A 133,521-nucleotide genomic window follows, 5' to 3' on the forward strand; every position below is an offset into this window, starting at 1 on the left:
AGAGGACTCTTTCCCCCTTTTTATACTAAGGAGCTGTTGCAGGGGTGACTTCCACCCAAGACCTTTCAGTGAAATAGTTGTATCTAGTTTCCCTAGCCCCTCACAAAGGAGGGTGTCTATGGCTTCCTAACTTTTTGGGAAAGGGCGAGAGTAGAGATGGGAAGAGGATTCTCTTTTATGACTTTTTTTTTTTTTTTTTTTTTTTTTTTTTTAAATCTTAAAATGAACTTGGCAACTCTGTAAATCTCCCTTAGGAAAGCCGCCCGTCTCCTGGAGGATTGCTTCCACTGCTTCCATCCTCTTCAAAAAGAGTCTCGACAACCAAAAAGCAAAGAACACCAAGGGCTTTCCGAGCCTGTTGGGATTTGTGGATTCATTTTCAACTTGGCAGCAAGAGCTGGACTCGAATGCATCTCAGCAGAGATACCAAATAGCAACAGCCTCCCTTGCCTGTGCAAAAGCTGCCGCCTCCTTTCTGTTAGCAGCCCCTTCCCTCACCTCAGGAGCTGACAAAGCTAAAAAGAAATCCTCCTGCCTTGGAAAGTGCAAAAGGCTCTGCAGCAGAAACTCCTGAGTCCCAGATGCTTGTGCTGTGGTGAAATAACAAAACAGTCTGTGCTTTCCATGGGCTCTTGGCAAGCGGCAGAGTTCCTCTCGAGCAGGCAGTGACACAGCACTGCTGCTGAGCTGCCCTTCGAACAAAAGCTCCGCGAGAAAAAAATCCCTCTGCTGAGCAGAAGAGCCAAGAGAAATCAAGTTCTGTTTAGTGCCAAAGCCTGATTTATTTTCTCAGACACTTTCTCAGAAGAATGCACATTCTAGGTATTTTGCTGAAAGATTCCCCGGTAAATAAGACAGAAATGAAAGAAAAAGAAGATACTAGACATCAAGAGAGGGTTCCGAATAACCACTAAATTCCTGTGCATCCTCAAAGGAAAAGGAGAAAAGCTTAAGCACATGCCTCCAGCAAGCTGAGGGTGCTGTATAAAGGCAGCATGCCAATTTTCCTACAGATTTTTAAATGCTTTCTATATTGAAATATGTAATGTACATTCCAGCCATAAAAATAAATGTTGATAGGTACGGTTTATATCCTGCTCCGTTGCTGTGTGTGTATCTTCTGAATGCTGTCATTTGTGACTTGCTCTATTTCAGTATGTGGAAGGTAATTTTCCATGCCGCGTCGCCCTTTCTCTGCGAGTGTATATATGTGTACAGCAGTATGTATGCATACAGCAGTAGCTGGGAAAGCTCTGGTACAAGTTGTTAGGCAAGCCAATGAGCCTGGCCTTGCACAGGCACAATATAGACACTTAATCCATGAAATGTCTCAGGTCGCTTCAATGTGTTGAGTGTGGTGCGTGGCATGTTTCAGCGCAACTAACAATGGCTGTAGAACTCAAGTACTTTTCAAAGCATTTCACGGGGCATTTATTCCATAGATTTGTTTTAATGTCATTTCTAATCTTTATGTAATATGCAGTGGATAAATTTATAAACCATTCTGGTGATCCAGTTATAATATATGTATTATGACTATAATTAGTGGAAAATTAATGGAAAAAACCTATCATGTTCTGTGAAGATAAATCCTACCTCCAAACTCCAACTAGAATTTCTTGGAGCCAACCACATGGCCATAAGAGATTGAACTGATACACAGTATACTTATTTCCTGAAGACTCTTTTAACACCACCACAAAAATAAAAGCTGCTGGTGGTTTCCAGAGGGAAACAGGTCAAACTATTACCACTTTCAAAAATGCATCATGTGATAATGTCACTAAAAGCAAATTACTACTCCTTAGTCACCTTTTTGAAAGCAGAGTGAGTTATCAGTAAGGGCCATGTTTAATTCCTGCCTGGGACCAACATCACAGATGATTGCACTTCAGAGAAGAACCTAAGAGATACTGCAGGGTCAGAGAGTTTGTAAATCCCACCTGAATGTTCGACCTGATGAAGCATCAGTGCTAAGAGGAATGGTGAAAAAAAAAAAAAATAAAAACAAACAAAAAAGACGACATTCAGAGCATAAAGTGTTCTAGATGACCGTTTTATAATGTGTTACAGCATTTTTTAAAACATGTCATATTGACATACTTAAACTTTGGTATAATGCCAAAAACTTTCAGGATCAACCTTAATATTTGAATTACAACCTGAAGAATTCAGTGGAATAATGTAGAGATTAGCAGCTTTACAGCTTACTGAAAATCAAACATGTCCCAACAGAACACAGTTTAGAGGTTTGTAATCATAAATCAGCTGTATAATTGCATTATGGGACCACATTTAGTAATTAAGCGTTAAGTCACAATAGTTTTCTTGTTTGATACACCAGAGACACTTTAAACCTCCTCCCCCCCACCTCCCCACCCCCCCTTAGTATAGTCTGTGTTAATTCAAAAATGAAAAAACAACCCTGAACCCTCAGGACTTATATTGAAGATGCCTTCCCTCGTTTGACTTATATTGTGCGTGATCCCTGAGAAATGTACCTGCAGCTATCTTCAAGTGCTCTGGAGTATCTCCACCACCTCTACTAGTGATTCTGTGGGTTCACAGCATTGGTTTATAAAGGTGAGATGTGTCTTTGAAAGCTAGAAGGCAATAATACAGACCCAAGGATGCCTTCTAGCACAGAGCACAGGTCAGGTGAATAGGCCAAATTACTTTTATGGGCTAGCTGAGCAAGAAGTCACTGGGGGTCTATGGAGAGCCTGTTACTGGAACCCATGGAGCATGGTTCTTTCTTTTACGGTAGTTGAACAGTAGGTTAAGATTTTAAAAACATGTCTAGTGTTTCAAGGCATTAATGAAGAGCTATGCCATCCTGAAACCAGTCACCAGTGAGGTTCAAATGCTGACAGCCTGGTTACCCTGAGCCCTCCCCTTTGGTTCCATGGAAGGTGAATGAGATCCCTCTGCAGTGAGCATCAGCCTTTGCCTTGACCTGATGCCCCATGTGACATAGCTGGTTGATGCTCAGACTCGTGCTCCTGGAACAGCTATAAGCCTTGCCATAAAGCCCTTTAATAACACTTAGTTAAGCCTCACAGTAGTACCTTTTTGCCCCAGGACTTGTGCTTGTTGGGAAAGGGTCGATCTGAAGGCTTCACAAGTTTCTGTGTCTTTGAATCAGTAAAGTCAAGCTGGCGATATCCTTGATATTGGGGTACAAAGCCATGGCGTGGTTCACCTCGCTGTAAGGGAAAAGGGAGCGCAGCTCCCTGTGTGTGTTTGCTTGCTGGGCAGAGGGTGGCCTTGCGGCTGGGGTGGGCCAGTAGTCACTGTAAGAGGCATCGGGGTAAGCAGGGGCTTTCTGGAAGAAGCCCAGCCCATTGCTGGAGTCTAAGAGAAAGGGCTGCCGTGGGGGCTGGCTGGGGAAACAGTGCTGCTGGTGCAGCTGATGCTCGCTGTACAAGCGAAGTGGGTCAGGGGGAAGAGCTGCAGACTGCGGCAAAGCACGGTGCTGAGTCCGCAGGGCCTGTTCGTGCTGAGCACCATCAGGGACACAGCGGCTCCTCTGACCCGGCCCGTGCATGCCGCAGCACTGCTGAGGCCAGCTGTGGTCTGGGTGCATCCCGCCCCGCGCGGGCGGGAGCACCATTTGCTGGACAGGGCATCCCAGTAAGCAGGTGTGGTCCAAGCTATGGGGGTGATGAAGCGAGTAGGGGTTGTGCCTGAGGTCACCGCAGCGACGAGGGCTGTCCGTGTCCTCTCTGTCCTGAGAGGTGTGTATGGACCGATTGTAGCCGTAGGCGTCATCACCGATGGATAGCGCTGACATCTTCTCCAGGAGCGGCGGGTCGCGCAGCAGCTCTGGCTGTAGCAACTGCTGGTCCAGCCCCAGGTCGGTGCTGGGGCCGCCGGCCCAGGGGCCGGACGGCTGCTCACGGCAGCTCCCCCGGGGCCACCCTGGGTAGCGGGAAGCCCCTGCGCAGCCGCTGGCTTCTCCCAGCACTTCGGTGCAGGCGTCAGGCGGTGCAGGCTCTCCTCCCGCCCTGTATGGTGAGCGGTTACGCTGCTCCTCCTCTTTCCTCAGGCTTAACGGGACCTTTATTTTGGCCCTGAGCTCATCAGCGACCGAGAGCTGAGCTTGATGTGGTCTCTCTGGGTGGTAAAATTTGCATTTATTGCCATAGGTGCACTTTTTACCTGAAAGAATCAAAAATCAAAGAGGAGGTTGCCACTAGCTCCCGTGTCGAGTAACATACGCTTCCCTTTTCCCCAGCACTGTGCATTTGCACGGGTGGGGTGAGGACAACCAGCGAAAAGGGGAAGTGCTTTTTTCCAGTTCAGTACTTTTGACCCCAGATTTAAATATTGCTGGCCTAAACAGCAGGGTGAAGCAGCAGGGAAAGGAAGTTTCTGCTATTTTGAAAGTGTCTGAACTTCATCTGTGTTCTGGTTGCTGCGCTCGCTGGGCTGGGAGACCTGCTGCCACAAAGGGTTGCTGTAAAACTGGTATAGAGATTTACCTCTGAGAAACCTCCACGTTACTGGAAAGCTGCTTCGGGTGGGGAGAGCATTTGGATGGCCTTTCCCGAGTACTGTAATGGAAGTCCACCCTGCAATGTGAGAGTGTGTGCAGGCGGGGGGGGCAGCGTGGCCACGGTGCCGGTTTGGGTGCTGCGCGCAGGCGAGGACGGAGGAGCCAGAAACAGCTGCTGCCTTTGCTGAGGCTGAAGCCACTTAAGCAAGAGGGGGAAAAAGCATCACCCTGGCCAAAACCTCTACCACACAGAGCACCACGTAGGACAGCATGTGGCATGGCGCTTGCCCTTAGCTGAAGCACAGCGCCGCTGGGAAGCAAGGGGCAGGAGGAAGAGGGGTGGCAGTGCACAGCACGGAGAGGAACCCACCATAGGGGCAAGGCTGCCATGTTGGTTCAGGAAGCACTGGCTTTTTGCTCAGGAAGTTATTAAGAGTGGGTCCGTGCCGGCCTAATGGATCATCAGGAGGCATAAACCTGAAAGAGGAAAAAGTCACAGGGGTAACAAAACTACCTCGAGCTTTTGGAGCTCAAGTGCCGTCACAGCTTGTGGCACAAGCTTAGGGCAGAAAATCCTTGTGATCCTTTTGTAGCCTGGCCTTCAGGAGTCAGGCTGCACTACTAGACACGGTGCTTTCCTGCCTGCCAAGGCAATACTTCGGCTTCATGTAGTAGTTTTTTCCTAATAACTTAAAACAACTGGGAATACATGGTGGCTTGGCGTAGCTCTGGCCGGCCAGCAGCTCCAGCCGTTACAGCATCGCTTCCTCTTCCTCTGCAGCAGCAGCAGCAAACTCTTCTGTGGTCCCAGCACTGCCATCCTCACCGGCAGCTCCCTTCCACAGCAAACTCACTTTTCTCTTACTCAATACGTGTAGGAGAATGAGGTTTAAAAAGCCAGCGGTTAATTCAGAGCTACAGCTGATCATGCCCATGGTGTGACAAACAAGCCTAGCCTTCTCAGTGAAGGCTTTCTGCTACAAGGCTTGCAAAAATGCTCAGCTAAAACTGTTTATTCTTCTATGCCAGTACCTGAATGTGATGCTTTGGGAAGAAAACTAATTAGCATCTCTGGACTTGTTTGCAAATGAATCTGCACCGCACCCACCCGTGGAACAACTCTGTTGGATGAAGGGAGTCACAGGCAGGAGGGGAAGGGGATTTGTTCATCTGCACCCACCCATGCACTACCAGGAATTTGTTCCTCTGCGTAATGGGACTGAAACCTCCGACTTCAGGCTGTGGTTTTTGAGAGGTTCCCAAAGCTGTGCAAGAAGGTCCCGCTGAAACTATTCAAATGAGCTTCAGAGTAACAGCTGGACTTTCTGAGGGAAGGGTTCTGAAAAGATCTGGCAATCCCTATGAAATAGGAAGGAAAATATCGTATAAATATTTGTAACCCATTAGTAACTAGGGAAGAAGCCTGGCGGTAGTTGGAGATAAGGGACCGGAGCTTGGAGAAATGCAGCATGCTGATGTTCAGCGACTGCATTTCTGTGAACAATGTTACAGGGAAACTGAAACCCAGTGCCAAGCACTCCCGTCCAGTTCTGGTGGTGGGAGAGCCAAGTCTCCATCCTGACCCACGGAGAGTGCCGCTGTGTGAGGCGGCTTCTCCGCTCGCACTCCTCCGTGCACACTGGATGTCTCCGTGTGCATTTCCCCAGCCAAACTGACTGCTGACGAACACCTCTGCTACTAGCAAACTCAGACAAGGTTAGTACGTACAGACTGAGGAGCATACAGCTCAGCCTCGCAGGCACGGTGCAAGTGCCTTAACGAAAACCTTCCCCCCAATGGGGATGGCTAAGGGGGCAGAGAGACCAGCTTCTCGTCTCTCTTCTAGAAAGTTATGATTAGGAAAGCATAGGAAACAGGGCTGTTCTGCCTTGTAGGGGAATGAAAAATACTGCCAGCCAGCCAGCCTCCTCTCACTGATGAAATTCTGTTATCCTGCTATGAAATAGAAATGAAAAGATACCAGGCCGTGGGTTAACTTCCCAGTTTGGATTGCAAAGAAGCAAAGCTGGTCACTAATTTTGCCTTTCAAATAGAGAAGTTCATTGAAGAGTGACATGGGGGGTTTAAGACCAAAGCTGAGGGAACAGGAACTAAAGAAATGAGATAAGAAAAGAAGTTGTTGTAAATTCCCTTCAGAAAAAGGCTCGCATACTCTGCTACTGGTGGGAGGTGCATTGGTGTTGGAGCTGACTTGGCCCATAATGTTTAAATTAAAGATTGCTTAACAACAGTTGTCTCTTACCTGTTACTGACAAAAGAGTACATGAGTAGTCGCTGCTCAATAAACCATTTCCACTCGGGGTTTTCATTCTGGAGATCCCGGTAATGGTCATTAGAAACAATGACTCCGTCTTTCTCATAGGCAACTTTCACTATATAGCGATCATCGTAGCAAACTACCCTCTTGCCTTTCACTTTCCGGGATGGGGTGTACACGAGGATCGATTGCTTTTCAAGCTCTTCAAGAATGTGCTGATCTGGTGGGGCAGTTGGCAGAAATAGAAGGGGAAAAAATAAAAATAAAAAAAATAATCAATTAATAACAACCAGGTCTCAATCATGGGCTAGAAACCTACAGGAATCTAAAGATGTTCCAGCACTTTAGGCAACTTAAAACGGTGTGATTTTCAGATGCACTGATATCTGGTGGTTATTTGGCAACTTGAAAATTAGGTCTTTTACAAAAGCAGCTAATCTTAAAATTTGAGATACTTTTTTTAATTTTTAAGTCTTACCCATAGAAGGGTGGCTTGAATTCTACATCAGGGATACACTCAACCCCTGTAATTCCCTTTTCACCCCACTAGATGCTAGAAGGCTCACAACCAGCCCTCGGATGAGTGTTACTGGGAGATAAAATGTGCCTGATAAAATAAATAAATAACCAAACAAATTTATTTTGCTGCCGTTGAGGACACTCTGGCTTCTTGTCATTCCTGCTACACAGAAAGGCGGATCCCCAGCCTCCTCATCTGCAGCTGCAGATGCCAAGCTGCTGGCATAAATCTGGCAGATCTATTTCCACACAAACTAAATCTCGCCACCCGCCACAGACTTCAGATGGTGCGCTTCCTTCTCCTGGAAAAGGAACCCATGTAGCTCCTGTATCGGAGTAATAGGCTAACAGATAATAGTCACGCAGTAGTGAACACTTTGGATACCGCTGCCTTTGGATAATGTGTGAAAAGATGCTGCTTTGTCTCCTAGCTGGCCTTAAAAGCTTTGCAGACTCATTGCGAGCTGACAAACTCACTCTTTCTTTAACTCAGCTGGCAGCAACTTCTAAAGCAGAAGGCTTAAAGCAGTGCAACGAAGCTTTGTATGCAGTTTTAGCTGCTAGCCAGGAGCGTGCGGCAATAAATTGATGACTAGTGATGGAAACCTGATACACAACTTCTACTGTGCTTGTATTTACAGGGCAAAACCGCACCGGACTCTTCACACCCCCTGCCTCCAAACTGCACCTAACAGTTGCTAAATTATGCCCAGGGCGGTGACCTACCTGCAATTGGACTGTCTTGTCGAGGGGGCTCCTTTCTCCAGAGTGGGACAAAAACCTTGATGTACGTGTGCCCCCTTTCTCGAAACCAGTCCACTGCCAGCTGGATCCCCCAGCAGGAGAATACCTCTTTGTTTCCGTGACTATAAAAAAAAGGAGGAGGATGGTGAGGCAAAGCTTTCAAGAAGCTTAGAGTTCTCTTTAACTGAGCCAGTAATGAAAAGGCAAAACAAACAGCTTTTGTGTTATTCACCAGTTTCCAAGAAAACAACCTGGCAGGGTGTCCTGGTTGGACAGATCCAAAAACCTCCTCCAGTGGAACCAGAGACTTGTTATCTGAAGCAGTTTGGATACTTAAAAAGAGAGGTATCCTATCCCCCGTTTCTATGACTGGCCTGCTACCCAAGCCTGTTGCTTCCGTCTGTATCTGGATGGACTTGGGTCCTAAAGTACCAGGAAGATCATAGGCTGTGTCAGACCCTTCACGTGCCTTGTCTGATAATGGTTTGAGGAGTGAGAGTTTCTTCCAGCGCAAGCAGAAACCCACAAGGCTCTCCTATGAGAAGTAAAACGTGGGAATTTTCTTCTGTGGTAACAGTGACATTTTAATGTCTGAAGCAGCTGCAAGTGTGACCGCAGGTCATTCTGCTGCTGACCTCTTTTGGAAATAGGAGTCAAACTATGGGGGAAGGAAAACTGTAAGAGGCAGGATGGGAAATATGGAGAACCTAACCCAGGACACCAAAAAAGGGACAAGACCTCAGTGGAGATGGCCACAGGCACCTCAGGCCCATCTTTATCTTGTCTTAGTTGGTGGATTTTGTCTTCATTGCACAGAGAGGTAGGAAAGCCCTAGGACAGGTGCTGTAGAGGATGCAGGCCAGGCGGGTTCTGGAGAATTACCAAGATTCAGAGCAAGACACAGAAAACAACCTCAAGAAAAACAACTAGGCGTGATATCCTTCCTAAGTTTCTCCCCCCGCTATTGAAAGTTCTTACTGCTTGTCATTCTCTTATCTAAAATTTTAGTACAGTGCAGTGCATGTGTTAAGGAAGGTAATTTGTTAACTACCTCTGCCCAAGGAAACAAAAATAGACTCTACGCAAAGTCGTAAAATGGATAAACGCCCTCACAGTACCTACAGAAACCTCATCCTTGTACTTTGAGCTTTCTGGATAAGATCACCACAGTCTCACTCGGGCTTTCATCTCTGCAAAACGTACTTGTAAATGACTCCCTCAGTTACTACACCCACCTGCAGTGACAGACCAGAGGAAGATGATGCCACAGTCTTAAATGCCTCTCTCCCCACCATCCCCCAGGAATTTAAGTCTAGGTTCTGCCTACATCAGCCTCATAATCAAAGCTCCATCTTACAGCTAATAAAAGTTTCAGTGCTGAAATGGTGATCACAAATGAAAAATAGTGCCATTTGGAGGAAGAAACCCAGTTGTTTATTAATAGCTACCCAGGCAATAGGAAGTCTTGAAAAAAAACCCCCATCAATAGCTAATGGTCTGAAGTGCTCAGTGCATTTAATCTCCATTCTAGAGCAACTGTTTGGTTTGGTTTTAAAGGACAGAATCTACGCAGGATAGGTATGAGGTCACCTGGACAGGTGAATTGGAAGTGCAGATGACTTTTTCAGATTTAAAAGGAAGTCTAGGTACGTCTTTAATGCCACAACTCAAACAAAGTTTGACAACAGCCTGCTTTAACATTGACTACTCATATATATAAATAACCTTGTCAGCTTTAGGAAAGTAATTCTAGAGGTACCCCCAGTGCAGAAGGTAAAGCACTCAAGCACAAGTGATTTGGGGAAAAGGACAAGCAGAACAAGCGAGAAGAGGCACCTGGAATTGTTTCTCAGCGTTATCACTTAATCCAGTTGCTACAGCCAAACCTGAGGAACATGTATCTAAAATAGCATGTACACGCGTGGTGCACTGCACTGTCAACTCAACGGCACACCAATGTCTGCCGTGCAACAGAGCCGGGGCTTTAAAACTTTCCATTCTCCCTGCACGGTGAATTTGTGTTGCCTGACAACAGATCGGCTCCTGCCAGTCACCTTTCCCATGCGCCTCCATAGTCCGTGGACCATAACTGATCCGTCGTAACTCAGTCCCATCTCTCTCCCTCCTGCCAGCAGCAGGGTACATTGCACGGGTGACAGATCAGCAGGACCCATCTCTCAGAAACTGAAGCAGCAGCTTGGCCTCACTGTGACTCCAGCGACTAATCCACAATTGGCATGCAGTGGTTTATTTTTCAGTTGTGCAATTCCAACCCCTTTGAGAAGAAGTTTAGTCAAAACAACTCCTTTTTTTGAAAACTGCAGATGGCCCCATCTCCACCTGGTCGTGACACAGCGTCAGCCACAGCTTTGGCAGAAGGGAGAGAGCCTAACACAGGACTCCGCTGGCATAGGAGAAGGCCTCTGTACCTATCACAGCTTAAAAGCTAGGTGTAAGTGCAAGCACTAGACTAGATAGCCTTTTCGGTGTGCAGTGAATAGGATTATGACAATTCCCTTTTCATATTGACACAACTCCACCTGTTTTTTCCACCAGCCTTGCTAAACCGTCCTGTCCGCTTCCCACAGGTAGGCTGGCAGACTGTTAAGTTTTTCATTACACCTGATGGAAACGCAAAGTGTACTGAGACGCTTGACGAGTGAGACTGGCTGAAGGCAAGGTTATTTTCCATTCAGTTTCTATGGATAGGCTGATTGATGATTGGAGACCGCTGACTCACTCACTTGCTTTATTACCGCGGGGCATATACATCCTTTCCAAAAACCTGTAGCCCACAATGGGCCCTCAATGCCAACTCTGAAATGCTCCAGAAATACCAACCCTAAGACAGAAATACAAATGCTAGAGATGCTTTCCTCCACACAGGCAACTGCCTCTCCAAGCTTCAACTTCTTGACAGCTTCATCCCTAAACTGCCGCTTCTCCTGCACTTCTATGGTTGTTGGTGTTGATGATGATGAAGTTTTCCCAGCAAGGAAACCTAATATCTTTTTCCTGACTTCTGCAAACAGTCCTTCTCCATCTGACAGCAGCAAATCAGAAAAATTAAAATGAGGATACTGAAAGCACTCACCAAGCCTGTCCCATTAGCCAAAGTAAATGACATTCAGCACCACCTTGGAAAGGCATCCAGGAGAGGAAAGCAGCCCCTTCCAGGCTGCTTCGGTTCAGTATGAACTGAACTGACAAGCTCAGTGGTCTTCTCCATCAGCCAAGGAGTCTTTAACTTTATCAAGACAGAGGTTGGGGATGTCTGAGAAGAGCTGTAAAACCTTTGCCTTTCTGAAACTCAAAAGCACTTCACATTCCTCTAATTCCTTTTAGATGAAAGATAAGGAATCCATAGCAGAACACCAGCCTTCAATAATCTAACAAACAGGCAAACATCTCTCAGACTCACATTTTGGAAAGTATTCTAAAAAAATATTTAAATTTTACATGCCAGAAGCATGTGTGGCTTCTTGAAAACCCATTTAGGCAGGCATGTGACAAGCAATACGACATGCTAGCTCAAGGTATTTGCTGCACATACCTGTAATGAGATTTGCTTTAAATAAGCTCTGTCTAGCAAGCTCCCATGCGCGGGCTGGCACAGCAGGATGATCTCGGAGCTTTCCCAGAGTACTCCAAGCTCAAAACATGCACTACCTATCTCATTAGCCACCGACCTACTCTGGGCCTCCTGCTCAGTGGCAAGGGTGCATCTTCTGCCATCTTGGAAACAACACTGTTCTCTGCCTTGTCCACCTCTGCCTGCTCTAAAAAAGCCCTGGTGAGTTGGTGAGGACAAGGTTGTGGCAGGAGAATGAAGCACATATGACCAGTCGGGGTAGTACTGCCCCTACACAATGAAAGGGTAGGTGCTCAGCTGCTCTGCCTGAGTGGGTGCTCATTTCTTTTGCAGAGAGGCAAGAAGGAGACCCTAAGGAGGGTCTAGGGTGAAAATGCAAATGTGGGCAGGAGTTCCTAACACCTGGCTACTGAGCTCGTAGCTCAGCCAAGGCTAAGCAATTTTGCTCTGTTGTGTATTTCTCACTCCTCTTGAGCTGCCCTGACCAAGGAACCCCTCGTTTTCGGATGGGATTTCTCCCTTCATCCAGAAGATGGCATAATTTGCTTAGTCTCCAGTTGCTCTGGATGTGCTTGTTCCCTTTGCCCTCCAGAGAGGATGTGGTCTCATCTCACCTCACACCAAAGCTAACTGAAGGAGGAAGCCCTCCTCCACCCTGTCCCAACCTGCGAGGACGGGCTTAGCCAAGTTGAGCGGGAAGGGAAGTGAAGGGAAGTTAATAGGGAACACCAGTGGACAGCCAGTGCGTCCTGGACTCTCAACTGCCGGGGCCTCTGGCCATTCGTATGGCTCAGGTAAACGGGGCCAACCCACAACTGTCTTTGGACTTCCCATCCACGCGGACACGTGCCAGGCTCCCCATCAGTAAGAGTGCTTTCACAGTGTCAGGGCACTGCTTAGGAAATGTAATTGGCCAGGGTGGGTTGCTATGACATTTCCCAGAAACAGAATTAATTAAGGAGGAAACAAGACTGTTCAGTACAAGTCAACTATCAGTTCCCTGCTATTTCACAAAAATGAAGCCAAACCAAAAACCAGCAACCATTACAAGCTAGGAACATTGTTGAGGTTTACTTGCAAGTCAAAACAGTACAACTGTGATGTTGTTAGGAACCACAGCCACACGTCTTATTTTCCCTCTCCTTCTTAGCTTAGTTGGGCTGTTCTGTCTATCTGGTCATCAGTTTTTCCTGGAAAGATCTCAGCATATAGATTTCCAAATCCTAGGTACCCATTTGAAAAGGCACATAAACATCAATGGTGAACTAAAAGGGAGAGTGAGCTGCTGAATCATACTGCCATAAACAGTAGCGGTTAGCTAGCTGGTGGCTTATGAAAGGTCAAAATGCAGAGCAAGCCAGTGATTGCATTTAGCGTGCATGTTTATGGGCATAGAGACAGCAGGTCCCTAGAAGCTATGCCTCAGCCAAAGAAAAGGAATAATCAGTGGTTCATACATCATGCATCAAATACATCAGTGCACCTCTTACCTAAAGAAAAAACATACTTCAAGACACCAGCTTTAAAATTCAAAAGCTTCAGAGGGAGAGAGATCCCTTTTAGGAAACAAAGCTTACCTCATTGCAACATTGCTGCCATCGATCACAATGGGTCTCAAATGATCAGAAGAATGACTTTCATCTTCTCCGAGCCACTTCAACCCTGGTGAGGCACTACATGAGCCACGGGCAACAAGTTTTAGTGAGGAAGGCTGAGCCTGGCTCTCCAGAGCTTGAGGTTTGCTCCCCATCCGAATCAGCTCTTTCAGCACATCATCCTCCAGGGCCTCTTGGCCCAGGTTCTCCAGCACTTTGCAGATGTCCTGCTTGCCATAGCCCAGCTTGCAGAAAAAATCCAGCTTGCTCTGGTACACTTCCACACCTGCTGTAGAAACTTTTCTGGAGCGTGGTGGAACTGGCTTGCTAGAAAATGAACTGGCCAATGCCATCTTAGCAGACATTTACGTTCCTTTAAACCCAGTGCTCCTGTCTTCCCAGCCTCATCCAACAGGCATCAGCTTTAGGTGGGGGAAAGATTAGAAACAACAAAATTCAAATGTTAGGGAAGAACATGCAATCTCAGTTATTTGCCTAGTGCACAGCAGAGACTCTCCGATCAGCTGTCTTCTCTCTGAAGAGACTGTCCAGTCTTCTCTCAGCATTAATGCATTTTTCTGGTCCACTCTTATTTATAAAAGCACCGGAGGGTCCCGTGCAATGTCTGTCACTCTCCAGGCATTATGTCAGGCAGGTGTCATCCTACTTCATGAGCTATGCAAGCCTGTCTGTACACAGACACGCTGTATGCGTAAGGTTGCTCTTCAGACTTACCTCACAGGAAATTATATGAAGGACAGTGTAACCGGGGATTTTCAATTTGCTCAGTGTGGTTTGTGAGCCACAGATAAAAATCTGTCAAATATTGTTGGATGAGCTCAGACGCCATAGCAACTTAACAAGTATAGCAAATTTCATCAAGTGATTTGAGGAAACGTGTTTTTTGCAAAGTAGCTGGGAACTCTTGAACCTTTTTTTATAGTTTTGTCTTTCCTAGTATGTGTCCATGAGTGTATACACAGACGTACCTTATGAAATTCTGTCACTCATCTGTTCCGATGATGCCTGACTTACTCTTTTCCTGTTATTTGCTATTTCAGTGAGGGCTTTTACGTTCAGAGAAGTGGCTTGTTTTTTGAAAGCTGTCGGGGCAGTGGTTGGAAGCAGGCAATCTGAAAAGCGGTTTCAATTTCACTTGTATTTATTGTCAAGAGAAACTGGTTATTCAGAAATGAGTGTGCAGAAGTAGCAGAAAGCTACTTGCAGCTTCTCTAGAACTGCACTATTTACATTTCTGGTCTACCCAGTAAATGAAGGTGATGGGCAGCATATGCAGGCGTACCCAGAGCTGCTTCAGCCCAACAAGTGTGACAAGAGCAGGACATACATGGCGACTACTCATCCTTCAAGTCAAACATCTTTGGTCACTGTTGGCATGCTTGCACTGAAGCTTCTCTCACCACATCTCTGCAATTATCAGTGCTATCTGGATAAAAGCTGCGACTGGCTCATCTACCCACGTGTAGGATGTAAGGGCAGCCCTCTTCCCTTCACTAATTGTGGCCAGCAAATGACGCAGCATTAACTGGCCGAACAACTACCTCCATGATGAGCCCAGAGCCATAACCACACTGCACGCACCAGCTCCCCTTCCCAGCCCGTCCTGCATGCTGCCGGCCCGCCGGCCGCTCCCTGCCCAGCTGTGGGCCACCCCAGGAGCTCAGAAGCCAAAACCGTCTGGAAGAAGGCATGGAAGGACTGGAGACAGGGAGATGGGAGGGGAGCCTGAGTGCAGCTCCTCCCCAAGGCATTAAGGACTCCCCAGGGCTATGGGGAAGAAATTAGCATTGGATTCAGTTAATTTAAAACTGATCAGTTCAGCAGGAAAACCTGATAATTAGTTAATAACCCCACCTCATACAACTTTGACCTTTACTTTTCTATATAGCCTTATAACTTCCAGGTATTCTTCTGTGGAAGAAATCTGGCACTCTGTTAAAAGTGACAAATAGCATCAGTAAAATAAAAAACACCTTAACTACGTCATATACGTAAGGGAAAAGAAGTTACCATGTCTGTTTTTCCATCTAAACCAAAGTGTTGCTTATTTTAGCCAGTGGGCTTGACTGGTCTTCCTCACAGTGCAATCCACAAATGTAACAGTTTTTGCATCTAATCCTTGTTTTTAATTCATGGACTGAAGATGAAAAAGAATTTGCCTGCTTTTTCATTACTGAAATGATTTCTCAGCTTTGAAATAGCTACTTTCTGAACTGAAGTCCATTAACGTACCTTTGTACCTGAATATAGCTGAGGCTGTCACAGCTGGGCTAGCGCTGTAGCAAACCCTGCTTCCAGGTGTGTGGTCAGTGGCTCCGAACACTTAATATGTACTACTTGATGCTTTTTGATGTCTAGATTATTTTAATAAATTATTGTAAATGAAAAACTTTAGTTGCTACCTGTCATCGTGTTGAAAAGAAAATATTTAATACATCTTTTGATAGCCATCACTATTATTTTTTAAACCTGTACTTCTGTCTGTTCTGATGGGGGTTTTTTTATGTGTATCAGACCATTTTTCCACATTACCATCACGTTGTGTTGTGTGCTGGATTTCATCAGAAAGTAGGTTCAGTTGAATCCAGAATTTTACCAGAGAGCTTTCCAGCTGCAGAGGGTGCAGAGGCCACGTCCCTCTTGCAGCATGCAGCTGGCAGCCCCGCTCAGCAGCAGCACAGGCGAGCACCGCTGGATGAAGGCTGCTCACCACATTGCTGCTCCAGCTCCAACCCAGGAAGCCCTGAGCCCCTGGTGCGCCTCTGCACCCTTTGCATCCTGGCACGCAGAGGCAGCATTTTGCGAGGCTTGGCCCTTCTGTACACCCTTCGGCTTGGTGAGCTGGGGCAATGCATGGGAAACACTGAGCTCTGGGTTGCTGCCTGGGGTTGATACGATGCAGTATCAGCCATCACCAGCAGCATGCTAGTTCTGCAAAGTTAACCGCTGGATTTCTGCTGCAGTTTGGCCAAATACTAAAAAATTAGTAATATTGTGACTGCAGGGTTTTCACCACAGAGAGAACAAGTTTGAAACCCTGAGATAAAAGCCTTGGTCACAGCCAACACTGAGGTCACCCTTCTAAAGAGAGAATTAAAAGATAATAAAATTACTCGCTTACACATTAGTAAACAGTCAGTAGCATGCCCAAGTCCAAGAGGTCAGTTGAGTGCTTATAACCCGCACACAAACATATGACAAGAGGAGAAATTGTGCATCACAGAGTCCAGCTTTTGCTATCACAGACAAACAGGTTGTGAAATCCCATTTATAAACTTTATGACCTTTGTTTTCAAACTGCTTAGATTTCCTCCTGCCACTTTCCCCCACACACACCTCAGCAGACCCTGTTGGGAAGCTGCTTGTGTTTTCCCTCCACTGAGCCAAAGTCTTCTCATTTCCTGGCTAAATTTATCCACAGGTAGTTTTGTGCCCATCCCATATTCTAGCTTAAAAAGCATCCCTTTCTGTATGCGGTGGTGTGCCCCCTCTTGCATACCCACACGCACATACAGAGGGACCAGCTTTAGTGACATTCCCAAAATTCTATTTTCATCTTAACATTTTAGCTATAAAAAAAAATTACATTTGACCAAAACATTGAGAGACCTGTCAAGGTCTTCTCTCTTTTTTATCTTTCCACAGATTTGGAAAATTAGAAAATAATAATTTGAAAATTTTGTAAAAACTTTCAAAAAAAAATATTGGTTATATCACAATTCCTCAGCTTGAACAGCTTTGGAGAATGGATTCTGCCTAGTCCTTCCACCAGATGTTTGCTCCATTTGCAAACAGTCAGAGCAGGACCAGGTGCCCCTCAGCTGTGTGTTTAAGCAGCACCTCCAGTGGCCTCAGGCCACAGAACCACAGTAAGGACCAGCTTGACTCAGAGGGAGCTGGGGCTCCTCAAAGCCCCCTCCAAAGCCCCCTCCTGCCCCAGCAGGCGCAGAAGGGACACGGCCCCAGCCGGACCTGGCATTGGTCAAGGCAGAGCAGGTTTGGGTCTTCTCTAAACTAGGCGTGCATGCTGAGAAACACCAGGAGCACAGCAACAGCCCCCTGCCACGTTCGTGTTCCCCCTCACACCTTAGGTCTGGGCCACCTCTTCTTCCTCCTCTCTCCCTGAGAATCATGCCACAAACCACCTCCCCCTGCCCGTCCATTCGAGCCCTTCCGTGAGCTGTTTCTCTGAAAGAGGACAGGCTGCTGTGCTTTCATAAAAATAAGAATTTTTACTTTCACAAATGAGAGATGCACATAAGCTCTTAATAACAAGACCAGTCATTTATTGTCTTGATGACTAAGAAAACCTTTGCCTTTTTCTTCCCCACCTTCCCTGCTGCATTTGCTAAAACCAACAAAAGCGAACACCCCGGAGAGTGAGACGTCCTCACAGGCAGCCCCGCTTGCTCTGCACCTTACCTGGCAGCTGCGATTTCTGCATCCCAGCAATACCACCCTACCATTCGCAAGCCAGAAGCTGGATTCAGAGCAGTACTGGGCTCACGAGGAAGTCGCCAGCCCGTATTTAGAGGCTTTATGGCAAGGCTGATGTCAACTGAGAGCAAACAAGTGCAGTGAGCAGGTTAGAGCTCATTCTATAGGAAGGTTTTACTTCCTCATTTGGCTGGCTGAGCTCTCCTTTAACTCTATGGGTTGATAAACTTTCACTTCATTTTTCAAAAGGAAAAAAAAAAAAAAAGAGGTTCCCAACACATCTCTGTTCTGAGTCACAGGCAAAGATTAGTCAAACCCACTCTGGCAGGGATCCACAACACCAGGCAGTAAGAAAATGGCATATGAATCCTGGGGCAAGCGAAAAGTTTTCCACCAGGGATGCTTTACGAAGTTGTTTCAGCCTCATTCCCCTTGCACCTGGCAAATTTCTGACCTTCAGGGACACATGGAAAAAAATATTTTTAAAAAAATCAACGTTTTGCTTAGCACCTGATATTGCAAAGCTTCATTCAAACACCTCCACGTCTGAGGGAAACAGCTCTGGGAGACTACAAACCCAAACCAAACCCCCTAACCTGCTGGTGCCTTGACTGAAAGGCTACTCTGGAGACACACAGCCTGTCCACAGCAAAGACCGACAGGCACTTCCCGACAGAAACCTGAGTTTTTCCTCCGCTTGTTCCTTACCTTGCTGCAAACAAACATGCCCCAATTCCACTTTTAGGCAGCAGGAAGGGTTGGAGACTCAAGGTGGGGGTTAACCTCTGGGACCCTTGGGATGCTGTGGACGGCTCTGCAGGCATGGTCCCCTCTGCTCACAGGGCCAGGGAGGGTGGGGGTACCCCGCTGCAGAAGGAGAGCACCTCTGCCACTGTCACAAGGCAACACAACAGAGCAGGGCTGCCCTTTACCGGTCAGAAACTCCCCCCCTACTTGCGCACTTTGTGGGAGGAAGCAAGGTGGCCAAACCCTTTGTAGTGGCGTCCTGTTTAACCCAAAGACTGGTTGCTGGTAAGCAAGCCTCGACACTGCTTCCCAGCTGGTCCCAGTCAACGGTTATGCCTTTCCGTTGCACCCAGGCTCCTGGGAACTTTTTGGGACACAGGCTGCCCTGCTACTGTGCAAAGCAATGCCTGGGCAGTCACAGGATGAAAGGGCAGCACACCACCTCATCTACCCTGCCTCTGGCACAAAACTTCCTCTGATCCACAAAGATCTGGCTAGGCCGGTTAGTGGCTACAGCAATAGGAAAGTGTTCCTAAGGTCACAACTCAAGAAACATGTCAATTTGCTGCTGCCCAGAACAGCTATGAAAGCAGAACACCCAGAGCCTTCGACTCCACATCCCTGGAGAAGAAGGATCTTCTTTGCTCCATTTAAACTTGCAGAATGCCACATAGCTCATCACAAGACCACCATGGAGCAGTACTATTGGAAAGGAAAGAGAAAGTTGCTGCGTTATTTATAATTCAGGAAGGCAACAGAGCAAAGCATACAACATTGCATAGTATCGTTTTAACTCCTACTTCTCAGTAAAATGGGTTTTTTACTACATAAATAAGAACAAACCAGAACTTATAAAAAGAAACAAGATGAAAATTAGATAAGAGAATTTTGCACTCATCTTTCATTTGTAATGAAATGACTAAACCCTTCTACTGTAAAAAGCCATGAGCAAGAGACTTCAAAATCATTCAAAATCGTAGTCAGCCAGGAAGACCCTTACCCAGTTCCTGAAATCTGTTAAGAGCCTTTACCTAGATGATCGCTAGTTAAGAGACCATGCAAAATAAAGGATCATATTTAATTTTTCAGGTGGTCTCAAACCCTTTCACTCACCAGCGCAGATAAACGTTTGAGTGCCCAAGGCTGTGGTTTCATAGACATTTCCTTTCTCTGCTGTGCTCCCTTGTGCTGACAAGCCCGCTGAGTTCTCCCAGTGCAAAGATTTATTGCTGCTCAATGGCATTGTTATGTACAAGAGGGAAAGAGCTGCAGTGGTAGAAGTTTTCAGAGAGGAAGATCCCCCCGACTAATGGATGTTCCGATGTTGAGCTGAAGACTGAGGAGTTACCGATTTGTGAAACAGCTAGACCTTCACCAGAAAGAATCATTACCAACCTCAAAGCAAGACAGCCTTCTTGTGGCAGCTCCTGGAGGCTACGGAGAGGACCAAGCATGACTTTCAAGGAGGCTCCCTGTGTAAAACCGCTTTCCTGATGGTGTTAGACTTTCGTATGGAAAAAACATTCTCTTGAAACTGGTAGTGTGGAACACCACAGGTGTTTTGGTCTACACACCCCAGTGAGCTATTTGCTTTGCTAAAGGAAACAGTCATTTATTGCATCAGCACCAGAGAAAAGCGTTATTGCCATCTTCCTCATCTGAAAAAGCTCACCTGCTGGGAAAATCAAACAAGCGTAGGTGGCTGTAGTATTACAGTGAAATGTCTTTAGCCCCTAACCAGCAGAAGACAGTTAGGATAAAGCAAGTGCTTAATCAAATGCACGTCTATTGCCAGGAATATTTTAAGTAATTCCTGGAACTAATACATGCCCCATCCTGCCTTAGGTGAGAATGTCTCCCTACTGCCTTCTACAAGGCTTGGGTCAGACCCTCAAGCCATACTCCCTCAACTCAATCTCCTGGTTCACTAAGAACAAGAAGTCACCGTTACACATTATGAGCTACGCTCCCAGTTTTAAAAATGACTTTTACACACTGCTAGGCAAAATCTAGACGTTTTCTGCCAGTGAAATTCTCTGCCTGTTGGAGATACCGGAAATTTTGATTTGGAGACAGGTGTTCACCTCAAGAATTTACATCACTAACTTAACAGGTCTTGCCAGAGTGCCGGATCAGTTATTGATGGGCAATCCTGTATTCAGGCTGGTAAAGAGCCAGTATATTTAGAAGTAATATTTTTACATGCTTGCCAAAATGACCACCTTTCCTCCCTCCACAAAACTATGCCACAGGAGCGAGCGCTCCGTCTGACCACAGAACAGGGAGAACAGAGAAGACCTGATTTCAGTAGTACAGCCAATGGTAACTTCTTTTACTTCTTGGAAAATTATAATCCCATCTTAAGATGTGATGTAGCAGAATCCCAACTTGGTTCTGCCTAAAATATCTATTTTTCCTCTGCCTTTTATATAAAAAGATACTGCTATTACTCAAGTGTTTTCCACTGAGCTTATAATAAAAAGTACCTTTTACAATCAAAGTCCCAAACAAGTTTCAAGTTCAAAAGTTCACTGCTGTTCCACTGAAGAACTCAGAACGCTCCTGGAACCATCTTTCAGCTTCAGTGATTTATCGTACGCTTGGAAGACCCAAACCTTGATACAATTTACTGCTGCAGTTTAACACAGCTACTGTGTTTAACCACGATGCTACTGGCTTGCTCACTGAGAAAAGCACAGTCAGTAACAAGACCAAGAGCTTTACATAAAAATACTACCATGTAGCAAGTATTTACATAATTCTTAGTGTAATTTAACATTTTTCAAATTGCTTATACTATCCTTATATGCAACAGGTGACTGATAGAACAGGATTGACATTATCCATGCTCTAGGAAGCTTACAAGCAAAACCTGTAATCCTGTTGTCAATACATACAAGATTTATATGAAAAAACCAGGCTATAGGAGGGTAAGATGAACAAAGATAAGAGCAGCAACAGATTCAGAAATGTTTCCAAACTTCTTGAAAATTTTGAATGTAACTTCTTAAATGTGCAATTAAAAATGCTTGTCCAAATAACTAGCAGAGGGGGAGTGCTTTGTTTGGGTTTTTTGTTTGAGTGAGGTTTTTTGGGGTTTTTTTTTGACAAGTGGAAGGAAGCAGGTACAGCTTTACCTACAGAGAGTAAAGATTCTTGGCAGCCCAGAGCCAGGGACACATAGCATGCTCTTCCATCCATGCATGGGACTACGCAGAACAAGTCTTTCAGCACACATCCCAAACGAAGAGCAAACACACCAAGGCATTGTGCCAAAATGGGATTTTCATGAAGAACGCTTACATATTGCCAGCTCCCTAACCAACCCAGAGCACAACCCGAGTTTATGCTCAGGGAGTTTCATAAAAACACTAATGATCTTTGAGAAAAGAAAAAGAGGAAGCCATCAGCAAGAAGGCTGACAGCCATCAGGCAGAACACACATAACGCAGGGTTATCATGAACGTTTTTGGGTAACCACTTACAACGTCACCCATGCTGGAACACCAACCACTTGTATACAACTCTTTCTTATGCTACTTCTACTGACTTGTGTGACGTCCATGGGATTGAAGAGAGATCTCTGTTGCAAAAGCCTAGCCTCTCTCACTTGCCTTTAGTGCTTTAAGACCAGACCCCATTCATAACACAGTTTTGGTCAAGTCCACCTCAAGCCTAGAGAGAACTAAAGGAACTGCAATGCATGACTACAAAATAAGATTCTAACTTCCTCTTATCCATGGACTACAACAGCATACAAAGCCTACATCATATTTTTAAGTTGTTACAAAGAAGGTAATCCAATCGAAAACTATAAGGAGCTGATTTTTAAGCCTTTAACCTCTGAGCAGAGAACCTAAAGCACGAAGAGTTCCCCTTCAAACAGGCCTCAACTAAGTCAAAGTGAAGCAGCTGATGTTTCTGCTGCCACATTTTCAATGTTATTCTTAACATTATAAAGGAAGGTGGAAGTGTGAACTGTCATTAGAATAAAACAAGCCAACTCTTCATCTCCAGGATAATAGAAGTCCTGTCCGCTCCAACACCTCCAGCAGGACAGGAACAGCAGGAAATGTTTGTGGTTTCAGCTGACCATACGTCTTGTTTGTGTCATTTCCAGAAGAACCACATGTACACAACCAGAACTTCCGATGACCGTAGTAGTAAATCCCATCTACCTCAGAGTGCTCAGCACTTCACACGTGTACCAGGTGAACTGCAATCCCTCCACAGCATTAGCAGAGTAGCCCAGAAATTCGGTCTTATTTAGCAGTCCCTGAAATTAAGTACCTACCTCCAAATAGGGAGCTTTTATGCTGTCACCTAATTTTTGAATATACACATTTGGAAATTTTAGTTTAAAAATATAAACAGGTAATTTCATCCATCTGAAGATACTGGATATATTTTTAAAAGCACTAAGGCATATTGAAAATCAGAGACTTGAAACCTTTTGGATGTATTTATTTTTTAACCCTTTATTCTGAAGACCCTTTGGCCACCTACGCAAACTGACTACTTCCATACACTACTCATAGAAACGTTCAGTTCTTCAGCATTTACCTGTTGTGAGAAAAAAAGCCATTTCTGCTGCTGAGAAGGGAGCACATTGGCCAGAAATAAGGTGCTTGTTTTTAAACATCAAGTTCTGTAGGTCCCACAGGTGGTCAGGAGCTAGCTGAAGTCTGGGAATGTCTACTGACACTTTCACTTTCATCTCTCCCATAAGAGGACCTCTGGTGTTCAGCAGGAATCCAGCTTTCTCTCAGAGTAGAAGCTTTTTTTCTTCTTCCATGACTGCCATTTCCTAAAAGCAGCGAGAACTTAAGTGCTTTAGCATCTCCACTTCCTTTTCAAATTTGGCCAGTGTTTTCTGCATGTTAAAAATGTGCCATGGAAAAGAACTGAGGACAGTTTCTTTAACAAAGCAGGCTAAAAGCAGGAAGAGCTAGAGAAAACCTCTAGAGCTAGAGCGCCTCAGCAGCACTACTCCAAATGCATCATATCCTGGTCTAGTAGTTCTTTGGAAGTCGTCTTATGCCCAGAGCGAAGACAGAAACCTTCTTGACGGGAATAGTGAGCAGTCCTCAGCCCCAGGCCACCAACAGACTCCCAAGAGCAGGTTTCCTGTTTATTTCTCCTCTGGGACAGTGGGGCCCTGCACTCTTGCTCAGACTCTGCAAGGACTGCACAGGCGCTTGCAAGTCCCCAGGGGCTTAGAAACCTTTTGTCAGGAGAGAGTTATGGAAATGCTGGATTTCTAGTTCCATGCTCTGAAGCACACAAAAGCTAGAAAGAAGAGATTCAGCAAAAGACAGCTTCTTAGCCAAATACACTTCATCTTTAACAAACCAAAGACAGGGTAGATGCCACTAGAAAAAAACATTCCTGCATACAATACCCTCACTAACCTCGCTCAGCTTGGGTCTGGATGTTGTAGGCATCTGGCCTGCCGCACTTCGTCAGAATTTTCTGCCAAGGGGGGAAACAGCTGCTTTTGTTCGTTTAGTACCAGTCTTCCCATACAAGCATCTTAATCAGAAGTCCACTTTCTGCATACAGTCTATTCAAATGCACTAGCTAGGCACAGCTACTGGCATTCCAGGGCACAGTAATTTGCAGGGACTCTTCTTGGCTGCCTTGAATTTTAGTCTGTGCCCTGCAGATCACATTCTAATGAGGTATCAAGCTATAAAATCTTATTACATATTACAATCAGACACTACAGCAAGTATTACAGAAAAAACACAATCACAAAAGTAAAAAGTTAAATTTATTCATCATAGCAGACTGCCTCCGAGCCATCACACATTCCATGGAAGGGAAGAAAAGACAAATACCATTCCCCACGTCTCCCCTCCTAACAATGCGAGATCTCTCCTCCTCTGGAGAGAAAGACGTCCTTAAAATGTATGCATACTGCCTAACACTGTTTAAATGGCGAGGTCTTGTTTATAAGAGCAAACTGGCCATTTAAGAGCCTGCCAACTTTCACTAGGACCCAGGCTCTGATAACCTGCATTCCTCTGTAGATGAAGAGTTATAACTGACCTGCTCCTGCCATGAAACCCCAAAATTAATCCCATCCAAGCTTTGGCAAATACAATGCAAGATACAAATCCTGTTTTTCTGCTAATTCTGCTAGTGACTATTTTCTTCTTTCTTATCCACACAACATAACCTGCCTGACATCATAGCAGCTGGATACCCCTGCCACTACAGAAGCCAGATAGGCCAAGTATCAAGTGAATCTCAGTTTTGAGAGGCATCCTCCAGCAATGCCACAACGCCAAGTTACCTGTGTAAATAAGTAAGCAAGTAAATGCTATTGATTTAGTATGGTGTACCACTTCTATCGCCCTTGCAAGCGGCACAGCAGTACTTCAGTGCCTTTAACCACTGCTGCACAGTGGTACCAGCAAATAGAGCTGACAGGACTAAAATTAAGTGCTTCTGGTTGGCTTAAGGGAAGGAAATAAGAGTTTTTTGTATTCATATACAAATGGTATATGGCCACTTTCTGAAAGGAGTGTGCACAGCACATTTCTGTCTCACTCATCACCACAGCATCTGAAAGTACTGAAAGATAAATACAACCTCCTTGTAGAAAGGAGGTACATCCTGCAAATCTCTTCACAGTGGAGAGGGCAATTCACTTGTTATCGCATGCTTATGTTTCCAAAAAGCTTTAGACGACATTCCTTATTGGAGACTCAAACCATTTCACTAGCGTGAAATACTTTATTTGAAACAACCTTTTTGGAATCAAGGGTTACTCCCACAGTCATACACTGGGCATTCATAGAATCAAAAGGCCAAGCTGCCAACAGAGGGCAACTGCTTTCATCTAGTAACTGCACATCCACATTTGAGAGAATATGGAAATGCTGGAAGAAAACATGTTTTAGTTCCCCTCTCTCTTTTCCTCGTCCTTCATCTGTATTTGGACCTCTCTTTGTCTTTTGATTTCTTAGGACTTCTGCTTCTGTCTGCTTTTTTATCCCAGTCTCTTATTCGGAAGTCGTCTTTGTATTTGTCTCTCTGTTTGCTGTAAGTGTAGTCTCTCTCTTGGGATCGGCTACGACTCCGATGCCTGTCTTTCTTGTCACTCTTGATCTTCTCTCTACAGCGTTCTCCTTCATGTTTTCGATCAGAATCCTGTTAAAGGAATTGGATAGATATGCAGTTACAGACAAAAGGGGAAAATATACAAAGACATGAAGAGAACTAGAAAAGAGTCAAGCATGGTTGGTTCCTTAGCTAAGGCTGAAATAGATTCACATCCATGATGATTTGAAAAAGATAACATAAAAAACCCCCCACTGTAACTACATGAAGAAGGTACGTCTACAGCTTTTGTCAGCATTTATGGAAAAAAGCATGGCTGCCAGGGATGCTGCTGCTTGTATTTCCTAAGCAGCTTTAGTAAAAACTGGTTATATCAGGGATTCAACCCAGATGGATATTATCAAACTCTTCATAAGCATCGCACAAGCTTCTAAGCTAGATTTGGATTTTGACTTCTTATCTAAGCGATGGAAGTATTTCAGTCATAGGTTTTGGTTCAAGCCCCCCAGGCATTCTAGTGCTATGAAGATGCGGAGCGCTTTATAAGACCTGACTGTAATAACACTTAATGGCCTAAATTCTAGGTTTCGGAAAAATGAATGACACCATTACAAAGACCAAAACTACACACACAAACTACTTCAATTCCTTGAAGCTAGAAGTCCACAAGAAAAAGCACCATGGAGAATCCAATCCTTTTAAATGTGCAGTCAAACAATAATGAGATAATGAAAAATCAGTTGTATTTTTACAGGCTGATGGGTATGAACCATACAAAAAACACATGAGGATACTCATACACATAGTAAACTCGAAGGGGTAGAAGTCTATCTAATTTAAAATGGCCTAAAAAGGAGAGATGAACAGTATGTACTACAAGTGGTCACAGTGTTTCAGCACACACACAAAAACCTTTAACAAAAAAATGCTGCAAGTTCAGGTAGCCAAAAATGAGGAAATTTTGAATTTCCCTGGCTTTCTGCACATCGTCACCAAGAACGCTGACCGAGTGGCTGAGTGCACAAAATGGATTTGCTCTGGAGAGAAAAGAGGTTTATGTAACACAGAAGGAATTGCTGTCAGTAGAACACCTGCTTCACTTGTTGCACTAGGCAGACATAATGAAACCACTGAGACAGTGTATTAGTAAATGAAGGAAAGACAGCTTAATTACTCAGATTGTGAAATGCCACACTAACAAATGCTAAAATGACTATATGGAGACACCAACACCCATACCAGTCACAGCATCATAGCAATTTTAGAAGTAAAAAGATAAAGATCACTTAGAAAGTTGCCATTTCATTTCAAGAACTCTAATGATTTTCTTAATACACAACACTGAGTTTTGACATGTGAACTCCCAACATTTTCAAGCACTGCTAAAAACTATTTTGATCTTACTATTCAACTAAGATATACAGTGAAACAAAACACAAGAGGAGTTTCAGAATCCTGCAGAAAGTTACGTATACAACTTGCTGTTAAGAAGGTGGTTGGCACTTTTGTTTTGAAGGTATGATCACTTGAAAGTTTAGTATCACTATATGCTCTAGTAGACAGAAAATGTTTTATGGGATTTTAATAACACCACTATTAAACACAGATCATTATGAACAATGACAAATGTCTGCATTAAATTACACAGTATTTCTTTCTTAGTTTCAGATACGATTTTTATTTTTTCCAAATATGTACTCATGACAGTAGCATTCACAATTCTATGGCTAAAACCTATACTGCATGTACAAACAAGCAAACTTAATTTATCTAGAAGAACAGTGAAAAAACTCTACTCAAAGCAGAGCTTTTGTCCAGAAAAGCAGTGATAAGGATGGTTGCCAGAGCAAGTTCCCAGAGCAACCACCACCTTTAGAATTATGTAGATAATGCTGAAATACTAGAGTTAAAATAAGCAACATAAAACCCCTGGACCAACACACACGACAATGATCACAGATTTGATTTTATCTACATAACAAAAAAATTCTGCTACTGCTAGGTACAATAATCTCACTAGTGCCCAAATGCTTATTCCACATCTTTACTGTCAAACTCTATTTCAGTATAGATTTTAAAATCCAAATCCATCAAAAAGGAGGGGTGATTCCAGCTATTTATAAGAAATTTGTCCCTTCATCTTGAGAGTGATGCACAACTATATTATTCTTGTACCCAAAAGCCTCAGTCTCCATCTGTTTGAAAAACATGACAGGTTTCAAGACCCTTTGTGTCAGGGCCTGAGTAAATACCAGAAGATTGACAGACTGGTGGTGGAGTAGGGAGGAACAAGGTAAAAATATTGACCAGAAAAACAGATGATGGGCTTGGTGCACTGCTGCCTTCTAGCTGGTTTGTTGCTGAAGTTTCCTCCCAGCACAAGGAGGAACAGGAGAAAAAGCAGAACAGCACTCAGTTGAAAAACCTACCAAGCCAACACTGGAGACAGGCTGCTGGCCAAGACAGCGTGGAGAACAGGTTAGTGAAGACTTGAAAGTGAAGACAAATAGCACTACGATGAATGCCATAGAAAAGGGCAACTTGCTGAAAGGATTCAAAAAAGTCATATGAGCATGGAGCCAGCTAAGCACAATGACCTTTACAGAAGCATTTAGGGTATAGGTATACAGGGCAAGTCTGAAAGTGCCACAAAAAGGTCACCACAGTAGCTAATATGATCACAGTGTAAAGAAAAAAATGTAGTCATTTGAATTAACAGAATGAATTGCATCTTAGTTCCCCCCCAAAATAGGTTACATTTCCCCTTAAATAAGATTTTACCTTTTTAAAGTCTTTGGCACAGAAAAAAGTCTATTTTTTTTAACATTCAAGTTACTAAAAATACTGGTATTTTGAAATAAAATCTTTTATGCCCTATCCAAGTCAGAAACATGCTGTTTTCCCATTGGAAGAGGAAGAAAAGGATTCCTACTTAAAAACAGGCTCTCTCTTACAGCTGAAGCCCAGGTTTCTCAATCCAGGATCACAGCCTCTTATCAATCAATGAGTAAGGGATGATCATCCCAATTCTTAATCCAGCACTGTGCTGGTGAACACACATGAGGAAGGAAATATGAAAAGAAGGAAAGATACTTCTGTGAAAGTTCATGGCTGGCTTTGCCAAAAGTAGTAACTTGCCAAACTGCACTTGCAGGTAAATCAGCTAGAAATACCATGACCACAAAAGTAGCACAAATATGCCACCTCTACATACATTAAGAACACTAGTTAAAGGTTAAAAGGAGCAAACAAATAGAGACAGCCTTTTCAGGAGGGAGATTTTGATCAAACTTGACCCTGAATATAAAGACAACAGTACCCAATAAGCAGTAAGAGCAGGAAATTAAAACCAGAAAAATCAGTATATTTGCCAGAAACCTGAAAGTCAGAAAGCCCCTATGTATCTCAAAAATCCACTGGATAGGCTATACTCCTCCAGTGATGCAGCTATCTTAAAAAAAAAAAAAAAAATCCAAGGAACCAAAAAACACAGAGAAAACTGAAAAGGGAACAGTCATAATATAGACCTCAAGCAGAAGCATGACCTGTATTCAAAAAAAACTCTACCAAATCCTATTCACAAACCCACACGGTACTGCAGCCTCCCGCTCCAGAACCACATCCTGTTACCTACTAAAAGCAAGCCACAACACCCTACCTCTTCTACCCTCTGGAATCAAGTCAAACAGCACAAGATTCAAAAATATATTCTTACAACATCAACACAGAGGCTGAAGATTCAGGAAATGGGTGTCAGACTAAGAAAAGGATGAGTCAAAATATACTAAAGAAAAAAAAACAGCAAGAGAACAGAAAAACAACATCATGGAAACTACTCAGAAAATAAAACCCCTTCAGTCATAGCTGGAGCTGGTAGCACAAACTGCAGTTTCAGTTGCTAGAACTTTACATTATAAGATCCTGTTCTCTGTTAATTAAAACCTCTGCCACACTAGGGGCTCAGGGTGGAAGTCTATGCATGAAGCATGGCTATTGTGGTCTTTGGCCAATTAGTTGTGGAAGGTCTGCTGTTGTTTTGGTTTAAAGTTCTTACCTCAAATATATTCTTGTATTTCCAAAATAGGGTTAAGGGAAAATGCTTTGGTTGCCTGTATGAAAAATGCTACCATTCATCAAAAATGTTTCCATACTGTTATGCTTTGTGCTAGTCTTGGTATTCCCACCGAACATATTCTGCCTCAAGAACATGCCTCCTTCCCCTGTTCTTGCATGAGTTCCCCAGATTATGCCCAAATTGTAACTCTAAAAAAAAATAAAAAAAATTACATTTTGTATATGCTAAACAGGATTTGTCAGCCAGGTTGCCTGTGGATTTCATCTGGAAAGCGCCATGCCCAAGAAACTTACTGAATCTCTAAATCAGTCTGAGTACATACTGCTCAGTATGTACATACTATACAGTATACGATAACAAGAATATTCAAGTACAGACCAGAGAAAGATTCTTCCCATAAATTAATTTTCAGAGCTCCAAGAGGGAACTATGTTGCTTGCCATCAGAGAATAGAAGTAAGTCTCCACCTGTGAGTTTGGGCATAAGAAGGCTAAGCTAGTTACACCGGAACAGGTAAAGGTGAGCAACAGAGAGGAAAGCAGTGGGAAAGAAGATACCAGAATACAGCAGCAGTAGACTACAGGAACAAACCGCAATAGGAGCGGGCTACTAAATCACAAAAAGATATACAGAGACACAGAAGAGATCACAGCATCAAGCACTAGAAAATACTCTTTTCTAGAACCTGGAAATAGCACCAGGAATCCCTCTGTCCTCATATTTTTGTGCTATGAAATCCACTGCTAATGTGTCTCACGGACCCCTTGTAACAATTACAACATACAGAGGTTAACAGCCTATTGCTGCCATTACTTGTTGTACCACCTGCAGGGGTGGTACCTGAATGGTTTTATGAATGATTTTAAAATGTTCTCTGCTAATAACACATGATCAGCCAGTTCCACACATGTAATTTCTGAACCATCAAGAAAGACGACTATTTCCAGCAATATCTGTTTCAAGAATGTTAAAGCAACAATGTCAATCAGCCAAAAGATAGGGGGAAGTGTAAACCAACATTAGTTCAGATCTCTGGTATGTATATGCTCCGATCAAGGCTTTAATTATCTGAACAGGTCCCTCCCCTCCACCCAAAGGATCCCAACTGAATTAGTATACAAACAGTGACAAAAAGACTTGTACCATGAATGTGCAATAGGGCTTACTGGTGGCACTGAAAAAATTTAATTGCTAATATTCATGAGAAAAGTTATTTTTAGCATCACAGCAAGAAGTGATGCAATGGAACAACTGAATCATGTATGCTCTCTGTACACAGAACTTAAAGCAGTACTCAAAACTCATGCCAGGACAACAGCTTTATCTACTGTGACTGGAACCTTATCACTTTCTGCAAAATTGCTAGATGACAGCTCTGTTTTCACTCATAAAGCTTGCATTGTTAAAATATTGGGGTTTGGGTGGGGTTTTTTTCAGCTTAGCTCAATTCTCTCTAATGCTCACACTTCAATGGTGGTTAACCCTCTGCTTTGTCATTGCAGACATTGTTTCCATGAAACATCAAATCTTGACTATCCCAAGTTTACAGAAACATGAGAACGCTGACCTGACAGGCTGCAGTGGAACTAATGAATGACAAAACTACTGTCTTCTGATGATCTCCTCCACAGTCTGAGTCTTACTGCACCGTATGCTTGCACAATACAGACGCAAGCAAACCAGCATACAGATCTTACAAAAATGTTTCCAAAACAGTTAAGGAAAAAAGAAAAAAGGTAATGCAAAGAGATTGTGTTTCTGATTCCATATGGGAAAAAGCCAACACACACTGGTCTGGTAAGAAAATGAGAAGTAGTTTGCATTCATGAAATATGATTAACTACCAGTTTATGACTGGCAATATGTGAACAACAGGTTCAAAGTGCTGAAGATCTCCTACTTTATGAGAGGCTACACTGCCTCTTCAGGATGTTTTGGCAAAAAGCCATTCAGACATGCCAAGTTTCAAAAGTCCAAGAAGATTTGGAAAGCCTCTTTCAAGACTTTGATCAGATACTAACATCAGCCTTCTGTACATCTACAACTGCTGTATCTTACGGGACTTGGCACACCATGTCCTCAGTTCAATACCAGACTTTTTTTTCCTGGCTTCTCTTATTAGGGGAACAATAAAACGGTATAAAGTTAACGCACAAAGAGGTTAGTACCTTAGATTTTTTGGTCCTCTTGTCATCCTCTTCATCTTCAGAGTGGTGGTGCTTTTTCTTCTTTTGTTTTTTAGCCAAGTGTGACTGACTTGTTTGAGACTCTTCTACATCCTCATCCAGCACAAGGTCATACTTGGCACTGATGGTGTTGGTTAAGGACAGACCTGTTACTTAATATCAACAAAGAGCAGAACATAAAAGCTCAGGAAGCAAACAAACCCCTGTTTATCAGACCAGGGTTTACCAAGACTTACTATGTATTTCAGTCAGAACAGGATCATACACATTGAAAAAATCAGCTGTGCTAAAATGACTGAACTCTGTCCAGTCAAACAGCACAACGAGGTCCCAATTCTCCTTTCCCTTCTACCTGCAGATATCTGAACAAGCTATGGTCTTCTCCTCTCTCATGCTCATCACAAGCAAAGTAGAATCGCAGAGCATGATTTAGTTACTACTATGGTCTCATTCTGGATGCAGCAGGTCCCTTGTGAAACTAGCTAAACCTCTGTTATGCTACATGTCATTCCAGGGCTCTGGACTAGGAACAGTATTTACCTGCACACAACATGGAAGATGAAAGTCATCAAATGAAAAACACAAAATGCTTAATTCCACCTCAAACACCAAATGGTTATATCAAGCAGCAGCAAAACATCCATTTGGCAAGCTTTAAGAATAAGAATTGTTTTCCAGGCTGTTTTCATAAACTGTACTCAGTGCAAAAAATACCTTTGACCAGCAAAAGGATACTCTTGCTTTGGTTTTACCTTTTCTTTCAGAGCAAGTTTTGAAGGTTTGTCACGTTCTTTTTCATACTCTTTGAAATCGTCCTTGGTGTACCGACCACCTGTCCACAGAAAAATATATTCAATTCACTCCAACTAAAAAAACAACCAAGATCCACACCTATCACTAAGTTCTGCTTATGAATTTCGGGGCTCTTCATAACCATACAGAGATTCATAGCAGGATACAGTTCCAGAAACAACACTGACATCTGGGTAACAGAGTAGGACATGTTGTGATTTTCTGTCCTCTTGCTTGCAGATCCCAGTAAACAACATACAGCTTTCTCCTCACTCATGCCCAGTGGAGACAATGTATGAACAGGACCACAAAGCAGGATTTAGCAGCTAGTCCCACTTTGATTACAGGTTGTATGTCACACTACTTAAAATTCTGCTACCATGAAAGCCTACAGACTATTCTCATTATTAAATGACTTTGTGCTCTGGGCTGAACAAAGGAAAATCTCTGAGGCAGCTACAGCTTAGGAACTCAAATGGAAAACTATAACGTCTTGATTTAAAGAGGGGCATGACAGACTTCATCTTCCATCCATTCACTTGAAAGTACCAGCTCACAGATTAATAAACTATTCTACAGCAATGTGCTGCCATCTCACGGTCATACTTAAAACTGCAATATTAACTGGCTAGGTCAGAAATGGCTACTGAAGGTAGAAGAACAGTACTTCTCCCAAGTCATTTTTTGGGTACCATATAAGCACAACAAGATAACAATATAGTTAGCTTTCCAGTATTTAGGACAATTTAGACCTAAGTTACACAGATAAAGAAAAGCTTTCCATGTAGTCAGTTAGTACAAGATGCACTGCAGAGCATGGTATAGATTACGAAGTCATCTCAGTCCTCTGTGCAGGACAAGTTCTAGTACCTCAGTGTCCATGACTAGTCCCCAACCTGGAGAAATCGTATGCAAATAGTTGAGGGCTGACTGCATTTTTAGGCAAAGACAGACAAGAACACCACCACTGCAATGCACAGTCACCTCTCCAAGTGGAGTCTTTTTCCTCATGTTCCCAACAACCAAATACCCACTGTATCCACCTCTCCCACCATCTTTTTCCTTCCAAAACATCCTCAAACATCTGAAATTGGGTTTTATAACATACAGCCTGCTATGCTTGACCTACAGGTGGTGAAGAGGGGAAATCCCTGTCCTGAATATTGACTTTTGGTTGTACACACCCAGGTGTCATACAATGAATAAAGAAAAGAAACTAGAAAGTAACAATGTACCACCGTATTATTTTGCTAATAAGCAGTATCAAATAACATCACTTTTAAAGCTTGAGAGGAACAAATGGTTTACTGGCAAAAATACATCTGATAAAAAGGCAATCCATGGCAATGTAATGTTAATATAACAGTAGTCAACCCTTCTACTCTTTCACATGGAACAAGTGAAGAGAAGAGCTAGGAACTGTGTTGCTCTATTTACTACAGTACCAGGAAAACTTATATCCCTGAAGATGAGATGATTTAAGCTCATAACAATTGCTTTTCTTTATATAATACTTAGCGTATAGATGTCATGGCTTATTAAGTTACGAAGGTCAAAGAATCGCAAGTGTACCTACCTTTTCCCTTCCACTTAATCTTTGCAACAGACTGGCTAAAATCCACATGTATCCGTCTGTCATCTATCAGCACATTGTCCATTTTGAAGTAGGCTTTCTCACAGTCTTCCTCCTGATATTAATGTTACCAGAAAATTTTGAGTCATGACTATGTCATAGGAATATTCACTGAAGAGCTCAAACACAAATTCAACTGCTTAATGGCATACATTTTTTTCTAAAATGGCATAAAACACAGCAGTTCTTGCATTGTGCCATTTCAAAAGAAATAGTTACGCTTCGTCCAAATGTAAACATTTCAAATTCCATTTCTTAAGTTCATTTCACTATTTTAAAAATTTGCCAATCCAGCTACGTGTTTGGCACATGTAATACACTCGGAAAAACAAGGGAAAAAAGGACAACAACTAATAAAAATCTCAATTTTAAGTAGATAAATAGGATAAAGAAAAGCGAGAACACTTTTCCAGTGTTTTCCAGTTTTCCTCAGAGATTAGAAAGATTTGCAGATACAAACAAGAAACAATGCGCCATCAAGAGAACTTTTACTATCAATCTCACAGTAACAGTAGCATGTTGATAAAGCAAGCATCATTTACAAGCCCAATATAGGACACTACTGTACACACCGATCTACCTTCTTTCATACACCCTCCTCTTTTTATGCAGCATGCCTCCTTTTTCTCCTAGCATTCCCTTCTTTAACTCTTCAAAGTCCTAATGTGCTCTGGGGAAAAAAAAAGGGACCTGCTCTTCTCCCACTAGTTTCAAGGCAACCTAAGAAGAACATACTTGTATCGTCTGGTTGAATAGAGAAAGAAACGTTTGCCTCATTTAGGACCTACAACTTCTATAACTAAGTCAGTAAGAGAAAACATTAGCTACCCCACACATCAAGATTTCACTGTTTTTCCTTAATGGAAATATGCCAAAAATGAACTTTTATAAGCAGAATCTACATACAGTATACCTAAATAACATACCTTTTCAAACTCAATGAAAGCATAACAAAGAGATTCACCAGTTTTCCAGTCTCGAATCACTTCACAGCTGAAAAATTTATATGAAATTAAAATGTCAATGCTGTTGGAGCAAAAAATGTAGGATAGACAAGCACTGCTTCAAAGTGAGAATAACAGTTAAAAAAACCAAAAAACCTTGAAGATTATTGTAACATTTGATTCTGAGACCCCTACTGATGTGGGGGTGTCTGCACAGAAAAAACACATGTGACATTACTTGAGTCATTATTAAACTTAACTCATGAGTGCTTAACATGAAGTGTAGAACTAGGAATGAATAATGAAACAAAATCTGTTTTCCAACACTACTGTTTGTTACGGATTTTTTGCATTTCACTAATGCAAGACAAGAAATTTCACATTCTGTTTTCTCAGTCATTTTATGGGAAGTCTAAACAGACATCATGTGACCAACAAGGTAAGGATTCTTCTGCAAAGAATGAGTATGTAGGCTGGTACCCTTAACAAGAAAAAAGATGACTTTGGGGTATAGTATAGAGAGGTGTAGGAAAGTAGATTTCACTGCCCATCATGTCTTTTGATGCCAGTACTAGGAGGAATCAACTGAAACTAGGAGCCAGGTTCAAAACTGAAAAAGGCAGCAGGCATGTCCTGCTGGGACAGGATACTCATCTAGCTAGATGCGACTTTGTATCACCATTGTTGTGGTCTCTATCCAAATCCATGCAGGCACAGGATAAATCTCCAGAGATGCCAGAATACTGCTTAACAGCCAAACCTAAAGATACTTGTGGGAATCAAGTTCAGTCTCAACAAAGAAGGTTTTCTTTTTTCTTTTACAATAATTACCTTTTAATGGGACCAAATCGTGAAAATATTATCTCTAGGTCTTCATCTGTGGTCACAGGATTCAGTTTACAAACAAACAGCACATTTTCTGGTGGCTTGACCTCTGCATCTGGTAAGTCTCCCACCTGTGGCATACAGAAAAAGACTTTTTAAAGCTCTCTGTGATTTATTGCCACAAACACAGTGGCAACACATCTTTTGGATGATCTCAGACACTTCCTATCACAAAATCAAAAATTAATAAAGTAGTTTTCCTACTCAACGTCACAAAAAAAGTGTTTTCCATAGCACCTAAAAATCACAGAATCACAGAATCACTATGGTTGGAAAAGACCTGTAAGATCATCAAGTCCAACCTGAAAAAAAAAAAAAAAAAGAGAAAAAAAAAAAGAAGAAAAAAAAAAGCCAACCACCACACAACAACAACAAGCCACAACACACCAAAAACCAACCCACCCAACACCACACAGCACCATGTCCATCAAGCTACATGCCACAATGCCACATCCACACGCTCCTTGAATACCTCCAGGGAGGGTGACTCTACCACCTCCCTGGGCAGCCTATTCCAATGTTTCACTAAAAATTATTATCTATTTGCAATTCCACCACTGGGGCTTCATGAAAGTCACAAATACTTTCTACCTTGCTTTGCCTGTTCATAACATTAGAAATACACAGTTCTAAAAGGTGAAAGTGTATTTTTAGAGCCACTCTGTTACAAAAATAAAAATGGACTGCATCTATTCCTAAGTCTATGTCTATACCCAAGATAAACTTGCCTTTCCTTGAAATCTGGTAAGAGCTAGGATAAGCTTACATTTAAGATAACTTGATAAGGATGAAAAGTTACAATTATACAACTTTGTTCAGATACACAGAAGGGAGAAAGCATTCATTCTTACTAAGAAAGAACACTTGCTTACAGCACACACAACTTCAACATATTTGCAACTTTTGATCAAAATTCCCATCCTCGAACTAGCAATATAAGTTACAGAGGACAATGCAAATACACACACCACCTCCTGTTGAATTGTAGCACTTCTTTTTAAAAGCTGAACAAAGACTTGTGATATTTAAACAATTTCTCTCCACCTTTTGCTTAATATGCTAATAAAAAGGTAACGCATGTTTGAGAGTAGAAAGAAGCAAAATAACACAAGAAGCAGATTCCACAAAAGAGAACACAAAAGGCGTTTAAGCACATGACGCTCTCAGAGAAGTTTAATGTTTCGACAAAAGAACAATGGAACTAATAGTTGGGTTTTTTCAAATCAGTGAAACTAGCAGTACACTTAAGTTTTTCATCTCTCCAGCTTAAATAACATAGCTCCCTATTGCATACTACCCAGCAATACTCAAGGAAAATTACTGCAGTGGCTTACATACCCCATTTGCCTTTTTTAGCTAACCTTAACTTCATCTGGAAAACAGGTCATTAGCCCCACTGCTGCTGCAAAACAACAGCCCACACCTGCAGATGTTCTGCAACATTGTGGCCACATCTAGACTGACCTCAGTATTAGTCTCTGCTGTAAACTATTCACCATAAATTTGAATGTGGTCATTATAAAGAAGTGCGATGGATTCATCCGTCCTTCAACAATGTGTGTGCTTTTTTTTTCTTTAAAAAAAAAAACCAAAACTTCAAAGCCTGTTCACAATTTTTGTTACTATATGGAGTTTACAACTGCCAGAAGTTACCAAACATTATATTTAAAAAAGGAAGAACATAAAGTTAACCAATGTTAAATTCAACTAATCCCACAGAAGGAAGACAACCATTACGTATATGAATAATGCAATCTCAATGCCACTATATGCACTGGGAAGAGATTATCTCAAATTAGCTCAGCTCTCTCCCACACATGCTAAACCTTTTCCAGGATTAAAGCTATTCAGCAGCATATTATGTATGTTACGTTTTTCAATTGGATGCATTTCTAGCAAGTTTTTATAAAGCCTCCACTGGACCCCTTTTAATCCTGGCTTTATCATCAGTTTTACCAGAAAACCACCTCCAGTGCTCATACTCAATCCTTTTCATTGTACCACAAACATTTAATAGCACAGATTCTGAGCCATGACATCATCAGATGAGCAATTTCAAGCTAAACAGTACACATCCTCCTAGACTTAATATAGCATGCACACACATAGGAATAACATTAAAAGGTAAATACAGAAAGATGTTCACCATTTCCAGAAGAATGGCACGAGTTTTTGCTTCTTTTTCTGCCTGAACTTCTTCTATTTCATCTGCAGACCGTCCTTTCATATCATCGATTTCTTCATCTGCTCCTATTCTGCCACTCTGAAAAATGAAGGAAAAAGCTATTTATTATCAAGCCATGGCCAAAAATTCTTTCTCACTTCCCAAATATTATTGGATGACCTCCTCCCTCACCCCTCAAGACATGAAAAATGCTTAAGCACTGTGTCTCTGCAGAACTGGGCTTTCATACTGTTCTTCCAACTTAGATTAAAAAAAAAGAGAGAGAAGATGTTATCCTCATGTGTTTCAGGCATTATGAACTATGTATGAAATTTCAGGCCCAATTTGAACCATATTCAGTTAGATATTCTAAATTCTCCTATCTCATACTCAACACCTCACCGAAAGTGTCAACTCATTTCTAACCTAGATAGCTCCTACCAGAAACGAAGATAATGAACACTGCAAATATCTGTAGTGTCCAATAAGACTCAAACATTAAATACAGTATATCACAACAAGAATTTTATTTTTACACATCTACATCTAGGCAGGATTTGAGGTTTATTTTTTTCTCTCCTCATCAGCATCTCTAGAATGTTGCCCTTCTTACAGACATTTCTACACCAAAAGGTGTATCTTCAGACAGGCTATGGGGGGAAAAAAAAACCTAGGTGTAAGCTTTCAAATCTCTATGCAGCTGGCAGTGAGCTATTAAACTCCTTATACCATTTAATATACAGAAGGTACTTCAGAGATTAACCACACTGCAGATGTACTATGAAAGCCTAATTCCAATCTTGTAATTATATCTATTAAGCTTAAAACTAAACAATAGTCTCTCTAGTCAATTTATTCATTGCTTGAAACAACTGTTTCCATACAAGGAGATAATCTCACATAGCAACTTCCATAACTGCATGCTATGAGAGTAAGTGACTATTATATTTTTAGTAAATTCCTTCTGTTTGATCAAATACACCACAACAGTATGCATGCTTGTGGATGTAACTCAAAGAATGACCAAGATTACTTCCACTGAAACACAGACAATTTCACATTCAAAAGGAAAACAGCAGTAAGCACTTTAATATTAATAAATGTTAGTTGTACTTTGCCTTCTACCAGAGCACACAAAAACCCAGTAATGCCAAAGGTGAACGTTCTCAATGTTCTGCTTAACAGCACTGTAATCAGAAATCTAAAATACGGCTTCCCAATCTAACTCTACCATAGTCACAAGAGACTACACCCAAGTCACCCTTTTATCCTTATCCGTATTTGATTAAACACAGCAATAGCCCCAAATAACAGACAAGCATTTGACATATCAGAAATGAAGCTGGCATAGAAGAGCAACTCCTATCCTCCTATGCCAAAAATGTGTAGCTCTTTTAGGACATAAATTTGACAGAAAGTCTTAAAGACAGCATTCTTATTTTGACCAAGTCTGTGCTGGCCACTAGTAAGGATAAGTTTATTTAATTATTTCTTCCAACTTTTGCCCAAGAAGCTATCATAAACACTCACATCTAGCTGTTCCTTAGTAGGTTCTGGTGAGCGATCAGGAATAGACAAGCCAGGTGGATCTTCAAATGGATCATCTAAAATTACTGTATGATTTATCCTTATAGAAAACAAAATCAAGACCAGCATCAATCACATGCACATAAAGCTCTCTTTACCCAACTAACGGGAAACCAGCCCTGCTGATTCTCAGTTATATCCCAACCAGCCAAACATACTGTATGCTTGTAAATACTAGTACTGATGCTTTTCTAAACGCAACACTATTGCACATTTTCTTATATAGTTGTTAATTTTAGTACCTGCTTATTCTACCGATAATACTGGAATAAAAGAGTATTTAAGATACCATGTAATGGTCACCTAACATTGCTATATTAATCTAGTTTCCAAAAAAAAAGATTAATTTAATTATGATGTTTTGTTCAAAAAGGGAAGTTAAAAACAGTCACACCTGATATCCTGATAGGGGATAAAATCCTTATCTACAAAGGTTTCATTAATTGTCTTCAAGACATCCATGCCTTCTGTCACTTCTCCAAATACTGTATGCACACCATCAAGGTAATCCAGGTTTTCTCCTGTAGTAATAAGAAACTAGAAAAGAAGATACAAAACCAGTAAGAGCAAGCAGAAAAATTCAGGGCTTGAGTTTTACCTTAGGGGAGGTACAACTCTCACTGAAATCGGCGGGGGAGAGGGGGGGAACCCTCTTCCTGACTTCCGCGAGAGAAGATAAGTCTTCTCCCATCAGCTCTGAGAACATGGTGAGCCAACCTACAGCTCACAGCCACTGCCTGAGAAAGAGAGGCTCTCTCATACACGTCTCCCTCTGCACAAGCTCACAGCTCTGGCTCACTGGACCCTTCTGTGAATTGATGAGACTCAGTAACCTGGCAGAAAACTGGACCAGCAGAGGAAGAGCAGATGGTTGGTTGTCTGCCAGGTAGGTTTGCTGAGAAAGACCAGCAAAGGATGTGACAGCCATCACAGCTGATGAAAGGGAGAGGACAGAAAGAGCAAGGCTACCCCTCTGGGCAAAAGTGAGCTGTGAGCTGAGCTCAAATCACCTGTTCATCAAACTCCATTCAGCAGGTGCATTTTCACAATTTTGGCAAAAGCTTCCATAGTTCTATCTTCACCTGCCTCTATCCAGACTTTTTTCCTTCCTTACTTTGTATCACAAACCCTTCTCTCCCAAAAAACAGGATGCAGTAGCACTGAGAGGAGAACTAGAACACAGTAGCATTGACTTAGATCAGCTCGAACTGGCACTGAAATGTATCCTAACACAAATCAGGTCTTTCACTTTAGGGCAATTCTGAAGCTATGAAAATTGATACCAACTGAACACTTGGTAATAAATTAAAGACAGAGGATACTGAACAAAGGAGGAAGAAGCAGTTATGCACAAATATTGGAATACAACCATTACATCCACGCTTCACAATCTGACAAGTAACATCTCACTCCTCATTCTCTGCAACACAGTTAAGACTGGTTACTATTTGGTATAGGTTACACTAAGCTACATTACATTTGCAAGCCAACTCCACGAAATTCCGTATTGGAATTTTTCTTTCCTAAGGAAGAAGATGCAATAATGTCCCTGGCAACTGCATTCATTCCCATATGCCTGCGTATATGCTAGCAGGCTGCATTCTTAAATGTAAATATAAATGTCATCTCTTCTTCCTAAACCCCCCATCCAAACAAACAATTTTATACATACAGTGCAGGGAAGCAGCAAAGTTAACTCCATATATTACAAGCTCTAGCTGGAATAGAACTGTAGCTTTTTTTTTAATTGCTTTTCCATTATTAAAAAACCCCTCTTTTTAAAATTAAAACATAGGGATATTACAAGTGAGGCATTTTAATACATAAAAGTGACAATGCATCTAAAATAATAATTTTAAAATAATATCACTCTATGAGATTAGAGCTTTAAATATACCTACAGCAAAAACTTTGTGCACATGAACAGGGAACAGCAAAGGGAACACCACCACCTTCAAAAATTGTTTTTTAACAGCGCTGGGATAAAACTGTAAACTTACATTGTATTATTAATGCACACTTTTACGTAATCATACAGAGGAAACTGTGGTATGACTTCAGTGTCCAAACTAACATGAAGTTATAACCAGAAAGTTTTAAGATTATTTTAAAAACCAATTTCCTTACTTTTCACTTCCATTTAACTACAGGATTTCTTCCTGCCCATTCTATAAATTAGCAAAATCAGATCAAGGTATTAACAGAAATGAATAAACAAAGGAAAAAAATAGAGGACTGAATTCTAGCAAATAAAATTTATAAAATTAATCTAGGACAGGATTTGAATCTGAGCATTTTAATCTCTTTCTTGTCTGTAATCAAATAGCCACTGGCACCTGAGACACTATGCAAAATACTTATCTATGGCTGGTTTTACATGCCTTTTGACCATATTACAAGATGATGCTATTGAGATGACACCGTCATTGTTATGCCTCTTTTGTAAATTCAAGGAATTTTCATTTTAGTTACTTAGATGTGTACAAAGGCTTTCCAACACTGTATGCTGACCTGTGATCCATGCTGGTCATTGCCATTGTTCACCATTGACACGGTTCCCTTTTTCTTGTGCTTAATTCTTGGCACTTTTTCTGCCTCAAAAAATCTAGCTTGATCACCGTACAGTTGACTGAAAATATATATAACAAATACGTTACAAGGCAAAGGAATTTAAAAAGTGAGATAAACAAATGCTATGCAACAGTAAATAAAACATCTTAAGAAAATTTCACGTTGGCATTCAACGAAAACCAGAATTTACATTACATCCATGCACATTTTTATGGACCTGTACACTTAGGTAATTCACTTTATATTACAGGGAACAACAGATTTTTCTCTAAGGCATTTCACAGTGGATTTTTTTGGGGGGGTGGTAAGGTTATTTGTATGTTTTTAAATGCATTATATAACATTTTCCTAAGGCATGAAGCAAATATGTATTTTGATAAGTACGTTCCATAAAAATAAGTTAATCCACACTGTAAAAACATAGTAATTTATGCCACAAGTTTCTCTTCCAAGATAAATGGACAGACACTAAATCTATGTGTAAACTTAGCTCACCACATAGACAGGACCACATACAGTAATTTGAGATACAGCAGATAGGGCAAATTGTTAAATTCTTTTTAATTTTTTAAGTCTAAGCCTGTTATCACTCATTTTGTCTCACTCCATAACTGACAGAGGCATGGTCAATACACTAATTTGCCAAAATTTAAGGACAGTATTCTGTTTGAACTCATTTTGCTAAGCAGGTATAAGCCTCTATGAAGAAGGGATTCAAATTAAACTTCGCTTGCATCAGTTTCCTGGGTAGCAAGAACAGAACTCCAATTCAGCATTAATGAACAGGTAGGAAAGAAAAACTGCCATTCTCCATGCTAGCAGCAGAACAGAATTTGCCACTCTCTCATCACACTATACTTCCCTATCTGCCATACCAAAGAGCCTCAGAAGACCAATCCTTATAAAAGAGCAGAATATTAAAATAAATTTGATCTACCCATGTGCGGAGACAGCTCAGGTCTGGCAAGTTTACCTACCTAGACTTGCATCTGCTTAGCGCAATTATACTGATTCCAGGAGCACCAGAGTGGTGATCCATGTATCCAGGTTTTCAAGGTTCTGTATTTAAGAGGCTCTGACAGACCAGACTTACAAAAGTCAATATTGGTCTAGCAACACTGCCTCTGTTCAAATTGAGCTATTTATCTCTGTATACAGTGTTCCCCAGCACTCCGGGTTTAGTTCTGCTCTGCAATTTTAATTCAACTTTTAATAACAATTTCAAAGGAATTACATAGAACATATGCACTTTGCTAACTCCCATCCTAGCTGTTTGAATGATTTCTTCAACTTTTATGTGCATGACCACTGAAGACATCTTAAACAAGGAAGAAGAGTGATTTCTTTATACACATTCAACATGACTAAAATGAACTCAAGAAGCTTTTAGAGCAACAGGATTACTTTCTTATACACAGATGATATCAAGTATAGCCTCTATATTCCCCTCCCACTCAATTAAATACATTTTGTTACAAAAATAAAAGTAGTAACAAACTGCTAATGATTTTGTCTTCTACAGAGCACTTTGTTATGACACTTCTTTTACGAAACCAAACCTATAGTTATTTGCTGACTTTTACATAAACAGAAATCTATGTACAACTTGTTAGTTGTAACTTCGCTTCTAAGGTCAGAGATAGAATACTGTCCAGAAAAAAGAATCTGAATGGCCAAAGGCAGCACAGGAATTAAAAAGGTATGACAACCAAAGAAGCTTATGCATCAACATTTTTACTTGCCAACAGTAATTCTGCCCCAAGAGAGCTGAAGACAATCTAGTTGGAACCCCTATTCCCCTATACAACTTCTCTGATGATTAAGTAACACAAAAGTTTTACTTACCAAAATATGGATTCCCCTCCACGGCCAGTTCCCATGGGGTCACCGGTTTGTATAATAAAATCCCTCTGTTACAAAGCACAATACATAAGATATTGCTTTCATGTTTGTGAATTTAAACCTACAAAAAAAATAAGGAATTGAGAATACTCACCTGTACATTATAAATAAGACAATAGTTGTAGTACTTGACTTTGCAGAGCTTCAGAAAATTCAGACAAGCTGTAAGAAATTATGCCAACATTTACTAAAGAAAATCCCAGATACAATAAGTATAGATGCAACAGATATCCAGTTCAATGTATAGAAAAGCGTTTTCAGAGCAGACTGTGTTAAGTCTTATCAGCATACAACCTATAAACGCTGTGAGAAATGCTCTAAGGAGAGGTAATGCTTCCTCCCTCCCTAAAGCCTACCTCTAGTGATTCAGAGAACCCTAAATACAGCTACTTATACAGAAACGCCGGGGTTTTTTCTCCTCAATTTCTTTCCAAACACCTAAGAAAGATCACAGTTGCCTTTCGATTTAGAATATATGACATCTTCTCCATTTTTTTAATAAATATGCGTCCCATGTAGAATAAACGCACAGTAAAAAAAGTCCCAAACTTCCTAGCAGGCAGCAGGTGCTGTTGGGATTTCAAACACAGATACACAAGCAGCCCACAGGGACCGCTGGCGGCCACGGAAATCCTGGCACTCGTTCGGATCTAATCCCGGGACCGAGGTCGGACGCGACGCGCCAAAACACAGGGTGGGAGAAAGCGTGCTGTTGAGCGAAACCAGCCCTTTGAAGCCTGCTTCTTTAGGAGGCCGTGCCGGCAGCTAAACCTCAAGCTGCGACAGCCCCAGCGAAGGGCCCGGCTCGCTACCAGGGGCGCGGGCGGGGGAGAGCGGCCCAACGGCCCCTCCTCCTTCCCCGAACGGCGGAAAACCTCGGGAAGCTTCGCAGCTCCCAGAGCCCCGGGAGCCGCAGGGAAGCGAGCGGCGCGTCCTCCCCCACGGCGTCCAGGGAAGCGAGCCGCGCGTCCTCCCCCATGGCGGCGGCCACGAGCAGGGCCGGGCGGGTAAAAGCGGCACTTCCCGACCCATCAGGCGCCCGGCCCTGCTGCTGCCTGCAGCCGGCCGTCCCCAGCGGCGCCTAGCCCGTCCGCTGCTTTATTCAGGGCTTCCACCCGCCCGCGCGAGGGGGAAAACCGCGCCCCTCCCAGGCCGCGACCGCCTCAGCTCCCCCGGCCCGCCGCGCTCCTACCGCGGGGCCGCTCCTCCGTATAGAGGTCGATCACCAGGTCGCCCAGCGTCGTCTCCAGCAGCACGGCCATACTCGCCACCCGCCTCTGCACGGCAGCGCGGCCCGCCGGCGCTGGGCCGCCCTCTGCCGGCGCGGAGGAGGAGCTGGTGCCGAGGCGGCGCGGCCCCGCCGCCCCCCGGTAGGCCGCGGGCGGTGGGGAAGGCGGGAGGGCTGCCTCGGAGGCCCTGCCAGGCGCCCTGGAGGTGCAGGAGGAGTTCCCTGCTGCAAGAGCCTCCCGTCCTGGGGGCTGGATGCCCCCACAAGCGTGTCGGCCTCGCAGCGGGTCGAGCCCCGGGGCCGAGCCGGCCCCCGCAGCTGCCCGCCTCCATGCTGCAGCCTTCGCCGGCCTGAGGAAAGGTGCGCGTCAAACACCAACGAGCGCGCCCGTTTCCGCTGTCCTGGCAAGCTCAGGGGCTACGGGAGCTACGGCGCGGCTGCGCCCCCACGCCTCTCCCCTCCGGTGTGGACAGGGCGGGAGGCAGCTGGTGTAGGCTGCCAGGGAGCCCTTCCTGAAGGGGATGGCAGACAACGGAGCCCCCCAGCAGCAACCTCCTCCGGCAAAGTAGACGTTTTGAGGCTGATCATGCAGCTTTTGAGCGTGGTGCTCACTGAGGGGTGTGTGCGCTTATTCTACATAATCACAGGAAACCACTTTTACCTCACAGTTATTAATTAGAGGGTTATAAAGTGATTAGCGGTCCCAATATTTGGCTGGAACACATGGCTACAACACAGCCTGTAATACTGCAGGTGACACTGAAAAAACAGACGAGCAAACAGAATTTATTCCTTTCCAACTGATGCCATAGCATGATTGTTCTTGGGCTTACGTGCTACAGCTGTACTAATCTAAAGGCTCGTTATCTTCAAAGGAAGGGATGCTGCTCCCCCACGCAGAGAGCTTCCACGTCAAGCTACGCTGTCTTTACCTCTTTCCGGATCGTGCTCTGGTACTCATCGCACAATGAGTCAATTCAAGTCACTAATCTGCTGGGAAACAATTTATCTTTTTATTGCTGACTTTGCTTTCTGCCAGATTAATGACATGAATTGACTCACCATACAGTACAAGGGGACCTGTAAAGGGGAAGGGGGGGAGCAGGAATGCACAGCTGGCAGTACTGTTGTCCCACAAGCGGGGTCCGGTACCCGGTGTGCAATAGCCCAATCTTACACACAGAGCCAAGATATTTATTTATTTCATGTTTGTGCAAAGATGGGTGCTAGGGAGTAATTCCACAAAGCTAGCACCCCGCACGAAGGAATTACAATGTATTTATCCTGTTACTTGGTTAGCAAAAACAATGGAAAACCGCCCAAATTTGCATTAATTGGTTAGTGATTACCATATCGCTTGCTATTGGTTTGTTATATTTAAATTAGTTTTGCTTGCCATGTAAATCAGCACGCATGCTCTTGACAAGTGTGTGGGGAGAGCAATTTGCATAGACCCTCAATTGAGTCAGTGGTCGTGATCTCTCCCTGCTGCCTTTACCTTTACCCCAGTTACTGTGGATTTTGCTGACTTCATGCCGGTGTCATTCTTCTATCCTTGTTATCTTCCTTGTAACAAGATGTCTCCTTGAAGTCCCTCTTATCAATCCCTCCTCTGCAGGTTGGTGATTAGTAAGGCATACAAAGTAATCAGACCTAAATTGAACAGAGTCACCATTATCTAGACATTAACCCAACCATATGGTTGTACTCAGTCTACAGTACAAAGAGGTGCATGTAGGTTGGTAAGAGCAGGATCTCCTCTTTAAGAAGCAGCAAAAGTAGTATCAGATCACCGTGATGTTATATAGCAGCACCTTTATAAATAGCCAAGCAGGGAATTTACCCACTTTTCTGTTTATCACTATCCTGCTGTGTGATGGTCTTGGAAACATAGCGGGCTGGTCCTGGGACCAAGATCTACACTGCAGGGAGTTGTATTTGGCCTCCCTAGTGTGCTAGTCTTCAAAGCTGTTTGTGCTATCATCAAGCATTTTGCAGTGTTGTATTGTTTTTGTGAGCTTATTCCCAGTGTGTACATCAATCCTGAATTGATTCAAGGCTGTTTTTAAGCCATCCTGTATGGCAGTTATTGATAGAAGAAAGCACTATAGCACACATTACATTTATTGCTCTGAAACTTTAAGAGGGATGTAAACAGTACATCAGTTTTATGCAAGCCTGTGCTGACTGAAGTTTAACTATTTACTTGCTGCTTCGAGAACTTGTACTTTGCACTTCAGTAAGAAAGCATCCCACTTACTCAGGCCAGACTTTCGTCACTGGTTTTAATCATAAAAGAAATTAAATCATAATTTCCTTATTCTTTATACTGGCTTTTGCCTTCTCATAACCCATGGCTATAATGAAGGTTCAAAGAAAAAATGGCTTTAAAAAGTCAGAAACTTCACATCTTAAATACAAAACCACTGAAATACAGCACTCCTGGCACACTCAGCAGCTCAAGCCATAGTCAATCTCAGTACAAAACACTTTAAAATGTTACACATTTTCATAGTTACAAATGTCAGGACACGTTCCCCAGTAGACTAGAGGAGCCTAGGAGCCATACGTCTGAGCCAAAAGGGAAAGCCCTCTTATGCTCACAGCCTGTCCCAGCACTGAGTAGTTATTGAATCACCCAAGGAGAGATCACTTGTGAAACTAGATCAGTAGTTAGTTTGTTATTGCAAGGAATTTTACCATTTACGTTAAATAAAAGTGTTACGACATCCATTGTGCTGTGAGACTAATGAAAGCTTTGAAATTTGGGGAAAACAGAAGTATGTTGAAAGCATTTTTAGTGCATAATTTTTGTAGTTTTAATGAAGTTCCAGGAGAATAAAAAGAAAGGAAGACAGAGGATTGAAGAAAAGGGGGTGCAAAAGATTGGGAGAAAAAGGACAGAATGAAAGAAACAAAAATGGAAGGAAAGCATTACTTGATAGGTAGTTTACCAGGAAACTTGCAAAAGGAGACAGTCAAAAAGGAACAGGCCTTCATCTGCTATTCCGTTTCAGTGAGACGCTAAATTCCGTGAGGTCAGCTGAGAACCCAGCCTGAACTTTGCTGAATCTATCTATATATTCTGCAGGTCAGCGATCCTTGCTTCCCTGTATTTTTATATACCCTGATACCATTAATTATTATGCCTCTGGTACACTCCGTAAATATTTTAAGAGTGAATCTAATACACAAAACACAGTAGTACTGTAGCTTGCTTTTGCTGATCTAGGATTCACCAGTCCTGTTGGGAGGTAACCCCGACTCTGATTTACGCACAGAATGCAACTCACAGTTAGGAATTTAGGTAATTTAAACTTTCTCCCTCCAGCACATGCAAATGACTGCAAGTACCAACAAGAGCTGCATTCTTGTAGCTGCCATCCTGCCCCCAAAGACTCTTACGTGCCCCTTACGAGATTCAGCAAAACATCTTGTTGGGGAGCTGACTTACCACGTAGTTTTCTGCCTCATGAGACTGCACAGTGAACACACCCTTCACCTATTTCTTTCCGTTTACCAAACACAACAGATTAAAAAAAATCTTAAGGACATACCTAAGAGAAACTAGGTAAACTAGGTGATGGTAAGGAGAGGTGTTGGAAATTAAGACGTCAGTTTTTATCCCTTCCTCTGGTGATTACAAAGAAGGCAGTTAATCAGCTTTATTTTTTCTAATCTCTAAAACAGTACTAACTACTGATAATAAATGTATTTAGTGATGAAATCTTTGAGGTTTTCACGTAATATGTATGAAATACACTTTGCAATATATAACTCTTGGGCCTTATTTTCCAGTGCCTTGTATCTTGTGCCAGATGTTTATACCAGTGTCTCATAAAAGCAAACTGCACATACAATACTAAGTTTCTGTGGGTTTTATGATTTATGTTCGCTATCAACCAAGTGGGAGTCATAGAGCAATATAAATTTAGGCTACAGATTGCTTCAGCAGGAAAGCTAATTTATTGCCCTGCCCTAGTTATATTCAAAACCTCCCTAGACAAGTTGTGAAGATGTTTGCCACCTTTACAGTTAGAAAGCTTTTTGCTAACAGATAACGGCAATCTGTCTTGTTGCAAATAAAGCACTTTTTATCTTCATATCCACTGAAGACTTGGAGATTCAGGTTGTTTCCTTTCTCTTTGCCAGTCTTCTGTGGTTTTGACTGCTGCTATTGAGTTCCCCTCCGTTCTGCTCTTCTCTAGGCTGAAGACCCCTAGCTCTCTAAAACTTCATCTTGTGCTTTCTTCCTTTCTGATGACTCTTTTTGCTCTCCCCTGGAGTACACTGCCTGCTTTTGCTTTCAAGAAACCTTTACTGATGTGCGGTGCTCAGAACTCGGCCCAGGATTACCCAGGCCAGATAACCCTTGCTGTTTACACACAGAGCAGGTGGACAACCACAAGTGCTTACAGGTGCGAAGGAAGTAGGTTGGTTTGACGAGTATGTTGGCCATTTCATAAACAGTAGTAATTATTAACATTAGCTATGTGGGTAATTCTCTTATTGTGCAAAGCGCTTTCAAAGGCTGTAATCATCTATTAACGGTAACGCACTTTTGTAGGAGCAGGCACGTGCCCATGCATTATTCTGCAACGCCTAATTCGGGACCTTCCAGCGCCGGCGGTGCCAGGGCAAGGCCGTGCCAGCGAAGGGCAGTGCCGGCGGTGCCAGGGCAGGGCAGCCGGGCTGGGCCAGACCCACAGCCGCCGCTCTCAGCAGCGGCCGCAGCAGAGCACAAATTCAGCTGTTTTGCTCGCTAAACTTTTGCCCTTCTTCCAAAAACGGTCATTCCAGAGCCGACACCCGCCCTCAGCGTGGCGCTGGCAGGATGGCGGGGCCCTTTCTAGTGAAAAAGATGGGGCGACGGCCTGAGGGCTGCACCCTACCCACGGCCGCCGGCGGCGGGGGAGGAAAGGGGCGGCGTGCCACAGACCGCTGCGGGCGGCCCGACCCGGCCCGGCCCGGCCCGGCCCCCTGCCGCCACCTCCCCCCTTCCTCCCGGCCCCGCCCCTGCCGCCGCCGCCGCCGCCGCCGCTTGTTGATGTTTCACTTTGTTTTAATTCCCGGGTCGCAAGATGGAGGCGGCGCTCGGACGGCGGGAGCTGCTGCTGCTGTCGCTGGCCGCCGCGCTGCTGGGCCCGGCCGCGCCGCTGCAGCTGGGCCAGGTACCGACGGGGCCGGGGCGCGGCGGGGCCAGTCCCAACCCCTGTCCCTCTGCCTCCGAGGGGTGAGGCGGACCCTGCCGGGGCGCTGGGCGGCGGCGCGGGCGTCGCTTGGCCGCAGCGGCCGCGGGGCGGCCGTGATTACCTCGGCCGCAGGCTGGCACGGCCGGCCGGGCGGTATCGCCGGCGGGAGCCGCTGGCGCGGCTGGAGAAAGCGGGCGAAGCCGGTGGCACCGAAGGGCGGTGTGCCGGGTATGAGGGTTTTTTCCCCGGCTGTAGTGCTCGGCAGCCTGAAGTCTGTTACCCCTACAGTGCTTGACCTGCTGCTCAAGTACATTTCGGTCTAGAATGTACAAAAATGGTACAAAAGGACAAAATTATGCGTCTGCCGCAGACTCGGTTACCGTGCATGTAATGTTTCCTCCCTCTCTTTAACGATTCATTTATATAGGATTTGATGTGCTGAAATAAATATCTGACAGGTTGAGGGGGAGAAAGTTACTTCTATCCAATGCAGATGCATTTATATTGTATTTTTATGCTTGTCTACCCACATCTTGATGGTTCAGTGCTATAGAAGTAGCAGTGCATTAGGTCCACATTTGCTCCTAGTGACGTCTGTACTCTTGAGCTAAACCAGGAAAAGGTTTTCGATGTATTGGTATGTTACGGGGCATTGTGCTGTCTGCTTTTCCATTCCAGTACATACGCTGTACCTTGGTAAGATTAGTTTTAAATTACATCTGGTGGCTTTTTAAAGAGCGGAAGGAATTTTTTGGGTACTACTTAGGAGATCTTCTCGGTGGGAATAAAGAGATGTGCCACGGCACTGCTGAGCTTTGACCTGTAGAATTACAGAAGAGAACTGGGTACTTCTGTCTGTACTTGAATTATGACTAAATACATCCTCTAGCTGTTATAATCGTGGCTCCAAAGTGTGAGATTGCAAAGAGGGGAGAGCTGTGTTGGGTTTGCAGTCACTTGCCTAGCCAATGTGAAGTTGCTGTCATGGGAGTAAATTAATTATGGCTTTTTCCTCCACAGTTCGTGGGATTTTTTTTAATTTACATAAAACCTTTCCGAGAAAGCCTGACAGAAGCCCTGCACTGGCACATCCTGTGCTGCAAAGCAGGATTCCTGGGCTTACTTCCTGGTTTTGGCTTCTCTGTAGGAACGTTTGAAGAGACATCTGCTTAGCTCTGATTTCAAAATGGGGATCTAGATCTTCAGACACCTATAAAAGTGCGTGTGTGCTTGAAATCAGGTGCTCTAAAGAGCAGGGAAAGCTCAGTCCTCAGATACTTTATCCTTCTGAGAGGGGAGTGCTAGCTTCAATTTGCCAGAAGATACGTGAAGTGACAATGGAATATAGAATGGTAAGCAATGCTCTTGCTTACCTTCTCCTTAGAAACTATCACACTTTCACAACAAAACTTCAACGTAATAACATTAAAGTTGTTTGTCACAGCTGGCAATTGTACAAGATGTGGAGGCACATCTGCGCATGCTATCTTTGAATCTGGAAGTGTGAGTGAGCATGGCGCGGGGTGCCGGAGCGGATCCCACGGAAGCCAGCTTGGGGTCAGAAATACAATAGGTACGTTTTAGAGTGCTAATAAGGCTTGACTTAGTAACTGGGGTGTAATGGCTTATGGGCATAGCTGTGCTGTTTGTGGGGTTGAGTTTGTCCATTTGTGACATACTGCTTAGGTCGTCTGTCAGCTCAGTTTTTTTGCTGTTTGGAAGGGTCTGTACTTTTTTAGCTTTATACTGGTGTGGTGGCGTAAGTATATGCAAAAAAGCTCTTTTAAGAGTCAAAAAGGGAACATATACATTTTTACTCCAGTATTTTTCTTTCTAAATCTCAAACTTAAAAAAAGTAACAATTTGTCTTTCCTCTTGCACTATTTCTTTTTGTACGTACAGGATCATTTTTGATGTAGAAGTAACAATACATCTTGAGAAAGTTTTGAGTAGAAGAATTGCTGGTTTTTGAGCATGAGCTGGTTTATGGTGGCCTGATAGGAGCAGAAGCACCTAAGCAGTGGGAATAGGCAGAGTGGGAATGCCACACTGACAGGTTGGCTTCAGAAGCCACGAGTTTAACAACAGTGGGCGATGGGGTCAGAATAATCTCGGTCTTTGCTCAGAATGGCTTGGAACTGCAGACTGGTTGGGAGCAGGCAGCATCAACATGTTCAGGTTTTCTTTGGATACCACGACTGTGCCCTCTACAATTCTGTGAGCCCACTGGCAGCATACTATTGATAGCTTCACATTTTGTAATTCTTGTACATGGTGTTGAAGTTTACCTTCAAGTTGATGGCTATGATGTTACAGAAACCATAGTGGAAGGACTGAGGAAAAACCTTGAAACATCGGAATAACATTTTGTAAGGCTGAAATGCTTTTGTTCAGCTCCAGAATGTGAACGCCTCGCTTGTTGTGCAATACTTGTAATTTCTTAAATAAGCTGTTTTGAAATCTGGACTGGTTTTTTTTTTTTTAAAACATTAGCATGTGTGTTTTGATTTTTCCTTCTCTTCCTGAAATTTGGATGAGCAAAACTGGATTACAGATTGATTGATATTAGACAAAATAAAAAAAAAGGCAGGGAATGATGCAACAAGACAACCAACCGCATTAAAGTAATGTGTTTTTCTGGTGGAAGGTCAAGAGTTAGGTTTTATATTTTAGAGTATTTTTTTAACGTGCTGATAGGAACTGGCCAAAAGCATAGTGGGCTGAATACTAATGCTATGTTGTTTGCTTACTCTGTTTGCCTCTTGATAATTTAGGTTTAGCAGTGTTCTTTTAAATGGCTTACTTGCCTACCAGACTTCTTTTTTTAATTTAGTTGCCTGAAAAACATTGTTTTCAGATTATTTGTTGGCTGCAAGAAACCTCTGTGTGGATGGATTGTTCCACAACAGAAGAAAGTAATCTTCACTACATCAACCATTTGAGTAGGTGTGCAGTGGGTGTAATGTATTTTAATCAAAGAAGAAACTTGTCAGTAGTGACATGCTGAAATGTTTCTTTCATTGCTTTATGCCAGTTTCTCTATTAACAGCCTGGCGCTGAACTTCATGCTTAAAAGATCTGACATCATCTTTCCCTGTATATTTGATTAAATTAAAGCAGTATGGTGCACCATGTCCTGGTGATGTGAGACTGAAGTATTGACCTTTAAAACTCCTAATAAAATATTCATAATACGAGTTGATTTAATAGGGAGACAGCAAAGGCAATTAATTCTAGCAACATATGTAGGGCAAAGGAAAGGATAAGCAATATTATACTAAGAATCATTGCAAAGCAAGGAAGGAATATAAGTGTGCTTGTTCAGGAAAGAAAAGTAAAGCAAAAGCATCATGTTAGATTTTTAGCATCGTGTTAGATTTTCGTATTAACAAAGATAGTTCAGCTTTAGTTACTTAAGCAAATACTGGATTTCATTATCTTACCCTAAATATTGTCATGAATTTTAATAATGCCAGACCTTATTGGAGAAGATTTTGTACTAAAATTTTTTAAAATGTGAGGGACTATTTCTCGTCCTGCAAACTTCTTGTACCATGATTATTTCTTAACTCAGTTATGCCTGATTGCAATGAAGACTCATCCTACAACATAGCTCTGTGTTGAGTCGGATGAAAGAATTATGAGAAGCACAGATCAGAGTCCTGGATTGCAAATATACAGTTACACTATTTGGAGCCAGTTGTCCATGTGAGTGCCAGGACTCAAATGGTAAGAGTTTGGGTGGTAGTTTTATTTGTCTGTTTGAATGCTTTTTTCCTATAATCTCTTTTTTCAAATTTAGAAACAAGTTATTAGTTTTGTCTAATTCTTATCTGTTTGGCAACCTTCATTGCACTTTGTGTTTCGCTATTGCAAACAGGATATACCAATAGTGCCTCCATAATTGCTGCGAGGGGATTGTCTGTCTTCCAAGTCTCTGTACAGCTGACCATCTTGCAAAGCACTATGCCATCTGTTCTTAGTGCTGCCTGCTCCGCTTCCCACAAGCCTTCCAGGGCAGAAAGAGCCTTGTTCGGAGAGCCTCAATAGAGAACAGCTGTGCTTTAAGTGGGCTGGTTGCTAGCAGCTGAATCTAAATGGGATTTATGTGACTAATGCAGTTGTGTAGGACTTAACAGTTACCCTATACTGGGAGAAACTGTACGGTGCACCCTGTCAGGTACCCACTGCTTGTGGAAGAAGTTTTTCTGTGATTCTGTAATCAGAGCTGTTGGAAGTTCCTGCGTGATTAGACCCAACAGCTTTGTCTGGTGCAGCGTTTTTCCTAAAAGGCTAAGATGAGGTGAAATGTTCTCCGTAGATTTGTGTGGCATTGGTATGGGGGGTCTTTAAGAATTAATGAATATTCCCTTTTAACTTATACCAGATGCTTTATATTCTTTGCTGCCATGTTTTCCTCATCTTGCTCTTCTGCTACTACTGTGATTATACTGACCCAGTTAACACTCCTGGGTTCTGTTGCAGCACATGGTGAAAAAGAAAGGATTAGAAAATGATCGCTACCTGGTTATCTCTATTGATCCAAGTTCACACAAATTCACTAGTTCACTATAATGTATGTCGCCGCACTGTTACTGCTGTTGCCTAGCTGTCCTAGAACAGAACGACATACATTTGTGGTAGAAGTGCTGTCCTCTTTACAGGTACTGTGGCCATTACCACTGTAAATATCGCTGTTGAAGCACTGAAACAGTGATGAGAAATCATAGGAAAACTCAGGAGAGACATCTACCTCTATAAAAGCATTAAGAATGATGGGGCCATTTTTAGTGTAAATTGGAGAGTTTATGTGAAGGCATTCACCAGCACAGGAAGGGATAAGGTACTGTGAATCATGGAACGGGAACATGGTTTAATGGGCATGGTGGTGTTGGTTGATGGTTGGACTTGATGATCTTACAGGTCTTTTCCAACTGTAGTGATTCTCTAATGGTAAGCTGAAAGCACAACCTGATTCCTAGGGACCTGAATTGCTTCTTGGGGCTGTCCTTTGATTCTGACTCTGTCAAAGTGCAGCTTTCTCAAATATTTCAGTGAATTCAGGACCTTTTAAATTACAGGACTGTCTGAAATTTATGTGAACTTACAATACACTTTTCAGTTTTAATAATATAATGAAAGTTATACTAACAAATTTCATACTCACAGTTCAGGCTTCTCCAGAATTTGGTAGTGCAGTTATTATGGACTACTGCAGAGGACCCATGTCCTGCTCTCAGTGACTTCATTACTACAGGATTGGCTTGCTATGCTTTTGATACACAAAATCAGTGATGTGGAGTTACTTACTTTTCTTAGTACTGAAGTGTATAGCCGTAAGACATATCTAAAGACATATCTATAAAATATTATTTTTTTCCCCCTAAATAGTGAGGTTTGTTATCGTAACATATAAAAGTATTTTCTCTGTTGAAATTAAAGGATGCTTCACAATCTATGAGTCTTCACTCCTAGGATTGGAAAGATGGGTATTTGAGTCATCACGGGAGCACTTTCCAGCAAGCGTGGCTTGTCAATCCAGGCATTTCATCATGAAAGCAATGGTACAAGAGCTATTGGCCTGCCCAGTCTGTTTCCCTCCCGGTTTACAAGCATTAACAACGTATGGCTCTTGAGTGCTTATTCATGAGCAGGCATCAAGGGGGTACCAACTGGGGTTGTGTTACAGGGGGAATGCTGTGCATCACCCATTCCCTGCTGTGGATGAAAGTGGGTCGGCTGGAATGGTGCTCTGCTCTCCTGTGAGCTGCTTGCAATAATCCCTTCCTCTTTCCCCCAGCTCTCCTTCCTGGCTTTTCATTGTGATTGGCATGCATCTTGTGGTTCTTGCCCTCGTGTAGATTTTGGTATGGGGTGTGTAGGGTCAGGAACATTGGCCACAGCAGGACCCATTGAGTTTTGGGTGCGGCACTGCAGGGAAGACCAGTGGGAAGCCATGGGAAGAAGACTGCAGTGAGGAACTCACCTCCAGGGAAGGATTACGTGAGCTGGGAGCATTAGCATAAAATCAGGAAGACTGAGTCGGAGGACTGTTATCTTCCATGGGAAGATATTGTGAAGAGTAATGAATGACATGTTCATAAATTTCAGCAAGGAAGCTTCAGGTTAGATGCTAGGAGAACTTTTAATGTTAAAGCTAGCTGAGCGCTAAGTAGTAGTTGAGGAGAGTGTGAAATGTTTGGAGGTCACTGGAGAGCTTTAAGAGTAGGTTAAATTAACTTCTGTCAGGAATGACATCAGTATAGTTGATTCTGACTCTGGAAAAGTTGGTCTTCCTCTGGTCCTCGAGATGTTTCTGTATCAGTTTGGGAATGTTTGGAGCAAGAACAATTGAAAACTGATTATTTGTTAGCACCAAACCTTTGAGATCTATTTGAAATGTTTCTTAGCAAGACTGGCACAAAGTCTTTGAGACTGCTTAGTGAAGAGACAAAACAGGAACATATGACAACTCAGCAGAATGGATGTGCAGAACATGGGAAGTCATCAGTAGAAGAACTTGTTGGATCTGGATGTGAGCTGACTGGTCATGGGAATGGCAAGAATATGAGTTCTCTGTGGCTTGTGAACACAAAACTGCAAGGCTCGTGGTGTAGCCGCTGTAGTGGAGTATTAATCATTGCTCTAAGTTATTGAGCAGCTTTATGAACCTGTGCCATTCAGCGGATGCCCCATCACCTTGCCTGTGATCAGAGGGAGATGCTGCGAGGACAGGCAGGCCATGCAGCAGATCCAATCCAACAGCTGGTGGCCATCAGAGCAAGTAGCCTGGCTCCCTCCTCCCAGCTGCGTGCTTGCGTCTCTCGTGCTTGTGTGGCTCTTCCTTGCTTGTCAAACTGACAGAAGAACAGTCCATCAAAAAAAGGTTAAGTTTTCCTGACAATTTAATGAGCCAAACTGGCTGACTGGTTTGGCATAAATGAAAGGGAAGGATGATGTGCAGGAGAGGAGAGATCTACACTGTCTCTTTTAGTGGCAGAGGCAGCAAGCTGTTAAGCTGTCTTACTTGTCTGCATGTTATGATCTATGTTTTCTAACTTTGGCAGTACAGAAGTGATCCACTGAAATATTTTAATTTCTTAAACATGTAGTATGTTCTTCAAGTGCAAGTTTTAAGTATGTACCGGAATTCATGACTCTGCTTGTGGATCCTTCGTCAACAGAATTGACAGCTGTTGAGAAGAAAATGAATCATTGCATATATAGCTCACTTTGTACATTTAACACTCAATTGTTGAGCACATTGATCTTGCCCCATGCCCTTCATTTTCAAATAAAGCATTTGCTTTAAAAAAAAAAACAAACTAGGGGGGATTTTCCTTTTTTGCAGCAGTTACAGGCTATCAGTCATTTCCTTTTTCTTGTAATCTCAGTGAGTCACTTTGTAGATGTTGAAAAAAGATTGCAAAATGCTTTCTGTGTAAAGGAAGTCAAATTTCATTTGGGGCTTAAGAACTGAATGAATGTTAAGACCGCCTCGCAAATCCATCTTTTGGGCCCTTTGAATTCCCAGAAAACAGAAAAACCTGGGAAGTCATGACACAAGGTTTTGGTAATCTGTTAAGCAGTTGGAGGGTGTAAAAGAAATACAGGTCTGAATGCTAGATAAAGACCTAAAAGTTTGTCAGGTTGGTTTTTTTTTAATATACAGAATTCTTAAATCTTGAGAAGAAAATAAGTGTTTTGAGGAAGTTACAGGATGACAGAATAGATTACATCGTATGATTATATTATTGATCTGGTTTACATTTTCAGTGCTAGACTTCCAGTTCTCTAAGTAAATCTGTAATTTTCATTTACTTTGAATAGCTAGGATTTAAGTTTTGAAGAAAAGTCAGTATAAACACCTGCTTCCTAGAAAGGGCATCAAGAAAGAGATTTCTCTTTGATCTCAGTGGCCAGAGAGTTTTCCTACTGATTTGACAAATGGGTCTGAAGCATCAATGGTAAGTCATTTCCAACTAAAAGGTTATCTGCTTTAGATTTTAAACCATGCTTCTCATGATGCCAGATTTCTGCTGAATTAGATTTGGATATTGTTTTTGAGTTTTTGTAATCCTGGCTACCTACATATACTGATTAACACCCATTGTTTTAAGGAATTTTTTTACATTATAGTAATGTTAACAACATTAACAGAATGAAGCTTCAGAAGCTCTGTGTTCATGAATTGTGACTATATTGTGCTAGGTACTGTTTATTTCAAATATTTCCTGTCTGAAAATTTAGTGTTTTATAAAAATCCCAAACAAAAAGCCTTTTTATGTATTTAAATTTTTTATTTATTTATTTTAAATTCTGGGCAAGTTCAACTTTCTGTTGAGACATGACTCACTTTTTAGCTGTTAGTTGTGAAACCATGGCTCAAACACAGAGCTAAAGAAGATGCTGAAGGTATAGAGAAGTTTTCCAGAGGAAAATGAAATGCAATTAGAAGCATTGAAGGCTCCCAAAAGGCAAATAAGGAGCTTAACATTATTTTTGAAGAGGTGACTCAGGAAAGCAGTGTGGCAATCATTACTTTTGGCTTTGTCTGAGAGAGGTTTGGCTTTTGTATATAGGTTTTGTCAGGGGCGGGCCTGGGAGATTTAAGGTCCCATCTGCAAAAGAACCCCTGAAATTACAAGGGTGAAATGAGAGGACAGAATGAATAAGTCGATAAATTACAGCAATTAGGGTTTGAAAGAAGGAAGCAAATCCCCATTAGCTGTAAGTTTGGAGGTGTCCCATGTAGCATAATTTGAGAATGATAACCAAAGAAAAGAAACAGCATTACTGCTGATACTGAAAAAACTGAGTGTTCATTAGTATAGGCTAACGTGTATTAAATAGTCTTCAAGGTGAAACATGAAGTGGAGCACTTAAAAAACATTTACAGAGAATCTGACTTTTACCTTGTATTATCTATTATTTTTCAGCTAATATGAGAGACTTCTTTTCCATTATATCTATGTGAAACAAGTTCTGAGAATAGCTTGATCATTATTAACTTATCTTTATTTAAAAAAACCCCACCTTTATACATAAGGGCATGCAGCTGTCACTCTTTCTCATCAATCCTCTTTGTTAAAAAGAGAGGGAAAAAAACCCGCAACCCTTAAATGAAACAAGTAAGCATATTCCTTTTTCTTCTGTCTGCTGGATAGAAACCGTGGGAATGTGCTCTGGGGATTGTACATTGTCATTCTGTCAGGACAGTGTGTGAAAGCTGCCTGTGGCCTGCAGTGGCTTATGTCTTTCTTCAGAAACTTACATCTCTTCTCACTGTTTTCCAGGAAACTATCAGAGTCAATGTTATCATGTTGAAAACCAATGGAGAATTTCACAAAGGGCAGGTTTGTCCAGTTTTTCTAATTATTCAGTGAATCAATATGCAGTGAAACAAAGTCTGCATGTGGATGCAAATATATCGTTTTGTCTGACATCAGTCAGTAGAAAGCGTGTTCCTCTGAGAACAGAATTGTAGCATAGGGCCAGGAATTGTATGCTCATTCTGTCTGTCTTTCTTTCAGGTTGTTTTTAATATCACCTATGTTAATGGACAGGTATATCTAAATGATTTTCCTATGAAAAGCGGGGTTGCCCACATAACGTGTCAAACAGTAATATGTGAGTATTCTCTCTTTTTTGGTTCCCCCCCGGGGTATTTGCTTCCCTGTTATTTAGTAACCAAAGCTTACAATGACTACATGTTCTTGAACTCTGCAAACCTGAGCATTGTAGAAGCAAATAATTTCCCAAGGTAGGATAATTTTGCTACTGAAATGGGTGGAAAAAAAATCTTACTGTCTTGTTCTCAAGTCACATTCATATGCTTATGTGTAAATGGTCTAATCTGAAATCCAGACTCTGCCTATCTTTTCAGAAGAATGTTTTGCACTACAAGCTAGACAATGTAAACAGAAGGATGCAACTCCACCCTGCAAATGGCTGTGTCCCTAGGTTGGTTGGCATATATCCAAAAAGAGATTCAGTAACAACACTATGAATTATTGTTAGGAAGATCTTTTATTTGTCTCATTTCTGTGTGTATTGACAAACAAGTTTCTGCTGGGTAGGATATTATAACACAAATACTGCAGTTTTGCTAGGGTCCTGCAGTGGTTAGTGACTTCAACTTATCTTGAAACTGCTATTTTTTCTGCTGATTCAACACTACACCTTTTGGGAATGACCAGAAAGTACTGTGATTTTTTTTTTTTGGGGGGGGATACAGAGAGCATACTGTATAATTAACTAAACAAGGGCCATTATGCTCATTTGATTTAAGTTTCTGTTGTATTCAGCATGATCTCTTGATGGATCAGGTGCAGTCAGTCTCTAACTTGGTTTCTGAGGTCATCCTCTCCTTATAATCAGACATTTACTTAGAAAGTACTAATGCTTTTTCTAAATTGCTTCTCTGAGCCATGAACTTGTTTCTTGAACCCTTCTTTCCCAAGCATGATCAATTATTAATTTGACACTATTTCTTTTCTGGAGATGGAGAGCTGTAATTAATTTCTCCATTTCTGGGACAGTTATGTTCCTATTGCTTCTATTTTTTCTATCCTAGGGTAGAAAACCATGGCAAAATGTCATTTTACCTGCAAGATAATTGACACCAGAAAAATAGATATGATTTTATTGACTAATTCTGAGAGATGCTGAGGACTCTACTGTAGTTCCTATTCCTTTCCCAAATCATAGTTGTATAGCTTGCAGTGACTACAATTATGAACATGAATCTGAAACAGTGAGAAAAATACTGATTTCACCTGAGACCTAGGAACGTGGAACTCTCTATCTCCATGTTTGGGTTTGAGTCCTCAGCACAATAACTCCCTCTGTTATCTGCAAAGTAATGTTTATACTATTTGCTTACTAAATCCTTGATGATAGATTCAGATAATGTTTGTGAAATGCTAAAGGAATATCAAGATACTTGTTACCTGTTAACAGAGGGGAAAAATACTCCTGTATGTATGTAGAAATCAAACTTGAGCCAAATATTCATGCTCTTGAATATTTGAGACCAAGTCTCCTGAATGGTATTGTCTTGACACTGTTGTCAGATCATGCCTGGCACCTATATCCCCACTTGACATTCCCACAAATGTAAAGCATGAGCGTCTTTCACCCCTGTTGAATGTAGTGGGGATTGAGCAGCCTGACACATGAAAGGTTGGGACCACTGGGAGTTTCAGCTACTTGGCATCTTTCAGGCTTTGGTCCTTTAATGTCTGTTTGCTGCTGTAAGTCAGAAGACATTCAGCAACCTCATTAGTGCTCTAGCTCACAACTATAGGGAACCTTTCTCTCTAACCTCTTTCTCTCCTCCTGCCGCTTATTTTTGCAATGGAAGATATTGCTAAATGATGCCAAAAAGTATTTTTCTATATTTAAAATAAGCAAAATAGCTTTATGAGGAAAGGGGTCATTGCACAAAAGTAATGAACACACTGAGTTGGTACTGTGTAACAGGACACTAGTCTGACATTCCGCAAGGTTGCCTCTTAGGCTCAGCACTGCAAGTGGCACACACAGCACTAGTGGCTTAGAAACAGGGGCCATTTCAGTCTCAGTTCACATACCTTGCGATCTGCACGCTGGAGAGATCTGCCACCTCCCAGTCTTGCAGTTCTGCAGCACTTCAGAGTTCTAGCATGCCCTCAGCTGTAGTAGAGGCATGGTAGTTGGGAAAAGGATACTAACTCTATGCAAAAACAGGGTAGAAAGGCAGTTCTTTGTGTACTTGTGGAATATTAAGTTGTTGACATAGCTGAAAGCTTTTGGGGAGGAAGAGAGTTTGAGGCGTCACGGTCACATATGAAAATGGGCTAGGGGGGAGAGAAAACATGTATGAGGGAGCTGACACTCATCTTGAGTAGCATATGCAGTGTGTGTGGAAAAGAGCATATTTGTTTCTGTATTGAGAGGAAGGGGAATGTGTGAATCAAGATGTTTACACAGGTGGCTGTCTGGGCTGTGGCATTACTCTTATGAACTCCTTTGGACAACTAAAATAAGAACGCAGCGATAGTGAAGCTGAAGAGTGCTGCTTAGAGTGCTTAAATGCAAACCTCAAAGGCAGGGATGCAACACTGATTGCCAAGCTCCCTCAGTCTGGCGATCATACAGTGCTGCAGTTGTCTGCTGTGTTATATCATGAGACCTGCTCTGAGTTTCAGTTGGTGATATACTGGTAAAAAAATAATGGCATCTCTTTTACCTGTTGCCCAGATTACTACTGCTTATAACAGCAGTTACTGGAAGTGTTAAGGACATCAGCAGAGTGCAGACTTTCATACAACTGTTCAGGGATCTCTGGTTTGATGCTAGTGGTCTTCTGTAGTTGTAATGACTTTTCCATTCAGATGCTATGTGTGCAAAGGCATCTGTGTCAGAGTTGCAACTGTTCGCCCCACAGTTGTATACTGCTTTCTGGTTGGGGTGGTTTTTCTCTTTGAAAACCGTGAAATTGTGTGTTGACAGTGGAGAATGGAAACTTGGATAACTTACCAGATCAGCAGCGCCTGGGAACTGTCAGTGTTCGCATCATGGTTCATGAGTGGCCTTTGGCATCCAGTTCTGATTTGCAGCTGATTGTCATTCAGGAAGAAGTGACAGAAATTGATGGAAAACAGGTAAAAAACCCCCCCAACATTCTGCTTGTTTTTAATTTAGGAGAGACAAGTAGTTACCAAGGATTAAAAGGTTTTCATGTGTCTGGCTGGTGGTTAGAGCACAAAGTATATAATGCTAGCTAGCACAGTACTGAGGGAGATAATGCCAACCTAAGTTGCCTGTATAGTAGTGGGGGTGTTTCATGAGGAGACTTCAAGTTTTAATGCTTCTGTTCGTATTTTAATTATTAAGTGTTGGATGGCTTTCCCTTAAGCTTGTTAGCATAACATTAACTCTGTCACATGCTCTTCCAACAGTGGGTTTATGCAAGCAAAGTCAGACTCACAAGCAATACTTCATTTACAAAATAACATACAAAATAAATTAAAGGGGCATGAGCTCGTTCTGAGTCCTGAGGTTTTCCCCACTGTTTATTCCAAGCTAACAAAGCATTTCAAGCATGTAGCATGGGGAACAGCTTGCAGCAGCAAACTCTTATAGCAGGTGGGCTTGTGAAAGCCCACAACACCTGAGAGCTTACTCTCAGAATATTTTGCATGTAAGATAATTAATTCATTTGAATAAAAATCTTGATAATGAACACAGATTTTGAGATGAACAGAAAAAAAAATCTAACTGTATTTGCACAAATACCAGTGAATGTGAGTGGTTACAATTTTAGTTGAGATTGGAATGTACAGAACTGAGTTCCTAAAATCACCTGTAAGGTATAGTTATTTTTCCAACCAGAGGGGTTCTGGAGAGAAGATACAGCTGCTGAAGCCAGCAAAAGTATCAAATTTTTGTTTCAGTACATGTCAGCATCTCACATGTGGCCAGGCTCTTCTGAAGCTGGCTTATGTTCTGCTGCCTTTTTTTTTAAAAGGAAAATTGTGATAATAGCATTGATCCTTAATTAATTGCATGGTCAGCATGTAGTATTTTTTACAGGGATCTGCATCATGTCAGAATTTTAATCTGTTAATGAAAATTCCCACTGAGAAGGTTTGAAGCTTTTCTAATGAGGTGTATATTCCACTGTTAGGAGGCTAATATATCCTGATTTGATTCAGTTGTTGCATAGTAGTGTTGCTGTATTTCAGATCTCAAACTAGACATCACAGTGCATTTCAGATTTTCATAGGGACCTGGTAAGAACAACCAGAAAGCTAATGCTGTTTCCTTAATTGTTTCTCTAAGTCAAAAGCTTTCCATCTTTCCCATTAGTTATCAGCTGACAGTAATGATCATCTGTTTTCATTGCATTGTTCTGAGCATGTTCGAAGCAAAAGGAAAGCGTGAGTGAAACTGTATCACATGCTTCATTCCTCTTTTGTTAGTTATATTTCTATGTAGCAGTTACAATTATAGTCACAAGCACTCTGGATTTCTTTCAGTTCTTGGCCTCACAATGCAGTTATTGATGTTAGTAGGAGGTATACTGAATGTGTTCTATATAAGCAATGCTTGCAGTGATTATTAAGTGAAATAGGTCCAGTGCATCACTCTAAGAGGAGGAAGGAAACTATTCTTTCGGTTACTGAAAAAAAGCAACATTACTGTACAGAAGTGTCAGTCTTGCCTCAGCAACACTTTCAATGTTTGCAAGTGCTTTTTCACTACCTACTTGAGTTTTCCATGCCCTAAAATGCTTCCCTGAAAGAGGATTGTAATGAGCTGTGTAAGACTTGGTTAAAAGCCCATGGAGTGACTACCACGTGCTTTTGCAGGGAGAGAGCGAGCCAGTCTGTTAAGCGTATTTTCTAACGTGGTATAGTTTTTATGTACCACACTTCCACAAACAAAGAATACTAATTCATGTTATAATATCGCTATGTCTAAATCATAATCGCTTGGAGTTTTCTGTGATGTATTTGTTTTCTCTGCCAGCCTACTCCACTCTTACTTTAAACTCAGTAATATCAACACGTTTGCATCTCTTGTAGGTTCAGCAGGAAGAAGTAACAGAAATAGATATTTTAGTAAAGGACCTGAGAGTACTTAGACATTCAAACTACACTGTCCCTTTGAAAGAGAGCATGCTGTATTCCATCCCAAGGGAAAACGACATGTTATTTACACTTCCCAACCTCTCAGGAAAAGGTATCTTTCTTAGCTGTTACATAGTATTTGTATTCATAGTTGATGTATTGCTTTACAAGGGTGAAAGAACATCATTATTCCTGTGTTTTGCATAGTGAAACAGTTTCTTCATTAACAGGGAAGTGTTTTGTTTTGTGTGGCTTGTTTTTTGGGGGGTTTATGCCTAAATTAAACTCTTCTACATTCTAGGTATTTTGGTTGTTTGTTTTCAAATCTGTTCTCCTTTGAAGCACTTGGTACTTGTCAGTCTGCAACCCATATCACAGGAATAAGTTTTTCTCTCAGCGCTGTGATGGAAGTTTCCCTAAAGCTCCCCCTTATTCCTGAGAATGAAAGAGAAAACTGGAGAGGAAATACCTCTCTGGGTTACTTCCAAAGCAGAGAATAGCTTTATGTTTTTAAACTTGAATAACTTAAAAGCAAGAGAAGTTATTTGATGCTATAATATCACTTCAGTTTTGTTTAATCAAAAACTCTCAAGGATTTCGTAGGAGATGAATATTTTGATCTACTTCCTCACCTTTTAATCTGGCGACAGCTGAAATTTACAGCTAAGGGCACAGCTCAAGGCTGCACTGTAACACTGCTTCTGCTTCTTACCAAGTTCACTACTCAAAAAAAAAAGTTAGCTTTCTGTGTTCTTGCTGTAAATGTGTGAGAACTGTATCATAAGTACAGAAATGCAGCATGTTGTTGTTTTCCTGAACACTGAGTCAAATAAAAAGCAAGCCCCCCACTAAATCTAGCTTTTCTTCTTCAGATATTCAAGATCCACTGCAAACTACCAGTCAGTACCTCATCTGGCAAGTAGAAACTACAGTAGATGAAGAGACATTACCTGGCAAGTTACCAGAGACCCCTCTTAGGATAGAACCTCCATCTTCTTACAAGGTAGTTTTGTTGTTTGTTTGTTTGTTTTAATTATTAGAATATAACTTTAAAGACTGATCTAGAAAGGAGAAGCAGTTTTTTCCCTCCCTCTGTTTTTTTCCGTTTCTCCAGAGATGAAATGCATACAGCTTCATGACATTTCTAGGAGGAAGAGTTGTAGTAACGTGCTGCAGATAGAGCTGAATGTTATTCAGTATTACAGTTTGAGGGAATAAACTCCCTTCCCCATTTTTAGCATTGTCTACAGAAACACATACAAATATTATGTTTTCCTCCTTTGTGGATGTTTACAGAACAAAACAAACAGATACAGCATTGTTAGGATTCAGATAGTGGGTTTTCCTCATGTAAAGACCAACCACAACATCTATTTAAAGATGGTAAGAAGGTATATAACATTCCTAGGCCTTTGTCCTTGGTCCTTTATTTTTAATTTGAAAAAAAGCAACGTGGTATGTAATAACTAATTTCTGGAACAGAGAATTGCCATTCCTACTTAACCTAGTATTGACTTCTCAGAGTACTGTTTTGCTGATTTATATTTCTTAAAGACCAGGATTTTCTATTGTGTGAGGTATCTGACAGTAACTGACTTCCACAGAAGTCTAAGAAATCCCTACAGCCAACCACAAAGAACAGACTTTTACAGACATACTCTAGGAAACTTAAAAAACCCCAACTTCCTAAATTACCCCTTAGCAGTGAGAAATTGTGTTTGTTTTTTTTAAAGTCCAGTAGGAATCAAATGGGTTTCAAAATCCTGCAAAGTTCTGACCTCACAGGTACTTCATGAGTGAGTTGTGATGTTTACATTATACCAAGCTAAGCATTTATAACAATTTCAAATACTGTTTAGCTTTAAATTACATCAGTTTTTTTCTCACTGCTTGAGTGCTTACCCCTCTGGGAGATGGGCCAGTGGTCTCACCTGCTGCAAGAAACACAGTAACAGCTTGAGAAGTTTCAGTTCCAGATTAGGTAAGGATGGGCTTGATGGTCTCCTCTGTGACCTACTACTGAGACAAGAGGGCCAAAACAGTAAGCTGAAAGTTACAGACAGGCTAGAGAAGGTGCCACCCCTCTCCTGGGCTGTCAGTAACCCTTTCCCAGCTGTACACTGCCATGGTATCATAGCTTCCTTACACCTAGGCCAAATAGCTCACCCTTCACCTGCGCTGTTCAAGTATTTTCCAAAGTGGCCTTTCCTTGCAGGGAACTCTGCTAGGATGAGCAGAGAACTAAACCTTCCAAACTTTGTTGATGAAAGAGGTCTGAGTCACCAGTCAATTCCATCCTGCTTTTATGTATGTTTAAGCATACATAAATTTAAGTAAAACTATCACCATGTAATGTGATTTACCAGTAGCTACATAAACTGCACTTGCCAGGTTTTGCAATCTATCTTTTTATTTTTACCTGTTCGGTTGTAGGTGATGTGCCAGTGGGTGGAAGACTTGAGAAAAGGGTTGTGCAGATTCTGGTTTCGATCTTTACCCATCTTCTTTAGTTTGATGGAAGTCATTGTAGTTGGAGTTGTTGGAGCAGCTCTTATTCTCAAAGTCTTAAAGGTGATTTTCCCTTCCTGTGAAAACAAGTAAGTAACTTTTCCTGTTTTTTTTCCTCTGATGAAGGCAAAACATTAAGTAAAAAAATCTTTCAAGCAGCAGCCCAATTCTGTAGGAAGATGATGGCAAAAATTCAGTGAAAAGTCTGCCGCTAACTTTCCATTCCAAGTGACTTTTTGACACATGGGCATTTCAGAGGAACATAGGAAAATCTGCCATTGGAAAAGTCTTTTAGCTTGGCTGTCATACTACCAAATTTTTATCAAGTCTTCTAAGGACTACATTGTGAGACACTGTTAACATAGCTCCGAGAGAGGAGGGTAGAAGCTAGAGCTAAACAATTCCAACAACTCTAAATCTTTTCATGCTCCCACTGTGTTGGAGTTATTGTAGTAGTTATGAAAGGCCTCAAATTTAGCATTGCAAATTTGTATGGGAATTCTCCAAGGAGGAGTCACCTACGTAGGCAGCTTACAAGCCATAGCAATAGGTGCTAGCATTGGTGGCAAAAGGTCATAAATAAAGGCAGGTGGCTTTATTCACTCAGTTCTTTTTCAGAGAAGCAAGCTCTCAAATCAAGGGGTGGAAAGATGAATTAGTAACTGCAGCTAAGAAATCAGGATAGATTTAGTGCTGGAATGGGCAAGCATGTACATTTTAAAGCAACCTAAGTCAGGTCTGGAAGACCTAAGCTTTGGAACCATACATTCTTTCAGAAGTGACTGACAGTGTAGCATGCTTCATCACCCACAACACGCACAGCTGATGTCTTCAACTGCAACTGACCAGCTGTGCTTCTGAATGGCCCTGAGTGCAGTTAATTTATGTAGCCACCCACAGATACAAGTGGCCTTGGTCCTTCTGATAGAGCTAGAAAAATGGAGGGTTGGAAGATCAGGAAGGTTGGAAACTGCAGTGACAAAAAAGACCATGCTTCCCCCTGATGTTTCACAAAGCCTTCTGTCAGTTTGGAGTGCTTCTTGTAACTAACTTGTTAGAACAGAAAAAGTGCAGAAACACTTTGTACCACTCCACCCCCCCCAGCAGTAAGTAGCTTAACACTGCCATGTGTGAAACTTTGAACTAAGAAGAACTAGGGAGAAAAATTCTAATCCCCATAAACTGTTCAGCAAAGTGCCTGATGGCCTGTTGTCCATGGCAGAGGAACCAGCCTGCAGTAATTTCTCTTCCCACTGGAGAACGTGGGGCTTGTCAGAGCATTGCAAGAAATTGTAACACTGGAAGGATGGTCCTCCCCCCCTTTTTAAAACAAACAAACACACCACAAAAAAAAACCCCACCACACAGTCATTTTCTTACTACCTGTATAAAGCAGTCCTGTAAAAAGTGGTAAAGGTTTAATTCTAAACCAGCAAGAATGAGTAGGTCTCATTTGGTGAAGGACACAATTGCAGATGCGAATCAGGACCTCAGCCCAAGTCTTTAATGCCATTCTACAGCACACGGATAAAACTAGAGGCTTTAGCTAGTCTTAGATAATTAGGTGCAAGAGCCTGACAAAGTAGGTCCTGACAGCAGACAGTTTTAGGCTACTATGAAATTGAGCATATAGACCCTACGCTGCTGATATTTCAGCTGTAGAAACTGGGTGAAGCAACCCCTCTGAAAGCACAACTGGTATGTTTTGGAACCAGTTTCCCATCAAGTTTTCATTCTACCTTCATAAAAGAGGTATTATGAGGGTAATACTTGATGCATTGATTTAAACTAAGTAAGTTTGGGGAGTTTAAGAATAAATCTAATTTTTAGAACACAAAATTGTTTTGTATATCATTTTCTAATGCCAGGTAATCTTATCTTTCAGAGGCATCCTTCTCCTGGATCAAGTCAGCTTTGTACCTGTGATTACCATCAGCTTGCCTTCAGATCTTTCAGACAGGAAAAATAATTTAGATGAGAAAGCATGTACTTAATACTATGTTTACTTTGGAGTTACTGTTTTCTTAAAAACAAGTTTTTAGTTGACCTGAAATTTGGCACTTGATCTTAATACTTTGTTTCCTACTAAGAAAACTAAGTCAGTTGATTAATTGGTAAAGGGACACTCAGCCTGAGGCCCAAAGCTGACTTCCCTGTGCCTCTCTGTAAACATGCAGCCTTTTCAGAAGCTTCAAAGTAGAACAGCTTTCCACCCTGAGGGCTACCATTGGTTTTAACTTCTGTGAAGTCACTTTTCCACACCTCAGACAGGATGGTGGCTGCCTTCATGCCCATAGATAAACCAGGTCAGCTATCCTGAATAGCGAGATGATGAAATTCAGGGTGTCCTGAAGTCTCCAGATAGCATTCTTCAGAAAAGGACGAAGGAGTATCACAAACATCAGCTGTGCCTGCAAGCCTAAACAAAGCTGCCCAACCCAATTTCAGGTCTCTGAGGGTTGAGTGTGCCTTGCAAGGAAAATATTTCTACCAAACATTTGTGTTACTCAAATAATTTGACGTTTTATATATGCAAAACAAATTAAACAGGCAGATTTATATTACAAGCACTTTACACATTTATGGCCCCTTCCACTCATAAAAATTGTTAGCACTTGTAAACAATGTGCTTTTTGTATCTGTGACAGCAGTACTATGTGAAGTCTCAAAAGAAAAAAAAGAAAATTCTACAGAAGTACTGGCTTACTATTGCTAAGTAGGCCCAGTCTGCCCATGCTGATTTGTACTGTTAATGTTTTTCAAATAAACTTTTAAATTGTTTATTAGACTGTGTTCATGTGTGGATTGATACTTAGTTACATAAAACAGCAGTTTACCAACTGTGTTAGATGCAGGGTACAATTTGGTTTTTTTTAGCTTTTCATTGCTCTTTTTACAAAAATTGTTTGTCAGAAGAAGGGCTAGGAAAAAACCAAAACCTTAACTGCCTGCCATTAGACTGACCACAGTTATCATTTGAGTGATCAGAATTATTCATGTTCAGCTTAAGTTGTTATAGTGAGGGAGGAAAGCTAGGGTTTCCAACACACACACACCCCCCTTAAGGAAAGATTATCATAAGCTTAACAAGATCTCTGAGTTATTCAGATACATGTCCTTCCTGTGACAGGAACAACTTAAGAGTTGTCTCAAACTGACAGCACTGCAGTGGTAGAAGAAACATTTCTAACACTGGACTGACCTGAAAAACAAAAAACACTACCAGCAGTGCAGGGTGGTATATGTCAGCAGAAGATAACAGGGATGCTGCTCAAACTTTCTTTTGAATTTTATTTTTTGTTCTAGCACCTTGTGAGTTTGTACTTTGCATTTACTTCCTCAAGCTCAGTGTCACTAGAGTGTAGGATCCCAAACATCTGCCAGATACCCATCTGAGGAAGGATTGTTGAAGGGGGAAGATGTGTCACTAATGGCTGGGTGCTTCAGGTAGGTGTGGAGCCATGAAACACTCAAGCAAGGCAGCCACTCTGCTGAGCTGGAATGAGCAGCAGTGACTGACATCCCTAGAGCCCCAAGCAGTGCTTTCCAGGACCCTACGGCAAGAGACCTACCGTAATGATAACAAAACCATGTAAAACAGAGGTGATGCTAGAGCTACAGAGGCATCTGAATTAAGAATGCAGTCTAGTGAAAGAAAACACACAACAGAGGGGTTGTCATCATCCATGGCTAAACAGGAAACTGCTGAGACTCTAGCACAGGCATGGTGACTGCACAGACAAGAGCAAGTCTTTAAACAGTTGTAGACTAATGCCTCTGTATGTGGAAATTAATGTTCTTTCCACTTTATGAACATAACCCTGGCCCCTTCATTAACATAGTTCAAATAGAAGTGATGTATAAGGCTGAAGTTTCTCTTCAGCTAAACTGGGAAAAAAAAACTGGGGCCAGGGGAAGGAGTAGGATGGATATGATACACAACAGTTCTTCCTTATTGCACAAGCACAGTGTGAATTGCACTGCAGATGGAAATGTGGCAGCTGTTAGCATGTGCTCTTTGCATCCCTACTTAGGAAACTGTAAACCAAGCACCTGCACAGCAACAAGGCATTTTAACTCAATTCCAAACAGCTGCAACAAATAGATGAGTGGTTAAGCCTGAAAGCGTTGGTACTGCTTCACAATTAGGGCGAATTTTCATGAGCTAAGTAATCCTCTTCTGTATTGCATTCTACAAAGTTAGAAAGCACAAGGGAAGAAATACTAGCATCGGGTTAACAAAGTTAAATAAAATAGATAGTGCAAATTTTGAATAAATTAATTATCAGAGAACATTGCTATGCTATGGAGCTGGAGCTATCAAGTTGTAAAAAGTTCCAGCACCAGTGTTCTGCTTTAGCATGCACATGGTTTTCCTGAGTTATAAAAGTCTCCTGCCTTTCAGAGGAGTGCTGCTTTGAGCTGGGACCACTCATAACCATTTGTAAAACAGTTTAAAAGCTCCTTACCACAACTAACATGGTTAGGAAAGGGCAACTGTTCTGCATGCCAGTCACAGTAGGTCTCATTTTCCCAGGATATGAGCTGACAAGGATACAGGTGCCAGCTAGGGAAAAGAAAGCAGGGGGGGCAGGGACGAACCAAAAAAAAAAAAAAACACCACCCCAAAAGAAAGCCCACACATCTACCCCAAACCCCCCACTCTGTAGGTGTTTTGGAAAGGCAACATTTCTTATCTCCTCATGAACCATGGCTCTCGCTGCAGCCCTTCTTGTTCTGTCTTGCCCTCAGAATGTCTCTCTCCCTTTTAAACACACAAGAGTTAAGCAGCACTGGCCCTTCCCTCCATACAGGAACTCCCCTGGAGGGGGCTGGTATCATCATGTTCTGCATTCCAAAAACAAATGAACCTCTGAGCTATGGATTCAGAATAGACCACTTTTTTTCACCCTCTACCATGTATTACACAGGTTTCATTTTGTTCATTTAGAGTGAACAGGGCTGGCTAAGCTGTAGAACTAAACTACTGCTTTTAAGATGAGGTTTACTTCAGTTCTCAAAATACATCACGCTTTCAGTCTAAGTGGCCCCTTACTGGACTGCTTCCAAGGACTAAAGCTTGCGTACTTTCCCTTCTTACTCAGGTGACAGACTGAATATTTTGGTTTGCTTGCAATGGATTGATTTATGAGAAGAAATCTCCTCCTGCAACACAGCTGACAGCTACACACTCATCCTAACATACAAACAGAAAAATAAGTATTAAGAGAAACCACTTCTTCAAAATACTGCATCTTTTTCTTAACTCTGACACATATGGCTGTCCTTTTGAAAGGAAAGAGATAAATTTGTTTTCAATTTTGGAGACAGAAGTCTACAAATGCACACACTTGTATACTCACCTGAATGTCTTCCCTTCATTTCTGGGTTCATCATGCCAGGTCCACCCAGGGATTCAGGAGGTCTCAACAATATCTGCATCTCAGTGTCTTACTGGAGTGTCTCATCACCAGCACTGCTGAAAGTCCCTTTTCAGCGTGTCCAGCTGTCACTCACGACACAGTGGTGAATTTTAAGTACGTTAACAAGATGTTCACGATAACGGCATTTATACAATTCATTTGCCTTCTGCTCAGGCTGCCGGTTTTCCTTTTCATTGCTATTTGTCCTTCCCATCTGCCTTGCAGCATCTGAAGAGACACATAAGCAGGAATTCCACGGCCAATTTCGTACAGCGTGCATCTACCAGCTGAAACAACTCTAGACGTATTCAATTCATGAAAAAGCATGAAGTTTAGCTGTAAGCAGAACTCCAGCCAGCTGCTCTGAGACGAACTAGCAGAAAGAAGTGTTTCCAAAATAACAGGAGATGGACAGAGATGATAGATGTTTTAGTTACAATGACCACTGTTGAGCAAAATCCAAAATTATCACCTGAACAGTCACTGTAGAACCATTCTCAGAGACCTGCTTCTCCATTCCATTTGTCAAGTAATGCAAAAAGACAATTTAGATTTTACATCAATTGTGAAGTCAGGGTTATAAACAGAAATCAACTGAGCACAAAACTTAACACGCACACTGCCTCCTCAGAACAGCCCTACCAGAATAAATGTGTAGTGTTAAGGCAAGACCCAAGCTACCAGCCTAGAGTTTTGAAGCTTACAGTACCATACAGCCAAGGAAGAAAAACACATTTCAGAATTAATGCCAGAAAGCTTTTGTTTTCTCTCAGACTTACAAGGAGCATACATATGTGACCCTGCACCACTGCTGCCTGCACGGAATTAGTTTACACTGGCTGGACGTATTTTAATAGTACTTAATAGATACTGTAAACTAGCAATGATCCTACCCCTTGCTTAAACTCCAGTGGAATCTATGGACTGCCAGTAGCGCAAGGGCTGCAGTTCTAAATCTCAGCCTTTGTACAGGTTCTTTATTAATACCTTAGAAACAGTTTCAGGGTGGAATTCTCTAAGATCAGCTAGCAAAACCATCTCTAACTGCATCTTGTTCATCCCATCTTCTAGTTCTCAGCATCCCTTAGTCATTTAGCAGGGCTAGTTTGGGGTTTTATCATGCAATAGCTATTTTTCAAGAGTAAACCCTTTGATGCAAGAGTTCCAAGTCTTAAATCTAAGTAATTTTAAAATCTTGAAGATCAAACCAGATCCCATCAGTATCTGTCACATTTGAGAAAAATAGGTAACTTTTGAGCTAGTTCAAAGAGAGCTAGACAGAATTTGCATTTTAAAAAAGAAAAAATTTATTTAGACATCGGTTGCTCTTAAATTACAAAAGTTAAAAAGAGCACACAGTGCACTGACACACTATTTATTACTTCTGAAGCTGTTTTAAGACGTAAGGTGGCTTCTTCGAGGTAAGACAACTCAGCATGATCCAAATTCAACTATCCATTTCTCATATTTCTCAATGTCCGCAGCAGACACAGATTTAGAAACTTTCTTCAAAGCTATTTCGAAGTCTTCCATAGTTGTTGGCATGTGCATTTCATCTCGGGAAAGATTTCTTATTTCTTCCGGTGTCAAGCCTTCAATACGCCTTCTCATAGCCATCAACGATGCATCTCTATTAAGGATGGAAAAAAAAAAAAGGTTACTCAGTACAGGTTGGTGAGTTCACTTGTTTGACAGGCTCAACACAGCACTCCAGTTAAGCTGCTGCATTTGAAAAGATACAATAAAGAATTGTAAACTTTTACAGGAGGATCTCCAAGTGCTTGTACAACCCACAATACCACGCTATCCATATTTTTCAAATATGGATTTATCCTCACTGGATCTTTGAGCAGCTACTATTCACAGGCTAGGCAAAAGAGGTAAATACTAAATGATTCATCTAATGCCACCACAATCCTATGATGTAGCTGCTGTTTACAGTATTTTTAAACATGAACAAGGCAAAGTAACGGTTTCACTCCTCCTGTATAGGAGAAGTGGCTGGAATATTCTGAATGTTTCCTGGTCCAAATAAGAATACCACTTCAAAGACAGAGGGGTCAACAGTGTCTACCTCCAACCTACACATTCACAGCTAAATGTTAAACTACAACACCTGCTCAGCCTGTGGCTCCTCAAACTTCTGGCCTCAATAAGCATTAAGTGTTTTTACAAGTGAGTCATCTTGCTGTATTAAGTATGACTGCATTTGGGTTTCCAACAGTAGTATCAGTAGCAGCAGGTGACGAGCTGGTGAGGTGATAAATGGATAACACTGGAAGACAAAAGTTCCTGCTAATTCATTGTTATATAGCTTGTAAGAAAATGCCTACTTATTTTGTCTATCAGGAAAAAAGATAGAAGGGTAATCCTGGCGATATCACAACAGTATCATAGCATATTAGTAGGTGAGAACCCAAAGAGAAATAAAAAACTTATGCATCGCCTTCCAGGAGAATTTAGAAAGATGGTTTTAGCATATTCTGTTTCAGTTCCATCCCTTCCCCCCAAAGCAAACCATAACTGACAGACTTCACAGATCTACTAAATAATTGCTAGCAATTAGAATGCATAATACAATAACTAGAATTTCAGAACAACCCAAAAAAGTTGTCTTGTTGACCTCCATCTTAGTCAAATATCACCAAGCTTTGCTGTTGTATCATCATTTGTGAACTAAAAGCCAGTGTTACACAATCAGGAGAAGGGGGGGCAGCAGGGAGGGGGGAAGCACCCCATGCACCTAATTTGCCTCCAGACAACAGTCTACCAAAAAAAACCCCAAAAAACAAAAAGAAAACCACACCACCAGCATAAAACAACCCAACCAACTAACCAACAAATACGCACCATACCCCAACACACCCACAAAATTCAAGTGCAACTGCCACCACTTTCTTCTGTAAATTCATTTTACTGACAGCCATTCCAACACCAACTCTTAGTGCTTTCTCAAATGCACCCTTAGTACCTGGAGAAGAACCAAAGCTATATTCAAAAATAAACAGCACTGGAACACACAGCGGTAGTCAGTTCTGTCCTGTTCCAAAGGCCTTTCAACCTTCACAGTCCACTCAGAATGATGATTCAAAGTCAGTTCATACTCACATCTAATGTGCAATTTAGATGCATTTTACATTTCCTGAATGTCTTTTTAAAATAAAATTTCACCTTCATTTTCCATAGTTATATGCTGACTGTTAGGAACTGTACTGTTATCTTCAACTGGTTTTCACTCTGGCTCAGCAAACTTTGGATTTCACCTTGAATTCTTTAAGGTAGGAGAATAATTTGAGCAAACCAGAGTTCTTGGCTCACTTTTTCCTCAATTTTGCTTGTGGCACTAGCAAGGACTGTTACAGTCTACAAGTTTGAACTTTACTGTGTTTATATACTGTATGTCTGCACCATACGAAAGAACTTTTAAGTCAACCATATGTCTTTTTGTCTCAATGTAAATGAAACAATCATGTTTAAGATCTGTTTTTCCTGACACCATTAACAAAGTGTAAATATACAGGCTAGTATGAGTACTTTCTTACTCATTTAAAATCATGCATATCCAAACCCCAGTTTTTCTGGATTTCTGGTTGCTGCCACCTCAGTCATCTCTAAGGAGACTGCCACAAATGAAAGACTGGGGTGTTTCTTTGTGGGTTTTTTTTTGTTTTCTTTTGCTTTGTTTTTTTAATAGTATTTGTACAAATGGACTTTGATTACAAATACAGAGCAACAGTGTGTGTGTATATACATATCTATATATCTCTGAAATTCACTCAAAAACATTACAAACATTCTGACTTTTAAACAAGTGGATTGGTATCCACTATAAAATTAATTACAAATAACAAACTCTGAACAGACAGGAGGAGAAAAACTGCAGCTAAAATGTGCAAAGCAGCAGGCCAAATAAACTCTCTTTCACATACCATGAACCTATCAGCACAGATTCCTTTCAAAGCACAACCAACACCAAGACTGAGCAAAAGAACACCACAAATTAATCTCACAAACCTACAAATGAAACAAATCTGCATAACATTGATTCAGAGCAACTAACATACTATTCTTTTCCGAGACACTGTGTAAGCTTTGTTCAGGAAATAGTACTGAGCCTCCAAACTCTTAGTCCAGCCTTAAGTGGCCCTGCTGCTAAAAGCCTTTGGTGGCAGTTTTGCGCACAGGCCACTCGCATTCATCCCTGCGGCACAGAATATTATCCTCTCTGCTGTGCTGACAAGTGTTTGCAGAGCTGTATTAGGATCAAGGCAAGAAATGGATCTGCATTTGAGGAAAGTAGTGAGAAGATGTTTTTAATCTAGAACAGTTCTCTTACACTGTTCAAAGTACAGCCCCATAACAGTTGTGTTGACACAACTTGGAGCTCAAGCCTTGCACTGCCGCACTTCCGTGCTACCTCCAAAGCCTGAAAGCAGAGCCACACAGGTACTTATTAGATGACAACAGCATCTTAAGAAGTTTTGGCTCTTTGTCCCATACTACTGATTCCATAATTTGCCACTGCGGCAACTGTGTCAGTGCAAATCTTTAGATGTAAACCAGATGACTGATATTAGTCTCTTAAAAGAGCAAGCCTTTCCTTCCCTTTTCAATTTTTGAAAGAAAATAAAAGATTGGGGGAAGGTTAGAATTATTTCAGGAATCTAGGTTATAGAATATGCCCACAAATGATTATATGCAAACAGAACTGAGGAGAAGGGGAGATGGAGGCAGTAGAAGAAAACTTGTCAGCGTCATCCCTAAAGCCAATGTGCTGAGTACACAGCTCTTGTACTGTCACACAGGATGATATACCTTTTCTGCCATGAAGGAAGAACGCTCCGCATTTTTACTTTAGTTATTCTGGCCTCTGCCACTATTGCCTCTTGCACATGGCTGTACATTCCACCTCAGTGGAATGACTGCAACTCTATGAGTTAAGTCTACCATCCTGCGGATACTCCTCACACAAAGAATGTGGTGTACATGAAAGAACATGGAATTTTACCTAAATCATAGCTTGTTTAGATTACTATGTTGCAACTGCTCTTCATCATTATTATATGAAAATGTCAAATGGTCTAGGTAAATATTAATGCAGTATTTCACCTTTTAGCCATACATAAAAGACAAGTTACAGACTGTTTTTATCCAACAACTTTAATCATGTAAATAAGTTACTTTACAAACAGTTTTCTCAGAGTTTGTAGCAGTAGCAACACAAATGATGCAATGTTAACATACCTGCATACGTTGGTAATGTCTGCACCTGAATAACCTTCCATTTTCTCAGCTATATTTGCAAGGTCAACATCATCAGCCAGTTCCAGCTCTCGCAGATTTATTCTTAGGAGTTCCTCTCTACCTTTTGCTAATCAAAGAGTAGAAAATTGAGTCTGTACAACTTGCTTTCTGAAGATAAATAATAAACTGAAGAAGGATAAGAGGGAAGAATGAGAGAAAGGACACTGTACTTGCTACAAAAGTGAATGTTCAACATTTAGATTTAACCTGGTCCTGAATTAATAAATAAATTTGCATATATGTATCAATTAGATTTTTAAACCAGATGATCAAAACTACAGGAATATTGATAAAGTGATTTTAGCTTTTTCAATCACTCCTCTCCCCAAGTCTTCATACCTGATGGTAAAGGAATGTAAATTCTCTTTTCTAGTCTCCGTCTTAAGGCTTCATCAATATCCCAAGGAAAATTAGTAGCAGCAAGCACCATGACCATCTTGGAAGGATCATCATTTTCAGTAGCCCCTCCAACACCTGCATTGGAGAAAAGAGAAAGTAAAATGTATACGTTTTGTGAAATTCCATGTATAGAGAGAACAATATCCTCAATTCTGTAATATTAAAGTAGGTGGTCTATTGCACTTTACTGAGTCCGAGTGCAATAGAATCACTAAGTGCAATAGAGTTCAGTTTTTCATCTATATGACAGCCTGCAAGCAGAAATGGAGACTCAAGTTTAATTAGGAGCAGTGGCATAGGCCACTGCTCAGATCAGGAAGTTCCTCTCTATCATGGCTGGAATGCTTTTACAGCAGAGTTGTTTGTATTTCTGCCATTACATTGTTTGAATTTTCACATCAATGTCCTGTAACAGCATGTGAGGAAAAACAAGACCACGCCCCAAAAGCATCACCACACCAAAAACCAGACCCCCATCCCTCAACAGTATTCACGAACAGTCACGCAAAAGCAGCCTTACTCTCCTACAAAGCTGGCCTGAATTCAGAAGTGAAGAAAATGTTTCACGTACACAGGTGGGTTCTCACAAACTGCTGAAGTGAATGTTTAAATTTGGTGGACTGAATCACAACTTCTCAGAGGCAGAGAGAACACCTCAGTCTCTAAAGTACTGTGAAACTACTGCTATATGAAGAAGTTAATTTCATTAAACTTCTACCCTCTGCATTTACTTTTTTGCTTATAATCATAGCATTGGGCTGTGGAATAGCCATTGTACCTAGTCTGCTTGAAAATTTGCATATAAAACACCAGTTATGAACGCTCAAGTAAAACAACTTCAATTAGCTTACGTACATACTTATGAGAACAGCACTACAGCTCTGCTACTATTTAAAGTCAAACATAAAAGGGTATCAACATCAGAGAAACAGAAAAAAAATATACAAATCTTCTGACTCACAGATTTCTATCAAAAATTACTCCACAGATTAGCACTTTTCAGTTGATCCTTTCCTTCTCCCTGCGTACCAAGAGAGTATAAAAAGGACGCCTCTTATAGCAACTTTGCACAGTGTTACCTACTTTTAAACTTTGTTGATTTGCAAAATATTAACCAAATAGCTGTAATGAACTCAGTGTTTTAAAAAGAAAACTCTCCCAACCACTTCTATAAAAAATTGCCTTCATTTTTTATTTGTATCTTTAGGAGAAAAAAAAAGAGATTCCAAAGAAGTTAAGTGTAATGATTGCCTTTGAAGTTTCAACTGGAACAGGTGACAGTTCTTTTGAACCACTTTTTACTTGGTTTTGGAGAAGTAAGTGATATGCTAGGTAAAGACTGAGAGGGGCAATTAATACTTTTTTTCTTCTGCAGTTTTGAAGTCTTGTGTTCTCCACTGAATCTTCAATATTCTGGGTCAGTAATGTAAGGTCATTGCTCAGACGCTAAAAGATTGTTAAATAATTGGTATCTTTTTTCCCTCCACACTGATAGTTGAAATAGTGCATTTGTATCTTTTTACCCCAATTTTATTTAAGGCTTTTAAAAAAATTGCTTCTTGAGAATGAAGTTTTGATTTTTTTTCCTCCCTCAAGATTTCTCCAGTCCAGCACTTCCCCGTGATCAGGTTATTTACCATCCATTTGAACTAGCAGTTCTGCCTTCACACGTCGGCTAGCTTCATGCTCCTCTGAAGTTCCTCTGCGACTACAGATAGAGTCTATCTCATCAATAAATATAGTTGTCGGGGCATAAAATCGAGCCTAAAGAAAGCAAAAGACAAAGCAGAAACTGAAATGGCAGTCTATTCATATTTAAGAAATAGCAGCATATATTCAGAGCCGATTAATGACACATTTACCCCAATGAATCTGGTCATAAGTATCAAACAATACCTAACCTTCCCTCTCTTTGACCACTGCACAGAACAAGAGCAGCTGTGCATTCATTAATATAATTTGAGCAGAACATTTTCAGAAAAGTCCTATAACTGTTAGAGCTACAAACAAATGTTTAATAGCTAAAGGCAGTTTTACACATTAGGAATAACATTTGTAACTGTGAAAGTCATCACAGAATGCTTGAATAAGAACGCAGTTAAAGCAAGGATGAACATTAAGCTAGGACACCGTGATATGGAACCTGTCCAAAAGACAGGTCAACAGGAAAATAACTCTAACCTTTCTGAAAACAAGAGAGGTCAAAGACAAGGATCTGCAATAATAAAAGCTATTGTCCTACAGCAGTTGAGATGCTGTCCACTGTGTATATGCATTTTTGATTGATAGGTATGATATCAACTCATTTAATATGATCAAATTATATTGTAAAACATCTTTTATTTCCTGACTTTGTGACTGCTGTAATTGCAACTCTGCTGCCCCCTTCAGTACTGGGGACCCTAGCAAACACTGCATGCAAACCTGATAGAATATGTAGTCTTTTTTTCATGTGTTGAGGCAATTTCAAGTGTTATGTGCTCTGAAGCCAACTACAGTTTGGAAGTCCACTTACTTTAAGCACAAACAAAAACCCACCCACAACAACAAAACACGGACAGCCTAAGTAGAGTTCTCACCCAGAAGCAGTCAGATTCCATCTCCAGTTTTACATTCAAGTATGTTCTACCGCACTCATCAGCTTGTAGCGAGCTACCTTTAATATAACAAGCTAACCCTGAAAATGAAGACAACCTCATTTTTCAGTTTTTACAAAGCTATTTAAGAATAACCAGATCTTGAATGTACATGCCAAATCAGAAGGCCCTAAAGTGTCTGAAGCTTGGAGAGCTGTTTATGTATGCTACGAGTTCTAAATCTTGGCAAGGTTTCACTCTTCCAGAAGTAATTCTACTTCATTATCTCACTATTTATGTTCAGAAACTTGAATCACCATTTCAAACAGTAGACGAACAAGTTTCTCAGACTCTCCTCTGTATTTTGAGGTAAGTGTGGAAGAAGAAACATTGAAAAAAGTAGTCTTGCATTCAGTGGCTACAGCTTTTGCCAGGAGGGTCTTTCCAGTACCAGGAGGACCAACCATCAGCACACCCTATTAAAATGAAAAAGAACCACTTTTAGGACAAGAATCAAAAAAGAGACAATTTCACAGTTTGTTTAACAGTGTAATATTAAAATACTAGATGCAAACTTTCCCTTGAAAAGTTATTCAAAGGTAAGTATTTAATGACTATTGCTTACTCACAACAATATAGCTGAAGACAGTGTATTTAACTGGCTGACATCTTTATCTTGTTAGTAGTATTTACCCTAAATTTTGTTACTAAAAAGTGGAAAGAATTTATATAAACTGTAAAACAGCTGAAATTTCTTGTTCCACCAAGATCCAAATCTCAGAACCCTACTTATGATCACAGGATCAGATTTTTTTCATACCTTCCATGGTCTTCTAATTCCCTTAAAAAACTCCGGCATCCACATTGGTAAAACTACAGCTTCCTTAAGCAGCTTTTTGGCTTCTACTAAATCAGCAATGTCATCCCTGACAAGAAAGAGAAAAGTTGTTTGACAGATTCAGACAGGCTGCAAAAGAATCAGTCCACAGCTCAAAACAGTATGAAATTAAACTTATTGTTATGTAACGGCTCTTCCATAATTCATTAAAATGAGTTTGATTTATTTACATTCTAGTGGCAAAAGCCTACAACAGCTACAGTTGACATGTGGCTAGTAAACTCCAGCTGGATGCAAAAGCAAAGAGAGACACATTAATTATTTCACTAGAGCATTGTTGTTCTTATTCACAGAAAGAATAAGCAGAGTAAGGCAAGTTGGTTAAACTTATGCTTGTTATAAATGAGAGGTTGGCTGTCCCTGAAACTTGAATACCATCTTTCGTCATTATGAGAACAATTTACTGAAGACAAATAAATGGAGCTAAATTGAAAAAGAATTCTAAAAATTCTTTTTAGAGTTACAAATCTATTAATTCTTAGATACCTTATAGGCTGGTCTTATTTCCTTGAGGGTAACTCTCAGGGCATTCCACTTATCAGCATGTGCCCAAGTAATGTTTTGGCTTCAAAAACATATCTACATGGAAAATTAGTTTCAAATCTGAAGTTGTAATTTAAGATTCAATATAAAAACTGAAACATATATTTACATACTAAACTGAAATACCTGACAGCTGCATGCATATAAAGTTGTTTGTGGGATTGTTCAGGTTTTTTTTTTAAAGCCTACTTTATTTGCCAGGAGATTTTTGCTCATTTAATCCTCACAAAACCACCTAAGCTTGGAAACATTTGGAACACAAAACAACCTTTGTGTAAGGTTTAATATTTAACACATTTATGTAAAGGTACTGGCATGTGGTTATATTTTATACTGGCAGTCACATCACATCCAGCAAGATTTCAAAGGGTTCCTATATTGACATAACTTCTTTATCGATTGGTTTTCTATCTTGGTACGCCCCTGGGTAGCAAAACAGGTTTTAAAATGAAGAGACATTGGCAGATACTAGAATCTTATACATTGCAAAACAGTATCTCAAAAATTGATTTCAGGACTCTCAGAAAAGTTTGAGAAGCTTTGTATAGTCAGGTTTGACAAGGCTTTGAGCAACCTGATCTAGGGAAAGCTGTCCCTGCCCATGGCAGGGGGTTGGACTAGCTGATCTTCAAAGGTCCTTCCAACCCAAACCGTTCTGTGAATCTATGGGTGGAAAAAAGTTCTAAAAATATTCAACTACACAAGAAGTTTAGTTGCCTATTTAATGAGTAAAGAAAACTTGTAAGTACTTTTAATGCATAAGCACATGCTAAAATACATGTTTCTTTTTCCTCTTATACAATATGACAAAAATTAACTCAAAGACTGGCAGCAATATTCAAACTTACCATCGAATGTTGGGATTCTGAGAAATTATATCTCTTTCCAAAGCTTCTACTAAATCTTTATCATATCCAGTACTATCAAATTTCTTTGGTTCAGACTCTGAAATCTCAGACGTGGATTTGTTCTACATAAAAAGGATGTAACAATGGAAATACACAACAATGGTTATGCCACTAATGGATTTTTATAACAAGTCCACAATAGCATCGTATCTCTAGAAGGCAGCAACATCAACCAGCATGAAAATTATGAAGCATCCACATTACTGCTGCACTGCAGGATCTTTGTGGTTCACACAGACTTCTGTTACTGCCCTGGTCCCATTTCCTTCTCCCCAAAGCCAGCATATTGTACTGATGCAGTTTCTTTGCTTTAGCAGGTAACCAAAACTGCATACACCTATCCCAGTATAACAGTGTTCACCTCTTCTCCCAGAGAAATCAAAAACTATCTGAGACAGTAGCTGGGTAAGGGGATTTATGTGTGAGACTGGATCAGAAAGTGTCACACTGAGCTACAGTATCTCAAACCCTGTAAGTGTCATAAATATGCCATATATATGGGACACAAAAAAAAATTAAGCAGGACTTCTATATGTAGGATGAGCAAAGGTGATCTGCAGAAAGACCACAGAAGTAAAAAAGAGCTAATTAACTGATACAGAGCGTGGACAAGAACAGCAGAGAAGCAGCTCTGCAGTAGAGCAGAAGCAAAGAAACTACACAGCTGAAAGGGCTCAAACAGCAGAGACCATGCACCTGAAAGGAAATAAAATGCACTAGACACCCCCTCCTTTTTTTTTTTTAATACACTTAACAGCAAGCACTGGTGATGACAGAACAACTGTGACAAATAAAAAAAGACCTACCCTGCCTCTGTGAGAGAATTATCACTCAAAGACAACGTAATTTAGCTCCTAATAAAAGTAGTAGCTTGCATAGCTAAACAATTCCACCCTTGTAGTTTACACTATTTCCACAGGCCATGACACCTCACCACAACATAAGGTTGCTGAAGCTAACAAACTATTACATGCATATTTGATTTATTCAGACCCTGGAAAACTATGAATTTAGTGTCTTCAGTATGATCTCTCACTCTGGCCATCAGCTAAATTTATGGAGACCAGAGTACAAGCAAAAATTAAAGTATTCTTGATTGCAAAGAATAGATCATAGATCATTCTCTCTCATGAAGCATGTTGTGTTTTTGTTTGTTTGAAACTGAAAAGAGTCTGGAGCTAATACCAGCCCTCAACAAAAAAAATAAGTAAAGGTCTCCCTTTAAGATTAAATAAATCTTGAAATGCTTTGGAACAGGCAAGTCAATCTCAGTCTAAAATATACGAAAGCAATTAAGGAACCCACAAGGACATCCCATTTGAATAAGCTCCATCAGGCTCCGTTTCAGTAATTCAGTGGTATAATTTTAAACTTGGATATATACCTCCAAGTTGCAGTAAACAAGCCCACATTTACCAGGTCACTTCCTCCAGATGAGGGTGGGGTGGGGTTTTTTTGGTTTGTTTTTTTTTTTTTTTTTAAATCTGTAACCAAGACTGTCCATAAAGCAAAGATACCTTACAAGGTGAGATTCAAATTAGCATGCTGACTTGAACAGAAGAAACATTTTACAGACATTTATTTTATAATACACTCAATATTAAGAAAGCAAGACTGAGTTTCCCAACTTCATAAAGTTATTTGCAAGCTTACCTTTTCCTCTTTTCCTTTATTTTGCTGATCCTTTTTTTCCCGGCTGCGGACTGCCTTCCCTTTATCACTGGGATTTCGAGAGGATGGACGGTGAGGCCCTCTGACAGCTGCACTTATACGATTATTGTGACCTCTGCAATCACTGCACTGAGCAGACTGACGTCTTCTTGGTCCTGGCGAAGGTCTAATTAGTTGTAACATATGCAAAAAGCCTCAGTGTAAAGTCACTGGTGAGCACTACATAACCAAATCAAATGGTTACAAACTGAAAAGCCATTTTGCTCAAGATAAAAATCTGTACATCAGAAACAAGACAGTCATTTTTAGATAGTCACTAAAAATCCATTTTCCCTTTGCCACAAGCTCAGGGCTCATTTGCTTAAAACAAGCTCCTTGCTTTGTATATTTCATAAATAAAAGTAATCTTAGTATTATGGAGCTTAGGAAAAAAAACAAAACAAAAAACCAACCCCAATGTATTTTCTCCATATCGCAATGGTCTTCACTCTCCTACCTAAAGAAATGTAAAGGTTTCTTGGGAATGACAGTTTTAATTTTCACTTCCTTTTATTTTCACTTCTTGGGAAAGAAAATGTGTACGTGAGGCCTCCAGTTGTTTGAAACTAGACTACTTTTAGAAGCACAGATGAATAAACCAGTATCATGATTGGTATTATGGATTTCTTTAAAATTCAGTTTTTCCCCGTACAAATCCCGTTACTCTCACCAACACACTTTTTCCATGGGCCTTCATAAAACTGCAGCATTAATAAGCTATCAGTCAAGTTTAAGTTCGGGGATATTTCTAGACAATAAAAAATGGAAGACTCTGATTTGGAGAGCATTTACTTGAACTAGATCATGTGTTTTGACATATCATTCAAGGTATATCAGGATCCAGTACCTTCATAAAAGTTGTCTTTAATTGATTCACAACAGCAAGTTTGTTAGAACTGTACATATCTCTTCAGGGTGAAATGCATATTAGGCAACATGAATACACTAATGATAAGATCATAAGTGTTAAAGTCTTTCCACTCTCCAAATAGAGTGTCTACCAACCTATACTTTCATTTATGAACACTTAGCCACCTCTGAATCCCACCCCAAAGCTCAAAATAAAGGAATACTGTGATTACACATCTAATTTCCACCTAAAGTTGTGAATTCTGCTGTCTCAGTACAGGAATTCACTGTGGTTATTCCAATGCAACATGGCCCAAGTTTTCACTGTGGCTTTTTCATATTACCACAGCACAATACTTCACCAGCTGGCAAGATAAATAGAACAGAAACAGTTCTCTCAAGTCTTTCCCTTTTTAGAAACATGAGTTTGTGTATCTCTTCTCCAGAAAGCTTCAAAACATTTGGAAAAGTTCTACCTCCCAGACTCTATTCTTCCAGAAGGTTTGAATGAAATTGGCTAGTAGTGTTCCAAAGTTATTAAATGACATAAACAGAAACAGTGTGATCACTTCCAGAAAGCAGATTTAAAATAAATCAATTTTAAAAAAATGTTAAAAAGTACCCATAAAGACCGAAGTTATCTGTCTGTGAGAAACAGCTTATAAGTTCAAAGCCTCAAAGAACAGTTTGACAGTACAGCTAAGCTGATCTAATAGCCACTTTCTGTCAAAATGCACAGTCCCATGTCTGCTTTGCATGCACTCCTGTTCCCTCCTTCATGCACTACTACTGACATGTGCTAGAATCTTCAATTAACCAGTTCAGATAGCTAGTATCAGGAAAAAAAACCCAGCAACACAGGCCAAACAAACTAAAAGCCAAACAAAAAACCACTAGCCCCACAAAACAGCATCTTTTTTTGCCAGTTTAGCATCCTGAACCAGCTAATCAACAGCAAAAAAGACAAAAGTGAAAAAAACCTCAGGCAACTGTGGAAGGTAGGACTATCCTCTCAGCAGCAGCTACATTGTCCAAAACCACACTGCAACACCTTGGTTTCACAGACACTAACCCACCATAATTCAAAATTACTTCTGAAATAAGCAGGCTTGCCTGCAGCTGCTTGTTCCCACCCCTTCCCTTGAGCTAATGCTAGCCTAACTGACCAGTTCATGAAGGAGATCAGGGAACCACTTTGCTACACAAAAGAAACTGAGCTTGGACACTTCTAGATTTTACTGTTACTCTGATAATACGTTTTCATCCTTTTCATATTAGCTACATGCAGAATCATTTTAAAGTTGATAGGAAGATCAATTCAGGAATAGACTTGAGCTTTCACAGAATGACAAGTTTATCTTAAGTCAGGGCAGGGGAAATAAAAAACAAACCCAAACCACACACCAAAAAAAAAGCAGCTTGACATTAGTCGAGCCTATATAAAAGCCCCAGAATGTTCTGAAGTAGGCTGCCTCACAATGGCATCTCCTTCACCACAAATGGTGGCAAGCTGCTCATTAAGTGTTACACATCTAAGTTCTAGAACAAAAATTACACAGGAACAGGCTGAAGTCAAAGCACACTTTGTCCTGATAAATGTTAATTTAGGTCTTCAGGTTTCCTCTTACCTACGTTCAGCAGGTACTGGCAAAGACCAGACTTCTGCATCATGAGCTGGTAATTCTTGTTGTGAAGCTTTCAGGGGAGTACTGTCTAATTTAAAACTCTCTAGTGTTTTCATTATATCTTTCACATGCTTAGCTTCCACACTTATCTCCTGCCAAACCTGATTAAAAAAAAAAAGGTAGATTAAGCACATTGCAAATAAGTTTGTAACAGTCCTCTGTTCAAGCCCATGTAATGCCTGGATGGATTCCAGAAGGTTTCACAAGCTACCCGATTCTACTTCAATAGACAAGAATAACGCACATCAGATATTAAGAAGGTTTTCCAGCCTTCCTCAGCATGTTTAAAGAATAAACAAATAGACTTTGGATTTAACACCAAAGAGACTTTTGACAAATTTTGCATATTAAACAAGTACAACAGAAAAGAACGCAACCTAATAGACTGAATGTCAATGAAAAAAAAAGATGGCTTGTGTTAAGGATAAACTAACATGATAGCCACAACTCAGTTTCTATTAAGGATCTAAGTCACACTACTAAAACACTGAGAGGGAAATAAGACTATTCAAAATGATCCCAGCCTAAAAAACTTCAGCATAACAGGGGCACTCATCAGCAAGAAGCTGACAAGCCAGACAGTGCATTGCCTCCCCAGGGCTCTGTTCCATTGCCTGTTTTGTTATTGCCCAGAGCAAGAAGTCACAAAGACGACTTAAGTATATATATAGGCTTTTTTTGTTATTATATAGAACAGCACTACAGTTTATCAGAGATTAGTGTAAGTATTTTTATACTTTTGTTTACCAAGGCAATTTTTGCTACTTTAATGCTTTTACCTCAAAATGTCCCAGAAAAGTACTATTTACCTGTTGCCATTTTTGTTGCAGATACGTATCTCTGACAGAGTAGAGGTACTTATTCATTTGGTCAAGAACTCCCTGGTAGTAGACCATCGCAGAGTCATAATTTCCCAGTAAGGCATATTCACGAGCCAGCTTTACATTCTCACTGATCATAACAAGGCTCATGTTCAACATGAAGCTGAAAGAAATAGGAAATATTAAGGAAAAAAAAATAAATCCCAGGACCAGAACAAATTTTTGCAACTATTTTCATACGCTCATTACTTCATTTGGCATATCAAAATACAGAAGCTAGAAATATACTGGTTAGAAAAAGGCCCTACAATGAATGTCATCCATATAGAAAGATAATTGTTTCTCTATTAGTAGAAATGAAACTCTTCATATAATTGTTTAATGCAATGAAGATTCTGCTGAAAAGCATATACAAGATATGCAGATTTAAATGCACTGTTGCAAGCCACAATTGCATATACTCCTTCCCTCTTTATTCTATCATAAGATAAATTGCTATTTTACTGTCAGCACTACAACGTTGTCCATGCTATAATGGCCTGTGGTTTAAAAAAAACCCCAAACAATAAACCAAAGCCCTTCTTCCAGATGCATTGTTTTGTTAATTTTTTTGCCTTAACATGCCATGCATACAAGTCTAACGGTCTGATTTTGCCTTGTGGAGAACGCTATTTTTCCATTTGTTTGATTTTACAATTCTTCACCTTTATTCAATGTTTCTTCGAAACATATATCCACCTTCCATGCCCAGCTCACACCTTCCTATCACCTTCATTTTTACACTTAAAGGAGACTCTTGAAAAATGTTGAGTCTGCTAAGTTATCACTGAAAGGTAAGGAAAGGCCACAATTAAACATTTAGTGCGTAGCTACCCACTTTATTTAACATATTGTTCAAACCATGCTACTTTTCCCCACCAATAGTTTGTTGTCTTTTTTGGAGCCCACATCATGGACTGTGGCCACTTCCACTTTGTAACATTAGCAGAACCTGTGCTTTTAGATTAGAATAGCACAGAATTATTATTTATACAAATACAGCAACAAGTAGAAGCAGTAGACGACTTCTTTGCGGTACAGCCACTGCTCATATAGCAGTCATTCTATGTTCTTATCCATACTTATACATCCCATCCCCTTCTTCTCCAAGATACCTGCACTGTCTCCACTGTTCCTGTCTCTGGCACACCAAGAACTCCCCCACTCTTCTCCTAATTTCCTAGAACCAAGCACAGAAAACATTAAAATAAGCAAATAAACATGCCTGCAAGAGTTGTCTTGCTCTCATTTCGGTACCTGTACACAATACCAGTAAGAAGCAACTGCAGACAAGCAATTACAGCTAAGCCCTGGGATGAAGCATACTTGATACAGATCAACTATTTAAAGAATGTAAGAGGTACTAAACTCACATGCACAATAAACAGACTTAAGACTGAACACATTTCAAGATCAGGTCATGGTCAAATTCGGATGCATTATCAGAGGTTTCAGAAGCCACACTTTGCACGCACCAGACAATCTATTGCTAAAATATTAGCTCCCCATTGTAAAGAGGGGCTGCTAAGTACAAATCAAACAATTTAAGACTTCCACTCATTTTTCTGTCCCCTTCCCAAGTAGCTTTATGCACGGACACACAGCTGATCCACTGCTGAGCCAACACCCTCTACTTTTTGCTTCCTTCCTCTTCCTTCCCCAGTTTCCCTTGAAGCAGATCGCTGCTGTGAAAAGTTTCAGCCCAAACAGCGAAACTCTGGCAGCAGCGGAGCTGAAGACAAGTCTCTGACAGCCCACGCCCATCCACACAAAAGCGGCCAGTGGGGTTGAGTCTGGAAACCTGCTATCATAAGAACCTACACTATATAATCTCACTCCGGCCAGAGACTCGCTGAGCTGGCCACAATGATGTCTACAAGCCGATACAGTGACCAGCAACTACAAAGGCTACCATATCCCAGGCTAATTAGGCTTTGGAGACTTTGTTTGACTTGGGAATTTTTTCACTTTTTACCTCAGGACAAAGAGCCTGAAGATGTCTGTCAACTACTGTGTGGATCATCACACAGATATTACCAAAGTTTCCCCTGCTATATTTAGGAGCAAGCTTTTCCACTCCTGCTCATCCTACCAGATACACCTGTTTGCCTGTCCAGAGAATTCAAACCGATGACTAACACTACTGAAATCACAAGTTGAGCAAGATGCTAATAAACATTTTAAAAATCAAGTAATAGCAAGTTATTAAAGCCAAACTAGTCTTTCAAACGCAGAGAGAAGTGATATATAACTTTTTTTACACTGAATGCTGTAGAGCAATCCAAGCAGAACAGCAATTCTGTTTAAATATCCAGGGAAAAAAGAAAGCCTGTAAAAATAGCTTTCACCTGGAAATGTGAAAATAGCAAGAATCAAAAGAAAAATAAAGAGGCTACGTCAGAAAGATATGAACGCTTGGGACCAAAATGACCATACTGCACATAACAAAAGAGTAAATGTGATTTTTAGGTGAGAGAAGAAAGGGAAAGAAAGGACAGAAAGGCGAAACAGACACGGAAGAAGAATGAGCTAACATCTCATGGAGGGGTGGGAAAGCTGCTCACTTAAATTTATAATGCTTCCAACATAATCAAAAGTAATAATTCCAACAAAAACCGGGGAATCCATCCGTTTCATCAGTGGTACTGAAAATGCAAGAGAATTCAGTTTAAACCAGAAAACAAATTTGATTTGTTGCTTTACATTGACTCGTAAGAGCAGAAGAGCTTGAAGTGGCTTCCATGTACAAGGCTTTTGTGTACAAGTGGGGCAGAAAAAGCTGCTGAGTCTGCTTATATGTCTGGACATGCCGCCACTGCTACCACTTGAACACAGGCAGTGTCAGAGCCTATACACTAATGTGAGTCTATAGGCTTACTGCACCTGCAACTGAAGACACTGAAGCAGTTCTAAGATGGGGGAAAAAATGGAGTTAGAGTACTAATCTGAAAACAGATTAAGGTTTGCAGCAGAAAGTCATAGTAGACTGTGGCAGCTCAGAGTAGGGTGTAAAACATGTGGGAGAGGTGCAAGTACACAGAAATCCAGAGTTAAAACAGACCGGAAGGAATTAAAAAAACCCAAACAACCGAACAACAAAACTAATCCTGCACCACTTAATAATTTTTAAAGTATTTACAAATACCTAGTACTATCACCTAACATGATGTCAAAGCAGCAAGGCTGCACTTATCAGCTATGACCTTTGCATGAATCATGCCCAATGAAGTTATCTACGTTCCAACAGCAACTGAAATAGTAACGAGCTCGTAAAGTTTACAACGAATGGGATATAAGGAAAATAACCTAAGCAATTTGTCTTGCAAGTTTATTTCTACACTGTGTACAAACACACACACCTCACAATAAGAATACTCACTCTCTACACTAGTTGTGAGTATATATGGTTCCCTGAAATAAACACAATAGAAAACAATCAAATCAACCCATCTCGAGTAACAGACTGTATTTTATCATTTGCTCCAAGCTCCTAAAATAATTCTAGAGTTTGGAACAGCCAGGAGCAGCAGAGACCAAAACCTATCAAAGGTTCAAGATACCTCCAACCTTTGAGACTGAGGTTTTGGAACTTACTTCTGTATTTTATTTCAAAGATAACAGCCTGACCACCGTCAAGAAAACACTGGGGATAGAGTCATTGTGGAACACATGATGTAAGGAATTATCATAAGGAACGACTATAAGTAATTTCTGCTTGCATTCATACATTAGAATTTGGGAAGCTGTAACCAAACACAACAGTAATCCTGTTTCACAAAGAAATCCCCCACAACTTTAAAAAATAAAAGAAGAGATCAATACGCAGATGTTGGGATGGAACATTAAAGTTGGGGTCTATCAGTTACTATGCAGGACCCATCAGCTACTCCACTGACTCAGAGAACAGCCCAAGCCATACAAGGAAAACACTTCCTAAGAGTCCTTCAGTCCAACGTTAATGTTTGGACTATGCCAGAGCCTGAATTTTGGCAGACTGTACATGTTTCCATTATTTCAGCCTGCTATACAGGCTCTGACATCAAAGTAACCATGTAAAATTCAGAAAGTTCTCTCAGCAAGCTAGAACAGAAAAAAAACCCCGAAGTAATAGCTTTCAGGAATCAAATTTTACTGATGACATGGTGGCCTGCGATTGGACTGCATCACCCGCGAGCCCCCTTCCAGCTTTAATACTCTTCTTCGTAACATCCACTCCTAGCAACATTCGGTATCAACAAGCGATTGTGCTAATTACTTGGGAAATAGAAGAGATGCCAGACTTATTGGATACTAAACAAACTGGTTCTCATCCACTTATTGTATTTAACAGTAACGGCAGCGGAAGAAAAACCACCAGCAACCACAAACATAAGCATACCTAGCTGTTTATGCAAAAATAAAATAAAAATCACTAGATAGAGATACACTGTTGGCAGATGATTTTATGTTCTCAAGGCTAAGCCTTTCAAATGACTTAAAAAAAAAATAATCATATTACGCCCCATTTCATGGGGGCTGGCATTCTTTTAGACAGTCAATGTTAAATCAGCAAATTTCTCAGGAGTTTAGAAGGGTCTGCACCAGAACGGATACCTAGAATTGATGCCTCCTGCTTCTCTTTGTTTGGAGAGAAAACTAACATAATTGCAAAAACCTTACTTAATTAAGAAAAAAAAAAAAACAACCCCACAGGTGGAGGGGTAAGGGAGAAGTAGGCACCAAAGTTCAGTGTTTGAATTAGCGCCACTGGTGCCGTAACACAGCAGCCCACTTAGCCCGACTCCCCAGGGCAGGGTGCTGAGCAGCCGTACACCTGCAGGCAGTCGCCTTCCGATGACTTTAGGGACGCCACGGCAATGCCCCGTGCGGCTCCGAGCACGTGTAAGCTACAGCAGTGACATAAGACCGACGAGCGCGGTGTAATGGTCGCGGGTGTCACGACAGCCACGACCGCGGCGACTCACGCTCTCCAAAGCGGCGCCCGGTCCCTGGGCCACGGGACAGAGGAGCCGAAACCCTCCGACCGCCCAGGCGGAGGGGTGCCCGCCTTCCCTCAGGGCGGCCCACGCCACGCGGGGCGCGGGCGTCGCCCCTCGCCTCAGGCCGAGCGGGGCAGCGCGAGACGGGGCACCGCACAACAGCCACGCCGGGGGGGGGGGACGGACAGCCTGGCCGCCATAAGGAGGGAAACCACCGCCGCTCTCGCTCACTTACTCCTCTCCAGAGCTCGGCCCCACCACGGCAGCAGATCCCAGCAGCCACAACCCCTCCGCTTCTTCCTCCCCCTTCCTCCTCCAGCAGCGCTTAACCCCACCCCCGGCCTTGCCCGCCTCCTCCTCCCGCCGCCGCCGGCAGTTTGAAGGCAAATCCGGCTGCGTCACTTCCCGCCCGGCGAGGCGGCGGTCTGTGTGACGGGGGTAAAGGTTCGCCCAACCGGGGCGACAACACGTTGGTGTCTGTTTTAGCATTATTACTGACAGCCATAAGCTGTTGTTTTTTTTTTTTTTAAGGGAAAAAAAAAAAGAGGGGGGAACCACAGAAGTCGGGGAAAAAAGGACAGCTGCATTGGCCGGGAATCGAACCCGGGCCTCCCGCGTGGCAGGCGAGAATTCTACCACTGAACCACCAATGCTGATGCGAAAAATGGTCCCCGCCTCCGTCAGTCGAAGGCAATAAGAGTGGACTGCGCCTGCGCCGCCGCGAGCTTTCAAACGGTCGCGGCGGGGCGGTCCCGCCCCGCCGCGACCGTTTGAAAGCCCGCGGCGGCGGTTGAGGGGAACAGCCTTATTTAAGGGGGATTAAATTTCTTCCCAGAGGTACAGAGGCATTGAAAGAATTACGACAACGGAAAGATACCTTGGCCATTTTAGGAAGTTCAGTTGTATTACAAAGGATGTCGTGAAATAGTGTTTGATTTTTAAATGTGTTTAACGTAAGGCTGTGGTAAGTGTTGCCACAGGTGTAACCTGACAGCAGCTCATGAGAGGCCTGAGAGCACACATAGGCCCAAAAAAAAAAAGGCAAGTTTATACCTCCGAGGAGGAAAGATGCATCATGGTGAGGAATCAGGTGCTACCAGCACAGACTGGGCCCGCCCTGACAGACAGCGGGCTGAGCAGGAGAAGTAGGATCAATCCGTGAAGAGGGGCTTCATTCGGCTATTTACTTTCCATAATTCACAAAAATGGCTTTTGCCTAGTGAGGAGCATGTATCCATTTTTTTTTCCACATACTCATTGCTTTGTGACTGTCTCCAGCTCTTCAAACTGTTGTAAAGGGTGTTGCTCTGGGAAAGAAAACACATCATGTACTACCGGGTTTAGGAAAACCAGATCCTGAGTTCAGTAAGCCACAGGAAACTGTCTTTGAGTACCGCATCCCTGATAGAGCAGTAACTTATTGCCCATCTAGACAGACTCGGCTGCTTAGCAACAAATAGGATCTAAAGGTTGGGCACAACACAGCAGGTTTATGATAGTCCATTAGGGGAACTAGGAAGACCTGCAGCATTATGTAGTCTTTTAATTAAGTTTATCACATCCATTCTTACCATTTTGCTCTTATATTTTTACCCTTTTAACATTGTTAAATTGGCAACTGTAGCCTATCCCTTTAATGAGTGTTTGAATTTAAAATAACCATTTCTACATTACTTCAGCTACAAGATAAAGCAAGCTGTTGATGAGTTTCTAAAATTCTAAGTGTTGCTGTAACACATCACTTGCTTGATGAGAGGTGGAAGGATTACCCTTCTTCCATTTATAGGTTGCTAATGAATGAAAAATGGTGCTTCCACCCTGCCTCCTGCCCCAGTCAAAAGGCAGAAGAATTAGGATGTAATATAGTCTCTGCAGTAAGACACTGGTTTCTCCATCAGCAGTTTGAGATGTGCACTTAAAGAATCGGACTTTCTCAATTTTCCCTCCCAATAAACATGAAACCTGTGATATGTTGTTGTATCTCTTTAAGAAAAGCAATAGCTTCATGATACATAACATATGCATAATAAATAACTAAGATTTAATTATTTTGATGAAAGAGGCAGCAGAGGACAGGGAAAGAGCACCAATAAATTGAACTCTTGAACATCAGAATGTGTACTTTTCAGAACAGGTTACAAACATGAGATGACACCCAAGTACAACATTTCTGCTATTAAACATATGCAAATTTTTTGTTAATCAGTAGAGCTGTTGCAGCATAAAGGAGACTCGGGGAGAGGGGTGTGAGGGGAACAAAAATAAATGCATTTGGGTAACTAATGTTTACATTCCATATTTGATAAGCCAAAACAAGAATTTGATTTTCACTTCTTAAAAAAAAAAATACAATGAATCTTTATATTACCCCAGCAGGTGTTAGACTACAGAAACCCAGCCTGAGAAAACAGAAACAGTTTCTAAAACTCAGGAATGTCACTGATTACCAGTAGCTGATAATTCAGTTAGGCTGTTCACCAGTACTGGAATTCTTTCCGCTGTTCTGAAGTAACTTTTAAGTAAGTGCTAATGAAACCATCCACTCACGTCCCTCAGGTCAAATACACATGCTGCACTAACAGTTCAGTCAGCAGGGGCAAGGAAGCCTCAGCTCCTCAACTATCGGGCACAGACAAACAGGAAATCTGGCACTTTGGCATGAAGCGGATGGACACTCTGGGGTACCGACTGGGAAATAGCGTAAAAGACGCACATTCTTTTCATACGAACATCACGGGACTCTGAGATTATGGTCCAAGCCACCACCACGTAACCCTATAAACCCCAAACATACCAGTAAGCGTTCAGAGATCACATACCACGCATCTAGCTGGACTACAGGGATGCCGAGACCTGGCAAAAGGGGATGCCCATGTCGTGACAGAGACAAGCACACAATACGCAAAAGACTGGTGAGTAACTTACTATGGCCGTGAGATAATGCAAGACTGTTAAATTTACTAACTAGGCACCTAATAAATAATTTGCTTAAGCGGAATTGTGCAGTGAGCTATGTATTTAATTGGAGGATCCAAAAGAACTGACAGTCAGAAGGATATTTATAATACAAAAAAGACATTTTATATATATACATATACACACATGGAATGTATCTATATATATCTATATAGATATATCTAAACCAGTAAACTTGAATAGTGCCTTTATCAAGAGCATCTTAAGGCATTCCAACATTTTTACTACAACATTGACCTAATTTATTCTTTTTGCTTTGGCTGAATTAAAGCAAACAGATTGAAGGTCTGATCTGAAATGCCAAAGACATCTGAAACCAAAGCCTAATAGTATCTTGGGTGACAGCAGCATCATCTAAGAACCCACCCACTGCACTGCCTATTAGCCAAATAATACTAAAAGGAGTCTAAATAAATCATTCCCACTCACAGCTTTGCAACAGCAGAAGATACGTCAGTCTCAAAGAGACTTTCTAGCCATGTATTCTATAGATTCTATTACAAATTGAGGATAGAAAAGATACAGCAAGAGGGCCTGCCCTAGCATAGAATGCCACTGAATATCAAATAGTATTTACAGTACAGTTATGGGATTATAGAATATTTTATAAATACAATCAATATGTGTACAAGGGCACATAAAAGAGAAATTTATTTTCATGCTTTACAAAGTGAAAGTAACCTGAACTAAAACTTACTGCAGAATTCCACAGCTGCTGGTTAGGAGCCTCTCTTCTCAACTGCCTGTACGAACCAATCCCCATCACAGTTCACCCGTCAAACACCCATGTTTTAAGCAGCAGCTATGAAGAATCTCAATAGACTCTGAATCTATGTATGAAACGTGAAGTTTCAAAACATGGGTAAGGCATAGGTTGTTTGAGAGTTGTGACAACATGTACGTACAACTAACTTTCTCAGAGAACTTGGACTATAACACACTGCATTTTTGCAAGGAAATATATAATACTGCAGCATATAGGTGGCAAAATTCAAACAAGGTATATTGCAACTTCTAACACAAGATAACAGAAAATGCCAGAAGCAACTACCAAGTTCTAAAGATGTGAGTTCTTTCTGTATTTGTTTAAAATGGTAAAATAATATTTAGTATTTTAGTACTTGCACATGTCCTTAAAAGACTCAACAAAAAGCAACTGGTTTTGCTTGTATAGAACTGTGGTGCCTTTACAGACTCTCTTTTTTTCTTTTTTTCCTTTTTTTTTTTTTTTTTTTTAAAAAAACACACTGGCTAAAGACTAGTTATAGCGTTAAACAGGAATATAACACAATACAATGCAGGCAGAGGAGAAATCTACTCAGATAAAAGGGCAATTTTAACAGTCAATTTAATGAAGAATTGACATTATTTTCTCTGCACACTTCACAAATGGTAAGGCAGGCTTGATTAAATTACCTTTAACCAGTAATATATTATACTTTACTCCAAGACAAGTAGACCAGTCTTACTGGGATACTTACTATGAAGGAGGATAATCTTTAAAGGTTTATTTACATGGAAAACAATCTTTTTTACATAATATATAAAATGGAGTAGTTATACACTGCAGCCATTTTATAATATTTAAACTAAATGGAAAAAATCTTAAAAAACTATTCAACAGCTGTCGAACAGGCAGATAGAACATGAATTGTAAGGTACAAACCCATTTTCATTATAGAAAGTAACTAACTACCTGCTTGAGAAAAGAAAACATTTTTTCATAACCATCTTCTAACCACAATAAGCACTTCACAGTAGCGGGGTGAACTTCCACAAATGTTTTCTCCCGTGACAAAGTCAGTTTAAGAAGTTTCCACGCTGGCAGCCCTCTTTACTGCCATTCACTCCTTCCTCAGTTATGCCGATATACATAATTTTTTGGACCACACTGGAAAACAGATCACTCAAATGAACACACTTACAAGAAAGAAACCTCCACACGCTGAACACCAAGCAGTTTTTTCACTGATCCAGTATTTAGTACAGTCCTATAGACAGCTGCAGTGGCACAAAGAGAGACACTGAACTGCAGCACAGAAAGGGAACGAATGGCCGGAAGCGCACAAGAGTTTCTTAAACCAGCTTGGTGAGAAAAGTAAACGAGTAACTGGCGTTTGCTGCTAGAACAGCTATGAACACCAATTTCACGATGTTTAGATAGTCACAATGCCAGTGCAATGGCACAAATAATAATTTAAGAAAGCAGTAATGCTTACAGGCACATTATTAAATTATCCATTGGAATTCAATTCCAAGAGGGAGGAAATGTTTTAGAAGATATGAAGTTTACTAAAAATAGTGCATTTTCTTTACCACTGTGTTAGCTTCAGGAGAACAGAGGAGAGACAGAGATAAAAACCATAATTCTTTTTGCCTCTCACCTGTAACTCCTGGTCTTGTCTCAGGGAAACTGCTTGGAGGGTTGCCCCCACTCCCTGCTAGCAGTAACCTCAACAGGCTCAATAGACTCCCACCATGAGACCCAAGGGGATGCCTGCTCACCCACTGCGGGGAATTATAAAAACAGTCATGCAGAAGGCAGGAGACACAGCCCTAAATTCCTAATTCCGTTCTGAATTGGGCTGTGGAAGATGGGCCACTGAAACTGTACTGATGGCTCAGATGGACTGATGCATGACATTTCTCCTCACTATCTGTGTAACTAGGAGGAAAACTGTAAAGCCAAGTGAAAACTGGTCTCCACAACAACAGTCTCAAAAGCCATAATTTATAATCTTTTCCCATTACTATCTCAAGCATATAAAAAAGAAACTATTCTAAAATATATTTTTCAAACTAAAAATTCCAACTAAAGTAGAACTGTACACAGTGATGACTGGAGACAATCAAGTTGTTTCTAAGTGAGCAGTCCTCCTGCTTTGAGAGTACCAGTCACATGCTACAGCATTACTAAAGTCAAATTCAATTACTGTTCAATAAAATACTAGTTCTAATGCTTTATCACTTTACAATCATACTGTAGCCAAGACCGACACCTTCTTCTTCCAAAGCTGAGAACTATGCCACTACCACAGCAGTTGGAAACATTTCACCAGATAGACAGCTCAGTTTTTCCAACACGGTGAATAACTAGGCTAAATACAGTGAGATGTGAGGGTATGGCAGCCTTTTTTTTTTTTTTAACCCCTCTTCAGAAATGTATCAGAGAGCTTTATTAGTGTAAAGTAGGTTTTATATTTGGTCAATGCAAGAAAAAACTGTCATTAAAAATTATGAAGCAGAGATTTGTTTTCTAAAATTATTCAGTATATGTATAAATAGATACCAGGCACCATCTTGGGGGAAAATCATCACTATTTCCTATTTTGAGTACTTAGAGTACAGAGAACCGATAATAAAATTCAAGTTTGTTTTTTTTTTTCCACCTAACATCAAATCTTTTCTAAAGTAAACAATTCACAATGCTGGAATAAATTATTATTTGAGAAGGATTTCCCTGCATTCTGGAGAAACAAAATTTACAGAGAGGGAAAGAGAAGACACAATTTTCTTAGTGTTTAAAAGAAAAAAAAAAAAAAACAAACCCTGTGCATGTATTTACCCTAGCAATCTTCTCTCAATTCTCTTAAGAGATTTTTCAAAAATTGCAGCTGCAAAGTAAGTTTATTTAGTTTTTAATCTTTATTCCTCTACTAAACATAAACCAGGTCACGATTTTGAACCCCACTACCTGCCTGTTCATCATCATCATCATCTGACTGCTGTTCTGAGTTTTGGGAACTACCATACTCATACTCAATGGGCTTTGGATTGTTGTATGGGTATCCATTGTCATCAAAAAACCTTCGGAAGGTGAACTCATAAAAAGCATGTTCAGGATGTTTTCCATTTTTGTACCACCCATTAAGTGTATCATTTCTGTTCCCTTCCTTATCATCATCACTCCACAATTTATCTGGATCAACTGGATCAAAGTTTGATGTGTCTGTAGGATGAGCAATTTTGGGAATGTAGAAAGCAGACTGCCGCCGTAGATCGCTTGAAAAATCAATTGTTTTAAAAAATGGATGAGCTTTTATTTCATCTGCGCCGTTTTTGCCTAAACGATCTTCTGGCCCTCGGCAGAGTTTAATAATAAGGTCGGAGGCCTCTGGAGTCAATTTAGCTTGAGGTGGAATATGAAGTGCAGTTTGCCAGTTGATCACCTTTAAAGCAAAAAGAGGTGTTATTCTATTTATGATTTCATAAAAAGGAGAAAACACAGTGAAAATTAAAACAACAAAACCAACATCCACAAAGCAATCATTCAACACATGTAAGTGTTTTCACACTAGAGAGGGGAAAATGTGAAGCTGCTCTTTCAGAAACACAAGGAATATTTTGTCTGGAAATCTGGCAAAATGCAGGTACAGTTTATTTGTATTCCACATCTGAACTAGAGCCTGGCACAGAATACCCCTGCTATAAACCAACAAAGGTACCATAAAACCCAGCACCTGGAACCTGAGATTAGGCACATGGCTTACAGTCTTAAGAAAAAGGTGAGGCAAACAAATTTTGATTTATTTGATGCACTGGAAAGATGAACAGATTTAAAGCTAAAAAAAAAAAAAATCAATACTGCATTACATTTGAGCCAACTAGTATCTCTCAAGCTGAATGCAGTTTTGCGAAAGTGGCATCTGCAGAAGATTGCCCTGGTGGTTTCTCTGAAAGAGCTGGGGCTCAGGAAGGAAGGGACCAATGGCTCTGAGGTGCCAGTAACCCTGAACAGCCACAGTCGTCTGCTACTCCTCCACCTTTGCATGCTGAGCCCTTGCAGATATATCATCAAAGGAAATCCTCTGCAGGTGAGCGGGCATGGAAGCCAAGTAGTGGGAAAAGAACACCCAGATGCTGGAAAAGAAAGTGGAAATAATAACTGGAACAGGTGCAGGAAGTGAAAGGGAATGGCTGAGATCTGAAAGGTGATTTTTAGTTGGCAAGTTTACTGTATGACCAGATAAAAGATATGAACACGATCCTTGAAGTCCCTTTACAAACTAAGTGCACCGCAACAGTAATGTAAAGTTTAAAATCTTGTTAGTTTATAACATGCTTGGATAGAACAGCACTCTCAAAAATCACCTTTGATTCCCATTAGAAAGACTATGTAAATGTCAAGCCTGCTTTTTCAGACTGTTAATACCAGACTTTTAAAGTTACCTTCATTTGTGTTTCCAGTGGTGTCTGTGCCAGGAACGGAGGCTGCCCCACTAGCATTTCAAAGAGAATTACTCCAACACTCCACCAGTCACACAACTGTGTGTAACCTGAAATCATGTCAAAACAAGGTAGTCAAAGCCTTAGTATAATTTTCATCTTGTATTTCTAGGAATAAAAAAGGTTCACAAGAGAATTCTATTCAATACTTGTTTAAGAGTTCCACATCAACAACTATTTGTTTTTGTCAAGATATTATACCCTTGAGAAAAGAGGCAGTTAAGAAAGGTGAAGCAAGCTGCCCAAGTATCAGTTACTTTGCAGCGAGATTACAGTACAAAAATGCATTACCTGTTCGTAACAATACTTCTGGCGCAATGTAATTGGGTGTGCCAACAAGGGAATGGGCCAGACAGCGCTGATGCTGACGTGCAGCCCTACGTTCAAGTGGCTTCAGCCGATCTCCACACCTGCAATTTGCTGGGTCACCCCATTCATTGCTGAAATCCATACTGTCTTGACGCACATGATCACCTATAATTGAGTGAGAAAGATGTCAAAATTGAGGAAGATTACCTTAGTTCTTAACTAGTATGAAATTTTCTTTATCTGCTAACATTTCTTGCTATAAGGCAGAGTCTGTTTAAATTTCAACACTCAGTTTGAGAGCTAAAAAGGTCATCTACATCAGAATTTTGATTTTTTTTGCTTATGATATAAAATACGAACTTTTGAGGACATTAGTTTAAGTTAATTTTTGACAACATTATGAGAAAGTATCGAGTTTGATCTTTTCTGAGTTTTTCCTTAACATAACCACAATGGGGGTACAGGGTGTATATTGTTCTTGCTCTTATGAAAAGAGAAAAAACCCCAATATTTAAACCGCCAAAAAATAAAATCAGATTTAAAATCTTCAACTCCTCTTCAGAGACTGAGTAACAGTCTGGCCTAAAATACATGATATTTTGATAAAAACAAGTCAGAAGTAATTTAAAAATAGTTTTTGAAGTTATGTTCTTATTTTTGAAAATTAAAAATAGGTTATTAGAAAATCTGTATTTTATCACTCTCAAAACTGTGCAAATTCTTTAACTCTAACTTTTTTTTAAGTAATCAAGTAGGATTTTTAAAAGCCTACTTAAACCTTTCTCAGAAATCAATAGGTTACAATAAAAGGAAGTACACAAGACATTCAGAACTTGGGGCAAGGTTTTCAAGAACAATTACATTTAAAACATCAATCCTAACTTCAAAATAGAGCTAGGGCTGTTGTCTATGTAATTATCTTGCTACCATGGTGGTTTTCTCTCTCCAAATTTCAGAAGCCACTACTGGGACAAATGTACAGCACCATAGCTCATTCCTTCTCCCTTAAGGAACCAATGCTCATACTTACAAACTCTCCCTAACTAAACGTTGCTTTTTCTGTGATTCGAGTGGTGTGCAGACATATTGTTAGATGCATTATTATTCAGAAAGGAAGAGCACAATCATCTTTCTTCTCATTTATTAATTCCTTGCAAAGAATGACACATCGACAAAGTAACAAAGAAACCTTTTATATTTCTCTTACCACTCTGGTAGTATTTTGAATCGTGGGTCCATCGAAAACCTGTACAGAGCCCGAAGTCAGTCAATTTAATATGACCATCGCGGTCTATCAAGATATTATCAGGTTTAATATCTCTGTGGATGAAGCCCATTTTATGAACACTTTCAACTGCGCAGGTCAGTTCTGCTGTGTAGAACCGTGCCAGATTTTCTGGAAAGACACCCATTCTAATTAGGAGACTCATCATATCACCTCCTGGAATGTAGTCCATTACAAAGTACAAATTGTCCTTATCTTGGAATGAATAGTACAGGCGAACCACCCATTCATTATCAGCTTCTGCAAGGATATCCCGCTCAGCTTTAACATGAGCAACTTGATTTCTAAGCAATACATCTTTTTTCCTCAGAGTTTTTGTTGCATATAAAGCATTAGTATCCACTTTTCTTGCTAGGCAAACTTCTCCAAATGCACCAACTCCCAGGGTTTTAATTTTTACAAACATTGACTTGTCCATTTTAGCTCTTCTTAGCCGAATATAATTAGACTCTTTCTGGCACAACATTTTCCTCATTTGATCTCGGGCTTCTGGTGACAATCCAACCTGTGCAGCAAACAGAATTAAATCTGAAGAGTGAACAGTACTCTTAATTCCTGGTGATCTTATAATTACAAGGCTTAGGCAAAGCAAACCGAATACTTATATACAGCATGGGAAAAAATACTTTAAAGGCTTTTGTTTCCTTTTTTTTTTTTAATTTACACATTAGGATTCTATGAAAACAAATAGGAGTGATACAAAACAAAACATATTATCACTTTCAACAGCAAAATGCATGAGGTGCCATGCACCAGAAGGTTCTTGAGAAGGGATTATGAGAAGGGAGTATGTTCTCAAGGAGAGAAAGGGTAATTTACGAACTACTGATAAAAACCACATACAAACAAAACTTAACTGAGTAACAGTGTGCATCAACTGCCTCCCCGATTCTCTTTGCAGAGCTAAAGGAAGCCAAGACATGCCTAGGAGCAGTAGGTCACTGAGGGCTAACTAAGGAGCTGCAGTGGGAAAGGCTTCCACTCTCTAGACTAGCTAGAGCAGAAGTCACTAAACTTCCTGACGATGCCAGTGGAATTTCAGTTGCAGAAGGGAGTATGCAATTCTCTCACGCTTCCCTGCGTATCTACACAAACCAGATCCACATGGTATTGTTTCCTACTGTCCACCCACACCAAGCACGTGCCTCTGCCACAAGCCAAGACCTGATCTTCCCTCTTACCACATAACCCACCTCTTTCTAACAGGACTTCAGTCACACTCTCTCTACTGCTATCCACTCTACATACCAAGAAGTTGAGCAGAGCAATTTCTTTGAAGTGGCTCACCCTCCCCATGGTATCAGTTCTTGGCTCCCATATGTACATATCCCTATCTTGAGTGAACATCCCTGGTGTTCTGGCCAACACCACTAACATTCTGACAGCTGAAAACACAGGCCACACATAACTCATCACCTACAGCGTGGAAACCCTTATCTACAAGAACCACAATAAGTATTCTTGTCGTATTCCAACCTGGGTTCCTCCTAGTCTATTTTTGCTGGCTGCAAATCCTTTGAAGTGCCAGTCAATTCCAATGCCATCTTTCTTGGCATGTTTTAGGCCCTGAAATCAGAATGTCCCTCCTTTTTGGTTTTAATGTGAGCACAATCTTTCTTCAATTTTTTGTATTATTTTCTCTATTACAGTACCGCCACATAGCTTTATGTTCATTCCTTGTTTTCTGTCAGCATTTTCAAAATCTTCTATGTGCCCTTTTTCACAGCATCTCAATTATTTTATCTGCCTACCTTGAATCACCATCCTACAACAATGATTTCCAAGTTCAACTTACAGCGTATTTCCTTATTTTTTCCTGGATATTCTGGTCATAAAACTGAACATGGCCAAATTGAATCCCTGCAAGCATCACAACTGTTACTCAAGCACTATTCTAGAAGTTTTCAATTTCTTATTGTCACATCTTATCGATTCTTGATACCAAATCTTGTTGCTTCCATCTCCTTAATACTTCAAATGTTTAAGATACTGTCTGCATAACAGTACTCAGGACCATCATCAGGATTAGGTATCCACTAGTCTAGGCCTGTATAAACTGCATGTTAATAAATGGCTTCTACTTTGCCTAACTTACAACATAACTTGAAACAAAATATAATAGATGTGATTGAGAAAAAAGGCGAGATGAAGATCAATTAGATATCATTCAGTATCTTAAAAATGCTTCCAGAATACTATATGTCACCTATTAAAGAAAATACTGTTAGAATACAGAAGATTTCTTACAGGTATCATAACAAAAATGGATCCAAAGGAGATGCAATTAGGAAAATGCACACAAAATGCTTGTCTACTCAAACAAACTTCACAAGGAATATCAATTCAGTAAGATTTAAATGGGGAAGGCTGTCTCAAATCTGAGACAAAATTTTTTGTGGACATCAGACAGGCAGTAGTTAGGACTGGGTAGCAGAAGTTTCAAGATTGGATGCGGGAAATAGGCAATTTCTTGATTTGGAGTAAGGAGTTGAACCTTTCTCAACACATTACTACAGGAATACACAGGCACTGTCTTCCAGGACAGAAACTTCTCAAGTTTTCTGTGAATGAACATGCTTAAGGCACACTTCAATGCAGAAGGAGGGATTTCTGAAGACACATAAATGTCAAGAAGACATCTGAAAACTTGACCCTGTTGAAGTTCAGACAATGGTGGGTCACATTCTTAAGTGTCCAATCTGAACCATGAAGTCTGCTTCAGTACAGCCCCACTTGCACACAAACTGAACCCCACTGATCAGTTAGAAAACTGGCAAAAAATATAATCTAGATGGCAACAAAACACTAGGAGGAGTGAGACTCAGTACAGTAATTAATCACTGCAAGACACAGAGTCTTCAAAAAACTTGTAGCTTTACATTCTAGTACCCGCTCTCTAGCTGTTGCATCCTAACAATTCTGTTGTAAAAAATAGCTCAAGTACCCAAAATTGTCATCTCTTCCCCCAACCCATATTCGATTTTTCCTATGCCATCCACTAAAACAAATGTTAATCACAAACCGATCACTCTCTGCATTGCTGTATTTTCCCTAGAACTCTCCTCAGCTACAGCATTTACCAGAAGTTAACCAACTTTGTCAGCTGCACAAACGCTCATGCACATATACCTCCAACTAGTTCTACTCAATGCCAGAAGCGAGAGCTTTCTATATCACACAATTCACCCTCATTTTGCTCCCTTCTCATCTTGCTGTACCTTAAATCATGACTTAAGTTTCTCTTTGCAGCAAAGACACCTAGCATAATTCTTGGGCAAATTCACACATCTAAATTAACTATTTTTGAGACAGCTCCACTGTATTCCCTAGGAAACCCAATGGCATAGAAATATGTCACCTATGCTAGAAATACAGCATCCTGTGAAGGTAGGTATTTCTGTAGGGATGCACTGCAGTGTTTTTTCTTTCAAAATTCCTATCAAAGCAGGGAAAAGAAGGGATTCAGTACTTGTTTAATCCTCAAACTTCCTGAAAATAAGTAATGCGCTAGTTTCCCTTTCTCCTTCTCATAAAGACCCAAAATATACTTCGCTATCGTGGGATTCCTCTCCTACACCCTGATAAAAAAGGAGAGGTCTGCTGCAGCATAATTCCCCATATTCCACCCTTCAGCCTGTAATTAAACATCCCAGCTTTGAATCTAGTATAAATATTATAAATTGCATTTCATATGAGAGATTTACTAGGGTGCTTTAAGTACACAAGAAAAATATCAAGAAAAGTTATATCAGTGCTTTCATACAAGTAATACTTATGCTTACTATGGAACACAACACAGTAAGAAGGGAAAGTGAAGTTTGCAAATCAACATTAATGATAATCTTACATTTATGTACTCAACAATAGTAAAAATAAATTCATGCTTAATTTTGATGCAGGATTGCATGCAAAGCCCTCTAAAAAGGGAGGATCATGCTATTCTTAATAAATACTGTTGCTCCAAAATCTTACTTGTCTACACAGGGATGGAGGCTACAGAGTTCAGGAAAGCTTCCCACACCTTACCAGTTTAAATCAGCTGTTAGTGGAAGTGAAAAGGAAAGAGAGAAGACTAAGAATAAAGATCTAGAAAGAGTTCCAGGAAGAATCTTGCTAATATTTACATATTTGTGATTAATCAAACAGTTATAAAATACTACAGCTTACAGTAAGAATTTGCAAAGAATAAGAAAACATGAATTTAAAAAACAGCACTTCAAGTAAGTGGCATGTCAAATAAAATAAATTAAAAAGGTACGTCATACTTATGACAAGTTTTCAACTACAATTGTTAAGTAATACATCTCGAATTTCCATTTTTGCAAATCCTAATTTCACTACTTCTTACTATTTTCTCTTTTGAAATGACATATGTATACATCAGCTCCAATTTTTACCCTTTTCATTTGGTTTAGTAGAACAATGAAATCCCAGAAATAGACCATTGACTTCACATAGGCATAAAGAAGTTGATTTTACACGGTTTTGTTGATGTCTGTTTTTTATTATCCCATTCAATTACCCATTGTTTAAACAGATACCCTTACAGCTTGGATTATAAAATACTTAGGCAAAAGGTACCATGACTCTCTCATTCTAAAAATATAACTTTTAAATACTGATTTTTTTGTTTTGAAGTTAAAAAACCCTATCACTACTGGAAACAAACTGCAGAATGTAAAAGGTATCACTGCTTGGGCCACTATATAAACACACTAACCAGCCTACCACCTGCTTTTGCTACCTGTACCTGCAGTATTTTATCTTAATAAAAATATTTTTTAAATCATTAAAATATTGCTTATAACTCACTCAAAAATCAGGATTGAATAGAACCCATAACAAAAAAAAAAAAAATCTATGAGCCATGTAGTTAAATCTCAGTTCATGCAACAATGATTTTGCTTCTGCTGCCTTATCACACAAGCCAGATGAGCTACATTTAGACACACAAAAATCTTACTCAAAAAATTTATTTCTAAGACAATGAAGTATGTAAACAAAGCAATGAAGAATTTGCCACATCTCAAACACAAAAACTAAAAATAGACTTCAATAACACGATATACCACAATGTTCTATTTATCTGTACTGTTTAAACATTCTACAATTAAGAGATATTTCTTAAAATTTGTACAGGAACAGTTCTCTCGTCATAGATTTAGAAAGAAAAAGAGTTTACCCGCATCATTTCATTCTCTAGCTGTTTTTTCCGATGCAAACGCTGCTGATGTGACTTGAGTATATTTTCCACGTGCTGCTCCATGAAGAATTTAAAGGCCTGAGGGGAATAGCTTTGAATGCGAGACTCTCTTCTTTCTTCATCTTTCTTGTTTTTTCTAACAGGAACAGGTGATGTTGTAATTTGTTTCTTTTCTTTATCTGTTGAATCAACACATTCATAATTCTTTTCATTCTCATCCTCCTTGGATAAAATAGGTGGCTCCTCCTTGTTAAGCTTGGGTCCCGTCTCGTACAGATTGACAGAGGGATTCTGGTGTAACAAGTGTTTTGGGTAAGGTGGTGGGGGACCCTGGTAATTTGGAACCTCTGCAACAGAAGACATAACTGCCATATTTGTAGAGGGACTCTCAGAGAAGGGAATGGTCTGAACGGTTTGCACTGGTTGTGGCATCCAGGAAGGGTGAGTGGGCGCTAAGGCAGTCTGTAGCTCTGGTTTTAACACACGCATACTTTTCACCGGTTGCTGAATGGGAGCTGGCGTTATAGCTGTTACCGTTGTAGCCGAAGGCTGAGAGCTGCTGGAGTGACTCTGCCTATTTCCATGATGGTTGTTGAAAGAATTCGACCGTACGGGAACATTGGGTTGCCATGTAGGCATATCATGCCCATTGCCAGGTGATGACTGCGGTTGCACAGGGGAAGGCTGTGACCAGGATGCAGGTATTCCAGCTACATTTGTATTATAAAGTTCCATGTTGTGACTATTTCTATTTGGCACCATCATTGCCTGAGGAAGATTCCCATTGGTGTATGCTGAAGGAGGAGCAGATCCTCCTGCCTGCATCTGTAGTGCTGTGGGACTTTGCCTGTTAGTTGGATTCATGGGGTATGGGGGTGGCTGGCGACTCACTGAGTTCCCAGACACCACATTCTGGTGAACTATGAATTCTGCCTGACAATTGCCATTTTGCATTCCAGCTCTCCCTGAAGGAAAACTAAATTTGCTGTTGGCAGAACTCTGCATGATTATTGGTTGCCTGCCAATGGGGACAGCGCTCATGCCTCTCTGACCCTGCGTGGAAGAATTTATGGGTGGAGGATTCATAGGTGGCGTCGGATAACCATCCTGCCATGCTCCTGGTGGCACCGGAGAAATACGGGAGATCACATATTCCATGTTTCCAGAGTAACGCTTTGTTTGAGAGTTTGGTTCCCAGGAAGGAGGTGGAGGAGTGGTTCCCCTTGGAGGGGGTGTCTGTCCTCGAGGAGGTGGAGGAGGAGGAGTGACACTCCTTATCTGTGGCAGAGGCGGGGGATTCACTCTTTGTCCGTTCCCAGGATGAGCTTGAGCAAATGCTGCAATGCCAGATCCAGATAACGGCCTTCCTACATCAGGCTGAGAGCTGGGACTTTCTGAGCGATAAACTACACCATCTCCCAGGGAAGGGCCATGCCTTTGAGGAACCAGGGACTCCTTAGAACCCTTCCAGCTCTGCTTGCGGTTAACTGATTGCTGTACAGTCCCTGCTTTTACAGGAAGAAAACACATTTATATTATTAAAAATTATTTCTATTTACCACTTTGAATATTTTATTTTTCTGCATTAATTACTACAGAATAGGATAGGAATTCTCCAACATAGCATGATCCACTGTACTTCACATGAAAAATTTATCTCTATCTAGTAATACACAGAATGCTACGGTAAGATGCTCAGTACACAGTATAAGAGAAAAAAATGCAATGAAACTATAGGATCAGAATTTTTTGGAATCACTTTTCTGAAGATGCATTTTGCTTCCATTACAAATGCACTCAATTTTTAATTGGAAAAAATGGTAATATGCAGAATTATTAAGCATACTATGTATTTTTAATCATGCATACAAGCAACTCTCAGATGTTCAGTACAAATGCAAAAAAGCAACAGGATGGAAAAATAGGTTTAGTCACGTTGCTATTCCTTCCAGTTTAAGACTTATAATAAATGAAGTGTTCTTGAACTAAAATGTAACTGAATGCTGTAAAATCAAACAGCCTGCTTACACCGTTGTATGCATACAGTTCATCCAAAATTGTTATATTCGTTGTGTGCGAAATTTGATTAAGTACTTTCATTTTAAAAGTTATGTCTTTTACCTGTAAAGTGTTGCATAGAGGCAAGAATTAAAACTGTATGAAAGTAAAACTTACAGAGCCAAACTTTACAATACGGATGCTTTACAGATCATAGAATCGTTTAGGCTGGAAAAGACCTTTAAGATCATCAAGTCCAACCGTAAACCTAACATTGCACTAAAACATGTCCCTAAATGCCTCATCCACATGTCCTTTAAATACCTCCAGGGATGGTGACTCAATCACCTCCCTGGGCAGCCTGTTCCAGTGTCTAACAACCCCTTCAGTGAAGAAGTTTTCTCTAATATCCAATCTAAACATCCCCTGAAAAGATGTTATTTTGCATCATATAAACAAAATAATATGCAAGGAACTGATAGTGCGTGCAGTCTTCCTGTGCTTTTTACAATGTTATTACTGATACGTGTAAACACATACAGTACTGTAACTGCTGAAAGGCACTATATCTTCAGTAAAAGAATGAGCTAATTACTATATCTTCGCAAGTAACAACGAAAATCATGACAACATGGTGGCATTTAGCTAGCAGCTTCATATAAGTACAGACTAACCCTGCTTCACAGACTAAATGAAAATAATGCTGTACTTTGCTACTCTTGACTAATTTTCCCTCATACATTTTAAATTGACCGTATAGGTAACTTTACACAGCTAGCAGCTCAGCACCCAAGTCAAACAGAAGTTCAGTATTTCTTCTACATTTGAAAGTTACCGTTTGTTTAGGTGCATGCTACTAAAATCTGGTAAAAAAAGAAAAACATCAAGATGTATTACAACATGTGCTTGCATGTGTTGAGAGAGCAATAACAGCAAGTACAAAAATTCTGACTCTGATGCTACTAAAGCTATAGTCTGTCCCCTAGCTTCTACAAAAACGTGAAGTCTGCCTTCAAAACCATACAAACAAAATCTGGAACCAAGCAGAAAAATTAAGTAGAGAGAGGGATCTTGAAACAGGACATTCTAAAATACAAATATTGTAGCCATATGATATATAAATATACACACACACACAGTATATATACACAAAAGTACACATACGTAGTGATGCTGTGTGGGAGACTGTGTGAAAAAAGAGACAAAATATTAAAATAAGAATTCAGTGCTCACCACTGACTTCTAAATGGCACCTAACCCTGAGAACAAAATATGGGCATCACACCGATAAGGGACAAAAATTACTAAAATGAGATCTGAATGCCATTCCTTGTGTAAAATACTTGCATACAATACTAAAACCACACAGTTATAAAAAGAAACATTTAATAAATTCATGTCAGATGCACCTATCTTTCAGAAGAATTACATTATATACTTTACATGCTATTTTTAAAAGCAAAAAACTGTACCTCAACATCTCCTCTGTTCCACTGTGAGCACATGAAAGAGGAATTTGCTATTTTATATTTTTCACCTATAAGAATAAACTCAGTGAGTCGCTGAGCTACCATGGATACACCTACCTGGTGGTTTCATACCTGCGTTTACAGGTCTTGCTGCTGCTGCAACCATTTGTTCCCGACGAGGATCCTGGTAGCTCATTTTACTTATAAATTCGATGGCAGCTTCTATACTACGGTTGTTAGTTTGTCTAAGAGCTTGTATAACCATATCCTAAAGAGAAAATTATATACAAAAAATAAGTTACAAGAAAATGGCAAATATACCAAAAATCATAGTTATTTAGCCAAATATCCTTCAGTAATTTTACCAAAGTACATAACCGATTTCTCTCAATCGATTTAAAACCAATTTTAAAATGCTTTCTCCACAACAGATCCTCCAAAACACTAATACAGTCTGGATCTTCAGGAAAAAAAACCCCAAACTTGTTGAAGCATGGTAGTTTGATGTAAATCATGTCACTTTGCTATGTGTACAAACAGTTTGCTTATAGGCACTGACACGCACTGCTCAGGTAACAGCTAGTTACATGATGACCCGAGGTCCCTTCCAACCTAAGTTATCCTATGAAAGATACCCTAATGTGAAACTCAGAAGTTTGGTTTTTGCTCATTTTCCTTCAACTCAGCATGACTTTTTGTCAACAAATATCCATAGGAAAAGGGGTAACGGCTTTAAACTGAAAGAGGGTAGATTTAGATTAGCTATAAGGAAGAAATTCTTCACTATGAGGCTGGTGAGGCACTGGAACTGGCTGGTGAGGCCCAGGGAAGTTGTGGGTGCCTCAACCCTGGAAGTGTTCAAGGCCAGGTTGGCTGGGGCTTTGAGCAACCTGGTCTAGTGGAAGGTGTGCCGGCCCATGGCAGGGGGGTTGGACTAGGTGATCTTTAAGATCCCTTCCAACCCAAACCATTCTATGATTAGTTTCTCCCTAGGAATTCTTCCTGATGAAGACAATGTTATTGGCAGAAATTCTATTATTTTTGCGGTAGATTTAGGCTCTGTGTTCTTAGAGATCCAAACACAAGTTTTGATCTGATGGCCAATCCCAGCTGTGTCAATGGAAAATGTACTACAGACCAATGGTTTTTCCACTGATTTGAATGAGATCAAACTCACGCAACAGAGGCAGAATTTCAGAGATGGTTAAAAGTCAGGCACTGCTCTCCCAGTTATATTGCACAGGATTTGTGCAGCTGACTCAACAAATCTGAAACAAATCCACAGCATAATTCCCTATAATTAAGCACACTGCCTTTAGTGATTTGTTATGGCCATACTTTGTCATATCGAAGCAATCATTTCAGTTTGCATCATGTTTGAACAGGTTACCTACATAGGACAGCATTCACCTCCTACTAAAATCAATGTGAAATCAAAGGGGGCTCAGAAGGGAAGTAGTATCAATTTCAAATTCAAACCCACACTTATACTTTCACGATACCCGAGTACATTTTTAACACTACAAACATAAAATTACATACAGCCTTCAGAAACAATAATTAAATTCAGTGAACAAAGCAGAACCTTAAAAAAGGATTTTAAAATAAAAAATACATATAATAAGGTTGTTGCAATGTTTATAGAGCAGCTGACATTATTGGAAAAAGCAAATACAACTTTTGATCTTATAGCTCCTTCACAAGACAGTTATGCGTGCAACACTTCTACTAGTATAGGCAAGACTGATCTGTTGCAAAGAAGTACGTTTTCAGCACCAGTATGCTATTTGATCATTGTGCAAACAGAAGATTAAGTTGTCCAAAGTATTTAATTTCCAATTTGAACATACTTTTATAGGACTCTTCATTCATTTCTACCTATTGACTTCAATTTTCTTCTTTATCAGTTTCAAAACGAAATTTACTGTCTTTTTAGCCAAGTGATTCTACAATATATAAATCTAAACCTACAAGTTCACATCACCAAGCCATAAAGACACACAGAATCTCAAAGTACAGAACCACCAATATTTTAAGATATGAAATTTAGTTCCCTCTCCACTAACCAGGGGACCTGAGTAACAGCCAAAGGATCTCTCTCCCCTCTCGCTGAAGAACAAAAACCATGGTCACCTACGTGACAGGAAGTATTCAATGTCTTGAAGAATATCACCTTACACAGAATGTATGAGGACTGCACTTGAATCTTAATAAACAAGAGAGATTTCCTGTAAGCTCTTTAGGGTGGTTTTTTTTTTTTTTAAAAAAAACCACAATGAACTGCATTCTCACATAATTACTATACTATATATATACACACACCTGATACTGATAGATATCTATCTGTTCAGCTTTAACCCTGAATACTACCTACTACTTGAGGGGTGGGGGGAGATAACCAGAATGCTTGTGACATTCAATATATTAAAACCCAAACCAAAACAAAAAAGGTAAAAATCAGCTGCTTACAGCTGGCCAACACTCCCCAGCTATGATCCAGGCCATATAAAAATCCCAGCTCAAAATACATTCTCATTTCATTCCTACTTGCTGTCTTGAATACCCCCCCACCAAGAAAAATGCTTTCTTACTTCAGCTGCATCTGTTCCCGGTGGTGTTCCTGGTCCAGTGCAATATGGACTACTGTGGCAACGCAACTGTGTGTTAACACATGGCAGAAATGGCTTACGCTGGCACTGTGCCTGAAAAAAGGTCCCTATAACCACAAGTGTCCTGAGAATTCTCAGTTGTATCCAAGAACAAAAGGTAAGAGCAAAAGGCTTAAAGATACAAAGGATCCCACAAAAATACCAACTTAAGATACCTTTCTAGTTTATTATCCAGCCACATACCATTCTTCATTTTGCAAAAGTGACTACAGGTTCAATCTGTAAAAATGGATCTGAGAACCAATCTACTTTTTTAAAAAACAAAACACAAAACCAAAAAACAAACAAACAAAAACAAAACAAAAACCAACCTCAGCAACAAACCAGGAGCAAATTATTACAAAATAATTTATCATTATAAAAATCTTTCCATTCTTACTGAAAACACAGCCTGGAGTATGTATCTGAGCAAGCAAAAGGAACATGAAAAACCACTATCAACACCCGACACCAGGACATTGTTGAGGAAAAGCCAGTTGATAGTTTTGGAGAAGCTCATTCTTGGTAGAGACAGATCTCTCTGTAAATAGTGAAGCATCACAGCCAGCAGAACTTGTGAGCTGGTCACTACTACAAGCAGGGCACTCCTGCAAAGGCAATCCCTGTTGTGGTACTGTGCCTTTTTCCTTCGGAAAGATGACTGGTTTGCTAGCTTTTTTTTTTTTTAAACCTGCTTTTGTACTCAGGTTTACAGAGAAGGCATGAAAACAGGTGTAATTTACTTTAATACGCAAATCCCAGTAAAAACACAGGAGCTATAACTGTATTAATTTTTTTATTCCTGGAAACCACTTTTCAGACTCCTTTCACTTATTAAAATGAATGAATGGAAATAAGTTTAGTCAATAATTTAAAAAATAAATTGAACAATTATTTAGTTCCCTGTTCTTATAATGAAAGTAACAGCAGAATAATTACTTATGTCCAAGATTTTCAAGAGACTAGACATTTTTGTCTTGAGAGTATACCGCAGAGAAGACACTCTGCAACTGGTTTTGTCATGTACCTTGTTATTTTATCTGTATCTGACAAAGTGCAAAAAGGAAGGATAGCCAAATTTCTTTCTCCACAAAGTTTGAGTTTCTATAAGCCACAGATGTAAAAAGCTCATTAAAATTAATTTCTGAAATATTTGGTACTACCTTTCAATTTAGAATGGCCATATTTTATCAATATATTTTAACTGAGCACAATCCAAAATTCTGTTGAGTATCAGAGGCAAAATCCATGTTCTAGAGAGTCCAGTTCCCTCTGCCTAAAGTGATATAAATAATTAAAAACAACCTCCCCCACCACGTAAGAACAAGCTGAACAAGGTGCCTAAAAAAGAAAAAAACAACAAAAGCCAAGCCTCTCTAAATCCTTCTATTCCTCCTCTTCATCCCCCATTATTACCAGTTTCACTACGTCCTAATGAGAGATCTGCCAGGTTTTGAAGCTGTTTTGCTTATCATACGCTGTTCAAACATTCCATGACCAATACCCCCTCTGACATGCACTAAAAGTTCACAGTCAGCAGAACACCAAATCTTGAAAATAAAATATTTCACCTCATCAAAGCCAGCAGCTTGTAAATCTTGCAGCATTTGTCGATTAACTTCTGACGTTCCTTTGACAGCTGAGGTTGTTTCGTTTGCAAAAGGCAAAAGTGAGTTTCTTATCTCCTGCAAAACTTTATGATATGTTACAAATTTGGGGGGATTTCGGCCTTGTCTAGGATCTTCAGATAACATTTTGCCCATGCTATGATCAGCTTTAGCAGCATCTGAGGGTTTAGGTAAATTCCTGAGGCTCTCTCGTATTTCCTGTAGCATCTGCTGGCTGCTGCCAGTATAGTTACTGGCAGGAAAAGTCTTAGGCCTCATTTGTCTATAACCTTCTGGCTTCTCACTTCTCTTCATGAAAACATGTATATATGCAACCTCCACCAAGGACTCGCACACACCAAAATTCAAGGGAGACTGGCTGGAAGTTTCAGAACTTGTGAAAGCAGTGGCTCTTCACTGTGAAACCGTGGTTCCTGTAGTGCTGGAATTTGTCACAACTCAAAAACTGCTTTCCTGTTAACAAAACAAAAATATCCCGTTATGCATACAGCAGTGAAAAAGTTCACAATGTAGCATTGGTGGCAGTGAAATGTTCACATGCAGCACTGCCTTCACAGTTATTAAAAGCATGCTAAGCAACTTCTTCAGGCAGTCTTTACCCAACCTAAATCACAAACTGTGTAGGGCTTCTAACAGTCCGTTAACAAAAAAATGTTTTAGGTGCCTCAAGTCTGAACTGTCCCGAATTGCAAAGGACGTGAGCAGAGTAAAAAGGAACTCAGTGTGGCGGACAAAGCTTTGAAGAGCAGGTATGAACTGCTGTGTGTCCTACCCCACCACCGCTTCTTCGCCTTCCCTCTGTGCTGGGTGCTGTCTCCATTCATCACCCATGTACTCTCCATCAACACTTAGAGCTGAAGGTGCCAACTCTACTATCCAGTTAGCTAGGATACGCACCAAATACCCGAGCTGTTCAACAGTTCTGACATCAAGCTCCACAAATAGATGGAAGTGAGAAGTACAAAGTACACCAGTGAGAGCATATGATTACCATGATTTTATCCATTCTTTAGCAGTCACATATGTAAAAAAGTAAACACTTGCCTAGCTCATTGCACACAACTTTATGATTTCTTGTACCATCTGCCATTTAAACCTGTTTAAGGGTTCAGTTTTCAAAGGCTGTCAGTCTCTTAGCTCAAATCTCCTTGAATCAGTTTTTGTTGATAGTTAAATGGGGTTTTTATTTATTTTACGTAAGAGAAGATGAGAGCAGGGGGGATAAGAAAACAAAGAAAATTTAACGAACCTTTTTCACTGTAAAATTGTTTAACAACTTAAGCATGAAATTCACTGCAAGCATAGCTGTGACATTTGGTAAGGGAAACGGAACTTTCTGCCAAAACCAAATAAATAACATTTGCATTTTGAAGGCACTGACTCATCAGGGAAAGAACCCTGTGTCTGCAGAGAACTCAAAACTCTGCATTCGTGCTGTGCGCTGGTTAGTACTGTAACTGGTATGGCAAAGGATAGAGCAACTAAGGTGAAACACTGAAGAAGTTACAGAGCATTTGCCTCTTTAGAATACCATGAAATAAAACTTTTGCAGTCTCTACTGCTCCACAGAGGAAGATCAGTTACTAAGTTAGTGCAAGATACAAAAATTACGTATTTTAGCACTGTCTTTTCTTCACAAGAATGGTAAAGCTCAACTCACACTGTTCCTTTACTATAATGCAATGTCTAACAGTAGCAATACTGAAATGTTCTTTTTTTCTTGTTTCTGTTTCTCAAAGTGTTAAAAATTTGCATTCCTAGTTTTCTGAAGGATTATTTTTGAGGATTCAGATACCTGCAAGCGTTTTTGTCTCTTAAAGAAGTAGTGTGTAAATAAGTGTTTCTCATATTAGACATGAATTAAACAGCTGTCTAAGTTTTACACAGTCTACATAGAAGTCACTCTTTCTTCAGCCAGGTTTCACTTTTACAGTATTTGCACTGTCATAAACCAATTAATGATTTAGTGATTGAGGAAGAATATGACAAGAAGTTAATAGGAAAAAGAAACCTCTAATACATATGCAAATTATATGAATTAAATACACATGCTACCCATATATGACTAAAACCTGAAAGCTTGAAGTAATGCATAAAAAAGGACTGTGAAAAGAAACACAAGGGACACCCACTTAATTCCATTCTTGTTGAAGAACCACTTAAGAAATAATACAATTTCTCTAATGCAACTATCTAAACCGTAGGTGCTATAACTGCACCCACAAGCTTTCTTCATCTTGTGATAGGTTTGAAACCTTAAATAAATGTAATTTGGTAGTTACATTAAAGTTTTTTTTCCTGCAGTCTGGTAGCATAGAATTCTTCAGTGCTCACTGAATAAGTAAAAGATCATCAGACATGTAAGTGAATTTTAATAATAAAACAGTGTGGTTTTGCTCAAAGTATTAGGAAATCTAGATTCAACAAAAAGTATGTCATGAGAGCAATTAAAATGTAATTTAATTTTGGCCACTTTTAAAATAATTTTCAAAACATGCCATATTTAAGCCACATTGGAAATACTTTGTCAAAAACACTTTTTCCAAAGAAAAGGGAGTGACCATATTTAGACCATTTTACTAGAATTTAGTTTTGCTATGGATGTTCCTTTTCTTTCCATGAGACCTGCTTCAAAAAACACACATGTTGGATACACAAGCGTGAGGATACATGCTAATTACACTTCAGAGAATCACCACCCCCAGAAAAGTGAAACCTCTAGCATGAACTCATCCCAAAACACAGGACAACAATGCTACATATCTTAGAGGTTTAGTAATCCAGATTACTTGTTCAAATTCAGTCAAAATTAGGAGTAACGACTAGTTCACCATTGGCAGGGTAATCTAAATAAAACTCCCCTAAAGGAGTTAAAAAATAATTTTTCACTTCTTTTCAAAATATGGGGATAAAGTATTTTCCTCTACAGGTCAAACTGTAAGGAAAAAACCCAACTTGTCTTTTTACAGTATAATCATGAAAGATTAGACTTAAAAATAGGCATTTGAATGAAAACACAGAATGATTGCATGCAACTGTCAATGGCTTCCAAGTTTTTCTGGGGAAAAAAATACACAGCTTTGTAATAGATCTGTAACATTTCTTATCTACGGAAGTTTTGAAAATACTTTTAAATACTCATATTTCCAATTAAATATTGAACACCATATATTAATCTATTTGGGTTCCCTCTCTCATGTACTTATTCTAATAACTTATTTTATACATAATCACAACACTTTATTGCTAGGGAGAAAAAAAAACAATCAAGAACTTGGGAGAAGTCAAATTAAGTTTGGAGGGGCTTGGTTCAAACCAACAAAAGGAAGCTGTTCTTCAGGTAACAGGTCATTGAGCTGTAAAGCAATCTGCCACAGGATGCATTTCCAATGCTAAAAGTTTCCATAGGATGAGGAGAGAACTGGACCCTGAAATTAGTAAATAAAATAAACACAACTACATACGGTTAGGGAAGACAGAGCTGGAAATGACCAGAGGCTAGCTGAACACTGGGAACACTGTGCATTCACTCTGCTTGCTTCCATTCTTACACTCCGCTACCTCCTTCAACAGGATACAGCTCCTCTTACGTACAAATGTATTCCTAGTTATTGTCGGTAGCAGCAGCAGTTACCTGGAGCGCGCCTAAGAGTGATCTTTACGGCCAGCAGCAAGACAGCCACTGAGGACCAAAGTGTAAGCTGCGTTGGCACAGACTGGTACTAAGGCAATTCCTACAGCACAGCAGGATCCGGCGTTTGAAGGACCACCCAGACCAGGAGGGTGTCAGCGCCGGGACGGAGTGCTGGGCATACGACAACCACAAGTATCCCGAGTCTGTCCCACGGCACCGGGACACCTGTGCTTCTGTCGCCCGGCCAGCCCCAGACCATGACCCGAGGTCGGTCTTGTGCACCGCCACTCTCCCCGCACCGCCGGTCCTCCCCGCGTAGGCCGGCGGGACGAGCACGGCCAAGCACCACCGCGGGGGGCGGCAGGCCCCTCGCCCGGCGGCGGCACAAGGGCCCAACCGGCCGCGCCGGCGGAGCGGGTGGCGCGGGCCCCACCGTCGCTCCCGAGGCGCCGTTCCCCGGCGAGCGAGAAGCCGCCTTCGGAGGCACCAACTCCCGGCGGGGGAACCGGAGACCGCACTGTCTCCCGCAGCCGCGTCCCGTCCGCTCCCGGCGGGGCGAAAAGGGACCAGGTCTCCCCACTCGGGCATGCCGGAGAGAGCTCGTCATCGTCCCCGCGCTGCAGCCACACCTCGGCCTCTCGCCCCCAACCCAGGGCCGCTCCCCAGACCTGCCGCCGCCCCCCCTTCGCCACCGCGGCACAGCGAACCTACCTACGGCGAAAAGGCGGCGGCGGCAGCAGCAGCAGCGCCCCGGGCCCGGGCGCAGGGAGCTCGGCACTGCCCGCGCGGCGACAACCGCCCCGGCCCTCCGCGATGCCGCCAGCGGCTCCTCGGTCCCTCCGCCAGCAAGCACCGCCGCCGCCGCCACGGGCCTCTCAGTTCGGCGCCGCCATTTTGTCGGTGTCTCCGCCGCGGAGGGCTTCCCGGATATGGGCACCTCCCGGCCTCCCTTGCGCGCCTGGCGCGCCCCCCCTCCCCGCCGCAGCCCCGATCCGGATGGAGCGCGGCGGCCGCCGCCCGCCCCTGCCCGAGGAGGGAGCTCAGGCGGCCTCCCCCGGCCTCGGGTACGGCAGCGTGCTGCTAACCTGAGCAAGCCCGCGCGGGGGAGCGGGGAGGAACCACAAACAACAGACAGAAGCCGCCGGCCGCCCCCCGCGTTGCCAGGTTTCGGGCACTGCTTTTTTCTTCCGTGGCAGTACCGAGCTGGATGGATACATACCGATTGTCTAATGGGGAAACAAGTTTTGCCGAGCCTCCGTCATCCAGTTCATGCCTGAACGAAGGACTCATTAGGGACCAACGTGTAAGTCGCCAGGAAGGAAAACCCATCCATTACCACTCCGAGATGCATCTTGACTGTCTTCAGGGAGAGTGTTGTATTTCAAACAAATTGGGAAGCAAAATTTAAGATGCTCTAACGAGCCCCTTGGCAACTGCCTATGCTCCTTTGTGAGGAGAGGACAGCCCTGTCCGCAGCGCACCATCCATCTCCTCCAGCCAGACACCCAAGAAATTCAGATCAGGTAAGGTGTTCTTATCACAGGAGCTCAGGAAGGTTGTTCTCACTGACAAGGAAGTAAATATGCTCTAAACCGGTTTTGATGGAAAATGCCATGTAAAACCTTATAGCTTAATCTGCTGCTGCCCAAATCCCGAGGTTCCCTTCCATCCTTCATTATGGTTATTTACCTTCCTGCAAAGATGACTACAAGTACGTCTGTTCGAACCAATTTAGTAAGTCAGACCAGTATTCTTGTGGAAAACTTTATTAAAAAGAGAAAGGGTCCTCTGCAAGAAAAGGTAGGTACAACGCTAATCATAAATTTTAACTTTTCAAAGATTGCAACAGACCAGATGTGACATTTTGATTGTGACAAAGACTATGTCAAGTTTAGAAAGTCTTAATCTCACACCTGAAAACACCACCAACATATCTGTCAGTTATGACCTTTTAACTATAAAAAACACTTTTCTGTTGAGAGAGTTACCGGCACATTATCAAGATCAAATTTTAATATGCAGCATCCATAATGAAGCTGTAAATAATCCAAAATGTTATTAAAATGCTAAGATTCTTATAGAACCTTTCACATTTCAGTTTTAACAGTTTTCCTGTCCAATTCTCATGAACTAACATAAAAAGTTATGTCCCCTAAATATATAAAAAATACTCAGATTAAAAAAGCCCATCTCTCTCAGGTGACATAAAGAATTTCAAAGAACCCCATAGTCTGGCCTTAGAATTAATACTTGAAAAATATCTTTACTGGGAAAAAAAAATAGAAATTGGGGGTTTACCTTTTCTTCACTTTGTATGTACGCGTGTATTATGGACATCAGTTTACAGCAAGTATCTTTCCCTAGTGACTCCTTTCTGCTTACCAAAACCAAGCAGGCATTGGGGAAGAAATAATAGCAAGCTTACATGTAAGCTTGCTCAGTTACCCATCCTGGAGCATCAATAACAAGTAACAGCTGTCAGAATCAGGTACCTTACATTTCTTCTGCAGTACCAGGACCATGCTGTAGGCCTCTCCCCCACACACTGATAACAGACTAATGAGTATCATTAAGAATGAACCTGACATTTCCCAGTAGTTCAAGGTGATCAGTACTTCAGAGGGATACTGGAGTTGTTTCATGCAAAAAGTTGTCTGTTCACGTAAATAGCCTCTGCATCAGTACCATATACTAGGCATGGTCCTAAAATATCTAAACTATTCACAGACAAAGTCTGGTTTGGAATTAAGTTGGTGATTTCCATGCGGTCTTTGGTAGGATCGTTGCTTAGCCAGGCACTTACTACAGACTGGTTAATGGTATTGTGGGAAAAATAGGTAGTACTTCTTCCTCCTGAAAGAAGGAGAAAGAGGGAAGAGAGGGAAGTAAGTCCCAGTTTAATTCATATATTCTCAGAATTTGGAGAAACATAGTAGGTAGGGGACAGGCATAATGGGAATATCATTTTACATTTAAGTCAGTCTTCAGATTAGTTAACAGCTGTTGTCTCTTTGGTAAACGAAGGAAAAAAATAGCTTAAAAAAATAATCAAGTACTTGAAGTGATTACAGAAACCTGGTACCAGCTCTGTCCAGTTAAGACAAATAGGTCAGTACAGCTATGAACTTATGTCACTGAACAAACAGTGTAAGTATCTACAAGTTTTTCTATCCAGAGACTAAAGCAAGGACAGACCTAAGAACAAAAGTCTGTTTATACAGCATCTTGCTATATTTGGAGCATCAGCTTTGCTTTAATAACACTTATTCCCTACCGTCCCTTCTCCCTACTTACTTTGCAGCAAGTGATATACCCGGATTTGACTTCGAATTTTTTCCACATAATATTTTACATTCAAACTGAAGTCTCACAGTTTGACAACTATCATTCAGCATAAAATTAACAAGCAGCTATAGTGGTGCTAAAGGGTTATATTTAATATACCTGAAAACATGCAGAGTGCAACTTGAATCGGTTATCCTATTGTTTCCCTATATAGAACTGAGCTTTGAATGGCAACTTTGAGGCCAAAGGCAGCAGATGACATCTGAAAGTTTCGCCACTGTTTACAGTCTGAAGTGGCAAGCAATTAAGCAGTCTTTGTGACTAGAATGTGAAAATAAATGTTTATATTAAGTTGGTATCATATCTTTAATTAAAATTCTGCCATGATACAAAGAGATCCAGTTTCATTCAGTGAAAGGTCCAATTATGACCTTGAATAGTAAATTCATAACTCCACTATCCTATTAACGTATCAATGATTTTGGTATTACAACATTTTGTGTATCTCCCTCTGAGACTCAGATAGTAATGCGTTATTTAGGCTGCCTTTATGTCTTTTCTATATACAGATGATTTTTAAGTGAACACAATCTATCTTTGAAATACTAGATGTGCCCCTTCACACACTGGACAGAGCAGAGCAGATAAAAAAAACAGACACAAAACCAAAAAACCCCAGACCACAAAAAACCTCATGCAACTGTTAGCCTCATAAGTAGTTTTCCTGAAATGCCTATCAGAGCTTTCTAAGAAAAGAAACAAGCTTTTAATTTTCTCTATTAGGACTGTGTTATTAATTGGGTCATGTGAGAACATCAACTTTAATTATTTTGCCAACTGACAAATTCGGTGCAGATTGATGTCAAACATCCTTACCTTGATGAAGAAAAGATGTTTTTTCAGATATGTCTGTGGAAGTATCCCAGTGCCAAAGAGATCCATCTTCAGAACACGTAAATAAGTGATCGGGGTTGGAGGGATGGAAGTGAACTTCCCACACTGGAAGTATCAAACCAAAACCAAGCAAAACCACTTCAGAACAAGTATTAAGAACTTCACTCAGTGCACTTTGGCTAGTATGATATGGACATGCACTTACAAGAATCCAAGCCTCACTAAAACCTTCCATTCTTAACTGTGTGTGAGCAGGAGACCCAAAAACCCACCCATAGTTATTTACTGCAGTTTTCCCTCCCCTGGGGAAAAAAAAAGAAAAAAAAAAGGAGATACTATTTTGTTGCATTTTCAGTACTGTGAAAATTTTTAAAGGTTAAAATCTTATCTGAATTCAGGCATTCTGAATACTTTCTCGTGCCATCTTCCCTACTATTAAATTTAAATCTGCACACAGCATGCATTCCTTCCCAGCACATACATTATTATATACCACAACTGTGGAAAAGATATTTAAGTCAGTAAAACTAAACATCTCAAGAAATATTTTTACTCCTTAAGTATAATTGTGGCATCAAGTCAAGAAATTTTCAACACAAAATGAATTGTTATCTTGTTCGTATAAAGTTACCAGGCAAGTGAGCTGTTTCAGCATTGTGGAGGCACCCAATGGATCTGTACTATCTTCAGTTTCCCTTCCTTCCTCACATTTTCAAGTTTGTTAGTAACAGCATTCTTACTTTACTATACCTGCATACCACAGCATCAATATCCATGCCTATTAATATGTCTACACTTCTAGAAACACAGCCATTCCGATTAAACACATCTAATGACACTCATTAAAGAATTGCTTACTAATTCTATTTTTAGTTTAGATAGAGTTGGCTTTCAGGTAAGAACAGTCTCATATACAGAGAAGCAACAAACTGAAGCCAACTAGATGAAGACATATTAAGTAGCAACTATTTTATTTTTTTCTATCATAGCTATACCACCTGAGTTTGTTTTTTTTTTTTTAAAAGAAATTAGAAACTTCTAAAATGCCACCTTCTTCTCCCCCCTCCATTTCAGATACTTACTTTCTGCTTCATGAGCATTTAGCAGGGACACTGGCATAGTACCCTGCCTGATGTCCCATATACTCAGCATCCCATCTTGGCCCCCTGTGGCCACAATATGCTGCTGATTGGGATGCCTGTCCACACAGTGCAGTGGAACTCTGTCACCTGTCCTGCAAAGGAGAAGAAAAAAACCAACTAAAACCACATGAATTCTTGATTCATCTTCTATTTTCTCCTTAATCCCTAGGAGTGTTGATGAACAAGGTAACCGTATCGACTGCAGCTTCAATTCCTGCAGCATCTGGTCACTACAGGCTGAAGCCACATGACACCTATTGGAAATTAGCGGTATGGCAATAACATGAAGCTGCAACTGGATGAGCATCAGGTTCTGTGTCCTATGGTATACGGGCACCTACACAGTATCTGACAGCTTTACAGGAGTGAGAAAACCTTGCATACAGATAATACTCTAAGTATACCTACAATAGTAAGAAGGTTACTCTGAAATTCATGTTGTAATTACAGTTTCAACATATACTAAGAGTTACAAAGGGAGACAGGGCACTAAGAAAACCAGGTACCTCAACCACAGCCTGTTAACAGCAATGGGAATTATTCCAGACAACAAGAGATTTGAATCTAGCTCAGTTTGTTTTCTCACAATACAGTGTAAGGCACAAAATTACCATTCAAATGGAAGAAACTTTTTATTAGGCCTGTGGAGAAAAACACATGTAAAGTATATTTAATTAGGGAAAGAGAAAGTTTTGGGTTGAGGGTTGCATGTTGTTCTTTTTTTTCTTAAAAAAGAGCAAGTTTACAGGTGCAATAGTCCTTCAAGAGTTAAATCATAAAACAGACCACCTAAATACAATGCTCAGCCAGAATATTAATTTAGCCATTAAGCAGAGTCTGCTTTTGATTATTTAAATACCAAAAAAGTTAAAAACCTTCTAAAAAACCCAAAACCAATCATTTATCATCCCATTGTCAAGAAGGTATCAGGAAATATTTAAATCAAATTTATATAAAGTAGCACATGTTTCTCAGTAAATATGTGAAAAAAAAGAAGGTCTTACAAAGAAAATATTTGAGATGGCTCATTTCTTTGCTGTCTGAGGTCCCATATTTTTAACTGTCCAATTGAATTTACTGTCAAGATTTCAGTTGTGCGAAGGAAAGTCACTGCATGGAGTGTACTGCTGTCTGCATTATCTGCAAGAGAGATGAGGAAAGCATTCAGGTAAACCTACAGTATGCTAATCTCCATTTAATTACAACAAAGTAACTCTTTTTAGAACACAGCGGCTTAAACATAGTTACAACCTCCCTAGATTTTCAGGGGCAGAGACAGACCAGTGTCATGTGAAATTTTAAGTGTTGCAAGGGTACCCTGTGAAAAAGGAGCCCTTGCTTCCTATATCAAACATTACTGAAACAAACCTGTAAGAAGCTATATTGAGTTAGCTCTGGTGCTTACAGAATTACTTCTTGATCCATAAGATTTCTTTCTATAGTTCCTAAGAAGAGGAATCAATTTAGCCAGGTCCATGGTTTTCATGAGAGTTTTCTTTATATGCTCTGCATCTACTGACATGAGGCAAGCTATGGAGCTTTTCATAATGCAGTTGTTCTTTTGAACACAAGAAACAGTACCTGTGGCTGAGAACATTAAGCAGTTGTATACAGAAGCACTAAATTCACCAACTTTCTTTAGATCTTTTCCAAGAACTGTCAATGTGATATCCAACCCTGTCCCTAAAGCCAAACCAGAATTATGCTTTGCTTGTTAATCTTAATAACTAAATGGCAAAGCTCTTTTTTCAGGTCCTTTTCTCCAGTGTTTCTTTTGGTCAGAATAATTTAGAGTGTCAAACACTTCACAGCATTGAGGTGAAACTTTTGAGGCTTTAGGAGAGAATAACATAAACACCATTTTCTTCTATTTTGATTGTTATTATATATAAACTTTTCATCTTGATTATGATGGGGTAACATTGTTAAGTCTACTTTCACCTCAAGTGTTTTAAAATTCCTTGTGTAAGTCCATACTGAAAATAGATGTGAATTTTTTGCTGCATAAGATGCAAACCTTTTCTGATACCGAGACAGACAAGTTACACTGATGCCTGGCTACAGATACTTGAATGAGTTTTCTTTTCTGACTACTATTTAAATGAAAGCTGAGAGGAAGAAAAAAACAAACCACCAAAACACCTTTAAAAAGAAATGTTAGATTACTGAAGTTCTAAATGATTTAAATTTTTGTGCCAGAGTAACAGTAAGTGCATTAGCAATGATACATCTTTTAACTCCAAACGATTTTTACATCATCTCTAACTTTGGAGATTTTTTCCTACCACGATTGACTATAATCATATCAACTTTGTATTATACTTTTAAACAATAATAAAAATATACTTTTAAACAATAATAAAAATATACTTTTAAACAATAATAAAAATACAAGGTAGTCTTTTACAAATATTTCATGAGGTGCAAGACTTATATCTTCATGTTAAAACATGTTGAGGGTTCAGCTCAGTGCCTGGGAAACGTCAAGATGTCATTGAATTGGGAAACAGTACAAAGGATTGCTTACACTATAGAACTCCATCCGGAAGAACTTGAAAGCATCTCCCAAGATGTTCTCTCCCCCTCTCCAACTTTTACTGTAAAACAATCTAGGCTTCACTTACCAGGTCATATGTGTGATTGACTTATTTATGGACCATTCCTATTTTAACATTTCCCTTCCCAGTTCCAGAAGGACATTTCTCAGTTAATTCGCATGTGATTTCTTAAATGTTTATGCACCAGCAAATCTCAATGCAAAGTCTTACTGCAGCATAACACTGGCTGATGCTACCACTACAAAGCAAGCATTTTTACGTAGCACTATCAAGTGAGCACTAAGAAAACTAACAACTTGCATCCTGCACATTATTAAATCTGTATGTAAGCATCTGAGCAATTGCCCAGAGAAAAAAATACAGATTTTTTTTTTTGTGGACATGTGCTTCCTGTGAGTCAGCAAAACATTCTACTCTATTAAACTTTTACCAGAACATTCTGTGTTAATATCTGTATATAAGTAAAAAATTAAAAATAAAATAATCCTTTTAAACTAGTTAATGTTCTCGCCCTTAACAGGGAAGTTACTGTGTTTTGTGGGCATGTGCTAATAAAATCTGCCTCACGACCTGCTACCCTTTTTTTTAAAAAAAAAAAAACAAAAACACATAGAAAGGTTTCGTACAGGAATTCTCAAGGAGCTTCAGTAAAGGACTGTATGCAATTAATAGGATTTATCCTGTGTGTATATATACAGCCATGCACACAGAAGTACCCCCTCTAGAAATCCCAGAGCACTTACTTTCTTAATTGGCTTACCACAGTGTAAATTCCTTAATCCATTAGAGGCAAGATTTTGCTTGAGGAGAAACACAGGCGCTATGTCAAACTGAAGTTTCAGGGAGAAAGTCCCAGTTTAATAATGCCACTATCAAACATGCTGTTATTCTCCTTTAAATTATTTCTGCTTTTAAGTTTCATTTCCAACAGATGCTACAAACTTGTACTCTATTTCCATGAGACTAGCATGATAGAAGAGTTGAGAATAACCAAGTTTTGACACTTTTTCACAAACATCTTACTCTATCACATGATCTACTACTCTAGCAAATACGGAGCGTTTTCACTAAGCGAGAAATGATCACTGTAAGCCATGATATGTGGCAGAAGAATAAGGTACAAACAGTGCTTTCTGGTTCTTGGTGTTCCTTTAGACAGAGATGTTTTTGAATATGGACATCATGAGGGTTAATCTTAGTACAAATAGCAAATTGAAATGACCATTTCACTGACCTCCAGTTATGAAGAACTGGGGACACAATACTTTTTGAAATCGAACCATATTTCATGTATACTGTCATAGCATTTAACAATTCTAGATGAAACAGAAGCCTACAGAGAATGTTAGGCTTGAAACTTCTCCATCAGTTAAAATATTAACTTGCAAATATCTGAATGAATATAGAAATACATCTGAAATACACTTCAGGTATCTGAAGTCTGGAGGAATATAGGAATAATCTGGAGCAAACACATTCAACTTGGAATATTTAATTCAGTTTGCAACGGACTTCCTTTTTTTTTTTTGTTATCATTTGAGAAGCTAAAAACAAACCAAAACAAACCACTCTAAACTAAACTAATTTGAACAGTTATTTGACATACCTATAGTTCTCACTGCATCCTTTTGGTCAGCTCTGAACAGATTTATTCTACCATCTTCTCCAACAGTGACAATTTCTGGGTTGTTGCAGATGACCCCGGTACATGCTGCTCCACCACAACATGTGTCTTGATCCACGTGATAATGGGCTTTCTCCCACCGCTGGTTGGCAGATAAAGTCTAAGTAGTAACCAGACATGAAATTCTGCTGGTAAGTAATGATCCTGATAGACTGAAGCTTCCAGAATACTCATGAAACCAGAAACAAGCTCCAGGAAAGCCACACTACCTCACAGGAATGAGAATTTCCTATACAAATAAGAATCATCGATCTAAGTTTTCCTCAACTCTTGAGCACACAACCCTTCAATGAAACATTATTTCTTCTCTGAACAACCTTTTTCACAGGAGCTAGAAATCAGAAAGAACACAATCTATTTATGAACTGTGAAACGCCTTTCACTAGACTTATCCCTTCAATCTTTCCCCAGGCCAAGGGAAAAGAACTGAAGCCTTTACAAAATAGAAGGCCAGATTTAGACTTTGATTGCAAGGAATTTAGTTTATGTTAGGTACCACATCAAACTATTAACAGATAGTAGTCTTTATTGTGTCATTGTGAATATATAAAAAAGTCATTACACATTTATTTTCAGTAATTTATAATCAAAGCAAAAGACTACCGAGTTTCCATATCTTCCCTCACATGACATTTGTGAGAAGAAATTCAACATGAGTCATTTAGTTCAAGAATACAAAAACTCTAATAAGGCAGGCACAAGTCCATTAATACCCACTCCCCCAAAACAAACTAAACTTTTAAGTATGTTTTTGGTGCATGGATTATTTGGTTAGAGGTATATACTAACGGATAGCCCAGTCTATCTGGCTCTGGAATCTAATTCATGTACTATGTGTGCAAAATGCTTTTTTCTTTCATGTATGTATAAAGCCAAAGCTTTTTCTAACAGACTTCAAAAAATTGATTTTGGTATGCAGATATTTTTTGCTGTAATAGTTTTAAGAAATGTTATGCTAAGATCAAAGTGACCTGTGTTACACAGAATAGCAGCTTAAAGCCAGTGCAAGTTACTTACCTGGTTATTTTGATGGTGACGGAATACAGTTACAGTTCCTGTTGATGAGGCAACCACGATTCTCTCTTGATCCAAAAACTAAAGAGAGACAACAAGCATGTCAGTACCAAGATGACCATTTCAATTTTAGAGTAACCTAAATTATTGGTAGGTATAGTAAAAAAAAAAAAAAAAAACACCCAAGCCCACAAACTGATACTGGTTGGTTTTGCCTTTCTTCTTCGTAAGATTTTTTTTGTCAGTCTCAGCGTTTTGACAGCTCGCTATCAGTTAATTTCTCTTTAAGTGAGAAGCCCTTAAGAACTACAGATCTATTCAACACAGCTATTTTACCTGCATGTCCATAACATCGCCGTTGTGCCTGATGTCACACAGCAGCTGAGGTTCTCCCTGATATTCACCATTGAGGCCCACATTTCCAAGATCTCCGGCAGACCAAATGGATATCCTGTTATCCTGTACGGAAGTGACACCACCAGTTTTACTCGAAAATGCTTTTGAAAGTACCTAACAATAAGCCAGCCTGGATGTCACGACTTTCTCGTCACAGCCGGGGAAAGCAATAGGCTGCGGGCCGCGCACCGCTCCGGAGGAAGCCGCCGCAGGCAGGAGGGAAGCGCTCGCCCGGCGGGATAACCCTGCCGAGCAGCGGGGCGGCCCCCCGGCTTCCTTAGGGACGCGAGCAAGGCACAGTCAAGCGGACGCCGGGACCGCCAGCGCTCACGCCAAGCTCCGGCCCCGCTCTCCCACACGAAGCGGCGGAGGCGTAGGGGGCCGAGGGGCACGGGGGGGCGCCGCCGCCGGTCCCACGCCCCGGCGGGAAGGACGGGGCGGGACGCGCCGCGCCTCCGGGCCGCCCGGCCGCTACCTCGTTGTCCCAGGAGCCGGTGGCGAAGAGGTCGGGGGGCTGGAGCGGGGCGGCGGGCAGGGGCCGCCAGCGCGTCTTGCTGATTTTCTGCGACACGAACTTGGCGCACACGTCCTCCATGGCTGCTGCTGCCGCCGCCCCCGCCGCGCGCCGGCTCCCGCCGCTGCCGCCTACTCGGCAGCGCGCCTGCTGATTGGCTGCGGCGCGACGGCGAGCGCAGAGGGACAGAGTTGGGGCGCGGCGGCGAGCGCGAGCGCGCGCGCGCGGGCGGGCGGGGACTGGTCACGGCCCCGCCGTGTGTAGCAGCCGCACGGCGCCAGCTGCCGGCGTTTACCGAGACGAACAGGCCGGGGCGGGCCGCGCCGCCGTTCGCTAACCGGCAGCCGAGGGAAGCGGGCGCGGGGACGGAGTACCCCGTCCTGGGCTAACGGCGCGACGCCCCGCAGGGACCGGAGGGGCGGCCGCAGCGGCGATGCCCGGCCCTGCCCTGCCGCAAGCTCGGGCCTCGCCAACACGGACAGCAAGCCGCTAAGCCGGCGCGTATCGCCCGGGCGTCATTTGCAGAATCGGTCCCCGGAGAGGAAGAAATAAAGAAAGAGGTGAATTTGCCAGTGGACTTACCTGTGCGCTCAGCTGGGCCGTCCTCCCCCAGAACGTTACGCGTTTGTATCATCTTTGCAAGGTTGCCAGCTTTTATTTTCTCAAGATCAATGACTTGTAAAGCAACTAATTGTTTCTGGTCTAGATTCACTTTTAAATATCTGCAAGTGATACTCTCCTCCCTCTGTTAGAGTCCTACCTGTACAAAAGTACAACACTAATTTTTTTGTCCCAAATAGTGTGTTAAATCAAACAAGAGCACACATGTACTTCCTTTATCGTGTTTTACGTGAGACCTAAACAACTGTGCAATAAAACGTTCAGAGGTTAGTTGTAAAACAGGCTAACGGCTGGCATAGCTACATTGTCATTTCAGAGGATGGGACGATCTGACCGGTCACTGCGGTGCAGTAAGGGACTTTCTCACAAGCACCTTCCTACTTGTTCAGTCTGATTTTCTGCTCCATTTTTTCAAAGCTGGCACTGCCAGCTCTCTGAGGTTCTGTCAGGTGGGCTTACCGGCATGAGCAGCAGCGGCTTGGTCAAACTTTCACCTGTGTTACTGCAATTTGCTTGCTAAAGCCATTTGTCAGATTTTTACTCTACAGCATTCTTGAGTTCCTCGTCAAGTCTGCTGTGCCATCTTGTAATCCTTCAGATGTGATGCCAAATCAGTGATACTTTATATGCTTTATGCATCACTTGAACTTCAATTGTGAGGAACATTTTTTTTTCATCATTATGTACAGCAAAATCCAACACTGAACATACTCGAAAAGCTGGATGCTATTGTAGTCTGCCATACTGCAAGCCTTAAAACAGCTTTGCTGCACACCACAGTAGCATTATTATTGTACAGCAGCCAGTACCTCTGGTGCCCTGTATTAAGCTGCTAACAGCAATCCTGCAAGTCACTGTCAACTCCAAAGGTATTTTCAGCTAATTCTCGTAACACTTGTGAGAAAGGTCAATAGGCAGCCTCAGAATACAGCTACAGACCAGAGAGCTAAAAGTGGAAAAGATAACACTTTGGGATTATTGAAGTGTTTTATTAGGCAAATGTTTTTGTTGGTTACTTTGTGATTTCTGTGTGTATTTTTTCTCTGGTGCTCTTGGAAGGTTTCTCTCTTTGCTCAGAATTGCTTGTTCAAAAGCATTTGGGAAGTATCAAGGGCAGTA

The 133,521-nt window shown here is 40.9% G+C and overlaps 6 protein-coding genes and 1 non-coding gene across 9 annotated transcripts; 1 reads left to right on the forward strand and 6 right to left on the reverse strand.

The window, feature by feature from the left end:
* Positions 1–3,118: 3,118 nt before the first annotated feature.
* ZC3H12D (zinc finger CCCH-type containing 12D) lies at positions 3,119–13,591 on the reverse strand. The gene is made up of 5 exons (XM_009820141.2): positions 13,209–13,591; positions 8,022–8,161; positions 6,762–6,996; positions 4,869–4,975; positions 3,119–4,161 (listed from the first exon to the last, which is right to left on the reverse strand). Exons 1-5 carry the CDS (start codon positions 13,589–13,591, stop codon positions 3,119–3,121), a joined length of 1,908 nt encoding a protein of 635 aa, XP_009818443.2.
* A 10,640-nt stretch (positions 13,592–24,231) lies between these two features.
* Positions 24,232–45,500, reverse strand: PPIL4 (peptidylprolyl isomerase like 4). The gene is made up of 13 exons (XM_059834406.1): positions 45,431–45,500; positions 44,333–44,400; positions 44,182–44,246; positions 42,277–42,394; positions 40,160–40,302; positions 39,709–39,805; positions 38,161–38,277; positions 35,961–36,085; positions 35,112–35,178; positions 34,129–34,240; positions 32,496–32,592; positions 31,743–31,881; positions 24,232–25,589 (listed from the first exon to the last, which is right to left on the reverse strand). Exons 1-13 carry the CDS (start codon positions 45,498–45,500, stop codon positions 25,365–25,367), a joined length of 1,443 nt encoding a protein of 480 aa, XP_059690389.1. The 3' UTR covers positions 24,232–25,364.
* A 5,047-nt stretch (positions 45,501–50,547) lies between these two features.
* On the forward strand, positions 50,548–70,501 carry GINM1 (glycosylated integral membrane protein 1). The gene is made up of 8 exons (XM_059835524.1): positions 50,548–50,637; positions 59,955–60,014; positions 60,192–60,288; positions 63,154–63,305; positions 65,232–65,388; positions 66,149–66,279; positions 67,710–67,873; positions 69,670–70,501. Exons 1-8 carry the CDS (start codon positions 50,548–50,550, stop codon positions 69,776–69,778), a joined length of 960 nt encoding a protein of 319 aa, XP_059691507.1. The 3' UTR covers positions 69,779–70,501.
* A 4,104-nt stretch (positions 70,502–74,605) lies between these two features.
* On the reverse strand, positions 74,606–94,188 carry KATNA1 (katanin catalytic subunit A1). Of its 2 annotated transcripts, none has more exons than XM_059835436.1 (11): positions 94,154–94,188; positions 88,889–89,063; positions 88,023–88,180; positions 85,489–85,672; positions 83,776–83,897; positions 82,307–82,412; positions 81,804–81,962; positions 80,548–80,674; positions 78,851–78,985; positions 78,452–78,578; positions 74,606–74,837 (listed from the first exon to the last, which is right to left on the reverse strand). In XM_059835436.1, the coding sequence occupies exons 2-11, from the start codon at positions 89,057–89,059 to the stop codon at positions 74,639–74,641; spliced, it is 1,488 nt and encodes a 495-aa protein (XP_059691419.1). In that variant the 5' UTR covers positions 89,060–89,063; positions 94,154–94,188; the 3' UTR covers positions 74,606–74,638. The 2 variants fall into 2 exon arrangements, with proteins under 2 accessions (XP_059691419.1, XP_059691420.1); XM_059835437.1 differs by lacking the exon at positions 94,154–94,188 and adding an exon at positions 90,055–90,080.
* Positions 94,189–94,500: 312 nt separating this feature from the next.
* Positions 94,501–94,571, reverse strand: TRNAG-GCC (transfer RNA glycine (anticodon GCC)). The gene has a single exon. It is a non-coding gene; the product is annotated as a tRNA-Gly (tRNA).
* A 5,950-nt stretch (positions 94,572–100,521) lies between these two features.
* On the reverse strand, positions 100,522–117,033 carry LATS1 (large tumor suppressor kinase 1). 2 transcript variants are annotated; one of them, XM_009807004.2, is made up of 7 exons: positions 116,604–117,033; positions 112,502–112,652; positions 108,897–110,422; positions 103,637–104,219; positions 102,412–102,594; positions 102,064–102,170; positions 100,522–101,063 (listed from the first exon to the last, which is right to left on the reverse strand). In XM_009807004.2, the coding sequence occupies exons 1-7, from the start codon at positions 116,952–116,954 to the stop codon at positions 100,551–100,553; spliced, it is 3,414 nt and encodes a 1,137-aa protein (XP_009805306.1). In that variant the 5' UTR covers positions 116,955–117,033; the 3' UTR covers positions 100,522–100,550. The 2 variants fall into 2 exon arrangements, with proteins under 2 accessions (XP_009805306.1, XP_059685947.1); XM_059829964.1 differs by having other exon boundaries at positions 108,897–110,425.
* Positions 117,034–122,459: 5,426 nt separating this feature from the next.
* On the reverse strand, positions 122,460–131,862 carry NUP43 (nucleoporin 43). Its single transcript, XM_059833573.1, has 8 exons — positions 131,743–131,862; positions 131,208–131,330; positions 130,875–130,952; positions 129,780–129,957; positions 126,620–126,755; positions 125,556–125,707; positions 124,456–124,578; positions 122,460–123,147 (listed from the first exon to the last, which is right to left on the reverse strand). Exons 1-8 carry the CDS (start codon positions 131,860–131,862, stop codon positions 122,933–122,935), a joined length of 1,125 nt encoding a protein of 374 aa, XP_059689556.1. The 3' UTR covers positions 122,460–122,932.
* Positions 131,863–133,521: the final 1,659 nt, after the last annotated feature.

Source organism: Gavia stellata, chromosome 2, assembly GCF_030936135.1.
Source record: "Gavia stellata isolate bGavSte3 chromosome 2, bGavSte3.hap2, whole genome shotgun sequence".
NCBI classification, from domain to species: domain Eukaryota; kingdom Metazoa; phylum Chordata; class Aves; order Gaviiformes; family Gaviidae; genus Gavia; species Gavia stellata.

Coding starts and splice junctions, on each gene's coding strand:
- ZC3H12D (XM_009820141.2), bottom strand. CDS start 13,591: ATGTCTGCTAAGATGGCATTGGCCAGTTCATTTTCTAGCAAGCCAGTT. Junction 8,162..13,208: donor GGCAGCAATGTTGCAATGAG/GTAAGCTTTGTT, acceptor TTTTTTTTATAG/TCACGGAAACAAAGAGGTAT. Junction 4,162..4,868: donor ATGGCAGCCTTGCCCCTATG/GTGGGTTCCTCT, acceptor TGATTCTTTCAG/GTAAAAAGTGCACCTATGGC.
- PPIL4 (XM_059834406.1), bottom strand. CDS start 45,500: ATGGCCGTGCTGCTGGAGACGACGCTGGGCGACCTGGTGATCGACCTC. Junction 44,247..44,332: donor GTCTTATTTATAATGTACAG/GTGAGTATTCTC, acceptor GCTTTGTAACAG/AGGGATTTTATTATACAAAC. Junction 31,882..32,495: donor AAGGTAAAACCAAAGCAAGA/GTATCCTTTTGC, acceptor CAACACCATCAG/TGCCAAGTATGACCTTGTGC.
- GINM1 (XM_059835524.1), top strand. CDS start 50,548: ATGGAGGCGGCGCTCGGACGGCGGGAGCTGCTGCTGCTGTCGCTGGCC. Junction 60,015..60,191: donor GAGAATTTCACAAAGGGCAG/GTTTGTCCAGTT, acceptor TCTTTCTTTCAG/GTTGTTTTTAATATCACCTA. Junction 67,874..69,669: donor TTCCCTTCCTGTGAAAACAA/GTAAGTAACTTT, acceptor CTTATCTTTCAG/AGGCATCCTTCTCCTGGATC.
- KATNA1 (XM_059835436.1), bottom strand. CDS start 89,059: ATGTTGAACATGAGCCTTGTTATGATCAGTGAGAATGTAAAGCTGGCT. Junction 83,898..85,488: donor ATAAAGGAAAAGAGGAAAAG/GTAAGCTTGCAA, acceptor CTTTTTATGTAG/AACAAATCCACGTCTGAGAT. Junction 78,986..80,547: donor ACTGCTAGTTCAAATGGATG/GTAAATAACCTG, acceptor TCTCCAATGCAG/GTGTTGGAGGGGCTACTGAA.
- LATS1 (XM_059829964.1), bottom strand. CDS start 116,954: ATGAAGAGAAGTGAGAAGCCAGAAGGTTATAGACAAATGAGGCCTAAG. Junction 112,653..116,603: donor AAGCTGCTGGCTTTGATGAG/GTGAAATATTTT, acceptor TTTTCTCTTTAG/GATATGGTTATACAAGCTCT. Junction 101,064..102,063: donor CACTGGAAACACAAATGAAG/GTAACTTTAAAA, acceptor TTTGCTTTAAAG/GTGATCAACTGGCAAACTGC.
- NUP43 (XM_059833573.1), bottom strand. CDS start 131,862: ATGGAGGACGTGTGCGCCAAGTTCGTGTCGCAGAAAATCAGCAAGACG. Junction 131,331..131,742: donor CCGGCTCCTGGGACAACGAG/GTAGCGGCCGGG, acceptor ACTTCCGTACAG/GATAACAGGATATCCATTTG. Junction 125,708..126,619: donor CCATCTCAAATATTTTCTTT/GTAAGACCTTCT, acceptor TCTCCTTTGCAG/GACAGGTGACAGAGTTCCAC.